This window comes from Passer domesticus, chromosome 1 (assembly GCF_036417665.1).
Source record: "Passer domesticus isolate bPasDom1 chromosome 1, bPasDom1.hap1, whole genome shotgun sequence".
In the NCBI taxonomy this organism is placed as follows: Eukaryota; Metazoa; Chordata; class Aves; order Passeriformes; family Passeridae; genus Passer; species Passer domesticus.
Genome location: NC_087474.1, coordinates 38508608 through 38637648, shown reverse-complemented (window position 1 = coordinate 38637648; position 129041 = coordinate 38508608). Strand labels below are relative to the sequence as shown.

At 39.9% G+C, this 129041-nt stretch overlaps 1 protein-coding gene and 1 long non-coding RNA gene across 8 annotated transcripts; both read right to left on the bottom strand.

Annotated features, from left to right (window-relative positions):
• Positions 1-10184: 10184 nt before the first annotated feature.
• LOC135297462 (uncharacterized) lies at positions 10185-11561 on the bottom strand. Its single transcript, XR_010359466.1, has 2 exons — positions 11073-11561; positions 10185-10759 (listed from the first exon to the last, which is right to left on the bottom strand). It is a non-coding gene; the product is annotated as an uncharacterized LOC135297462 (long non-coding RNA).
• A 7885-nt stretch (positions 11562-19446) lies between these two features.
• LRRC3B (leucine rich repeat containing 3B) lies at positions 19447-109023 on the bottom strand. Of its 7 annotated transcripts, XM_064414963.1 has the most exons (3): positions 63699-63937; positions 21242-21362; positions 19447-20709 (listed from the first exon to the last, which is right to left on the bottom strand). In XM_064414963.1, exon 3 carries the CDS (start codon positions 20542-20544, stop codon positions 19765-19767), a length of 780 nt encoding a protein of 259 aa, XP_064271033.1. In that variant the 5' UTR covers positions 20545-20709; positions 21242-21362; positions 63699-63937; the 3' UTR covers positions 19447-19764. The 7 variants fall into 7 exon arrangements, with proteins under 7 accessions (XP_064271033.1, XP_064271071.1, XP_064271092.1 ...); XM_064415001.1 differs by lacking the exons at positions 21242-21362; positions 63699-63937 and adding an exon at positions 108888-109023; XM_064415022.1 differs by lacking the exon at positions 21242-21362 and having other exon boundaries at positions 63699-63940.
• Positions 109024-129041: the final 20018 nt, after the last annotated feature.

The window sequence follows — 129041 nt, the reverse complement described above, 5'->3', positions numbered from 1 at the left end:
AGTATTTCCCAGGTGCAAACACAAAGCTTCCTCTCTGCTAATTGAAAATTGTTTAGCTTTTGGCAGATTGTTGCTCCAAAAAGAAGCTTTGGAAGCATTTGTGGTACAGTAAATAGTGCTGAGAAGGCAAGTGTGTAACCCTGAAAAAATAGCATATTATTCAACTATCAGAGTGACTGACATGTTGTTTAACTTCAGCACTTTCTTGTTTTAATTAAACATGTCCCTTTCTTTCTTTCATTCTTTCTTTCATGAAGATACTGTCGGCTAAGGAGCACAATGATTAAAATAAAAATTAATTATTCAGATTTGCTGAGGACAAAGAAAGGATTCTTTCTCAGTAAATTTACAGTGAGTCAGTCTGCCAGGGCCAAGAATCAGCACTAAGTGAAAAGAAACCCAAGTAAGCAATTAACAGCAGTGACAGCAATACCAGAGATGGGAGCTCAAAACACCTTAAACATAAATGTTCTTCAGGTGCTGTTTTAGTTCAAACTGACTGGAAAATGAGAGAAGTGCCCTTCTTCAGAAACTGACTTCAAACACTGAATTCTTAACCCTTGCCACATAACTCACTCCAACCTTATTCTCAAGTCATAATCTTAGACACACATCTTCACAATCAAAATTGCAATTGTTTTACATTGTTGAGGAATAGGCAAATGGAGACAACATTCCTAACATGTCAAATTCAGTGCCATATTTGGAAGAAAAAAGGATTACTCTATTACTAGTTGAATTTTCACCCACTACTTACTGTTTTGTTCCTATTTTCCTCTCAAGGCCATTTCATTGTGGGATCAAAGAAGTCATGCTAAGTCTGGCACAGCTCAAGTATCAGCTAGAAACCCACAGGAACAGCACTTTATATGTAAAGTGATGCAGAATCAAAGATAGAGCACATTAAACTGATAGCCTTATTTTGATCTTTAACTGATCATGGTAAAATATACACCGAATACTGATGTGGAGAACTCTGATGATTGAATAGCCTGAAATGCCAGCAGCCCATCCTAGTGCAAGAGCAGATTTTTGGGAAGAGCTGTCCTTTCTTGAAATTTAAGTTTCTTAGAGCATATGAAGTTATCTCTATAAATTATGTTGGAAATATGTTTAAAATCTGCCTCACTTGTGAGTAATTCTAGTTTTACACTGCCATAGATATATCAGTACTCCTTACTTTTAAGGATAAAGTATAATTATTAAAGACAAAAAATACTCTACACAAAGCAAGTTATGTGTTACATATAATAAATTAGATTAGAAAAGGTCAGGTGATAACAAAGCCTAACTATATGCCAAGACTTCCAAATACTCATTCAGCTATTAACTGGGCACTTCACACAGAAGAGCCTTGGCTCTTGGCCATTACATTTGACAGTACAAACTTGGTAACTCCAAGTGAGTGCTCTTTGAGGGTTGCTGCTTTGGTTCACTTTCCACATTTGTCAGACTGCAGACAGAGACCAGAGCCACATGCATGGCTCCTCTCCCCTTTTCCAACATTTGGCAACGCATAGCTGGCAACCACCTTGTGAATCAAATGACTTCTGTCAGACTTTTCAAGAAATGCAGAACTGGAGATTAGAAAAGGAAGGCAGCCTTTTGTGTTCCCTCCTGGTGGTAAGGATCCTTCTTAGAATCAGCCAGAATCCGGCTTTCCAGGAAGTACTCCTTAAAACATGATTTTCCTCTCAACAAACCTTGCCAAAGTAATTCATGCACAGCATTCACAGTAAAATAGGATCTTACCATAAATCACCTCATTTAAAAAGGAAAGTATCCTCCTTATGTGCTTGAAGATTTTGCCTTTGTTGGGGTTAACCCACAGGTCTCCTGTTAGCATTTTCTGCTCAATTAATTCCTTCAAAGGGATTATTGAATGTACACAGATATTGTGTAATCTAGGTTAAATCAGGAAATAGCATAATGAGAAGCAGTTACATGGAGAAGGGAGGTCAAAAAAAGCAGCAACAGGAACTCAGAAAATATGAGGATATAAATAAAAGGACAGGTGCTATCTTCAGTCCTGTAATGTGATTTGGACTCAGTAATTGACCTAAAAATAGAGGAGACTAAAAGAAAACATTCTGAAAAGCACAGTAGAGGCCATAATCTCAGCTGGTGTAATTCAATGTACTTCCAGAGGAATGAGTACAGAAGTGAATCACTACAGCAGAATAATAATAACCTATATATTTATAGAAGAAGTGGCAAAAATAGCACTTGTCAAAAAACATTACTCAAAGCTAAAGCAAAATGCTTATCGAAGTAGACCACATTTTGTGAACAGAGCTGTGATTACTATATTATGATTACACTAAAGGCAGGCGATGCATAGACTCAGTTAATTTTAAATGCAAGTTAAGCAAGAAATACTTGGTAACTATGATACAGATGGTAACAATCCTAAAAAAGAAGGGATCATGTTTATATTTTCCTCCATGGCAGTATTTTTGGAGTGACAATGGCTAAGTCAGAACAAATACTTAAGTGGATCCTGCTCAGCTGGGTATATATCTGATCACATTTCAAACTTTGCCAGTTTTGCCTTGGATATAATTATCTCAGGCTCTGGAGAATTACTGAAGGAATTTTACTTATCAGAGGCAACTGGCGATTTTAAAGGAGGGGCATTCCCCATAAGCCTGTGGACAAAAGGAAACCAAAGGCTGAGATTGCCTCAGACAACACAAACCTGACTTTTAGATTTCTTGCTTGGAAATGAGATATTAGATCTCCCATCTTCCCTGTTTCAAAACCACCCTGCTCAGCTCCTGAGAAATTTTACTGTTGAAAAAACTTGAGAGACACAATAGATGAGGAAATGCCACTTTCCTCTTTGGTTGATTTTTTTTTTCCACTTGAATAGAAAACTTTCATAAAGTTGGAAAAATTCTGCTCCAAGAGGAGTAAACAGGAGGAGAAACATGCTTTCTGGCTGGCATCCTTCAGGCCAACAATACTGCTGAATCTGTGCTTTAATCACTGACATTTTATGCAACTGTCTATAATTAAAAGCAGAGTTTTCACCCAAAATCTCTCTTATGCAAGCAACATATGTTTTGTGCAAGTGAGCTTAACTGTTCCCATGCACTGAAGGAGCAACTTCATTCCTGGAGAGCTGAGACCAGCCTCCTTCCAAGGCTGCTGTGCTCCAGGAAGCCCACTGCTGCCCTTGCCAGGCTCGTGTGGAGCGATACCCTGGCTGCTGTAAACCAGCATAGCACGGTACCTCCCGCACAGATCTAAACCACAGAGACTGTGACTCCTGCACAAGCAGCACTGTCTGACTGCTGAGCCCTCATGCAGCGCCAGGATAATTGCATCCAGAAGCATTTTTCACCCACAGTGGCTAAATGCAAAGTCCTGCAGCAGAGCACTGCTGGGTCACTGCATCCATTTCACACATTCGTAGCTGAGCAGCCTCCTATGAACCAGCTCAGAATGGTGCACCTCAGCATAAGAGAGGAATGACAACTGGCAGAAAGGGCTCTGTTATCTCTTTCAATAAGGTTAAGGAATAATTCAATAGCACAAAAATCACACTGTTTAATTGAAAGTTTTAATAGCTTTTAAAATGCTAAGAGAATAGCATTCCAGCCTTCCCAAAGATCAATGAAAGCTGTGTGTGTGTGTTATTTCTTTTGAGAACTAGTGCAGTCACGAAGTGTTATGGAAGTGTTAGGGTTATTGGCTTTAAATGGAAGCCAACAAATTATAAAACATCTAAACCAACAGCTTTGATTCACACTACTTGCTTTGCAGCTGAATAGGCTAACATGAAATAAAACTAGTATATATGCCTCAAGGTTAAAATATAATTTTTCTATGGAATAGTAAAGTAAGACACTTTATTTGAAACTGAGGAATAACAAAAAAACCAAAACCAAAACCAAACCAAACCAAACCAAACCAAACAAACCAAAAAAACCCCAAAAACACAAACAAACCAAAAAACCCACCAAAAACCAAACCAAAACGAAACCAAAAAGAAAAAAAAAAGCCCAGGAAAATTTAAACACTACTTGGACCTGTTTGCAAAACATCAACAACTTCTCAAAAAGAAAAGAAGGCAACTTTTCCACATCAGTTTGAGTCAACTCTTCTCAAATGCTTAGAAATCTCTTCTAAGAGACAAGAATTGGCACCAACTTCAATTCCGTGCTGCAACATCACAAAACACAGTTTAGTAGGATAATACAGCTCTTCTTGTTCTCTTAATATTTTCCCCTTGGCTTCTTTTGTGCAGAAATGTCCTGAAGAGTCTTTTTCCATTAATTCTGTTTTGTTTGACATACTGATCTGTTGCTGATGTGCTCTGTGAACCCATTACCTTATCCTCCAACTAATGTGTCACCGGCTGTCCCTGCAAAGCTGACACCATGGTGCCAAGATGCCCGTTGAGCAGCAAAAATGTTTTCATGGTTTGATTATTTATACTTAATCACTTTAAAAATATCAGAAACCGTGCAACTGGTCACACGCTGTGTCACCACTTCTATTTACATTCTATCAATGTAGATTTTGTTCAGGTCTTTTCTAGGATGAACCTGTGCTTTATGGACATGACTATACTCTGCCTTCTGTGCTTTATGGACATGACTATACTCTGCCTTCTGTGCACTGGAAATTCTGACACTAGCCTTGCACATGGCCATGAGAAAAGTGCCTAGGATGGTGCAGTGGCACTGAAATGCTAAGGAAGCCTGACTGGGTGATTATACTGTCCCAGCAGAGACAAGGGTGTCTGGAGCTGTGCAGTAACAAAAATTATTGCAGACCAAGTCTGCAGCAATGACAGATGTGATTAGAAAATCTGCCCACGTTCTGTTTAGTAATAGGCAAACTCTTTCTGATCATCTAGTGAAAATCATTACATTTGGATTGTTTAAAATCCCAATTATTCCATATTCACCAGCTCATGTTTTCTCCAATTTGCCAGAAAACTCTATCTTAAGTGTTGTCAGTGGGCTGGAACACGATTATATTGAAAAGTGGACAATGGTGTTGGGGCTGTTTTGAGACAGGCTTGTAAAATAAGCAGTTGATTGGTAAACCAGTAGTCTCTTCTACGAATATCAATATTAGTGGAATGATGAATACTGTATTTGCTCTCAAAAGTTGAAAAACCCTATCCATTTAAACAGCAACAGCATTGTTTTAGCTGTCATAAGGCCTCTGGCAAGATACATGGGAGAAGTTGACATGTTTTTGTAGCCAACAGACATAATTGGGAGAAAAAAAAAAAACATGCAAGAATTTTTTCAGTTTCTGCAATTTGAAAGATCTTGTCTATTGGGTCCCCCTCCTTTTTCTCAGCTATATTCACAAGTCTAAGAAAAGACAGTACCTTTTACTTTTATAACAAGTACATTAAGCAAGGGGGAGCAAGTGCAAATGTGCTTGAGGACTTAAGAGCAATGTAAGGTCTTTGATAATTCAGTTCAAAACCAGCCAGCTGGAAAACCTTGAGTGAACTTTAGTGTTCTTTAATGGTAGATAGGCATGATCATGAAAAACATATTGCATCCCCCTTTATATAAAATTTTGCAAGTGTTTTGCTGAATGTCATACCCATCATCAGCAGTGGAACATCTTGGCAGATGTTCCCAACACTGACAAATCTCAGGTGAGTAAAAATAGTTTAGACAGATGGGTGTATAAGGGGATAAAATAAAACACAGTTTATTCCATCATAAAATTCTGTCACAAAGTATATTTTTTTTATCCTAGTCTGTCTCAAGGTTTCCTGTTGTTTCCCCAACCCCTTTTCCTGGGATAACTGCAAATACAAAACAGGAGGGTGAACTCAGATACTCCATATCATGTAACAAGCCACAGAAGTTTGTCTCTGAGCAAACAAGCCATTCTGTTGTCAGCTACTTTTGAAGAGGTTGCAGATGCACAAATTGATCTTCATGCTGAATTTGATGAGCAAAAGTGGAAGCACTTCAGTTATGTTACATATTTCTAAAGCCAGACTTTCCCAGCCAGATGATTAATTAATACTCCATTAGGATATGATATCTGATACCAAGACCTTTAGTTCTAATGAGTAACCAAGAATCTGGATACTCTGAGCCCTTCATCCTCATTCAGGACACTGAAGTAAACATAGTTTTCCTCTGGTAACAGTCTTAGAAAACAGGATATAAAAGCAATGTCCTCTCTTTAGAAGTGGTTACTAGTAAGCTGTGTGTGTTTTAGAGGAGCTCTTTAGGCTTTGCTCTTGCAATGCCAGAGCCCCTCTTGCCCTGTGTGCAAAAGACACAGACAGCACATTGCCTGTAGAAAACAGAACTCTCAAAATATGAGACTCTTTATCTAAACACGCTTCCTCCCATTACAGGAATCATGAGTGGGGAAGACAAAGTGTTCTGCAGGGCTTGGAGGTGGATATATCTGCAATTACTCCCCAGCCCTTAGGCCCTGCTGGGGTATGTCATTGTTCTGCACTGACACAGAGGACTGAATCTTCCCTGCAGTGACTGACAGGAAGGAAAAAATCAAAGTGGAAAGGGAAGAAATTCTTGCCACAAACACCCCCACACCTGGGGGGGCCATATGGGAGATGATCTGGGTGAGCCCTACAGCAGTCCCATGCATGGTGGGGAAGGTTCAAGGCATGCAGGCAGGAGCAGTGCAAACTCCTGCTGATGACCAGGCTGACAACCCACCAGACTGGCAAAGCCACACCCTGCTCTCACCCCAGGCAGAGCCAGAAAGAGTAACTCCCTTCTGATCCCTTCTCACCCCACTGGTAGCAATATTCCCACAGACCCTCACTCAGCATCTGTGAGCATCACAGCTCAGCACAAAAAGAAGGGGTCCTGGGCTTGTCTTCATTCTTCCAGGCTGCCTTGCACTTCTGAAATGAAGAATTATTTTTATTAAAGAAAGATGCTTTGATTTCTGGCTTTTACCATCTTCCTAAACAAGCACTTCCAATCTTAGAGTCTTCATCAAGAAGATGCTAAAGGATGTCTTCTTATTTAAGAGAAAATTTTAATCACCTTGACTTCCAAAACAATCTGAATAATCCAGCCTTAAGTCTCCTCATCAAGGCCAGATTTATAAACTCAATCAGATTTTGCTTCAGGTTTTGCAAATTTGGTTTTAAGCTTCTGTACACTTACAGCTGCACAGATCAGTTTGAAACTTCGGGAAATTAAAAGAAATTAAAACCTCTACACCAAATATTCCTTCCATTGTAGCTGACCTGAGAGAAGATACATATTTTGTATAAAGTTTTGTCTTCCCCATCAATTTGATGGCTAAATTACAGCTGCTGGGTCAAGGACAGATGAAGAGAATAAAGCTAAAAGCTTCTTGATTTTTGTCTCCTTTAGATCAATTTGAAAGATCAAGAGTTTAGTCTTTCACAGTTTCCATGGCTTAATAAAGGATGCATCAAGGATGTTCGAGTACTTGCATCTTCATGAAGAACTGAAATTGATATTAAAGACTTTACAATCTCTTTTATCTGAAGTTAATTAGCCACTGAAAAAAAATTAGCAGTCTGAGACAATCTGACTTAAAAAAATTACTTTCCTTTCTCTTATTAAACATCCTCTCATTTGACTGGGGCAATTCACTACTTTTCTATTTCTACAATCACTGTAAAATTTTTGCAGGACTTAATTTTCAAAAGTGAAAAAGAAGAAAGAGGGAAACAATAAAAATGTACCATCTGTTTTCTGAACACCCTTCCAATCATGCTCCACAGATTCTTTCCTTCAAAAGTGAGCTTCACCTAGGTATATTTGTTTAAAAATTGAACAATTTTCCTCTATTTCAACAGGAGTTTCTCAGTCTTTTTTGATATCAAGAACCCCAGCAGACCAGCCTCCCATCTGTTCCCACCTAAGAATGATGAGGTCCTAGAAGAGGCTGGCAACAGACAACAAGGGTTTACATTCACGGCGCTTGAGTACATTTAATGGAATTAAGGATGATAATAGACCTGAGAAATTCTCATTTCCTCAACAATGATGAGGATCTTAGGTAGAGACAGTCACTGTATCTAAAATTAGTTACATAAACCTGCAAAACATGTTTTTTAAATGCACGACGCCTGCTTGTAAACTCTTTATCCATAAATTCCTCATAGGAGCAAGTGGCATAATCTTAGCATTATAAACACTAACTTTAATAAACCTCTGATTTAAAAGTTTTAACTTAAGATGAAGCCTGAGACTGACATTTTAAAAGTAACTTATTTTTTTAAAAATCTTGTTGGGTGAGGGAGATACCTCTAAACTGGGAGGGAGGCATGTCTTCAGCCAGCTGAAGTAAAATTTTGCTTTTAGTAAAGTCTGCTTTACTGTCCTTGCAGTAGAGCAGTAACATTTTCAGTATAGTAATAGCTTTGAAACAATAATATTGTACCATATAATTCCAGGAAAAAAACCCCAGAAGTTATATTGGCCTTCACAGGGTTTGGGCTAAAACAAAAGAGAGGTTTGCTTCTACTTTTAAGGTGGAAGAGTTCATGTTGCTTCTTGTCCTTCTATACATTGATGAAACAATATGATCTTTTCAAAATTCAGTGAAGATCCTAATTAAAATTAGATTCTCTTATCTACAAAGCCTTGAAGCTGTCATAATTTGAGTGCTATTCTTCTTGATCTACTTAGCCCTGACAGCTTAAGTCAATGTTGAATTAAACTTGTGCTAAACCATCCCCTTTATCAGCATCTTTTTCTCTGATAGGAATCCCTAGGCACAACTGAAACAGGAGAACCTTTAAAGTTGACTGGCTAAATATTCCCCCCCAAATTACCATGGATTTCTTTCCCTCATGCTCAGTGAGGATGCTGGCAGTCAAAAATACTTTCTGCAAGAGGACCTTTACTGTGATATATGAGAACTGCTCCTTTGATTTTAATGGAATTACATTAATCTACTGCAGGTAAGGATCTGACCCTCTACACTTTTGGATATCACCCAGGAAGACATTACAGCAGGGTAGGTGGTGTCCCAGCTTAAAAATTTTAAAAAAGAAATACAAAACAGATAGAAGCATACAAGGGATGACTTCATTATACACACTACATTTTTTCTGTGTTTCAAAGGACACATGCAGCTGGTTTAACAACCTTTCAGTGGGAAAGCAGAGCATGGACATTATTTATGATTCACCTCCTAGAAAGAAAAATATCTTTCTTCCTCAGCCCTTGATGGAGACTGGGCAGGGAAGAGCCAAGGGTCAGCTTGAAGAGCAAAGCTGTGGCGTAGCAATATGATAGAGGCAGATCAACCCACCAGCCACCAGAGAGGCTGGAACCTTTTCTCCACCACCCCACTCCGTGGGAAACAGCCTCGCAGCAGGAGCAGCTCCGGCAGTGCGATGCCTTCCACCAACCCAGGTTTCAGGAGGTCCAGATGTCCAGGTGAAAACACTCTGGCCAGCCCAGGTGGGACTGGATGACTGACCATCAGAAGCATAAACCTCCTAATACCTCTCCTAGCTCAGCTCTGTCCCCAGGCAGTCTTTCTGGAGCAGAGAAAGGATCAATGGTGTTATGGGAGGTGGAAAACAAGGCATGGTGTCAGCAAGGGTTGGGGCAACTGAACAGGGGAATTCCCTGCATCTTCCCACCTCTCCCCAGCACCTGCCTGAATAAATGCATATCTTCATGCAGGGCATCCTCTCCAAGTAGGCATCTTACCTCAGCTTCTCCCTCCTATTCTTCCACTCTCTGCAGAGAGTTCAGGGCTTCTCCCAAATACAGATCATCCAGTTTCTGGGTTTTATTGACTTTTCCAGGCACTCCTGTAACCCCTTGCCTTAAATCAAGTTCTGCTTCATCCACCCCAGCCACTCTTTTCTCCTTGGGAGCATAACTCACAGATTCTCATCACCCTTCACCTATCTCCTCTGAATGACATCTTTGCTCCAACAAGAAATGAAGTTTACATGTGGAAAATCGCAATGTTTGAAAGACAAGTGGACAGTTTGTCTCTGACAGACACAAAGAACCCCCCTGAGTACAGCTGCCAGGTGAACAAAGTGTGTTTTGCTCAGTTGTGTGCCCTGCAGTCAGGCAGGGATGTACCAAGGACTTGGCTGACTCCTTCCCTGGGGAATCTCCCTGAGAAAAGCAATGTGACAGGCTCTGATGTGACATGTAACACACAGTAATTAAGCGCTTCTTCATTACGGCAGAAACATTATGGCATTACTGATAAGCAATGATTTAATTACTCCTTCATTTTTACAGAAGAGGCTCCAGTATTAAACCAGTAAGAAAAGAGAAAACAGAATAAACACGAACCACTTATATGAATACTGCAATAGCACATGATTATGGCAAGCAGCCTCTGACCCTCTCCCACCCACTCTCCAACAAGTGTGCAGAGAGCTTCCCAGGGATATTGTTGCCATCCAATATTATCATCTGTATACACAATAACTCACACAGTGAGTCCAGCACAGAAATTCTGCTCTCCCACCAGCAAGACCTAGCTGAGTCAAATGTTGCTGCACCCACACAAGTGCACAAACACACACACACGTGTATGGGAGCAGGAAGCTGGAACAGCTGAGGTCCATGTGTCATGAACCACTGTGGTTTTCCACAAGGGATGAGAACTAGTGTTTCAAACCAAGTTCATCAGGAACAGCATCACCAGGCCTGCAGCGAGCTCAGGGTGCCATCTGCTCACTCTCCCTGAATTCGGGCGGCCCACGCAGCTCAGGCATCTTCTCAGTTTGTGTGGAAAAGCTGGTTCTCCGTTGAGCTCAATCCAGCACCTGCAGCAGAAGGAGCACACTCGTCAGACACCCAGCACTGTGCTCACGTAACGTGAGCAGTCGTCACCCATACGCCTCTAGCAGCTAAAAGTGACTGCCGTACCTAGAGCCATCACCATGCTGTGTCAAAACAAAGCACATGGAAAAGCATTTCAACACTGATTAAAGACTTGCCTGCAGGATTTTCCAAATGTAAAGCCTGTTTAATCACTGCATTTCTGTGTGCTTTCAGGAAAAGCAACTCAGCTTTGAATGACTCACCCTTCTCAGCCCAAACCATTTGTTCTCTGTGCTAAGTATGGCATCTATTTACCCAGGCAGTCAGGGGCCAGGAGTGAAATGTGTGTCAGGTCTCCTCAGGTCCACGATTATGTACTGTCATATTTTTAATTGAGGTATTTTCCATGAAAGACCTTTTTTCCACACCCTCAGGACAGCTTGGAAATTCAGAGCTCATTCCTCCCAAAACAATCACCTCCACAGTGGTGCTCACAGAGAGAACACAATGCTGCAGAAACAAAAATAATTGTGGAAAAATACTGGAACACAAGCATTTAGACAATAGTGGTGGGTATTTTCCAGAAGCCTGCTGACTCCAGCAATTTTGCTATACAGTAACTTTGTGGGTGATGGCTGCCTGAACTGTGATCCATTACTGGAAGCTAATTACATGCAGTCAACCATCTTAAATTCCACTTTTTCTTCACTCTAAAAAACTGTCCTTTTACACACATACTTAAGAGACTTCAGAGGTCTATGTAGAGCCAAATACAAAAAAGACACTATATGTCATATAAACAATAAAAAAATTAAGGCAATTGTCATGGCTATCTGCCACCAGGAGAAGGAAAGGATAGTTTCTCATTGCCATGCTAGAAGTCTGAGGGTGCACCACTGCAGAGCTGTGTGATGTCATTATTTAGATGTTAAACCCAAATTAACTCTTTCAAATGTACAAAAGCAATTGCCAGTATGGTGGCTCAGTTCACCCTGAATGAATAAAACATTTATTGCAGAAATGCTAATCCCACTGAAGGCAATTTCAAAACTTCTGTCTCACATACAGTCCAAAGTACATTCCTGAACTTGGGAAGAAAGCTTGCTAACTAAGAAAGCACAATTTCAAGTTCAGCCAGGAATTCTCATACATTACACAGGGTGAGAACTAAATGGAGAGATGGATTTTCTTTAATTATCAATTAAAGATCCATTCGTTATTATTTTCAGCATTGCAATTTACATCTACTATCCTGCAACTGTAGTTTCAGGGTTGCCATAGCTTTTGAAAACAAAAAGATGTTTCCATGTACTTCAGAGCTTGTTGTTTGAAGGAATACCTTTATACCTCACCCAGCTCTCCTAAACAGATCACACTTTTTTACTTCAGAACTTCAGAAGAGAATCAGCAAATTTCACTTTGTTCATTTATTGATTAGCCCTGTTTTTAAAAAGAGCTTGTGCATACACACATCATTTGCTCTGTACAAATCCCTAATATATTAATCAGTTCATGACTCCTTTTACACGTGGCCTAAACCAACACAGCTGGCAGTGCTGAAGTGAGACTGAACAGACTGCTCTCAGTGAGGGTGGCATTTCCCAGATACGGTGTTCCCCAAAGCCCCTGTCCTTAAGGACTACAGGAGGACAGGGACAGTGGGTTTTGTGTCCTGTAACAGCAACCAGACCTGGAGCTTCTGAAACAGAACAGTGAAAAGGTGTGTTGGTTGCCCCATACACAGTCACACTAAGAACATAAAGGCCAGCATCTACTCCAGAACCTGAAATCTCTCTAGTATTACTTTAATTCAACAACTGCTTTCCTTTGCCACTAAATTTAATTAACAGGGTATAGAGATACTGTCTAGAGGGCTTATTTGTTGCAGTCACAGGGTTTTTTTTCAGACAACATGATATGTTTCAGTATTCTCTGTGGCTAAGAACTCGATTTATAAGAGACTTTGCGGAAAGTGAATGCTAATCTGGTTTAGGTACAGAAATAAAAAATTGGTAAACCATGAAATGCAGCATTGAGCACAAAGCTAATCCTCAAAGAAAGAGAAAAATAATAGGTTTTGATAGGGCTTTTTTTCCACTCCGTTTTGTCTCGCTTTGATGTCTGAAGGCAACCTGAAAGTTCTGGGGTCCGTTCTTCCTTCCCAATTTTCCCCTTGCTGTTATATATTAAAAACTTCCAAAGCATATTTGAAAGAGCGTGATTTTATAACCACACCTATGTACAGAAAATGTGTATTTTTCTAACATATACCTAAAGGTTTTTTTACAAATGTGCAGACAGGCACAGAAACAGAACTCAGTGCAGACAAGGTTTAGCTGATATGTTCAACTTCAATCTCCATTTAAATATGAGTAGTGTCAGCTCATACACTACCACTGTTAGGACAGATGTACTTAAACGACTTATTTTTTCCAAATTAAAATGGAGCTATGAAGAATTTAAGAGATCACAAACTCATTATAATGCAGTGACTACTAAATGTGAAGGATGAAGATACCTAAACAGATGGCTTAACATGGACTTTTTTGTCAGGTTGGTTTTTTTGCTTATCTGGGTTTTGTTGTTATTGTTAGTGGTTTTGTCACATTGGTTTGGTTTTGGTGTTTTTTCTCCTCAATGTCCAGTTTAATCTGCCCCTAACAGGCTATGGAGATTGCTGCTTTGTTATGAAATTTGCTTGCAGACTGCCCCACCAAAACAGCAGGATGCTCACAATGTGCTTTTAAAACCTCAAAACAGCATTAAGAATAATACAGATGTTTGATTTCCCAAAAATTTAACAGCTTCTCAAGTTTCCTTGCAGTAGGGAAATCTTAAAACCACATAATTTTTCATTCTGGCATTTCTTTTGGAATTAGCAGCTGTATTCAGACCCACAGCCATCTCAAGGAATTTCCTCCAAGGGTTATAACTATCTCCTAGGAGAAAAACACAGCCAAACACACGTGTAATGCCAAGAACCTACTCATTTACAAGTGCAGAAGAGGAGAACTAATCCAGGAACATGAGCTGCACTTGCACTGTCCAGTTTTCACAAACAGGGCAGCTCCTTATGAGCTTGAAGGCATTACATCATCTACCTAAATATCTTGCTTTCTAGGAAGTTGCATTGCTTTCTGAGCCAGCTGGAAAACAAAAAGTTGTTCACAAAGGTCTGTAACAGCTCAATATGGTAGCCAATGGATGTGACTAAGGATCTCAGAAAGAGGATGAGCTGTACCAGTGTCACCTTATTTTCTTCCACATTCTGTGTAGCTGGTACTGGGATCAGGGAGCATTGTGAAAGGCTGAGGATGGAGGTGTACTTGGCTTAAATGCAGTATGAATCATGGCTTTGAAGCAACAAAGCAACTCTTTTCATGATTAAACAGGGCAAATGAAAGCATCCAAAGTGTTTTATCTGCATGTGTGTGTATGTGCAGCTAACTGACACAGTCATGTACACAACTAACCACAGGGAAATATGACTGAACTTGAGAGATGTATATCCATACATCTGCACATGCACATCTACATATTCATGGATGCACCGGCATGCAAAAAAACCCTCCTTCACATATTGCTATGGCATGGCATGTATACACCTGTGTCTGATTCTTGTCAGTGACTTTCACGCCTCGGACTGACTCCAGCAAAAGAAAACCAAAGCTTCCAGGTATTTCTCTGTTGTAAGTGGCACTGTCTGTAGAAGTACTTATACTTTCAAGAAAATTCATCACATCAGTTTTCACTTGAAGAAACAACAATGAAGGGATTTCTTTGTGAAAATCAAGTCCTTAATCTTGTTTTAACGAAGAACCTGCAGAGAAATTCCCATCCTTTCTAGATGGACCACCAGGTGAGCTGTAAGAGTAGTACCAATTTGCCTTGATATGTCAAGCAAGGTTTGAATTAATTTTTCCACAGATCCCCAGTGGAAAGCTGTCACTCCTTTAGTTAACACAGTCTTGACACAACTTGGCACGTAGTGCTCGAACCTTGTCCAGCAGTTAGTGCTGCAATTCACAGTGAGAAGACACCAACACATACATGGGATTTTTCTTTTCCTGGACTTCATTCCCAGCCCATGCATGGAAAATCTCCTTGTGTCCACTAAAATACCCTCTCCTGTCTCTCAAGGAAGCAGGTTGATTTGCATCCTGCTGGACATTCGAGAGCATTGGTGCCATACAAATCAAGCCCACCTTCCCTTCTCCTCAACAAACACCCACAACAGTGTCTCAGAGAGTAAGAGAAGCACAAACCTGTAAGGTTTTCCTAGGGAAACCAACCCTGCTTCCTGGGATGAGCAGGGACTTTCCTTGTTGAGAAGTGTATCTACATAATGCTAGCATTGTTAGCTGCTAACAACCTTGACTTCCAAGCATTTGTGGAGTCCTACCTTTGAATATGTTTTCTTCTCTACAGTAACCTCTACTTCATTTAAATGCATGCTCTCTACAAAAATGTTTTAAAAAAACCCAGCATCCATTGCATGATATTGTCTAACCAGACTGCTGTTTTCTGTTGCAAGAAACAGAGATCAGAGCTTCTGAATTTCCCTTTTGTTTACTACTCCAGTTATTACAGTGAGTTCTAATGTCATCTCACCTCATGACTGGGCATGTTAGATGTCTTCTCCTATGGAAACAACTTCATATCCTTGATTGTCTTATTATCTTTCTCTACATATTCAGTACTTCAGAAGTAAGTTCATTTTTCTTGAAAACATGGAAAACTGAAATGCAATGCTCCAGATGTGTGTTCATCACAGATTTTATTCAGCAGTTTACCATGTCATTCCACCATGCTGTTTGATTATTTCCCTCCTAATAATTTCTGGTGTTTGTCATTGAAGAGCTTCCCACTGTGCCTCCAAGATGTTTTTTCCATTTGATTACAGCCAATTTAGAGAATATCCTCATGTTCAGATGTTCCATCTGCAGTACTTTGTAATTATTCACACAAAATCCAATCTTCTTTATATCATCATCTGCCAGCTTAGAAATGTGAGAACCTTCTGTATTTCTTCACAGTTAGCTGTAGGCTGGACTGCCCTCCATAACTGTTTATAACCCACAAATGTTATCAGCTCATTGTCAACTCCCTTTTCCAGGAATACACTGTGCAACATTGCTGCCATTCTGATTTCTGTGGGACACCTCAGAAATTTCAGTAACCATTCTCCTTCAAGTCAACAGATGATTTCTTCATACTTTTGTTTCTTATCTTTTAACCAGAAAATAACTGAGACATGACTTTTCCCCCTTCTCAAATGCTAGCCTGGTTTCTTTCAAAACATTTCCCCTATGTATTCACAGTGCTCCCTTAATACCTGATGAACTCTTGGTTCTTGCTTTAGTTGGACTCTTGTTTCTCACTTGCTTAGGAAAAAATGTTCCCATTTGTTTTGCCCATACTATGGCTTTACATATGGCTCAGAATTTATATTCTCCTATATCTTCCTTCTTTAGATTTCCCTCCTAAAGTTTAAAGATTGTTTTTAAAAGAGATCTCATTTACTCTTGGTTAGCTTGTTTAGCTCTTTTTCCAGGTGTGGAAGTAGAGCAACACCCTTTTCAAAATTGATTTATATTCAACCCAAGACCCCACTGCACATTTAAACACATTGCAAGATTCCATGACACCTTCAAGTGTTTAAGCCTACAGCTGCTCCTTTTACTTCCTTTTTTTTTGCTTTCTAATGCTTCTGATTTTCCCCTTTCAATCTGAAAAACAAATGTGGTAGATTCTCTGCATGGCATCTATTTGGTAAATAAAAATTCTATTCTCTTCTTTTTTTCTTGGGAAGACCAGAACTTGCATCACCACATTTTCTGTTCATATTGTTCATACCCCCGAAATTCATGGCAATTGCAGTGCAAAATCTTGCTACCAAAGACTTAAGAATATAATGTACATTAACAGTGAAGAGATGTGTATCTAATAGTGTACCAAATTAAGAATAAAAGAAACACATAAAGCCTGAGCCTTAATACACACAGACCAAACGCACTACCACAGATTTTACCCTTAGAGCATAACACTAGAAAATTAGCTGAGAAAAATCACCATTAATTTTAAGAAAAAACTAATATTGACAGTTATCTTGTACCATTTAGAAACAAAAATATGGATGTTTTCTGTAAGAAAATCAGGGTAGAAAAATTAATCACATTTAAGCTATTAAGTCCCAGCTTTACTTTTCCTGAAGCATCTTAATACAAAAAAAATCACTGTATTATGAATATCTCTTCTTATTTTCTATCACATGCTATCTCCTGTGAGTCAGGAAACATCCATTTCCTCTCATCTGTATTTACATGCTAAGGTATCACAGACAAAAATAAACCAAATTACTAATTTCTCAGCAAAACTTGTTTTGTAAATGAAATAACTCCTTGAAGAGTTTCACTTTGATAGAAGTCTCAAAGTTTGTGCCATTGACTTCAAGGGGCAGCACCTAGGCTTTTCTAGAGACAGTAGTTTTGGAAAGAAAGGTGTAAAGTGAACACAGTAAGAACAAGCATCTTCTTGAAACCATCCCTCCAAAGCATTCCTACAGAGTAATGCTTATCTTTGTATACATGTGTTTGGGTCAGAATTTAAAGCTGGAAAGCCAGAAGTTCTGCTGGGGTAAAACTGTACCAGATCCTGTCTCATGGGCCAAGTATACAAAAAAAAACCAACAAACCAGAAAACCTAAAGATAATTTATTTATATTTTTCTTAGTCTGTTTTGGGAAGAGGGATTCTTTTTGAAAATGTTGCTTGAAATTAAATTTTTAAAACCTGCCAAGTGTTTTTAAAAGTATTTTAAAACTGACCAGGATTTCCTGTTATTTAAATAATTCTGTCCAAATTTTGTGGAGAAACTCCTGCATTCAGCTGTGAATAAACAACACCAAATTCTTGATTGTTAGTACCTCCAGCTTAGAGTCATCTTTTAGCTAGTCCCCCCTGCTTTTTCCCACTGAAGCATATTATCTGCTGTCCTAAATATTGCTTGGGGAACACAGTGACAGAAATGAGACCAATTTTACTCTGAAGGAAATTTTAGAGAAATTAGGGGAATTGCATCAGGAAGTAATTTTGCTCAGCCTACACAGAGACGCTACAAGTCCTGTTCAGTAGAGTTTGTTATATTGCCTCTACAGTGTAACATTTTATCTGCTCTCTTCAGACTCACATGTGTATTTAACCATACTGCTTTTGGGTCCTGCAGGAGGCCACACAGAGTTTGGGGGGCTTGGGTAGATAGTCAGATAGAGCTTGGAAACAGGAAAACATAAAATGCTAACTAAGGAGGATGTGTCATCAACAAGAGCCTCGCCTTACAAAATGACATTTTTGCTTAAGGGAGTCGGTGGCAGAGACAGAAGTATCAGACAGTGGATATTTTACAGACAGATTGTGCCTTTTACAAACATTAACATTCTCTTAATTTGCCAAAAACTGCTCATGGAGGTATGCAAACAGCTAAGTCGGTCACAAGGACTCACCCTATCAAGATGAAAAAAAGTGCAAAGATGACATAAAAAGTTGACTCTATGTCCATTTAATTTTTTCTCTGTTCTGTCTCTTGATTTAAAACAAGTTTTAGCTATTATTTTAACAGTGTTCTGAAAAAAAATAAGATAAACAAGTGTCTGCCCTTGTAACAGAACCGTAACAGAAATAATAGATAAACTAATCAGAGAGATTACTCTGGAGGGTTTTTACATTTTTTTAAGGTTGACCTTTAACACTTTCTCTTGCAAAGCAGTGTTTTATACATTTTTTAATCCACCCTTCTGTAATACATATTCCAATGTCAGTTAGACTGGATCTATAGGGGCCCAGAGACAAGCATCATTTTATTATGGTAATAAAGGACAAGAGGAATATGTTCTTGTGGATTTGTTCCCTTTGAAAATTTCATCTATGAAAAGAGAAAAACACTGTGTTTTTAAAGACAGATTAAAGACCATTTAGTATGCAAGGCTGAGTTTAACTGCATGTGGACTTTCTATTTTCCTAAACGTTTAGCCACAAAATCATACAAAAACACACATATATCCTAACACACAATAGAATATGCCTAGCCTATATATTCATTTATTTCCTTCAATTTTTTAAAAGGCTGTTCTCTGAAAAATAGAAGCCAAATTTGCTTAATATACAACTTAAACCCACCAGATTTTTTTTTTTTTTCAATTATCACTAATGGTATTCTAGTTTGACCAGCATACTAAGCTTGCTGTTGCCTTCTTGCCGTACTCCCCAGTAATGAGGTCACCTGCCTGAAGCTCATGCAAGGCAGTAAGTGGGTGTAAGATGAAAACCACCACATGCCCCTGGCTTACCTCTCTTTGATGTCCTGAGGTGCAGCTCCTCCAGGTTGCCTCCTCCCCAGCACTGCCAAAATGCCCTCCGAGAGGTTAAGCAAGCATCAGTCCCTTAGAGTCAGGGCACTCTGCTCTGCCCACACTGTGCCCCTTTCCCACCGTGGCAGGCAGCCCACAAAATGGGCCACCATTCACCAGCTGCTCACCTTGCACCCGTGGGTGAGACGTGCCCTTTGGGGACTCTCCACTCCTGGACTTCTCACAGCCCGCTTCATCATCGCTCCTCTCTTCTACCTCACGGGCACTGAACAAGCCAAGAGTGCTCTGGCACTGGACATGTTTCTGATCAATAAATTACTCTGCTTTACATGGTTCAAATTTAAGCTTTTATTTAGTTTTTAAATTAAAAAAATAAATTTCGTTATTAAATAGTGGAATGGGTCTAAACTAATGTTTACATATTAATTCACTTGCTTTAGGATACCACCAGAGAAATAATTGAAGTTTACCACCCAGACAAAACTTTCTGTTAGAAAGCTCAACAGTGGCGTAATTCAGTTAAACAGGAAAAAAAAGCCCCAAAAGTCTTAATGTTTACAATGAATGTTAGAAGTAAACCTCTGGTTTTAGCGTCATCCAACTCTAGTGTCCACCACAAAGGCGGTCATTTTATTCAGAATACTATACCACAGTGCTAATGTCATCGGCTTCGTCTGGTTTCTTTTGCCTGCTTGGCAGGGATTTCAAGTACTCAAGGTGCCTCCTTGCATCCTCCTGGTTCTGTCGGACGTAATAAACCACGTAGGAGATCACCATGGTGAACCAGCCAAACATGGTGACCAGCATGGCGTAGTCAGTAGTCTTTTTAGGGAGGTTGCAGAGGTCGGCGTCGTTGGCAGCGTTGAGGAAGGGTCTCCCCGCGTGCTCATCCAGCACAGAGGTCTTGCAGATGACGTTGTTGGCCGTCTCGTGGTTGGAGGCCATGCTCCGCAGCACCTGCTGCAGCGTGCAGTCACAGTGCCAGGGGTTGTTGGCAATTCTGGCCCTGGCCTTCAGGTTGTTGAAAGCGTTTTTGTGCACGCTTTTAATCCGGTTGTCGGACAAATCCAGAGTCTGCAAGGTTTCTGCCACCCCTTTAAAGGCATGTTCATCGATAAACTCAATCCCATTTTTTGATAAATTGAGGACTCTCAATTGGTGCAAGTCCTTAAAAACTTCGTTGGGGATAGATGTTATCTGATTAGAGTCCAAATAAAGTAAGACTGTTTCTGGAGGAAGATCTCTGGGTATCTCCTTGAGGTTTGCATTGCTACAGCTGACATTCAGACCTCCGGAGTGGGAACAGAGGCAGCCTTTTGGGCACATACTGGCAGAATGAAAGCACAGTATCATGAGGACAAAACTTTGTAAGAGCAGACACATGGAGAGGGAACGAGTTAACCACAGGTCTACCAAATGCATGCTGGGCTGTCAGCATAATCACACGACCATTTCTCATTCAGCCGCCAGGGTGGGAAAAGGATCGGCAAAGCTGAAACGTGGCTTCATTTTCTTCGGCAGGATTAGTAAAAACTGGTTACTAGCACACGGGCTTCCTCATCGTCAATACGCTTCTTAGAAGCATGCCTACAGAGAAGAAGGAAAAAAGGTTCTTTATACCACAAATTCCAATTCTAACTTTGTTTTCATTAAAAAAAAGAAATAAAAAGATGTTAGAGGGAAATGCCATGCTAAAGAAATGATTTATTATCTTAAGTAACTCCTATTAGCATTAATCTGAGTTTAGTGCATAAATCCTCAGGACATTTTTAAGAGGATAGACTACACTTATTACAAATTGCACAGGTTTGGTCTTTAATACTTATTAGAGAACAAACTGGTTTGCTTTTATCACAGACTCTTCTAAAATACCTATAAAACTAAATTGCATTTTCTCTTACTGAAGTAGAAGATGCATTGATAGAAGCTAAGACTTTTATCTCCAGCAACAGTGACAGGTTAAGTGACGAATCTGCAGTGGTTAATGTGAACTTATCTCAAAATAATTTATGCTATTTTAAGTCTAAATCCAAGTACTTCAGCAAGGAAATATTTTTACTACATCAAGGAACAAATCTCAGGTAAAGCAAATGCTCTGCATGACACCACAATCACCCACCATCTCCTTGTTTGTCCACCCCTCCTCCTCTTTTGTGTTAGAATGATGGATTTCTTGTACCTCCCAGCATTTGGTGAGACCCACAAACGTAATTTCTACTTCCAGTTTTTTTGAAAATTTTCTTTTCATGTAACAAAAAAAAAATGGAACAATTACCAAAAACTCACATACCCCATCCTCCAAAACAAATAAAATTCACAAAACTTATTGCCGAGCCAAAGACTAAAATATCTTATTTACAGCATGTAATTTGCTAATAGGACATATGAAAAATACTGTTTCTGCTTCTCCCCCCTCAAGTTTGCTTTAAAATAGCAAACATTCAGAACCTTTTCCATTTTCTCCTTTAAGTGGAATACAAATACAGAAGTCTGAATTGCTGACCTATATGATTTCAAAGACAACCCTTCCCCCCCTCACCCCCCACCACCCCTATTATGGTAAACTATGAATTTCTAACAACAACAGGTCCATTTGTTTTCATGTACATGCTCTCTGTCTTTGTAGCAGCACGGATATGTGTAGCCTTCAGGTTGTATTTACATATAAATGAATTATTTTTTTTTTCTAAATCCACACTGTAGCCCACTGAACAAGAAAATCCCTGCATGGAGGAAATGTGTGATTTTACATGAAAAAGAAGAAATTGCATTGCAATCACTTTTTTACTTGCAGAACTGACATACCAACTGCAGTTGCAGACACACTGCAGTAATATGGATCAGATGTGTCAAGCATAATTTCAAACTCATAGCTCAAGTTCTATTTAACCCTTTTTGCTGAGGCTCAGTGTGTCAGAAACCCCACAGGAAAAGAAAAATAAAACAACCCAAACCAATCTTAACAGCGTGTACATTACTTGTGATTACTCCATGGCTCGGGAATGCTCACACAAGCTCAGCATACTTTCACTGCAACTACTGCAGAGAGTGGTGTGTATCACCACTAATCTTCAATTTACCTATTGTTCAAATCAGTGATTGCCCAAGTACCGAAACAGAAAGCTTACACTTGGATTCTATAAAACTTCTACTCTAAAATGTAAAAGAAATGTAATTGCTATAAATGAGAAATTGTGACATTAACCCTGGAAATGTGAAACTGTTTAGAAGGGAACGAAGCAGAGCATGAAAAGCTCCCTTTGAGGAAAGAGAGGTGAGGTAGCACCTTCCGAGTCAATGAAATGCTTTATGACTTCTGTGGATAAAACAGGGCTTACACAAAAGAACCCTGTTGCAGTGGGTATCCCTCCTACTTCCATTTCTCCCTCTGCCTCCTTGGTCACTGCAGTGCCTGCTCTTTAGACCAGACAGAAATCTGCTACTGGAGGAGATAAGCTCCAGAAGTTGTTTTTTTCCCAGCCTGCCCAAAAGCGCTAAGCACTTGCTAAAATGTGCAGCCCATTCGGAGGCCAAGCTGGAGCTGGCAGCTCCTCCCCCTGGCACTCGGAGCCGGCAATCTGCTGCAGCCCTGGGTGTTGTGGCAGGACAGCCTGTCCCCTGGAAAAACAGCCACCTATTTTCTTTTCCCTTCATGTTCATGTGCCTCACTACTGTGCTGCTGCACCCAAAGAGCAGATGAGTGGTCCAGCTCATCACCACAGAAGGAGCATCATCTCATCACCTACTACTTGTACGCAGTGGCTTCCCACCACTGGCACTGGAGCTCTACTGCAGGAAGGGACTGGGGGGAAAGAGCAAAGACCTGAAGTAGTCACGGGTGCTTCATTTTATAGAAGCACAAAAATGATACTGTTCTCATCACTGTGACAAATGAATATCAAATTTGATTCATTACAGGCTAAAAAAACTCAGTCAGGCTCGAAATATAGCATAGACTCTGCTGAGTCCTCCACAGCACTGTTACACCACCAAAGAGCATGTATCAGAGGCCCCAAGCCCCTTTGTGGAACATCCTCATCCCACTGAAGACAAATTAAACTATTTAATGTATTAATGTGTTTAGAGTGGAAGAAGTAGAGTCATTACAGACTAAACAGGATAGTGTTTAATGAAGCAGTGCCTCTTCTAAAGGCCTAACTAAGTAAATTAATATAGAGAGGAAAGAACTCACAATGTATTAAGTTGCTACATAGAGCAAATACAAGTTTAAACCTGCAATTAACAACCCACTCAACAAAACTTGTCTGAATAAGAACAAAGCTCAGCAAATTCCCAGTAAATTAACCAGCAGAAACACAATGGAACTGAGCATCAGTCAGCAAACAGCTTTGTTTGCTTCGGAATATACCATCGAAGGGATACTTGAGGTTTAGGTTTCAACAATGAACTTAGAGCAAGAACTTTCTTTACTTCTACTGACTGCAAGAAAGAAAAAGATAACTAGGATTCACACATTTCTAATGCCAGTAGAAAGATCTGTGGGTTCTTGAGCTATATCTAATTTCCTCTTTCTTGGAACACAATAAATAAAGGTGTCAAAGTCAGAACAAACACAATAGAGATATACCAGAAGAAACAGTAATGACTACAGACAAAGGGATGAAGGACAGAGAATTAAAATAAATATGTGAATTAATTATAAATCTGCAAATAAAGAAAAAGAAGAAATTAAAAAGTGAACAAAGGCACAGGGAAATGACAGCAATACAAGGAGCACTTGTAGCAGCGCGGTATAAAAAGGCTTTTTGTGCACATTTCTAAAATACAAGCACAAACATTGAATACCTAACACCAAGTCAAATATTGCAGGGGAATAATACTACAGACAAAAGATTGCACAGAAGAGTTCTTTACAGTCTTGCAATTTAAACAGGTTTCCAAGGCTTCCTCTTCTCGAGTTCCCCCAAGACCATTCACTCAGTGCCTACATCCAACGATGTAGGAAAATGTACAAATCCTGAAATCCTCAGGGAAAGCACATTGCTTTTAATACATAGTGAGATTTCTACTGAACTTCAGGCGTCAGGTACTTGCAAGTGTTTGTCTTTACTGCAAACAAGGTGCAGAGACTGCATCTTAGCTCCTGAATGCAACACTACTAAATTATCTAATTGAATAATAACTTCTCCCCACAAGAAACTAGTGATGTGAGGAAGCATTGGTGCCTCCAACTACCGACATGGAGAAAGGCTCCACAGACTCAAGAAAGTCACACAGAAAGCCCAGGACAAGACTGCCTGCAATATTAATTTATCCTGTTTATCTTCAAAGGAAGACACAGGAGGATAGAAAATCCTTTAACCATCACACAGAACAGCCAGAAAATGACACAGGCTGAGATGTTTTGTTGTTTAGGGCAACACTAAGACAACAAAAAATGAATAAAAAGACAATCTACCATATACGTTTAGTTAAAGATGTCTGACTAGGGGAAGGGGTTTCTACTTTCAGAGTCCACATGGCAGCTCTGGTCATCACCCAAGTACTCACACACCCCCTGCCCCCATAAAAGAGAACGGAACAGAGACCAAATCCAGGCACTTGAGAGGCAGCCACTGCTCTCAGGGGACTCAAAAGCAGAGACTACCACCAGCCTTGAGACAAATTCTGGCTACAGCACGTTGAAAAAACCCACACACACAACCCCCTAAGCCCTCAGGTGAAAGTGGTGGAGCCACTTGTTGATGACACTCAAATTTGTATCTTTCAGATGCAAGAGAAGGATTTACTCCCTACTGCTTCAGCACATGGCCTCTCCATGCGTTGTGTATCTACATTGTAGTGGGGTCCTTCAAAGATTACTTTCTAGCACTACAAAAATAACCTGTTACAGTAAAATATCTTTGTTCAAATTGTTCCAGTAGGACAACATTCTACTTGGAATTTCACCTGAATTTTCAGACGGTGTCAGGTGAACTCCCAAACATTTTTTTTGAGGAAAAATCAAGACCATTACCCTTCTCCTGACGGCTCTTCAGCAAGCAAGATCTCACACATAAAGACAAAACCATGACCTAATGTATTTAATACAAATGTTTTTATAGGAAGATTCCTGTTCTAAATCACAGAATGAAGGCCACAGATTAAGTCTTGTAGAACAGGATCACACAGGTACAGGTAAACACAAGAGCCCCCAGACTCACACACAGCACCCTCACTTGTTTTGCCTGCCAAACACTGCCTTGTCAAACACTGATGGGAAGAATAAGCGGCAGCTCTCTGCTCTCTCTTCAAAGCTGGACCCACTGATGAAAAAGATTGCATCTATTACTCCAGCAATGTCAAAGGAGTCACAGCTAACCACTAATGCTCAGCAACTGCACACACAGTTTGTATTTAAGGTTACTGAAGGCTCCATGATTAGAAAGGAATTTCTTGCTACTGTAGGTGATGTGTTCAAACGAGCAGGCAGGATCAGAACAGGGAAAAGGAAGAAGCCAATGGCTCAACCACAGGGCGTGAGCTGTTGGCTGCATCATGACTGTACTCAGTCCGTCTGGTCTGTCACTTTTCATCCACCAGAAAAATTGGAAAAAATTACGTACAATCCAGCTTCCTAAGAACGTGGATCACAGGGACTGATGCACAATTCACCTGCCTAAGCTTACCATGCTTCCAAGGATATACAGCTGTAAAGCTTAAGTGACTTTGCTACAAACTTTAGGCACGGTACTCAGAGAAGCACTCATTTGAAAATGGATCCCAAATGGCACTGCAGAGCTCCACACTCCTTAGGACCATGGAGTCCACAACAAACATCACTGTGTTCTCAGTTAATACTGAAGGCATCCTCACAAACAACTGCAGGACCCCCACATCAGAGATGCACTGCACATATCAGGGTGCCTCCCATCCTCCTCTCATACAGCCCATACAACTCCTATATGAATCTAGAGACAGCTCCTATTTCTGGGAGCAGCTCTACTGCCTTCAAAAGAAGCTCTCAACTCCCAGTAAGCCCTCAGGAGATCCCTGAAAAAGAGCTCCACTTTTCAAGCCTGGTCTAAGTAAAGTCCTACCCTTCAGAGTAACAACTTTCTTGCGTACCAGCATCGGAATTTTGATACAGAATTAGAAAAGTCCAGGAAATGAGACTCCTACAGGGCTCTTTTTTTAGACATCTTTAAAGCAAACTTGCACTTTGAATAAATATTAAAATTTTATAACTAAAAATCCATTAAATGGAGCACTGAAATAGATAATTATTTTAACTTCCAGAAAATTGCTGAGATGCTTTATAGTTTTGAATGACCTGACATTATTATAACTTCTTTCCCTCCTTTAAGACATTGACAAGGTTGGTTTACAGAAAAGATGCTCATTGATAAATCTAGTATTCTATTTTCTATTAAAATAGGTCTTAACTTTGCCATATTGAATATTTTTGGGTTACATTGGGTTTAGCAAATTAACCATTGGAACAGAAAATATGCCCTTTTCTAATACATTATTTCCCATGAGTTCTGCTTCCTGTAATGCCAGTCTGCTTCTTACAAAACACACACACCCCCACCTCGCTATCCCCCATCCATAGAGCTACGTTTTGTGACTTTGTACTCCTCTTTTTTTTCCCCACTGTCATAAAAAGCCATATACTACTTTATCTCTAAAACTATTACCTTACAATTAGTATTGACAAGACAGCCATAAGATGGAGATTATAGGCTAAAATGAACAGGTGATTATCCAGACTGAAAAGTCCAGCTTGCTAGAGGACAGGAAAATTTTATCTGAACCCAAAGAAAGAGATTTGCCACCACTACTCCCAAACAATAGCTAATGGCATATTTTTAGGAAGAGTTAAAACAGAGATGATATTTGGAGAAAAAACTATTTATATACCTCCTACCCTTAATAAATCTTACACTACTGTGCTGCACACTGGGCTGTACTGCGCACCAGGTTTGAGAGATCTGAGCCTCTGGAGGCCAGCAGAGTCTGTGCACATTGGGGAAAAACCTCCATCAAATCCTGCCAGGCTCCACCAACATCTGCTGAATCAGCCCACAAATTTTAAAAACACAAGATTGATGTAAAAATAAGAAGTTATGGGTTTGTGTTTTTTTTACACACCTATGGATATATGATAAAACTACACCGTGGCAATGTGACTGACTGAGTGGATATTGAACTGAAAAGTGATCATACTCGAGAGGTGGACAGGAGCAGTAGGACCCAAAGGGGAACACAGCAGCCACTTCTGACCTCTGTGCTGTCTGTGCACTGTAAAACATCAAATTGCATGGGTACCAAGTGAATTCCTCCAAATAAACAATACAATCCTTTCAAACAATGACACCTATGTGCTGTTAGCACACCATGGCCAAGGGCAATCTCACTCACAGAGGGACAGCGAGTCGGGCAACTCAACCCTCTCCATGGCTCCAGGACAACAGGAGGAAATTCCATTTAGCAGATGAAACAAGAACCTGATTTGGATTCCCAGAACAACCTTTGTCTTTCATGCATCTCTCCCTGTCACTCCTCAGACCTGGAGGCCTGGCAGCTTCACAGCCCAGCCACCTTGAAGGTAGGCAGTTAAGATGCTATGAAGCACCAAACCAGAGAGGTGCCACGACCTGCTTGCAGGTCATTTAAATTCCCAGATGGAAGTCTCCAGCAGTGGAAGAGTTTCAGCATTTCAGAATATGGCAAGATGAAAAATCGTAAAGCAGTAAAAAGAGAAATTAATAGAAGCCAACAGCAAATGAGGTGGGAAAAAAGGGGTGCAAAAGATCACTGATTCTATGAATAATTGAAATGTCATGATTAATCAGTGTGAGCCTGAACTTAAACTACATAATGGATTCATTATCTAATGAAACACCAAATGTACTCAAACTGAAATATTCTCCCCTAGGACAGGACTCAGAATGCCAGTCAACATTTTGTTCCCAAAAACTTCCAGTACAGGCATCTATATATAACTGCAAACTTTTTCCAGTTGTACAAGCAAAGTATGTAGGTAAAGGTTTATAGATCCTGAGCTATGAATGCCCTCCCTTACCTGTCACAGAGTAATAAAATGGTTGAGGAGAGCCAAATGAACATTTTAAGCTATAATTACTTTCTGATTGTGAGATCACTGAATGTATCACTTCTTATTACAGATTAACATCTTAATTATACTGTGTGGGCAAATGAATCAGCACTTTAAGACTGATGGGTTGGGTTCATGTTAAAAAATGTATTTGACTTTTTTCCCTTTTCACATAGAGTCAGGAATTATTTCACAACTCTCAGCTGATAAATAATTGTGTGAAACTTAGCAGATATAACAGATTGATGACAGAAAAAATATTACCAATCATCTCCTATGCTCCTGGAAGTTTTCTGTGGCAACACATTTCTTGGAATAAAATTTGATAACTTGCTGGAAATTAAAGAAGCAGCTGCTGTGGATGCTGTTAGACCTCATTCTTTTGAGCCTTACCACAGATTGAATCACCTGCTTTTTGGAAGGTATTCAGTGCTGCCATTGTTATCTCCTGCATCCTCTTCACCTGACGTAGACTACAGACAGCTCCTGTCCCTTCCCTGAGCAATATACCCTAATGGGAAATATAAACAGCATTTTGTATGCACACCTATGCCATTTGAAAAAGAAAGCAAAATGTTACATACACTACAGCGCATATATAGTGTCAACATAAAGTAAGTTAAAAATGAAAGGCACAAGATGTAAGATACATGATAATCTTTAACATTATTTATCACTATATTTGGAAGAAATTGTCTTGACACCCTATAGAAGAAATGAATAAAGGCTCAAGATATGCCAGTTACTGCTCACCAAACACATCTGCAAAAAGATTTTTTTACCACTGTATAAGAATATGAAGAACCACATTACAGATGCTAATGGAGAATGCTCCAACACACACAAATGACTACTTGTGAAGAGCTCTCCAAAGCCTCATAACTTTTTTCTAGATTATTAGTGTGCATCAGAGTTTGGGATTATATTCTACCAAATCTCAGTCACATTTTCTGAGAAAACATCAACAACCATTCTATTTGGCAAGAAAATCCTTTCCAGTTGCAGCTGAGTCAATCTTCCACATGATCTGTAGTAGAAAAAAAATATATTCTGAAAGCTTAAAATAGCCTGAAGTGGAAATACTTCATCTTCCTTGGGTAAAGAGATCCAGACTAAAGTATTTTCTAAAGTCTGGTTATGAGGAGAATACCTAGGAGCCTTTCATGAATAAAGAATGTTGTAGGTTTTCAAGAAATCTGATACAACCTAATGGAAAATGCTTTCATCATAAAATGTCAATTTCACAATATTTGCCAATTTATTTTTCTCCCATATCATATAATAACATGATCAAAGTGAAACAGACAAGTGCCCAGTTGGAGCCATACTCTTTCCAGTAGCTAATGATGGTTGCTTCTTTAACTTAATCAGGCAGAATCTATCAGATCAGAGAAAATCTTGTCTTGATCTCAAGATAATTACACTGATTACCTCAATGATTACCAGCATAATCAGTGGCAAGTCTTGCAATTTAATCTTGATAACTGCATCTGGTGACTGCAGATGGTGTCCTTGCCCACTTGAAGACCTCACTCTATTTTTGTAAAGTGGAAATCTAACCCCTGCTAACAAAACTGTGTTACCAGAAACTGGCAGGCCTTTAAGGAACTATTAGCCTTTAAGGCTATTGCAAAGATAAGCAAGATTCAGACCACCTAGAGACCCTTCTTCCACTTTTAAGGGTGTTTATTTGGTTCTGTGTACCATGATCTTTAGGCTCATTTGAGGTTCATCCAAATGCTCCTGCAACGTAGTAGAAGACAAGAGGTTGTAATTAGGCTGGGGAGGCTGTGCTGATAATGAAGTCAGCAAGGCAGAAATGAGTGTGCTAACCTGAGGGGACTGTTCAGCAAGGAACATGCTGGTGGCTCTGCAAAGCTGCCATCAGCTGCCCAAAGGAGCAGCAGGACAGCTGCTGGCAGCAGACACCTGGGCACCAGGGAATGCTGCATGAGAGGTGCTGCCGACTCCAAAGAAAGACTGGGAGAAGGAGAACAAAGCAGAGAATGGCTGAAAGTGGCTTTTTCCAGCTGGTCCTCTGTCACAGAGCGGGTTCCCAGGAATTACAATGGGCCACCACAGATGGAACCATTTCTTGGGTTAGACAGCTCAACAGGAAATACAGATGTGAGCAGAGGAAGTGTCACAGTGACAGTTCAGCACCCACTTTCACAAACTCTTGCTTTTACTGGGTCTAGAGTACTCTGCTGTGTTAAAACCCAGGAAGTTGAGGCTGCTTCTCTTCCTGCACAACTTCCCAGAGACACAAACACAGAGCAATAACTCATGGCACAAAGAATTTGAAAGGAAAGAAGCCAGCAGAAGCTATTACTAAAATGAAGCAACCTGAATAATAATACACAAGATGAGACTAGCAACAAAAAGAATATACTTCCAGAGCAATTACTCTGAAAAAATCTTAAAGGGAGACAAAACCTCACAAGATAAAATAGCAAAAGGGGTCAGCAGTTAAAATATAGTACCGCAGCAGTTATTAATTCAGCTCCTTGTGCTTTGAAATATGCTACCTGTATATTAATGGGACCTTAAAGAAGCATGCAGAAGTAGAGTAACTCGTTAAGAAAAATGCAAGGAAAATAAAATGTGTACCGACATATAAAAGAAACCAATCAAGTTTGAACGTTCCAATTAAAAGCTCTAAACCTAAAAGTGAATGCTCAATACCACAAAACCACAAGCTTCTCCTAATGAAATTAAAATTGTAACTTATCAATATAATTCAGAAAATAGTAAAAGAGACAGCAAGTATGGAGTAATTATGTGATCAATAAGCGATTAAACAACTTTAAAAGACATTCAAATGACCTTCCACAATCAAGTGACACACTGAGGTAGCTGCAAGCCATCTGACCTTGCCAAAGAAACTGGCTGATCGGTGATGCTGGTTTTGCTGTGCCAATGGTTATTACACCTGCACTCTTCTATTTGCATAGCTGAGAGAGCCAGGAGCACATCTACAAGATCACGCTTCCATTTCTGCACCAAAGGTGTCAAGCAAAAGTATCATAACTTACTGTACCAAACCACCCACCCATCAAACCACCCAAAAATCACATCCCCACTTCTAATATTTTAATCCATGAGTAACTTCAAATAACTGTAATTTCTTTTTCATTAGCTTGCCAGAGAGACTTACCTCTTTTTTTTTTCATTTCTAATAATATATTTTTCCTTCTATATTTAGGTATCATTATAACTCTAAAAGCTCAACATGTGGTAATCTAGAATAGTCAAACACAGGGATTTTGTACTTCCATGGAAACAAGATTACTAGGTTCCCATCAGGACGCACTTTTAGCTCTGCTGGCAGCTACTACCATTAGAAACTGTGGAAAAAACTAGCCCAAGTACAATTTTTGCAGCCCTGCTTCAGGTGAGGATCTCCCAAGAAAGAAAAATCTAGCAGTGTAAAGCTTCAATGCCATCTTGTGCTGGCAGCACTTCCCTAATTAAGAATTTAAGGCCAGATGGAACTATTAGATCATCTAATCTGACCCCCTGCCTACCAGATGACGCGTCGTTTTACCAGTAAACCTCATATTGAGCCCAAAAATTTAGGTCAGACTGAAGCATGTCTGAAATGAGAAGACTTTTGTGTACCCAGGGCAATACCTCTTGTGCCCACTGTTCTTGCAGCACTCTGTATCAACACTCACTGTAAGAGTTAAACTACTCTAGCAGACCTATCTGCTCCACCAGGATCCAGACACCAAGCAAGAGAGTCTGTTTTCAACAGACAGGCTATACTGAAAGATAATGTTCCACTGTTCATCATCAAGAGCTCAATGTGAGCACTTTCTCCAAATGAAAGTTAAACAAACTGGCTATTTTTTTAATCTGCTGGTGAGTTACATCAGGCCCTCAGCTGCTATTAAGGGACTGTTCAAATTACATGTGTTACATCTAAGCAACAATCACAGCATGTTTTCATTTTGAAATAAGTGCTCTGGAACATCCCCAAAGCTTCCCAGGAAGTCAGGTAATTTATTTATTTTTTAAAACTATGTAGTAGTACTTTTCCAAAGTCATAAAAAACTTGCTGTATTAAGTTTCTCTTCTGAGGACATATCATGATAGCAAGTAGTTATTACAACTTGAGGCTGCATGCTGAAATCCTTTAAGGATTCTCTGACCCTTACTCAGCAAAAATCTTCAGCCTGTTTGCAGTTCATCAGCTTGGTGAGGGGCAGGCAAGCCTTCACTGCACTGAAATAAAAGTTATCACCAACAGCTAAATGAAAGAAACAGCTCTAAAGAAATAAAAATCTGCTTTTCTCAGTGGAAATAAGCACCAGCCTTTATCAGACATGGAACCTAGCTGTGCAAAAACAAAAACAAGGCACAGCTGCTTGACATTGAGTGTGCAGAGATCTTCCAGTCAGTAGCTTTTCCCAAGGAGAAAACAAAAGGAAGGAAGAGCAAAAAGGAAGTCTTGCAATGGCTATCTCCAAGAAGAGAACAAACCCTTGAGGTCACATTTTCAGTAAAGGAAAACAGGTCTTTATCAGCAGCACTAGAGTACAACAGGAACAGACTGAAACTTGGTTCAATAAGACCCTTACTTTAAAGACAAGAATGTATCAACTCTTTGTGTGTCCCCTCTGAGGTTATAGAGCCAAGCTGACTTTGCCAGACCTAGCTGATACAAAAAGCAGGAGTTGTGAAGGAAAAAAAAATCTTGATTAGCTGGGCAATGATCCAATAAGCAAGACACTTCAGGCTGCAAGTTCACAGCTGAAGAAGCTCAGGTAGAAATAATTTATAGCAAATTAAGTTAGGTCATGATAATGAAATTTAAAGACATGTGGGGCACAATTTATTTTACTAAGGCTTGTTGAAAAGTGAAACACAAGCAGAGCTAACAGGAAGGCTAATTTAACTCTGGTTACTGTTGGTACTGGCACTGGGATAAACTTAACTTGACACACTTGGAATGGGAAACAGAATATAAGAATAGGATTTTTTAAAAACACTTTTTAACACCATTTCTCCACACTGCAGGAGAAAGCAGGGCAAATTCGATTCTGTGAATCATGGCTGCTTGTTGCCCAATTTTAAAACATCCTGGCACACAGCCCTCAGTGGCAAGTGCAGTGAAAATATGATTGCAAGGGCTGGGAAAGAATGGATAACAACATCTGCACTGAGAAGCCCCTGCCATCAAGGAGCAGGAGGGAGGATGGAAAAACCTAATGGGAAAAGGTCTTGTAAGATGTTCAGCCCCTTGCAGGTCACTGGAAAGCAGCAGAAATGGCAGGAGGGATGCTGTCATCATTGAGGCTCTGCAAGTTACCTCAACAGGTTACCTGGGGCAGCCTGGGCTTTGGCTTCCCTCGGCAACAGATGAGGTCCATTATGTCCTCAGCTGTCCCTCTGCCACCCACGTCCCCCACACTGTGCAAAACGCCAGGTGAAGAGGAAAGAAGAGTCACTATAATGGATGAATGCAGCAGTTTGCAGGAGGGGGAAGGGAGAGAGTAATGAAAAAGTGTTAATATCAATGTAATAAAGCTTGTGGCCATTTTTCAGTCTGAAACGCACAACACCATAAAACAATGCTTAAAGGCACTCACTTCTGTTCCAAACCACCTGCACGCTAAGGCACCCTGCTATTAGCACATAAGTTGTTTACTACCAGTCTTATTTCAGTCAGACTCCAGGAGAGCCATAAAGCTGAATTTTTTCACTCAGTACAGGAATCCAAGTGGCCTCAGGTTTTCCTTGGTATGCCAAGCCCCAGTGTGTCACCTGCAATCCTTGCCCGGTCACTAACCCACTCATTTCTACTAAGATGTATAAAAGTCAAATCAAAGCCAAGGGAATCTGTGCCTGGCACATGGCATACACACCTTCCTTCTTGTCTGCTTCTCCTCAAGTTCCTCAAGCAACAGCTACTCTCAGTGAGGTGTGTTCAGCATAACTATGATGGTGGCTTTATCTGCCAGTAAGGGTCCCTTGTGTCACACTTTCCCAAAATGGTCTGGGCACTGGTTGGTAAATGAGACTTCTATTTCCTCTCCTGAAACAATTTCTTCCAAAAAAAAAAAAAAGTAATGGAGAAGTAATGAAATATAATGGCAAAGCAAATAAATAATGGATATTCTATATTCTTTTGAAATGAAGACATTTTCATCTGTTTATTTGTCACTTGCCTCTTTTTTGTTTGTTTCTTTGGTTTGACTTTTGTTTGGCCCAAATAAAAGCATGTGAGTTCAAAGCAACTCACCCACTTTTTTTCCTCTGTCAGAAGCAAATATTACAATTCAGGGACTCATACAGACATGGCCCAGCTACAAAGAAAAGTCTTTGTCTCGCTGAGAGGACTACTAATTCACGGACAAAAAGACAGAAGCTATGACAATGGTGGTACCTACAGAAAAGTTTAATGCTGACAGAAAAGCCTGTGGAATGGTAGGAAGAGTGAAGAATAAAGAGAACCAGAAGTTAATCTCAGGCCTGCACATGCACCATGAAGGGAGGAAGCCAGATGTGGGAGTTTCACATGAGAGACCACACTGGCTCACAAGCCCATGGGTGAATTCCTTACAACCTGGAGCCCAGTGAAACTGCCAAGCCTTAACAAGTTCTATAAATTATACCATCTTTCTGGGATCTACATGACAAACCATGAAACAGCCCAGCAGTAGCAGCAGCATTCTACTGACTAACACAATAGGGAGAAATGCACTGGTATTGTGAAAAAAAACATAGTTTTTCCCATATTTACACATCTTCACAATGAGAATCAATAATGAAAAGCACCCTGTTAACTGTCCTCCTTTTTTCAAAGGCACCTTTACCTCTTACGCATTAAATTACTACATCTGAATACAAGTCAGAGCCCAGGACATACAAAGAAGTCCAAGCGGCCTAAACAACACTGTTATCAAGTCCCAGGTTACATACTATGAGGAACACCACAACAACAAGTAAACCAAACTGCATCACCTGAGAGCAGCATTTTCAAATCTTCTTCCTCAGGCTTCCCATTATGGGAAATATTATCCTACTCATGCTCCTTTCCTTAGTTGCCATAGATGCAGGGCTACAGTGCTGCAGCAACATGCAGTCATCTTCATAAGCTGGTTCAGATCTGAGCACTCCTGCACTCCTGACTGCTTCCTTTCTCACTTTCAGTCTGGCAAAGGTATCCTCCAGTTCCATCCTGTCCTTCCTCGCTGGACAGTGTGGATAACAGACTACCTCTAATACAACAAAACAGATTAAGCTTCTGTAATGAAGTGGTGCCATACACCTTTCAGTGTCACTCGTTCTGGTCCAATGCACCCCAAAAGGAAGCTTTCTGAAAATGACAAATATTCCATCTCTTCCAGCTGCAAGGAACCCATCCTTGCAATCCTACATTTAAAAGTTTTGTTAGCCTGAGGAGAAGCCCAGTGTTGGACCTCAGTCAACATAGTGCTGTTGACCTGTTTTCATGCTGATCCATGATATGTGAGCAGCAGTAGGGTGTTCACAGTGGCAACAGCCACATGTTATTGCACCACCAGGGCTCTCACGGTGCTCTGCTCTCAAAGTGTCCCCAGAAAATGAAAGGGAGACACCCACAGCTACGGCATCAGTGTGTGCTACCAGCCACCTCATGGTTGCACCATGGCGAGCAAGGACACTGCAGGCTGGCAAGCCCGTGGCTCCTTGGGGTACGAGCTTCAACAGCCCCGAAAAGCTACTATGATAGGTCTGCTTTCATTTGATTAATGTATTCAACCTCTCCTTTCTCTTTCCACCAAAAAGCTGTCATTTTGCAAATAACCCCTCTAGAATTCTTCAAAGTTGCACACAAAAATGCACTTTGTCAAAGACCTCTGCAAACAGAGAGGAGTGGGCAAGCCAACTACCAATCCAGGAGGTGTCTGACAAGTTCATCTACAATACTAACCCACCACGTCATCATTTCATATTATAAACTGACTTTCATGGCTGTACAAAAAGCTCCATTAAGAATGAATGATTAGTTCTCCATCAATGAATTTAACATCTGCCTTAGTAAGGCAATCATTTATTAATAACAAAATAAATAACTAGGCTTCTCTTAGAATAAATTTTAGTAGTAAAATGAGAGGAATAAAAGACTCTATTTATAACATGTTAATACATATTTTATTTAAAGTTATCCAAGTATTTCCCAGGCAAAATGTTACACCCTACCTTTATTCATTAAAACAGGAAGTTTAATGAAGAGGAAAAAAACTAATTTAATATTTTTTCCTATACAGTGCCATTCTTTCAGTTAAGTAGTTTCTTATTTCTGCTGCATTTTTCATAGCATCCATATCAATACTGCTACTAAAATTTTAATGGATGTTTTAGTGTTATGGGAATATACATGTTTTCTTTATTAAATATGAATTTTGAAAAACTTGGAAAGATTAAAAACATTGTACTTCAACCGAAATACAAAATTTAAACCACACTGGCATTTTTTCTGTCCTTTTAAAAATATGGTACTTTTCCTTTATCAATTCCTCCTTCTGGAGCTTTCAGTCAGCTCCCTTCAAAACAAAGAGAAGGTGCTTCTTTGGTGCACTAAAGGTTGCAGCTCTTTATGAACAGGTGAATAAGGTGGCCCCACTGAATGCTGCTGGGCTGTGCTCACACTCAGGAGCTGAGCAATGACCTGAAGCAGAAGCTCAGGTGGCTGTGGTGAGGTCATGCAATGTGTTTTCAGATGAGACACCTGATGTGGGCTATGTTATGAACAGTCCATCATGAGCAGACACACACATTGCAATTCTGATTTCACAAGATGTGATGATAGCAGCAGATATGCTGAGGAAAATAAACAACATTTTTTGTGTAGCAGTACCAGCAGAAAGCAGCCCAGAAGTTGGTACAGCTACTCTTGGGAATAATTACCGCAACACTTTCAGCCTCCCACTAATTTTGAGGCAGTGCCACAGTTCCCATGCACAGCCATTCTTGCTTCCGTGCAGGAGGAGGAGCAACCCTGGCAGATCTTCATGTGCTACTAGGCTGAGTCCTAAGTGCTGTGCAACCCCTCTGAGAGTCACTGGCTGTTTCTGGAATCTAAGAAAGGGAAAGGCTTTTAAAAAATTATGATGGACTTAAATCTGGTGGAGCCATGCTGGAAAGTAAATGAGCACTGCTGAGGACGAGTGGCTCCTCAGTGCTCACTCCATTCAGTGCAGACGGTCAATGTCTCTTTGGAGGGCAGGGCTGACCAGCCCATGCTCCCCATCAGTGGCACATGCTCAGCAGCAAAGGGATGATCTGTGCTTTGCACCCATTAGCCCAAACTGCTAACTTAGTCCAGACTTGGAGCTCAGAAGAAGGCAGGAGCCTTCTGCCTCAGGCTCATGGCCCCACCCAAGAAGCAGCAGTTTCTGGTCCTGCTGAGCTCAGGAGCTGTCAGGTTCCTGCTGAGCTGGAAAAAAAAGCTTAGCTTTTTTTCCCTCCTTCTTTCTCCCCATTTGACAACTGCGCATAAACACTTGTAGACTGGGACTGTTACACCCCTGCAAACTTAAAACAACCTTGCTCAGGCATGGACGACAGCTCTCAATGGCAACATGAATGTGACTGCAGACTAATTCCCCTTGTTGTTCTGACACATGAAAACCATCTCTGAAATTGCTGCACTGTCTGTAGTCACTCCTGTTACACATCTCTGCACAGTCAGCACTCAGCCAAGCCAACACAGGAAAGAAGCACACAGAAAAAACACACACCTTTTTGGTAGATTTATACTGCTTTGTGTAGAATTCTTTTTTAGTGTAATCATGGAAAGACATTAATAGCTTAATTTAAATACAGGTTTATCAACATTCTCTATTTTTTTTTAATACACACACGCTGCACAGTACTGGTTTGTGGCTAAAGCACATTAAGTGAATCTCTGATATCTGGAATGACAGACTATCAGAAAAAAGGCTGTCAATTTAAAAGGAACTTCTTCCTTCAATATCCTATGCTCAGAAACCCCAGGCCACTGCAACCAGTGAGAAAACCTGGAGCCATAAAGGCTTGTTGTCAGCAGAGAAGGATCAGTGAAGGGACATTTAACCACACTGGACATACACAAGCCCACGGATCCAGGGGGGATGCATCCATGAGTGCTGATGAGCTGACTGAAGTTTAGGAGGCTACTTTAAACTATCTTTCAAAGATCATAGGAATCAGAGGAATTTCTTGAGGACTGCATGAAAGCCTATCCTATTTTCAAGAAAGAGGATCCCGTAAACTACAGGCAGGTCAGTTTCACCTCCAACCCTGGGGAGGTGATCAGCAAATAAATCTGGGAACAATTACCTAACATATGGAGTAAAATTAAATGACTGGGAATAGTCAGCATAGATTTATGAAGGCAGAAATCACATCTGACCAACCTGATAGTTTTCTGCAATGAGATGCCTGCTGGGATGAGAGAGAAGTGGATGTTATTTATCTTGACTTCAGCAGAGCTTTTGATGCTGTCTCCCGTAACATCCTCATTGACATACTGATGAAGTGCAGACTAAGTAAGTAAACGGTGAGGTGCAGAGAACACTGGCTGAACTGCTTGGCTCAAAAGGCTGTGCACAGCAGCACGAAGTCCAGCTAGAGGCCCATCACTAGTGGAGTACTCCAGGGGTCAGCACTGGGACCAACATCATTTAACATTTTCATAACCAACCTGGAGGGTAGAAGAGAATCTCCAGCAAGTTGGCTGATAAAAGAAACCAGCAGCTGATGCACCAGGTGGGTGTGCTGCCATCCAGAAGGACCTGGACTGGCAGGAGAACATGCTGGCAGGAACCTCATGAAGCTCAACAAAGGTGAATTCCAAGTTCTGCACCTGGGTATGAAGTATCACTGCATGCTGGGGCCTGATCAACTGGAAAGCAGGCTTGCAGAGAGCAACACCAGGGTCCTGACAGACACAAAGTGTGTGCCCTCACAGAAAGGTGGGTAACAGCATCACGGCATGCATCAGAAAGAGCATCACCAGCTGGTTAAGGATGCTCCTTCCCCTGCACACAGCCCTGGTGAGACAGCTGCACAGAGCAGGGTTACTCCTGGGCTTCCTGGTATGTGCAAAACACAGACTGAAACAAGTCAGCAAAGGCCACAAAGATGATAAAAGAACTGGAAGATCTGATGTATGAGAGGCTGAGATTCAAAGGACTGTTCAGTTTGGAGAAGGCTCAGGGCAGGTCTCATCAGTATATATAAACAACTGATGGGAGACAATCATGAAGACAGACTCTTCCCATTTGTGCCCAGCAAAAAGACAGAAGTCAATGGGCACAAACTGAAGTACAGGGAACTCCATCTGAAAGTAAGAAAATAATCTTTTTTTTTCCCTTTCCCTGCTGTGAGGGTGGTCACACCTGGAACAGGTTACCAAGAGAGGTTGTGGCATCCCCATCCAAGCCTGGTGGACATAGCTCTGAGCAACATGCTTGAGCATGGCAGTGGACTAAGCAATCTCCAGAGATTCTTTCCAGCCTCAGCCATTCCATGATTACTTCCAATCAAGTTAAACAGAACAGCTGAAAGAACAAGTTCAAGAAGAAAATACTCAAAAGCAGCATAACTTAAGACAGATGTAATTCTAGGCTTCACAGCATAATGCTTAAATCCTACAGATGCACATTTTTATTTCCTCTTTATGTTACACATAACTGTACAACCTGTGTAGTCTGTGAAGAAAAGATTTCATGGGGTTCTTCACTTGCAACAGGGAGTTAGTTATACACACATACCCCAAACCAGAATTTGGCTGCAGATATTTTCAGCAATAATAAAATCACTCAGATTTTATTAAATATCATACCACTGAGTATAGTTTCCACTATGACTACAGTAAGTAAGCAGATCCAATTACAGATGTTCTCTTTTAAAAACCCTATTTGAAAGGAACATGGTGTAAAGCATTAATTGAAATTATGTTCCTTTCCACAAGAACAGTGCTTCCTGAGAAATGGTTTTATTAGCCAACTAACATTGAAGAGACACAATTACTGTGTTGCTCTGTGACTCTAAATCAAAATAGTATTCTTCTTTTTTAACTCCCACCAGCATCCAAAAGCAAAGGACCAAAACTGGAAATGTTTATTCATTTTTGTAACTGAAGTCAACAAATTGAATTACTGAATTGATAGCACGACAATATCCCCAGTAAATATGCAAAAACTTATCTGTAAACTCTTGAAAGGAGAAGTTTTTTAAATGACAAAAAGTCACATGCAGTCAATTTATTTAGGTAAATAAATTCCTAAGAACCTAATGGACCAATTAAGTGATTAACTGAATTCAATGCATCAAATACCAACTTGGGTGCCTACTCTCATACAAGCTGTTTTAAAAACATTGCTCTTAAAGAAACCAAACAAACAGAGAGAAAAAAAGAAGTTTGAGCCTTTTTTTAAAATGCTTTTGAGCACCAAAATGACACTCAAGCTGACAAGAAAACAAAAGGAAACTTTCATTCTGTTTTCTGTATGCAAATTACAGATGATAATCCTCAAAGTGTAGCTAGAAAGCTTCAAAATGAAACAAGCCCACTGAACAAGCTTTCTAAAATACCAAATTTTGTTATTAATTTTAAGATGTCAGTCAAATGGATTGTAATAGGAAATAAATTTTTCTATCCTTCATTTACAATACTCTCTTAGAACATCTGAGGCAAATTCACAACCCTCTACAGGGATATGACATTTGCCAAAACTAAAAAACCCAACTCTGCAGCAACAAGCCACCAAGGTTTCCCCTGAAGCTTCCTGTTGGGATTTGTAGCCTTAAAAGGAAAAAAGGCTTTTTTTATGTTGGTCCTCAGCTTGTCAAACAAAGAGCCCTCGGGTGTGCTTGGTATCTGCCATTGCATTCGCTCAGGGATTCTGTGTGGCTTTCTCTTGCTATCTTCCAGCAGATGCAGCACTGCTGTTTTCATCTCCTGGCATCATTCAAACATTCTTTCAGGCTATTTGCTTAACCCAGAACTCCCAGAGCCCCCCAGGAGTCCAAGCTCTGAAGGAAAGTTCAAGCACCAGAAGACACTGCAGAAGCAAGGTATACCACCTCTGCCCAATGCTTCTACAGGTCCAGATAAGCTGGAGCTGAGAAGGGGGGCACCTCTGCTTGACCAGACTTTTTCCAAAGCCATGCAGGGAGTCATCCATGAGGATAACCTCCACACATAAGCAAAGGACCCATGGGATCATGCAGTTCCTGCCTTTGGGAATAAAAAAGCAACTATCACCTGAATTTTCAAGTTCACAGTAACAGAAATACCTTTGAATTTCATGTAGCAGGAAATTCAATAGCACTGATAGCAGACAAATTCCTCTTCAACCTGAACAATTTGGTTTTACACTTCAAGACAACAAGTTTAATTTCTACTACTGTTTTACACTGAAGAGAATCTCCCTTAGGTACTGAAAACTGCTCACTGCTTTCTCATGGTGGAAAAGGGCCATGCAGAGGAAATTCAAATGCCCAGATAATTCATAAAAATACTATACGATATGGTATATTTAAGCATAGCTACATAAAGTAAGCAAGATTAAACAGTATAGCAAAGAGAAGAAGTGAAGTAAAAACATATTTTCCCTTATAACACCAAATGGAAGTCACATTCATTTAAGCAAATATTTTTCTATATTGATAGAAGCCAAATATGTGGGGTAAACTGCTGCACTTTTTTTCTGCTTGCTTAATATAAAATTACACAGGAAATTTGTGTTCCCATAACACTAACAACAAAGTGCTCTTCGCTATTTTACAAGCTGTTTGTAATGAACATTTTAGCTCTCTCAAAAGGTGAAGAATAAATCAGCCAGCCTCTTTATGCATGTCCTATGAGGATACACATCCTCAGGAAAAACAAATTTCACTAGCCTTAGTCAACAAGCTGCAGTGGTATGTGGCCAAACTATGACACACACCAAGAACTTAGAGGCTTGTTAACTGGTAGCAAGATACAACAGAATATGCCCACTGAAAACTACCCAAATTTCCCAAATGGCCTTTGAATAGCTTTCCTTTTTGAACAAGAACTTGATGCTTCACATTATATCTATGCACATTATTTTCTCCTTCCTCCCTGAATTCTAAACATTTTTCTTACATTTACTTCTTTTGAGATTCAGTAGTGACAGTTTCTTCTTTACACTCCTACATATATTTTGCACAAGCTGTTAAACAGAATTAGTCCATGCGCCTCTTTCACATTTTTCCTGTGCTCCGAAGGAACCTAATACACAGACTGCTGAGAAATCCCAGCTTTGACCCTTACCACGTAGCTACTACTTGTGCAAACATGGTTTGCCAGGCTGAAGAAAGATCTTGTGCACTGTAGTCCTGCAGACCCTCCAAATGGCTACAAGAAACATTTACCAGGTGAAAACAGGTCCCAGGTGGCTGGCAGTCGTTGGGGTATGAACACAGCATTTGGAAGACAAGCTGAACATGCCAAGTGTAAACTCTATGCTGCCTTTAGCTACCACGACAGCCCTTACAAACAGACAACCACAAAAACATTGACTGGTATGATTTCACAGTTTGCACTCTGCACATACAATAACCCAGGTTAGTTCTAAAGGACACCACCAGCAAGAGGGCTGGCTGGGACTTGTACCTACATACAGAAAGAGATTATTCATTTACCTTGAGCATAAAGGCACTCACTCCTCAAATTTCATGACAAGTCTTTATTGCAAATTTCTCTTTATTATTCAAAATCAGCATGAACAAGTTAGAATCACCTAGAGAAGTGGTTTCACAAACCTAGCAAAACAGAAAGATTGATGCAAGCAAATTCCTTCTGCCTCCCCCAAAAAGGCAAAATTACACCCTGATAATTCTTTCAGTTGCAGTTCACTAATTGTTTTTTAGTTGGAAACAAGAAGAACCAATTTTCTGGTAACCATCACTGGCCTTAATGTTTGATTTTTTAAAAATAAAAATAAAAGTACTAGAAGAGATACTAGAAAGAAAGCAAAGTGAAGTGGCAATGTAAAACTGTCAAATTCTGGGAGATGAAATAATTCAAGTCCGAACATCCTTCCTTCACCGTGTGGTCCTACCACATGGCAGCAGGAGCAAAATCATCATGTGCAGTATCTGAAGCCCGTGCCACAGAACAGGAAAAAAAAAGGTCGATAATAAAGAATAAATCTATTATGCAAGTGCTGATATGTTTAAATCTGGAGGCACACTAGCACTTCCTGCAGAGCTTTCTGCCAAGTACAGAATCCTTGGGGAAAATGGCTTAATCCCCAGCAATGACGCAGTGTGAGAAGCCTATCTGGGACATACTTAATGCCGTCCTCCACACGGAGGGTGCACTTCCAGGAATAAAGAGTTAGTCACCATGTCTACCTCCACCACCCATCCCCTCATCTTTTGCATATCCTGCTCTGCAGAGACAGGCATTCACACCTCCAGGATGATGCTAAGTCATGCAGGGACACGGCATGCAGGGAACTGCTCTTTGAAAGAAAAGGCCTGCAAATACAATCGACATCCCACTAGGATTTCTTTTTTCACATGGATTCCCACAGGTGGTTTTGCTACACCCCGTTCCTGAATGGAAGCACCAATCTGCTTCTGCACACCTTCTCATGAAGGTCAGAAAGGGGCAGAGTGCATCTTCTTGCGTATACTGAGACTCAGGGAGTCATATGAAACAGACAAATAATTAAAATGGTTTAAAATCACACAGAATTATTGAAGTTGGAAAAGACCTCTCAGATCATCAGGTCCAACCATTAACCTGGCCACATCCATGCCCATCACTAAAGCATGTCCACAAGTGCCACATCCACATGCCTTTTGAACACTTCCAGGGATGGTGATTCCACTACTTCCCTGGCAGCCTGTTCCAATGCCTGGAACACCACTTCAGTGAAGAACATTTTCCTGCTATCCAGTCTAAACTTTCCCTGGTGCAATGAGGACATCTTCTCTGGTCCTGTCACTTGCTACCTGGAAGAAAACAAGGAGTCCCTTATGTATAGATTTATCTCCAAGTTATAGGAAACCCTTTTTTCCCATTTTTTCCCTTATGTTTCTCTGTGGAATTGTGATTTATGCTGAATTCTGTAAACATTTCTTGTTAGCTCACTTCCAAAGCTCATCTCAGAGTGGGATAAGATCACATGCAACAATCCCATGAAGCAAAGAAATGAGTCATCAGTCTGAAAGCTAAGGAACAGACGAAATTGTAGATTCAAACCAAGGTAAGCATTGTGATCAATGAAACACCAGCTCCAAATTACATCTCTGGAGAGAGCAGTCTAGAACAGCAACTCATAAATAGACCTACCTAACACAGCATTAAAAAGTATATATAGGGTCACCAGTGGGATACTTAAGATAAAAACTCCGTGGAATTCAAGGAAGAGGGAGAATCTCCCTGAAAAATGCTTGAAACAGCTGAAGAAGTTCAATTACAGCAGCAAACACTTCTGTAACTAAGTTGGTCAAGTTTGTGTCCTGTGTTTTTACAGGCAGGCATGAAGACTATGGACTATGAAAATGTCCTTTTTAAACCAAGTAAATAATTTAATTTCCAGTGAACGAGATTAATTTTATTTCTACTAAAAGCAGAACAATTTTCCACAAAGAAAAAAAAGGCAATAGTGCAAATGCTCTCTCATTTTGAGTACAAGTGGTTTCTTCTTTGACTAAACAAAGAGCACTCAAAAAATTAGAGTACATCTCATGAACCACACTGACAAAAAAGGCTCAAAATCTGTTTATGTGATTTTGCTGGTCTATATGCAAGTAATCTAAGTAATAAGCTTAGATTTCTATCACAGCAACTGAGAGCAAAGCATGTCCCCAGAGATCTATAGCCAATTAGTTACCATTATAGATGGTAAGCTGAGATAGCACAGCCCCAGCTGTTCAATACTACACAAAAAAAAATAAAAGAGGTGGGCAGGTTCAGAGAAAGCTGCACATATTGGTTTCACTCCTATTAACAATTTACCCCTACTATCTCACTCACCCACTCCCTCTTCACCAAAGCATGAAATGACAGTTGCTTAGATTTAAGCTGTTCAATATTCAGTTTACTGTCATCACAGATTACAAAATAAATGAACAAAATGCCACCATTGCACACAGCAATTCCCAAATATCACGCTAGCCCTGTGAATCTTCAGATGTTCTGCTCTCCTCCTGAACTCTTCTGCTCTGTCTCCACTTAACCAGCCACAGCACCAATACTGAGCTGCAGCCACAGCTCCTCCTCCTTCCCTGCTCCAAGGCAGCACTGAGGATCACTGTGGGCGCAATTCTCAGCAGGGGGATTTGCCCCCCAGTCTTTCACCTGCACCTGTACCTCAGCATTGCATCCCATTGATTTCCTTTTAGTTACTGCATGCTACAGAGATCATGTCTACCATCTCCAGGGAACCTTATCCACATCCACTGCATGACTGCCTGAGCTAGATTAGCCCTCAATGACAGAAGGAAAAGAGAGTGGGAAGAAGGAGAGCCTGGGAATAAGGCCTTCAGCTCAGCTCTTCAGGAAACTTCCCCACACAATGACTCTGCTGGCTCAGGTGCACCACTCACAAATTTAAATTGTGGTGGTTCTCTCCCCACTAATACTTCAGCCCAGCCATGCTGCAAGATCCTGTGCACTGACTGCATCATCTGGGCACGGTGAACACGCTCCAAGTGTCTGGCTGAGAAGGGTGAGGACCTCATCAAGGAAAGTAATACCAAAAATGTATTAAGAGGATGAGTGCTCAAAACAGGGCAGTGTAATTTAAAAACTTCCAACATATACTAGAATGTCCCAAGGATGGAATACTACTAAATTTTTATATTGATAAATCCAAACACATGATTCAACAGCTTAATAGGATGATAATTTTGAAGATTATAAAGACTACATCCCTTCTTCTCCAATCTGGACCAGCTTCTTCACTTACTGATTTTTTAAGGAAGCTCAGCTCCCATCTCTATTTCATGGCTGCTAATTAGCTTATTTCTCATTTTAAGTACTTACAGCTTGGGAGTTGAAAAAGCAATGGGATAAGTGACGAGCAGAAGGAACCAAAACTGGCTGTGCAGGATAACCACTCCAGGAGCTGGACTGCCCAACCTGCAGGCAGGATGGAAAGCAGTTTGGGAATGTCTCCTTCCTGCTCATGAAGACACAAGGGGCTGTGACTTCCCACCAGACTGCAGCTGCATCACACCTACCATGCAGTGACTCAGAGCACCCCTGCCACACACACAATTAAGTTCTGTCAAGCCACCACTGACCACCTCTAGTGCACAGCACATGGCACGCTTTAATTTAGCATTAGCAAAATACCAACAGCCCCTGGAGAGACTTGGATTTAATTCTACTTCAAAAATATGTTCACTGTACTAGAAGCAAAGTAGCACCAATGAATAATAATTACTAACTGTCAGCTCTTTGAATATTTTCATATCTATACTGAAAGTCTTGGAAAGGATGGCTCCTCTATCCCAACATGAATGCCAGAAACAGTATTTTTTTCTGAAAAGGAAAACCACATCAGATTGCAGATGTTAGCTCTACATTTCCCTTCTAAACAGTCCAGATCCTGAAAGCAGAAGAAACAAGAATACAGTATGTAAAACTGTACTCAAATGTTTTCAGCAGCCTAGCAAAATCTTATTGCACACATTTTTGTGAGTTAAGAAACAGATCCGCTGTGAGGCACAGCATGTATTTCATGGCAACAGAACAGACTCATGTTTCTGCTTCCTGGGAAGTCACTGCTATGTAAAAGGATATGACTGGCTTCACAGGTCAAAGTAAAATTTACTGTCCTGAAACAGAATGAAAATGGAAAACAGGTGTAGCCATACATACACACATACAGATCTATCAGAAGGGGTTGAAGAGCAGGATACATCAACACCAATTTATCAATTTAAATACCACAGGAGATGCTTTTCTTCTCCACCTGACAACTTCACTTTTTGCTTTCCATTTTCCTTGCTTTTCAGCCCTTTGGAAACCTCACTCACAAGGGAGATGTCACATTTCCCCTGGAACAAAATTGGCTTATGACACATCATATAATTCCAAAAATACATCATGCATTAATTTGACATACTCCTGTCATCAAGATCTTAATTTCTAATATCTTCTTTTCCAGATAACTATTAGAATATTTATCTGTCTCAGCTACCTAACTTGTAACACTTTAGGAGGCAAAGTGTCTTCTTGCTCATCCCAAAGTCCTTCACTGGAAGATTCACAAATCTCCAGGCAAGGTCTGCTTGAATCTCTTCTTGAACATACAACCTTCTCACCCTAGTGAGCGACTGCTAGTGAGCTGCTTTTCTCAGCCAACACTGTATTTTAATTCCTGTATTTCCTCCACTAATTTCTCCCCTCTGCTTCTGTGCATTAATTTCTACTTTTTGTTCCCATCAACTCTTTTCTTTCACTTTATTTTGCTCTCCAGACCTGTGTGTCCCTCTTTACCACCATACTACCATGCGTGCTATGGGTTATCTCGAATTCTGCAAAGGAGTACAGTCATGATTTCTGTGCAATACCCTACAAGCTTGGGAGTGTGTCTGGCAACTGTTCAAACTGTTCAGGTAGAACCCTAAAATTTAAGTGGGACATTTTCTGTAAAATAGATGTGCTTCTGCTACATAAACTTTATGCCCTCTTACCTTCTCTAGAATTACAGCTGCTCCACTCTTGATTGTAAAAAGGCAGGAACAGAGAGAGATACGATATATACACATGCTGAAATGCTTTATAATGTCTTCTGATGGACAATTAACTGCAGTCTGTGAATCAGAAAACTGTAAGAGAGCTACCTCTCACAATTTTGTGACCTTTCTGGTTAGGAGTTATACACCAGCTCAGGTAAGTTGCCATTCCATCTTCACAACAGACCTCACCTGGTTAAATACTACACTATCTCTTGCAGATAGCAGAATAATTATATGCACACACAAATCAGATGACGTAGTGCTATGTATTTTTCACAGAATGTCCAAAAGTCCCATTCCCTTGTTTCAGAGTTTGATGATAAACAATGTGAGTGGGCTACAAAAACCAGAGATCCACCCCAAACTGTATACTGATGTTGCTGACATCAAACTTGTCTCTCTAAATCAGCCCTAAGTTCAAATATAAAAAGGATACTTCACAGAGATAATAAATACTGATAACAATTTTTCACAGCCTTCAATACACAATCATTTGCACTTGTGAAAGACAATTACAAAACCTTACTCTGACTTTATGCATCATCAAACCAAAACAGTAAATATGATGTACCCATACTCCCTTTGCACTGCTCTCTGTGACTGCAGAGAGCCTGGGAGAAATGCAAACCAATATAGATAAATTAAAGATCTCCTTTCTGTGTCCTATCCCACTGTTTTTTGTTTAATTTCTTCCTTGTCTCATCATCAAAAATCAGAGTACCATTTACTGTCACGAAGCTGTCTTGGACATAAAGGAAAAGCAAAGTTCTTATTTTTGAACCAAATTCATTGGATGGGAGCATTGCCCAAGCAAAAGCAGCCTGGCTGGGCTGTGTAAGAGGGTAGGAGGCAGGGGATCGAATCTTAATATTTTTGGATGCAAGTTTAGGAAAGAAAAAGCAAAGACAGATGCTGTTAGCTGCAGAGGACACCTGAGAAGTTGCTCCCCAGCACTCCACACATGAGCCAAGGCTGATCTTACTTTTCCTTCCCACATACCTGGGCAAGCAGCCCAGCTAAACACACACAGCACCAGGAGACTCTGCTCTGAATGTGCTCTTTACACCACACACGTTAGCCAACTTGACCAAAAACACCCATCAATTCTGCCCAGAACCAAAAAAACCAAAAACCCAAACAGAGCCAAAGCACCACTGCCAAGGTGGAGAAAACAACCCTGACTTGGGGAGCAGCTCTGGCAGAAGCAGAGGGGGAAAGAGTGGAAGATGTCTTCTTCTGTTCAAACATACTCTTAGTCATGTCTTTGTCAGTAACTATTGTTTTTCTGCCAAGTTTGCATAATCCTTTGCACAACAAGGTATGTTTAGCATATGATCTTATAAAAATACTTTTTAAAAAAAGAAACTATTTCTGGCAGCTATGAAATCTAAAAACCTTCAGATTACAGATTTTACTCTGGCCCACTTCATTACACACCTCGTGTGCAAACTTGTTACAGGAAAACATTACCTAATTAAATTCATTATGCTTTGTGGGGCTGTTTTGTTAACTTAGTTAATTAAAATTTTCTCAATTTATGTAATTTATCATGGCATGACCATTGTTAATGAAGCTCACAAAAGATACTGTTGGATAAATTCACGCAAAGGAGCTGAAGCAGAGCAGAATGAAGGATTATGTTCTCAGACTTGTGAAGCAAAGAAGCCTGAAATAAATGGAAGTTGTGAGTGTTTGGAGCAGACAGTGCATTTATTGTAATTATTTCAGGCTGCATGCTGATTGGAAAAGATTAACATAAATAGGAGCTGCTATTGCAGATGTTTCTATTCTTGCTAGGAAATCCCTTGAATATAGGAAGCACAAAATAAAAATGTGAAGATGCTGTACTACAGAATTGTAACTTTTTTCCTATTATTTTTTCTGTTCTGGACATGCCAGAAGAAACATAAATAAAGCTATTAATCCTTCAGGACTTGAAGGAAAAACATCTCTTTTCTCTGCTAACATGATAAAACCTCCAGATGTCACCTGACTACCCAGCAATGAATGCTTTACACATTCCCTTCCAGAAGTGCCCTTAAACTGTATGGCACCCAGGTCACCTCCAGAGGCTACATGGCCTGCAGCTACAACCATAGTCAGTGAAATAAAATCCACAGTAATTAACAGCATTTAAGATCCTTGTCCCTTCATTCTCAGCAGCAAATTGGATACATAAATAATTCACATGTAATTCTGATATTTCCGACTTCCTTTCTATATTAACCAATGGCAAAATTTCCATTCAGTCTGGAAAAAATAGACAAAACTCTTCTTTTGAAATTTTTCCAAAATTTAGAAGTAGATAAAAATACCCAATGACAGTCCTGGAGGTGTGCATAGTACCTGTCATCCTATCTTCTGCTTACCTTCCTCACATCTCATAATTTGTTTCCTTGTCTCCCAAGGATCCCAAGAAACAGAAACCAAGAATTAAAGTAAATTACTCAGGGCAGGGCTTTTTGACTGCAACTTCAACCTGCTCAGGTCACTGCAACACTTTTAAAAATAAGTATTATACAACTATTCAAGCTCTTGGGTTCTTTGTGGACCAGCTGCATGAAGTATCCTCCACACTGGCAAAGATCAGCATGAGTCAAAGATGCTGTGTCAGTACAGTATCGGCCTGAACATTATTTCCTGCGGTTCTGCACCAACCATAAAGCAAAAGGATCATGTGGGCCCACCCATACACCAAGGTACATCTCCTTTACACTATGTTTCACAGGCACAGGGCACCCAGCCACACCACCATGGGCCAGTACCCAGAGCTTCCCCAGAGCCAGAAGACCAAAGGGGTTCCTCAGACCTGTGCTTCCTCCATACTGGATGATGCTAGGAATGTGTCAGACCTCAACACAGTTTTCTTGGCCCAGAAGAAACATTCTCTGCTGCCAGGGACTCACTCTTGTGCAAGATCAGGGTCCACCAAGATACCCCAGGGTGCTGGACACCACTGCTGCCAAGCCTGCTAGCAGATGGCCCTGGCTCTTTCCCAAAGGAGATCAGGCTGCTGAGGAGGATGGTTGCATGTTGGCCAGTGGCTTGAATGCTGCCAGGAACCAGAACCCCACTGAGCACGTTTTTCTTGCAGCACAGACACTGCCGTGGCACCCAGCTATGACAGTTTCAGTGACAAACTCCACTGACAGCACAGCACATCTCATACTCCAAATCTGTCCCTCTTTTTCAATGTTATGAAACAGTATCATCGACTGCAGCTCAGGTGCAGCTTTAAAGTAAAATGTACTAGAACAAAAACAACAGCCCTGTCTAACATTTACAGAGCGACTTTCAGCGGAGTGGATCTCACGGGATTTCTTAAGCCTTTCCAAGCCAACCATATAATGCCACAGGTTTTCACAAGTGTAGCTAAGGGCAGAGTTTGGGTGTCCATACATATGATTTCTTCGACTCACTACCAGCTGGAAGGGATCAAACACTGACAGAAACACAGAAGCAATTCCACGTAACCACACTGCAGAGGAATGAAAGCATGACCAGTGGCAGAGGGAATTCACCACAACTGCTGGGCTTTGAAAAAGGAGGGGGAAAAAAAATGCTGCTTCCTCAACACTTCCTCTGTTGCCTAGGGTGGCAACAGAAATTCTACCCTATTTGCAGGGGGAAGCGAGGGATTTATGGGCACAATTACATATTCTGCAAATCACTTCCAAAGGACTGCCCTTGAATGACTGAAGTGAGATCCAAATCTCCCCAGACTAACTACCTAACAGGACTCAGCAGGAATGAAATGCATTGTCTGACTGTCACTTCTATCATTTTGAGCAGCATCTTGTTTTAGTAGTCTGTCAGATGACAAGGGTAGATATGAATTCAACAGATAATATTAAAATCCCAGAAACAGTTATTTCAAGTATTTTTATACAGCAAGTTAGGAACAATACCTCACATCCCATCTGGAAATATCCTGTGTTCAAATCAGTACAAATAACATCCATTTTCAAGGTGTTTTCATTATGATTTTGCATAAGTCTGTAAAAAATTGAGACAGCCTACACATTATGTACATAAATCTACTATACTTTACACCCACAAAAATCAAAGCATTCCACCAAGTTCAGACACAGGTTTATTTGAAATCTTTTAATATGAGAGATTTTCAAGCAAAATAAGAAAAATAAATCCACAATACTGATGCTTCCAAACTAAATACCAATCTAATCACAACCTCTGTACAATCCCAGTCTCAGGTCTGAACCTAGGCATATTCCTGTGGTTTCTCCTTCTCAAAAAATCCAGCTTCTTCCCCACCAGCTCCAGCGAGGGTACAGGAAGGCCAGCTCCAGGCACCTGCATTGAAAGACTTTTGTTGCCCTGTTCATGCAACCCTTAGCCCACATAAAGGGTCAAGGTGGTGCCTTGGAAGATTCCTGTGTAGCTGACACCTCAAAGAGAGGGAAAACAGCTTTTTCTGAGAGCAGCAGCAGTGAAAATGGAAGACAGCAGGATAAAAAGAAAGCTCTAGAAAGTTTAGGGACTGTAAAGATTCTCATTAGTATCAAAATATTTTCAAGGAAAATTACACAAAATTTACTTTTTATTAAATTATTACAGGTCTATGTTATAATAAAATATCTTTCCCCCCTTGTTTGGGAAACACAGAGATTTTTTTTTTTACTTGTTAAAGCATTCTGAAGACTCTTCTGTCCCCTGAGAACACTTTACCTTCTTATTTAGAAGGACCATTGTCCCCCGAGAAAGGAAAATAACTAATCACCTCCCATTTCAGGCTTCCTAAGCCTCTTCTAGGAATTTTTTTTCTTTGTTGTACCAACATCTTTCCTGGACTTTGTTCTTTAAAGATCACTTTGGTTCAGAGGAAAACTAGAACAAGGTTTTAAAAAGTACTGGGGAAGCAAAACAAAGCAAAGGAGAAATGCCTGGCAAGTTAGAAAATGTTGCAAACCCATATTGCAAAAGTTACACGGGGACTCCCACCCAGCACTGAGAACACTGAAATCTCACCTATCCATTTCACCCCTACGCCATGCCACTCATTAAGGAAAAGGAATTGAGCCCTTTTGCTCAGTAAGGTTTTGGAAAATCCCTCCTGTAGTCCTCAATCACAACCTTGAGGGCCTCATGTAAACAACAGCAATTAAAAACACTGTCTACTTACACTGATAATGTTCATGTTAACAGTCAAACTGGTATTTCAGAGAACAGTAAGCGAAACTGAAAAACTTGCCATCATTCCTTTTTCACCCTGGACCAGCCACCCCACCTATAAAGAAACTCCTTTACTCCAAACTTTTGTAGAAAAGCTCAGCACTTGAACAAACTTTTAAGGGATGCCCATCACTGCTGACAGCTGTGAGCCCAGAGACTGAGCTCCTGTCTGAGATGCTTCCCTGGACGCATTAGGAACTCCGTGACTTGGCCTTTGCACCAGGGCTCACGTCTCAGCCTTGACAAATCCTCATGACCTGTGCATGTCCAAAACACTTGTTTTCTCAGGGCCCAGCAAAATGCCCCCATTGGGGCTGCCAGGAAAGCAGCTGTAGGCTTAGCAAGGACATGCTGTAGTATTAGTGGCGTGTTTCATCTTTTACCTCTCACCAGAAGTACAAACCTTAAAGGAAACGTTTCTGCAGGTGCTGATTACTCTGCCTTTCATCTCTTCAGATGAGCCTTCTCACAGGGGTATTTTATCTGGTACATCCCTGCCAGCTCTTTGTAGACATCACTTCCCTCTCATTCCATTTTCCCTAAATCCTGACACGCAAACCCAAGCTGAAGAACACCAACCCCGTCACAGCTGATGAATTAGTAATGACAGCACCCGGTGCTTTTGCTTAGTCTTTTTGGGAGCTTTTTTCTGTAGGGGCAAGGGAATCAAGTTCACCCTTCAAATGAACCAAGGGTCAAATCCCTAATGAAAAATTAAAGGCTTTCACCATTATGGGGAGCTATAGCACAGCCCAGTGTTTTCTTTGCTTGTTGCCACAACCACTGAATAGCCATGTTCTCCTTATGGCATCTGAGGAATACAGTGTTTCCCTCTAACCTGAAGGAGCACAGACAACGGCACAGGAAGCAGGTTTCAGAAGGTTTACACAGATGGGTTTTTTCTTTTTTCCCACTGTGGTGTGAAAATGTTGGGAAGAATGTAATAATTATATTGTATTTGTTTTGTAAGTGAAGATACAGATCACTTGCTTTTAATTTCCTTTTTCCAGGTTCATCCTTTATTTAGCAGGAACTATAAAAATTCATTTGAAAAAGTAATATATTCAAGACTAATAAAGTTCAAGTGCAAAATATTTTTAGAGGCAGCTTAGGTACAACTATTAAGCTGTCAAATAAAACCATCTAGTCTAAGTTATACCGGAAAAGGGTCAAAGTTTATGGCTAATTTCTCAGATTGAAACTGTTTCTAGGAGCAACACTTCCATGCCAAATGCTGCTAGGTAATTCCAAGAACGCTCAAATGTATGAGTAACAACAGTGAATCTCAGTAATATCAATGTTAGCAAGAGGCTCACCTCTCACCAATCTCCAATTTTCACTACCACAAACTTTCCACCTCTGCAGCCAGGCTACCTCTGCATCAACTGACCACAAGAAGATCAGTATCTGTAATTAAAAACAAATATGGTTGGGGTTTTTTTCCTAGATGGGAATACTGAAGTGCACTTCCCCCCGATAGCTGATCCTTCAAAATTCATTATTTTTCTGTCAGCTGTGGTATTTAGTCACTACAATGTCACCCTGTCAGTGCCCTTTACCTGCAAGTGGATGGTCCAAAATGCAGAAACAAGGTGGGAAGGGCTGAGACCAAATGCTTTTAAAGTCACATTAACTCCTCATACACACATCACATCTACATTTACAAAAATGTCAATTCTACTTCAATACTGATATTTAATAAATTCAACAGTCAAACTCCGAGCCTTACATACTTTTAGAAGAAAGGCAACAATATACCTTAAAAAAAATAATTTGAGGAAACTTTGGATGCATAGGAAATGGAAGAGGCTACTTGGAGCAGCCAAGTGAATGGGAAAACACATGAGGTCATAGAATCAGCCCTCAGCCCACCAATGCTTTACATTAATGAAGAACTGCTCTGCAAGCTTGATAATATTTTAGTCTCCCTTTGCAAATGCCCAAGCATTTACTTGCTTGTAAAGCAAGCTCCACTCCATAGCTTCAAGAATCAGAATTTAAAATTAGCAGTCTTAGCTCACTGATTAAGTATTGCTGCAATGAAACAAGACACACTAACTCCAGTCAACAAGACTCCTTTTGGGACCCCACAGAACCTGCTCTGCAAGCCCACAGCAAGGGGAAAATAGAGGACCTGTGCAACCTCACTCACCTTATGTTTTTCTAATGATTTCCCAGTTAATTCAAATGCCCATAAGCTTTTTAAATCCACTTACTTATCATCAAAGCATTGCCTGCCAAGTCATGCATGCCACAGTGAAAAAAACCACTAAGATGACAGTGCATGGAGCTGACACTGCATAGAGATTGTTTGTCTCAGGGAAGTTCTTTGGAGAACAGATAGGGTCTGTAGAAGTATGTCGATGGTGATACAGTCACGGAAGGCCCAGATTGGAACAGTACTTTTATACAAACCAATCCTGAAAGTAATGTAAAACATATTTTATTGCATCTGACCTGTCGTCAGATTTCACCTCAAGAAAGATCCCTAGCATGACAGCTTTTTACATGGTAAAAATAAATACACATCCATGAGCTGAAATCAGTGACAAAGGTATAATAGCAAATATCCCTTATGGCAAGCTTGTGAGAAAGGGCTGTTCTGAAAACAAAGCCTGAATACAAGAGGGTACATCAATTATTGCTGCACAAACCAGACTGAAAAAACAGCACACAGCTGATATATCCATAGTTGTTCATCAGCATAACAATGGGAAGGGCTGAGATGGCATTAGACAACACAACAGCATGCATTTCAATTTTTAAGATTCATGCAATTTTTTTTTTCTTTTTTGCCTACAACCAAGGCAAGTTGCAATGTTACTGACACTGAATGGTTGACTGTTGCTTTTCAATGTGTTAAAAAAATCTACTACAATTAAGTAATTGGTTGGCCTCTGTCCATTTCATTCCACACTGCTGCCTTGCCTCACATTTGTTTAAAGAATAGAGAAAAAATTGTTGAAAGTGTGGCAGATAGTGAGAAAAAAAAGCTAACTGTTAAGCTTGACTTGTTCAAATTAGGTGGTATTTGTACAGATGGAGCACCTGCCATGACTGGCAAGAAGAACAGTCCTGTCGCTTTGCAAGAAACATTTTTGGATCGAAAGTTATTGAAATACCATTTGTATCCATCAGGATTGTTTCCTGAGCCAAAGATTTAGGTTTCTTGCATGTCTAAATCCTGTCAAGTCCTACTCTAGCAAAATAAGTATTTATAGAATCACAGAATCATTTAGGTTAGAATAGATCTTTGAGTCCAACTGTTAACTTGGCACTGCCAAGTCCACCACTAAACCATGTCCCTAAGTGCCTTATCTATACATCTTCCAAACACCTACAAGGATGGTGACTCAAACACCTGTTCCAATGCTTGATAACCCTTTCAGTCAAGAAATTATTCCTAACACCCACTACGCATCAGAGATGCCAATATGTATACCAAGTAATTGATGAAAGTGATGAGCAGAATACAGATTAAATGTTTTCTGTCAAAGGGCAAAATGTGTGGAAGACTCTGGAAAATGACCAATACATTTTCTTAACAAAAATTATTAACCTTTCAATGACAACAGTCTTGCTTATAACCAAGAAGGGATCACAAATCCGGTGTGTAGGGACATGACATGTCAGCTCTGCAGCCTCAAAACATACAGGAAAAGAAAGGATTACCTGGATTGCATGCCGTCATCCATGTGCTGCTTTTCAGTTGAAGCTGAGATGTTCTTACTCTATTTGAACTTTGGCTTTGGTTATATGCAGTGTGTTAGAAGTAACAACTAAAGATCTAAGAAATACTGTGATCTGAAGTTTGAGGAGTTATTTCACTCGTAAGTTAGAAGAGCCTAGAAACCAAATGTCCCCACTTGTATCTCATTTTATAACATGATATAGACCATTCCTTTGCAAAAGGTTTCAGTTTGAAATCTCTCAGCTTTGAAAAAGAGGAGATGTCCTTGCAGCAGCAGAGTAAAAACTGGCACTCCCACCTGAAGAACAGGAGCAGGAACACCCAGAGAACGACAAAGCTGAAAATGAGTACTTAGAAGCAGATCTCCTCTGATACAAGCCTTCCCTTTTAGTGCTTGTGCAAACTGGGACTGACACACATTCATAAACAGTAATACTCTATTACAAACTTTGTTAAAAATAGACTGTTTAAAAGTCACCAATTCTCATCTCAATGACTTGGTGTCAACAAAGCTGCAAACAAGGGCAAAAAGGACGTTTAGAAACACTATTACACTATTTGAAGGTTGCAATGGCAGAATTAGCCTGTTAACTTCATTTTAGGAGAAAAGAACTAAGGGTCACTCTTTTGACATTTATAACAAGAATTACATTTAATAAAATGTAAGAATTCAAGATAAATTTTAAAGACCATCTGCAGTACATCTAGGGAAAAAAACCCAACAAAACCAAACCCAGTTCTAGCAAGATTTACAATAAAGACTGACCCCTGGATTTACCATCTTCCAGCCTTGCAAACAGTCAGCCTCCTGCTGTTGAGGACCTTTCCTCTTCTGCAACTCCTACTGATTCCACAATTTTTGCTCCTGGCAAATGCCATTTTTTTCCATAGATAGAGGTAATTATAACAGAACATCAACATTTCCGAATAAATCTTCAGCATGAACAAAAGCATTACAGAAGTATTTTCAGAAGTGTATAAGAAAATTAGGTTTTTTCTTTTTATTTTCTTTTTTTTTTAATGAAAGAGTGTGTACAAAACAATATACAAAAACTGCTATGTGAAGAACTAAAAATAAAAATAATTTAAATGGAAGTCTAAAGAGATTGTGCCTATTTTCATTTCAAAACACAAACTAGAAACAGGTTAAAAAGTCAACAATTAAAACACCAATGGCGTACATTTATTTTGGTTTTAATGCTAATAAGATGAAGTTTCATCACTAAGATCTATAACCACCATTGCTTACTTAACCATATATGACCTAACAAGCAATTTCATACAAAATTTTTGTTGCAGCTCCTTTTTTAAAGAGGAAGAAGCATTTGTCTGTGCTTTTAAAGGTGAGGGAGTACTAGCAGGAACTCAACATTGTTGACCAGTGCTTTTCCTTTTCCTTTAATTACCATGCCTTTACAATGGCAAGCACCATGGATTTATTTTCACATCCAAAGGCTTCACCCTTTTGCTGCAAATTACTCACAAGCACAGAAAAATGTATACTGTGTAAGCATTACAAGAATATTTTGCATTAAGAAATTCCGCCAAAACAATACACATTTGTAATCTACATGAGGTAAACAGCCTTCACATGCTTTTCCTGTGTATCACTAACTCCCAATGCAAACATTTGTAATGAAATGCTGAATACTTATGATCTTTATGTACAATGTATCTTTAGTGATTACAGTTGCAGAAGTGTGTCACTCCAAAAAATACTCTGTTTAAAACCAATGCTATTGTTTGGTGGAGGAAGCAACTTGGACAGAAGTAAATGACAGCACTAGCAACATCCACAAAGCCTCTTAAGAGAGCCTGACACCTAAGACACACCGTCTGTAAAAGCACATGCCCTATTAACTGAGATTGTGCATCCAGAGGATGAAGTGGGAACATGAAGTGACCCCCCAGGAGGACACTGTGTGCCAAACTTCCATAATTTGAGTAAACATGGGCTGTTATGCAAGCACCACAATACAGAGGCAATGTTTTTCAACTGAATACTCCATAGAAATCTTAAGTCCATCCCCTGACCTTTTGGTCGCTTTCTGTCCACCTTCTACTTTCTTTATGCATTGTTTCTCTTTCCTAACCTTTTAAAATTCTGTTCATCTCTCCTTTTACTGTCACTTGAGAACTGGACTTCTCATTTATTGTTCCTTAAATAATTAAATAGTGTCCATTTGCTTTCCTGCTTCCAGGCCAGAGTAACATCCCATTTATGTATTGTCACTCACTTCCATCCTTTTCATTTTTTCTTATTAGCATATCTTTATAGTACTATTTGGCAAGCAGAGGTTAACTTTTTTCTTCTTCACAAAGGATAAGTTAGCAGCTTTATAAAACTTCTATTAATGAAGTGCCAAATTAATTTAAAACACACACAGAAGCTAGATGAAAAGCAGAGGTAAACCTTAATCAAGCACACCAAGATCTGTAGTGGTAATTTTCATCTCTGTTTAAGTAAAAAGTCCAATTATCCAGATCAATGTATCTCTGAAAAGGCTTTTTACCAGTCCCATTTCCTCAAGAGGCATTTTTTATCTCCTTTCTGTCAGTGAAGCTGAGATACAAAAAGCCAAATTCAATTCCTCAGCAAGGCTTCTAGTCCCACTGAAATCAACCAACACATCTTTTCTGAAGGCCCATGGCAGGGCCATGACAAATCCATGGCACAGCACAGAGCCAGAGGGCTATGGCACAGCCCAGATCACCTCAACTTCAAGAGTCAAATTACTCAGATCAGCCACTACTTTCTCCCTCTTGTCATCTACTTCTCCTCTGTTTTGCGGGCATCAGGCCTTCTTCATATGTTTCCATTTGTCTACCTCTCTTCTTTCCATCACTACAAAAGTTCATACCCTCCTGAGAAGGAAACACCATTTAAATTCACTAATCGTTACTTTTTCCTTGCTGATGGAAAACAGAACTCAGGAGCAGGGATGATCCTTATCAAAAGGACTTCCCCACGTCCATTGCAGAAGTCAGTCAGAAATACGCCTGTTTTTTAAAAAGATCTGCTTGGTGAAGGAACTCAGTGGAGCATTTAAATATCCAGAGGGAGGAATAAAAGGTATTTTGTTGTTTGGTAACAGTAAGCGTTGTGTTTGCATTTCCAAGTTCAAACTAAGCGTGTGAAGCAAAGCCAGCCCTGGATACAGGTGCTGATGGGGATAAGCAGTGCAGGTCATCAGTGGCAATACCGACACAGGCACCAGTCACCCACAGAAACCCCCATGAAGCAGGATCATGCATCTTTAAGCACTGTGAACTAATGACATCCTCCTCCATAGTTAGTTCCACAGCCACTGTTTATCTGATGCTCTGATGAAGCAGTGAGTAAAACCAATACCACATCACACTCCTTTTCCCCCTAGGATGCACCCACAAGTCTACTGTACATCCAGACTAACAAACCACGCCAGAATGACGGAAGCACAGAAACTACTTATGAAAAGAGCTGGACTGAAACTAGAAGCAGAGATTAAATTCACCAAAACATCTCTAAATTTGATGCTACTTCACCCACAGCACATTGGATTTAAGAGCAGAAGATATACCTTGTTCATCCATGTATTCACAGGCTGTAATCCCTTTAAAAATACTTATTGAAGGTGCTGAGAAATTCCTAAATCCTTTTTGCTTGTGCTTTCAGTAGACATACTGGCATTTGATTCATACCAGTACTGAAGTGCCCTATCAAAACTGCACTTTCTGGAGGTTGCTTTCAGTAAATAAAATATCAACTTAAAAATGCTTGGCCAAACAAGCCAAGGTAAATGCTACATATGCTATGAACTCAGGTAATTTATTCTTGGCTGAAAATAACATAATTTTGAAACAAGGTTCTGTTTAACATTATTATAAGTTTCTAAATTGCTTCACAAGAGTCTTCTCTAAGCTTATGAACAAAGCTTACTGAATGAGGCAAAATTAGGGGCATTATTTTGCTAGCCACAGAACACTAATTTAATTTGCATTCTCTAATGAGTGCTGATCCAAGGACCAGGCATGCAGATGACAACAAGGACAGTAGTTACATGCAAATCCTGTAAGTCATTACAAATGCAGTATTCCACTCTGAGAGGAAGTACTTTCCTTAGTTCATCTTCTGATTAACTGAAGTGGCAACAAGAAATATTTCTACCCGTATTCCTTCTTGTTTAAATCATCCACTTCATTAAAAAGTTTAAAATCTTCCTGCCAGTGAGCCATGTATCCCTTGTGCTACTCACATAAATATTCCTAGTGAAGTGACAGGAAATATCCTTAAAAACAAGACTCAGAAGCACCTTATTATTTAACTGAGCATCTAAAGGTGCTTTTGAAATGAAGCAATACATTTTCTCTGGCTTTAGACACTTGAGTTAGCACTTCTGAATACAGCTGAATTTTATAAATTCCAATTCTCTTGCTGGGAGGATATTTCTTGAACTGACATATCATGCACTTGCTCTGTTACTCTAGTTACTCTAATGCTGTTTCAGTGTGAGCAGGAAGAATTTCCTACCTCCCAAAAGATTTGAAATACAGATCCATAAAGCACATGGAAAAGACAAATCACACCTGTACCCTTAAGCCTTGTTATTCCATTTATATACAGCAAAGCTCTCATGGACTTTATTAGCTCAGGACTGGATCCAGAGCACAGACTTATATGCCTATTAAATGATACTTCTCTTTCAATTAATCTCACATTTGAGGCAAAACATATTGATTCTTGATAGTTGCAAGTACAATCCTCATTCACTCAGGCCCTGATCTCCAAGAGACTCAGCAGCTTTCAGCCTGCCCTAAGGCAACTGGAAACTGCAATCACACAGGAGCTCATTTTGGCTGGACTGAAGTCAGCGCAAATTTTACAGCAAACCTCAGGGGATGGCAAGATCAGGGTTCAGTGACCCAGCCAGCAAGAGCTGAATAAATGCAAGAGATCCAGACTTAACCTCACATTCTTCTCTTGCCAAAGTCCAAACCATCTCATTAGCACCAATGGGCACAGCCCTACACGGTGCTGCGTGCTGGAACTCTCTGACCATGGGCCTGATCCTGCTATCTTGAGCCATCAGAATATCACCTGTAGAAGTAATCCCACAGAAATCCAGGCAACCTGCACAAGTAAGGGCTGCAACAATCAGTTATAATTAATTCTGAGCAATTCTACTATCTAGAAACTAAACTAGAAAATTAGACACTGAACATAGCAAAGGTATTGCAAATTTAGTTAATTCTACAGCTTCGTCTCTTTCCCTTTAAGCCAAACTAGAAGTTTATACTTTTAAATTAAATTACTAAGAATAATATCAATAGGTAAGCCATCTGAACACTGTGGTGCTCTATATCAAAGCGCTCAAGCTACCGCTGTCAGTAGGGCGTGACGCACACCTTCCAGTTTAAACCTACAAATTATTAGACAGGTTACCATAAGAAGAATTTTTTGACAGGTCTTTTCAACATTCAGAAAAGGCTACCCCAGTCAGAGTTTTCAGCTTGCGGAAGGGTTGTTTTCCTTTCCTTACCAAACCTGTAACACTATCTCATGGCTATTATAGTTTAATTAATTCCAATAGTCTCAAAAGCTTTAGCTTATTCTGTCATTTTCATATCTATGTAAATAACCCTAGAATTACTTCTTTGAGGAGAGCACTAAATGTTGTTTGCCTGGTTCTTATTCTGATTCTTTAGGTGGTTGGTCCATTTATGCTTTTCAAGTTGTTCGGCTGTTTTCGTTCTGTAATTACACCATGTCTGCTGTCTAGGGACAATCAGAAAGATGGGACGATAACCTGCAGCCTCAATCACTTTTACATTTTTTAACTGATACTCTAAAATCGCCTAATTTTTGAAGGCAGAAGCAAAGACGGAAATAAGAATTCTCGCTGGCACATCTGAGGCATTTTCCAAATTTTTGGCGAGGGAAATTCTGGACATGTAGCTTGCCAGAAAGGCGAGAGAAGAGCCCGCGGTTCCCACAGACACACAGTACCCCGTACCCGCTTGCTGCCAGAGATCACCACATTTCCGTGCGAGGTCGGGACCGTGCTCCGCTCGCATCGCCGGGTGGCACGGAGCCCCGGCGGCCGCGGGACCCCTGAACCCCCGTTCCTTTCCCGGGCCGGGGACACCCCGCACCCCGTCACAGCCCCCCGGGACAGCTCCAGCGGCACCCGCTACGGTTCCGCCCGGTGCCTCCGCAGCTCACCTGGGCGCAGCAGGCACCGCCGCTACCATTTGTTGCTCGCCTTCGGAGGGAGATGCCCTCTTCCCCCCTCCCCCCGCATCGCGGCCACCGCCGCCCGAACCGTAGCAACTGGTCCTGATAGGTCTCAAAAGTGGAAAAATCCTACGGCAACACACACACGGCGTCTTCCCTCCCGTCCCCGCCTCCGCCGCCCCCTTTCCCCGGCAGCCCCGCTCGGCGCCCCGGCCGCCGCCCGCACGCTGAGCAGCGCGACCGACCTGGGGCAGCCCGGAGCACACGGCCGGGCAGGGACAGCGCCCGGGCGCCCCGGGAACGCACACCGGTGGGAGGGGCGCTTTATCTTCCACCCCTTTTCCTGATGTTGCTCCGGTACGGGATCGGGGGCCGCGGGTCTCTAAACCCAAACGAGAGGGTGTCAGCCCCCTTCCCAGAGCCTCCGCCTCTGGATTCCCTCCCCATCTCCCGCTGCCTCGGCGGAATCCCGACCCCGTCAGCCCCCAGGACTCACGGACAGCGGAGGTTCGCCAGCACGGGCTGGGGGAGGGGGCACCGCCGGTGGCCCTCGCCGATCGCTGCCGGGCAAGGTGGCACGGCACGGCACGGCGGCAGCCCCTCGGAGGCAGCAGCGCTGATCGCCTTCCCCCCGCTCCCTCCCCGTCGAGTTTCCTCCCGGCGCTGCCGCCCCCCACCCAGCGCAACCGCGGGGCGCCGCAACTCACATCGCGGCGCCTTCCCGCAAAACTTCTCGGCGTGTGGCCCCGGCGGCTCCGCTCCGCTCCGCTCGGCGCAACAGGCAGCGCTGCTCACCTGGCGCGGGGCCGCCGCGCCATGGGAGCGCCGGGCGGAGCCTGCGGGCGGCGCGGCGGGGCCGGGAGCAGCCTCCGCCCGCCCGCCCGCCCGCCCTGCTGCCGCCGCCGGGCGCCCGCCGGGAGGCTGTGCCTGCCGCGCCGCCCGCCCCTGCCCTGCGCTGCGGCTGCAGGCACGGAGGCAGGCGGGCAGGGAGGGAGGAGAGAGCGGGGCGGGGAGGGAGAGGAGGAGGAGACCTCCCTCTGGCTCCCACCGCGCAGCGGGGAGGTGCTGCCCGCGAGGGGTGATGCTGCCCGTCCGCCGCCCGGGGCTGAGTGTGGCTCCAGCTTCAGGGGCAGGGCCGGGGCCGCCCGCGCCGGGCCAGCGGGGAGAGATAGCCCGGCCTGTCGGGAGCACCGTGGGGTGCCTTCAGAGGGTGCTTCTGCTCCCCCCAGTGCCCACCAGCTTCCCCAGCAAAATACGAATAAGGTTATTTGTTTTGCTCATCTGAGTGAACAGCTGTCATTGCCAATGTATAATACTTGCTACGATGGGTGAACTTATGCTGTGCTCAGCCTCACCAACCTTTTGTGCTGATCCAGTTATTCACATCCTGCTTCGAGTTTACCACGGTTCCTGCGACTTTATTCTCCAAGAGGTGCTTCTGTGAAATGTGCTGTGTTGCAGCAGTTGCATGGCCTGTCATAACCCAGACTTTAGGAAACATCACCAACTGGTTGCCTCTCTCACTCGAACATACTTTCTCTGTTATGCACTTTTCTACTCTGTCTCTGCAAAGTAAACTTTCTATTCATTTTGTGCACCAAAGAATTTTGTTGCTTGTCTCTAGTTGAGAGCACCTGAGCAGATGGGTTTTAGAAAGATCCATCTTAACTCTTTTGCTTTAAGGTGAAAGCTGCCTAAGATGCTGCATGGAACAGAAAATGAATTGGCATTTATTTCCTCTGGGCTGTTTTTTTTTGCCTCTAACTATACAAAACTGTTCTATCTCCATATCGGCCATTGTCAAAAAAGAAACTTCTAGGTCAGAAGGACCAGTGCTATGGCCACAGAGAGATGGTCTTTTGAGGGAAGGGTGGGACAAAAGAAATGCATTGCCAAATGCCAATTTTCATCATTAAACCTCAGTCCAGTGAGATTTTATCCAAGTAAATATTTACGTCTCTGAGTAATCTATCTGAATCATATTAGCAAGACAGTGCAGGACCAGGCCTTTGTACTATAGCAAAACCCGCTGTTTTTTTCTCCTAGGAATATTTGCAAATTGGTTCATGAACACTTATATGTATGCCTATCATTTTAAATTCTTATTAGTACAAGATAAAATAACAAATACAAAAAGCAACTTGATAAAAAGGATTAGTTCCTTGCACAACTCTCGCACTGACTCAACCCAGCTTTGAAGACACAATGAGTTAAAAAATAAAAATCTAGTACATGAGCATGCATTTCTTTTTGTAGTGTGTTTGTGTCACAAAGCTGATGAAACTGACTGAAGCCATGACTGCATTAGCAGCCCTGTATTATTTGCAATGGGAAACAATTTTCAGGCTTTGTGAGTTTTATTCCTTTAGCTGAAACCAACTCAGATTCATTTTAAGGAAGTAAAAAAATATTACTCATTGTTGATAACCCAAACCCAAAATCTAATGTGCAGCATCCCTTTCTTCAAATACAGCCTGTGTTCATATTTTTACTGTTTGGTATATAGATATATGGCAGCTGGATGTAGTACCCAGCACTTGGTTGCAATATACTGCATTACCAGCATTGCAAACTTCCTTGTAGTGATTTGCTGTTGTTAAATATTTTTAATGAAAAAAAAAAAGCATTAACAGATTTGCTTTTCATTTGGCTCGACACACTGCTCCCACCCCCCACCAAAAAAAAAAAAAAGCAGTCATTTCCCTTTAAAATTGAACCTCTAGTGGTACTTTGTGGAATGAACTGTTTGTATTGTTAAATATCACAACAATATAAGAGAAGACAGATCTTAGCACACATAACTTACTGCATTGGCCATGATGTCATTCATCCTAATGATTTAATGTAATTGCCAACAAAAACAGAACTTCACGAAAAGATAGAAATACTCTTTTGTCGAAATTGCACCTAATAAAAAGGTTTTTGACCAGCTGCACATGTGTAGCTGGTTTGCAGGTTTTTATTCAAAGACTCACTCCTGAGGGCAGCTAAGCATCTACAACTTCAGTTGAAAAGTGGCTGTTTAGTATATCTCCGAAAAGCAGAATAGAGTAATTTTTCTGGGGAAAATTACTATAAAGGGATGCACAGCTACTTGCTGTTAAAAATGTCACAGATTTTTAAGGACTGAAATACTGCTGATGTCATGGTGGTTGTGTGCAGAAGAAAGACTATATTATCATTCTAGGTGAAAAAATCTTTGCTCCTTGAACAAACCCAGCAGCAGATTTGCTGACTGTCTTACAGGCATCGCCTGTCCATTTTACATCACTAGAAGTGAAAGGATTAGTCCTCTCTTAGGAAGGAGTGTAAGTTTAAAGGATAAGGAGAAGGTAATTTGGCTGCCCTCAGATAAGAAAGAAAATGTTAATATTTGCTGACTTCTACATGTAGTTAGGAAAATCAGGGAGCATTAAATAACAGGGGATACCAGATGGTTCTTCAGTTTCCCTCATAAAATAATTTTGATGAGTGTTTGTAAATATTTAAAGGCCTGGTAGTACTGATCTTTACACAAATTATTTTTTTTCTAATGCAAAAAACCCTACAAAATTCAGCAAGACTGTTTGTGAGTAAGGATTATTCATATAAACAAGACTTTACAGGATCAGATCCTTAAAAATGTATAAATATTAACAAAATATTTCAATGGCTAAATTAAAGAATCATCTGGTACCATCTATTCCCTTTATTTTCTGAGACATTAATAGCTTTTTAAAAAATCACCAAAGAATACTGCTTCTTCCAGTGCTGAGATAAATTGAGTGACCTTCTCTTTATCCCTTGACTAATATTCCTTTCATTACAGGATCAATTCTTTTCATAGCCAACAGTAGCATGAAATTAATATTCTAGATGTAGGTACATTAAAGAGCTAAATCTCACAGCATTTTTAGCTCTAGTAGCACATGCTTAGGAGTTTAGAGGGAGTATTCTGTTCATGTTCCAGAGTGTGATTTTTTTTTTTTGTAGAAAGCATAGCAAAGACATGTCAGGGGCACATTCTCCCTGGGATTACTCCATACTCCAAGGGAGGACATGGGCAGGGCCCAGAGCAGTAGTCTGAGTTGAGCCAGGAGAACAGCAAAAAGCATGAAATTTTGCAACCTGGAAATACTAAAAGCAGCACAAACCACGATGTTTACACTATAGCTGCCTTTCTAAATTGTATGCCTGTTTCTGCTTTCTCTCTAGGCTTGATGGTACCAGCAGCCCTCATTCTCCTCTCAGCCCATGGGTACTGCTGCTGCCTGTATAGGTGATGAGCTTTTGCCCTGAGAAGATTAGTAATGAATCCAAGTCCTCTTTACAGAGGGCCAGTACAAATCCGTTGTGTCTCAATCTTTTCAAGCTCTGTGCTGGCAATGTGCAGACCATTTAAGCACAGCTACTCTCACAAGGTTTTGAGGACTGGGCATTAAACACTCCCTTCAAGAAGCACCAGTAGTTTCTGTTGTTCCTGTATTTGGCAGATTCCATCGTTTGAAAGCTTTTGTTGTTCTTTTACTTAGTCCCTTTATAGGAAAGAGATGAAGTGACTTTTAGGAGAGAGCTTCTGTTTTAAATAACAGAAGACCCTTAGACAGTAATTCATTAACTCTGAGAGAGAAACAGTGGTTGTAAATAAGCTCAACTAGTTCAGCTCATACTCCACCTAGCTCTGATTTAGAGAACAATATAAGTAGGGAAGTATATTTTTCTGCTATGTGCCTGACATCCATTAGTTGAAACTGATGCTTCGGTCTTCTCTCAAAATAGCATGTGTTTCTGGGATACTTAAATATGAGAAAAAGAATAAATCTATTTAATCCTGGTCAAAACAGGTTAGTGGCAGTTAGTTGTCAACACATACACTTGTGGAATGTTTGGTTATTTTGAAGATTTATATAAAAGATTACAGGTCTGCAGGAGAAAAGCAGCTGTATTGATAGGAGGTGCTTGGATTTCTGCAAGGTAGTTAATACCACATGACATTTTGATTTCAAGTCTTGCATTACATGGACTTAACAGGTCACCTATTGCGAGGATTAAGAAGTGTCTCACTGACAAATTTCAAAATGTAGCCCTTTAATGGGGAGATTTCAATGTGAGGAGCTTTCCAAGCAGAATCAGAAACAGTCTTTGCCTGATATTGTTTTCTTTTGTTTTCAGCACTTCGGGCCATGAGATAGAATCTTTGCTTTAAAGGCTTGCATATAGCACAATAAATAAAGAAGATATATTACTTCTGCAGTAATTTGATTTGGCTAAATGATCACTGTCCAACAGGCAGCCCACTAAATTCATTTCACTACAGTCCAAAAGCTTGTAGGAATGGACACTGTCTCAGAGAGCAGAGACTCAGGGAATGATAAAAAGTGATTATCCTAATCACCCTTTACATGAGGCCTCAGTACACTGGTGAGGAAAGGATTCAGCACAGTCCTTGCATGTGTCCAAGATATCAAGCATAGTTCTAGTGCCTGCGCTTTAAAGAAGATGAGAAAATGTTGGAGAAAATCCAAATATTTTGTATGTCAAGTACAAGTCTTGAGATAGGAGGCTTAAAGAGCTGGACATATTCTACTTAAGAAAAGAGAGAGGACACAGGGAATAGATAACAACAGTGTGCTTTTCCCTCTTGCTGACAAAAGCACAACTAAATCCAGTGACTGGAAGTTTCAGGTTATACATAATCAACCTTGAAATCAGATGCAATTTCCTAGCAGTAAAGGTAATTAAACTCTGTAACAGCTTATGAAGGGAGGTGGTGCACTCACCATTGCTTGATCTTGTCCTAAAAAAGGCTGTCTTTCTTAAATACAGCTTTACTTCAGCTTCTGGGAGAACTTCTAATGGACAGAGCAGGCTCAGGGAGGCACGGAGGGTCACATCAGGCTAGGTCCCCTGGTGATCCCTCTGGCCCCGTCCATTAGGACAATGCATCTGTGCAGCTTCTTCCATTATGGCTGGAACAAGATGGCTCGAATTGCACCCTGCCCACTCAGACATTTTCAGGCTGGCATTAAGGTAATAAGTATAATCAAATCCCATACTTGAGAGCTCCAGTTGGCTGCCTACAGCACAGAGGAAGAACCTCTTCTCCACTCCTCTGAGAGATATTTGGTCTCATATATTCTGCAGAAGAACTTTTTGCCTTCCCTTGAACCATGTATTATTTATCTTGCTGTAGCCAGGAAGAGATTACCACAAAGCAGAAAATTATTTTAGACATCTGATGCTTGGGTTTGAATTAAGCCCAGTCCAGAAGCAGTAGAAATTTTAATAGCTCAGATTGGCAAGCATGGTAGATATTTTGCATGGATTTTTTTCTGTAGTTGTCTGGGCATGCTTAATCAGTTCTCAAGTATCATAGCATGCTATGATACAGGTACTGTTTTAGGCACTGTTTTAGTTCAATTTCTCAAGGACTGAGTAGTTCTCTCAGCCTTGGCATGCATGTACAACATTTAATAGGCACCTATATGCAAGACAGGTTAGACAGTCTGATGATCTCTCTTGGCCTTAAATTGTAAGGAAATATAAAATTTGTACATAACAACAGCCTCTAATTTCCAGGGCTCTCAGACCATGGCTATATCATGAACCACAAGCACCAAATAGTCTCCAGTGCCACTGGTCAGAGATAGAAGAACTCACTGACAATTCAAAAACCAAGCAATTCCCACCAAAATTTAAAAATACTCAAGCACAAAATATTGCCAATTGCTTGCAGGTATTTGCCTTGCAAGCATCAGAAGTTATCCGAGGTATCTGCCTGTAGTAGAAGAGACCTGTCCTCACAGCCTCTGCCATCAGTAGTCCCATCCTGCCTAGGCTGATGGACGCAACTGCAGGACAGAGTGGCAGCCTGGTTGTGGAAAAGCCCTATTGAAAGCAGGTTTCTGCAGACTTCCAGTCTTAAACTATCAGGTGTTCCATCTTCATGGCATGAGGGTGATCAGCATCCCTGCATGAAAACTTGGATATTTAACACCTTCTCCGGGAAAACATTTATAAACACACCATGGTGTTTTGGTGTGGTTGGAAGGTGTGAGTGGCTGCATCCAGGAAAACAATTACTGAATAAACATAAATTAGCTGTTTCTCTGTGTAGACTGACATAATTAGTGAAAACTCGTTTCTAACATCTCACCCAAAGAGTCATAAAAAGGAATGAGAGTGGTGAAACAAGGTAGAAACACATCTCCATAACTTACTGCCTCTGAATAACATACCTGAAAAATGTGTTGTATGTATCACTAGTAGGTGCAATGATCAGTGCGACACTGCAAATTATTTATAAACAAAAAATGGTTTAATAGATCCTAAAGATGTTTGCACCTGGAAGCCTACAAAATCACAGTAGCTATAGCTTCATATAATGCTTGTCATTAGAGAAAGTGAATATTTTTGTTGCTGAAGGGTAGGAGAAAAGGACACATTATAGCCTTAGCTCATCAATATATTCTTCTCAGTTTAGATTTATCACAGGTTTCTCTTAAACTACAGTTTTATTTAAGAAATGGGCTTGTGTCATTGAGTGTATGTACTGACTGCAAATGATGTTTTCCAAGCAGCTCCTCTGTTGCATAATTTTTGCTGTCATTTTTAGTAGCTAGATGGAAAAGATGTTTCTATAAAGAATCACTGTTTATGATGGGACATATAAGAAACAACCAGCACTATCCCAGAAGCAGATTGCAGGGTGTCTGGGCAGAAAATGAGAAACTTTGGTGGATTTATTGTCTTTCTTAAACAGAAAAGAAAAAAAAAAAACAAAAAAAAAAAACCAGCTTTAAAATGTAGTTCAGCAACAACTGACAATAGCATAACAGCTATGCATTTCAGCCATCTGAGATGTGGACATCTGAGACACTGTTCAGAGGATATTGAAAATATTTCTTTATGTACAGTATCATGAGGACTTACAGAACTTGATTGCTCTGGTAGAATCCACATGGTACCTAGGATGTTCTGTCTTGAGTCTTTCAGAATAATTGGCTTGACTGACTGGTTTTAGGTTGAATTTTTAGAATTATGTCTGTTATTGTTATGTACAAAACTCTTAGCCAAATTTGCTGGGATATTGTGAATATTTACAGAAAATGCATATTTTCCACATATTTATGTGGTATTTTTACATTAATGGAAGTATGGTGCGCCACAAAGAAGCTGCCAACCTAAGATACTAAGATGCAGGTATTTACACATCTGCTGAATATAGTGTACCAAGAGTAGTAAGAGTACTGATATTGACTTCAATTGAGCCTTTTAAAGGTTTTAAAGTAAACTATATGCCTAAGTCTTGTGTTGAATGACACTTGTAACAATACCTACAGAAACACTGGGAGAACAAAATATGTAGGTTAAATGATACCTCATGCTTAGGCACCTAGATAAAATAGGAAAGTATATGCAATTTACTTTCAAGGTAGATCTTGCTCACAAGATGAAACATGCTCCATAAAAGCAGTTATTACTATGAGATCGCTATTGTTTTTCTGCAGCCAGTTTGTTGAAAAAAAGTGCTTTTATCTTCCTTGAAATTGTCTCACGAGAAAATTATGTTTTGGTGTACTAACAGGTGTGTTCTGAAATAGACAAATATATTATGGTGTAATAACAGATATTACAGGGGAAATGACATGATCTGTAGTAAAAAAAAAAAAATATATATATATGTGTGTGTGTGTGTGTGTGTGTGTGTGTGTGTGTGTACGTGTGTGTGCGTGTGTCCGTGTGTGTGCGTGTGTCCTATGTGTGAAGATTTCCTTCTCTTCTCAGATATTAGCCATCCCTTGTTATTACTCTTCTCTGGTGCTGAACACTAGGGAGGACTGAGATTGAAACCCTAAGATGTGCATTTCTCCACAGTAATAAATCAAACAGAAAAGAAGCTGGTGGAGATTTAACACAGTTTGTGATCCTTATTTTCACCTTTCAACAGTCTCCTATTTGGAGAATTTCACAGAAAGTCCAGTGTGAACCTCCCCACTGAATTAAGTTTTGCCAGTACATCCGGATGGAGAAGCACCATAAAAGAACAAGAGGTCCAGAGAAAATGACATGCATGAACACTGTCTTTCTGGATTTTTAGGAATTGGAGAGGCAGGACTTTCTGCAAAGAAGCTCACTAAGGGATATTTTGTTACAAGGCACTGATCTTAGGCAAATTGCCCAAGCTGAAGTTACAGACTAGTGATAGATACACAGTGATCCACAACAACAATGGTAAAACAAAAGAAAAGATGTTCAAGTAACCAGAAATCTTTGACGCATAATTGCCTCATTTCTTCTGGATGTCAATAAGATCAGACATTTTCACTCTTGTTTAACTAATCCAGTTAACTAACACATATCCTGGCTAGTCTTCTCATTCACCATTGTGTTAAAAGGCACCGAAGGTTGCCATCCAGAGTGTTTAACCCAAAATACCATTAGATCCCACTTAAAATCAGTTGTCTGCCAAGAACTCTTTCAGACTCAGTGGAGTAAGTGAAGCTGTTAGCCATACTGATCATTAATCAGAGGGGACAAATTGCCCCAGATTCCCAACAGGCCAGAGAAAATGCCCCATGTGTTCAAGGTTTTTCTGGTTGCAGGAAATGAGCCCAGTCACAACATTTGTCTGAGTTGTCTTCCTCTAAAAAACAGCTGGAGCTTAGATCCTCTTTATTTTCCTATTATATTTTAAGGGAGTCAATTATCCTGTGGCATATTCATTTAAATTGATTTAAATTGTAAATAAGTAAACAGGATTAGACCAAGGATTTGGCCTGACTCTTGCTAGCTTGGGGGAAACAGTAAGACAAGGTCCCCAAATAATACTGCTGTCAGCTAACAACTTAGTTCACTAAGAGCACAGTTTTATGAGGACAGTCATCTTAAAAGTGCCTAAAATCATTAGAATTAATTTTAAAATGGTCTCTGGGAAGTAGCTGGGCAGGGAATTAAAGGAAGATAATGAGAGAGAGTGAGATAGAAGTGAGGACATTAAAACAGACTGATTAATAAAATATGAACACAGACAAAGCTGTGCCGCTGGGGTTTTACACTACCATTTAAAAATAGCCATACATATAATTCTGACACTGAGCCTATATCACTTTAAATCTTTTAGAAACATATTAAGATTACTCATAAAGGGACCATTTTCAGAAGCTCTTTGGCCTTATGCATGATAACTAAAAAGAGTTTCATTGTAAATCCCTCTGTCTAGTTCAACAGTATTACCTGCTTACAGACAACCCTCAGAGGACAAAGTCACAGCCTTCATCTGGCAAAATTATTGTCCAGTGATGATACATTGTTTGTGCTTGCAGAAATGCAGCATGAGCACAGTAATATTGGATCTTATATAGGATGCTACATTGTTAGGACAAAAACATCAACTATATTATTGCTTTTACTAATAAGACATTTCTGATATAGCATTGTTTGTCTAAAACCAAAGACAGATCCATTTCAAAAGTCAAGGAGAAAAAGTAAAGAAAGAGTCAGCTGTACATCAGTTTTCCACTTTAGGACAAATATTCTCTAGATCATATGGAAGCATTGTGAAAATATGTGTAAAAATGAATTTGAGGAAGATGAGAGCTTGAAAACATTTTGATCATAAGATCTCTGTGTATACATGAGATCAGAATATCATGATCTTGGAAATAATATGATTCAGTAAAAAATAGGGTGGAAAGAAATTCTTTAACTCATTTGGAACTGTATACTGGAAAAGAAAAGCATAACTGAATTTGAAGTTCTTATTAGTCGTCACTGAGTCAAGACATGTATCTGACCTACAAAGAAGCAGATTTTTAACACAGCATTCCTCTCTTCCCTGTTGGGCATGCTAAACAGCACCAGGATTCAGAACAGCATCCACCCCTGATGCAGAAAGAGGCCTGTGCAATTTTCTTCCATTTAAGCCTTCAAGACAGAACTGAAGTGAGATCTTTATCTTTTCTAAGTCAAGCACTGATTTATATCTGGTTCCTTGTTTCCTGTCTTACATTTATATGCACTGAGGAATCTCCTTGTGGACAGGTTTTGTACACAATTACTGTGCACACTTTGGAGGGTGACTCAAAACATGGCCCCTGTTACCACAGAATGGCAATGAAGAAACAGATTCATTTTAATGAGGGGTGCATGGGCCTTTCTATACTTCTTACAGATCGGTGTGAATTGTTTTCATTATGAGCCTACTAGTTCAGGAGTTTAAGAGCGCCAAGCAGCTCTGCTCTAGGCTACTATTTGGCACACTACTCCACCAGCACAAGAGTGGTTTATTTGGACAGTTTGATAAAATTAAATAGCTCAACTCTTACCCAGCTCAAAGACAAACAAAAATGTTAGTGGAGGTTTTCAGATTTTAGAAACTGTATTCAGATTTTATAAGGCATCTTTGTCTTTAAAAGCTGACTGCTCAAGAAGATGGGAATTCATAATCTGAGGTGATGCCCAGGCCAAATTAGGCAAGAAACATTGCAATATTGGCGTACCCAATACTAGTTGGCAGAAATAATGTTCAGAGATAATGCAGTAAACAGTTGGAATTCCATGGAATTTGGTTTTAAATATCTGTTGAAAACAACATGAGTCATTTGACATGGTGGGGTATGATGATGAATTGCACTCTGTGCTCCTTTGTAAGGTGTTTTGAGTGTCAAAGAACTCATGTTTCTCACCTAACTATACTTAGTTGTTATTGTTTAAGAAAAATAAAATTCAATACAGAACTAAACATTTTTGGCCATTACAGGTCTTCAAAGAAAAAAAGTATTTGTGCCTATAATTTGAAATTTGAATTTGAAAACTGTTGCAGTGTATATATATATGTGTGAGATGCATCATGTACTGCATACACTTGACTGGGAATGCATTTTCTCTTTTAGTTTTTTTTTTTTTTTACCCTGTGGCAGTTATTCCCTACATTTTCAGAATTAAGAAAGAAGTATATTTGGAAGTGTACTGCTAAAAGTCTTTCAACTGAAAATTTTGATTTATAGGCTTTGAATCAAATAATCAGATGATTCATGATAATGGTAATAGGCCATTAGTTATTACCAACAGGTAATATACGCCTTAGCCACAATTTGGTGAAACTCTTGCTCAGAGTTGCTCTAAGTCTCAGGTCACCAAACAGGCCTTGAAGGGCAGTCACTAGCCTGGGGACCACTGCAAGTGAGTGGTCACATCTGGAGGATATTGCATCATCATTTTCCCAGTCCCATCAAAAGCAGAGCAGTGAAGAGCACCAGGTGACCCTCTCATAAACATGCTAATCCACTGCTCCTTTATGCAGGTCTCCAAAATACATCATTTGTGGTTGCTACAAATGCTAACTACCTAAATATTCCTGCACAATCTGGAGCTGCCCTGGCTTCCATGCCATCAGCAGCACCCAAGCTTTCATTAATGGCCAGGGTCTAGCAAAACCTGTCTGCTGCCTCTAAGGCATCAGTGGCTGGTTGTCATCAAGGGCAGCAGCCACAGTGGGACAAGGGAAGCATTTTGTCTTTCTGGAACAAGATGGCAACTTCCCAAGATTGGGATTAAGTTGGAGTAAAAGAAAGCAGCAAGACTGCACATTTTCTTTCACTTCTCTGGAATGAATAGGGAATTATTGAGCTCTCTTATTTCTGCCACTTTCAGGAAAGCTGTGACAATCTATATGAGTATCTGCAACTGGTAGCTTTCATAAGCATTGAAACACATGCACAAAACCATTGCATTTGTTGTTTTAGAGGAAAATTCTCTATTAAAATAGGTGGCGTACGTTTTATGAAACAGCCCAATTTCTACTCTCTGCAGCCCTTACTGTCCCTCTTGCTGTGGATTGCTGGCAGAACTGCACTTGGTGGACACCCTCTTCTCCTGCATCCCCCCAAACAACGTGCAGGATGAAGGAAAAGAAAGTACCCTGCCTCAATGTTTTCAAAATGTATCTACCTTTAAATCTCTTTGGCATTCACAAACAGGCTCCTTTGCAATTGCTGGCAATTATATCTATTTTTAGAGTTGTCTAACACACTTCAAAAAGCAGCAAGGGATGCAATAAAACCAGGGATACTATATATCACTTTCATTAAGAAACAACACTTTAATTGCCATGACTTACTACTTCAGTGCTTGCAAGTTGGGTGCTGTCACCCTTGAGAATTTTCCAGGCACAGTTTCTACTAAAATTTAGTCTCTCAGACTATATTTATTTCAGTTTCTTGGGAATGGGAGACCAAACAGCGGTTGGACAAGAAAAAGGCAATGTTGGAGAGAAGATGAGAAATATTAGCTCAGGGATACACATGTGTGGGACAAGTGCATTACCTGGGAAGGGATACCTTATGCTGTAATATCTTATGTGACATGAAATCCAAAGAGGCACCTGGAAGAGTGTGACCCTGCACCAGTTTAAAAAGGATTATTGCACTATTTCTCCTGTAGATTGGAGACTCCTCATATTTAACAGGTGTTGTGCTCTCTGTGGACTCCACATAGATACCCCCAAAATCACTTGTGGCCTTGTCATCAATACTGGGTTTGTATATACCATATTTTTGAAACTTCTGTTTCAGTAAAATCAGCATAAATGAAAGAACACTTGGAATTACCCATGGCAACCTCAGTCTTTTTTGGCCCTGTTAAAAGAGACATTGGGATAGTCACAATCTTTCCCTCTAAGTGAACACAGGATCAGGAATAGCTATTCTGCATCTATAGAAAGTCATGGGATTTTGATCATATGAGAGAAGAGGACTAACTAGGAAATGAAAATGGGTCTGTACTGTAGAGGAGGTACTTCAAAGATATCTTTCATTTTCCTGCAATCCAGGATCATAATAGAGCTTGGCCATCATTGGAAGCTCTTCTGGGCTTTATCACAATGAACAAAGATTAGCTGTTATTATTCAGCATCTGTTTCAGTGTTCTAAATATCCTATAAAATTCTGAGCTTTACCTAATTGGGCTAGAAGGAGAAACAGACCAATAAATCTATTTTTATTATGATTAAGTTATTCAGGTCTGGGAGTAAATAAATGTTAAATAAAATGCATGGGAATATTAGCTAATCATCTTCCAACCATAAGAGTATGATGTTAAGAAGAAGACTGGAGTTTAGAACTGTTGATCAAAAATATTATTTTTCTTAATCTTATAGCAAATAGAATAGCCTGTTTTGTTTTTTTGTTTAGTCATTAGTGCCACTCAGGCTAGAGCTTGCCAGTGTAGTTGAAGTGATGCTTAGCCCCCTTCTTACACAGAGAAGCTGCTGCAAATGCATTGCACAAATTCTCTGAAACCACTGATTGTTTCCAACAAGCTTCTTGATGGAACTAAAGAGGCCATCTTTAACCTTGTATGCCCTAAATGGTTTGGAATTTGAGAAACGCCCTGCACTTCCATGTCCTAGTGCTGCTGGGGAGATAACCTCATGAGAGGTGCTGGCTTGAAATCCTCTATATAGGTTTAGATCTTGCTCTCACCTATGTGCTTTGTTATTGTTTGGGGCATCCTGCTCTGCCCTCACTTTCCCTCTTGCAGATAAAGCAGGGTGGGCTTCAGGATGTACATTTATGGATGCCTTTCTTCTATTCTCACCCTGTGAATTCTTAGTACTGATGCTGGGATAGGTGTTTTGACCTATTTTTGGAGCTGGACATGTAGAGGTATATTTGGAAACTGTGAATCTAAATAATACCCATGTATGATTAGGAGACAGAATGAGGATTGCAGAATTAAAATGCCCAAGAGTTGCTATTAGACTCATTTTCCTCAGTGATGCCAACATGTCAGGAGATCTGTGCTGTGAAGAACTGCTCTGGCACGTGGGCAGCTGTATGGCAGGATGCCTGGCACCCAGGCAATTGATCTCTCCTTGCTACCAATTGCATCCAAAACCCAGTCTCACCCCAGGGGTTCAAGGAACAGACTCACTTCCCAATTCTGAATCAACAGACTGTGGTCTACCAGCAAACAACCTTAGTCAACATTATGCCATGAGTACTAGTGACTGTAGCAGAACTTTCCAGTTTTGGTTGGGCCAATGCCTTATTTGACATCTCTTCACTGGCAAAGACATTTCTGTCTGAATTGGGTAGATACAAGTGGCCTGGGTTCATCTTTGCACCTTTCTTCATGTCCTTCTCCCCAATAACTTGGGGGTAGGGTTCTGTGACACACTACTACCAGTCATAAATAGCACTATAAGTAGAACAGACCCTGGGACACCAGCTCCAGAAGGAGCAGTCCTGAACAAGCTTTTTAGGTTCACAGCAGAGAAGAAGGAAGACTTCTAAAATTTTAGTCACTGAATATTGGAATCTGTCTTTTCCAAAGACTAACCATGTCATACCATAGCACAAGCTTTCCAGCTTGCAAGTCAGCTGAGAATGGATGCATCTCTGTGCAGCCTATTGTAGTAGTTGGATAAAAAGCACAAACACATCACAGCCTGAGTATTTACAGCATTCAAATTCACCGACCTTGCATTTCTAGGAGGAAAAAAAAAAAGAAAAAAAGTAGAAACTACCAGGCTTCCAATATTGAGCTTTCAAAATATTTTCCAATGGTGACATTGCTGTGACATTTTTGATACTGATAAAAGGAGAGTTGCTGTATAGTAATGTACAGTAAAGGCATACTTTCATAGTACAAAAAGACCTACAGACATGAAGTTACATATATTAATAACCTAAAAAAGTAAGCATATCAAATGGGTTTTACCTTCCTTGATTTTTGTAAAATCTAATCATTCAGTAGCAGTTCAGACATTAAACTCTATTTTTTGCAAGCTGTAAGGATAAGAAGCTAAATTTCAGTTTGAATCTCCCCAAAAACCCTCTAATTCATACCATAAATAGGTTATTTGAGTGTGAATCTTTGCAGAGACTGACTGTTGGAAAAAAACAGTCATTAAAATGGGGTCATGAAACATAAACCTTCAGAGAAGGCATCAGTATGCCTCAGTCTTGCAACAACCTCTGAGGAAACCATGCTGCTCAGAGTGTTTATGTCTGAAATGATATCTGTTTGCTGGCTTCAGATCAGTGAGGAGGAACTATAGTGCCTTCTCTTTTTTCCCAGCCCTATCTGGCTGCCAGTGTCTCTGAGCTGTCAAGGAACAAATGCTTTGACTTCATCTTGCGTGCTCTTTCCTCTGTATTCTGACGCCTCTCAGGTTCACAGATGTGTCAACCCCATTGTAATGATTTCTGTCAAAGCAGATGCACTGAGGAATTAAATGTGGAGATATATGTTAAAACTGCCTTTCGTATTCATCAGAGATGCCAAGACCCTGAAAGAAATTTCTAAGGAATAAACATATCTGTAATGGTTGGAGGTGGGTTTTTTTTTGGTTTTTTGGTTTTTTGCTTCTACAGTTAACACTTTATATAAAGCAAATCCTCTTCACTCTGGTTTTCTTATCTGAGAGAAGGAGAGGTCGCAAAAATCAGAACTTAAAAACTGACAGAATCTTACCATTAAACCAGTTACAATCAGAAATCTAATTTCTTTTCAGAGGAGCAGTGAGATTGCATAAAACAGGATTACTCCATTTCCAATTTATCATGCCAGCCTAACACCTTCTACAGTCCTGTATTACTTTCACGGGTGTTTGTATCACCTATGTTAACAAAGAGAATGATGTCCCAGTCAGCAAGCAAAAAAAAAAAGTCTGAAGTCTGAAAGAGGAATGGTTTCTTATGAATGGAAAAGGCTTACTACACATACATACATCCCAGGAGTACAACACCCTTCCTTAGGAAGAACTTCCAATTGAGTTCCTTCAGCAAAGCCTTTGGGATCTCTGTAAATTAGGTCCAGTGGGTAGGCTTTGTCAATCCAACAGTTTCCGTAAAGTAAAAAATTTAACCGCTCCATTTCTCTCAAAGGGATTTGATTATTTAAAAGAGATAGGAGAAAAAAGAGTGAGAGATATAGAAAAGGGAAGTTTTATGCTTACTTACATGCTATTTAAGTAAATGTCAGCTCCAGCCAACTTGACCTTCACTGCAAAGATGGCGGTTTGTTTTTTTTTTCAGAAGGCCACTTTACTAATTTCAGAGCAAAATTTCACGAGCTTATGTTTGGAAACATTTCCATAACATTTTGTAAACTACTTCTCACCATCCATATTTAATCAATAGTCATGTCCTTCCTTAGTAGCTCCTGCCTGTACTTCCATTTGATCTCATCCCTGTCCAGCCATGTAAAACCTACAATAATCATACCACTGATCTCTGTTGCACCCAGATACAGCAGACAACTTTAGATAAATGAATTAATGTTTCAAAATAGGTGCAGTACTTTTCATTCTTGCATGTTATCCATCCACCTGAAGTCAGTGGAAGCCGAATTAGCTCATGCATTCTCAAATGACTCATCAGTCATGCATTTGCTCCATGAAGTGCATCTCCTTCTGCCCTTGTCCATGAAGGCACAGTGCAACGAGGGCAGTACTCAAAAAAGGAGGCAGGTGTCCAAACTTCCCATATTCTTTTCTCACTAGATTTCTTTTCTCACTATATTTCTATTTCTCACAAATATAGCCTTTCTAGGATCTTGCCCATATATGTATGGTAGTATCACTGCTTGTAGCTGGTCTGTGTTGAGTTACACAAGACTAAGATATATGAAATCTCAGGATAAATGAGCAATTGCCTGCATGTAATTTTTAATTGAAATGTTAATGTAATCTCCTATGCAGCAGACAACATTCAAATAAGATTTTCTTCAAATTTGCTGTTGCTGAAAATATACACACAAAAAAAAGAACCCTTCACAAATAAGATCTTGAATCCTAACTCAGATGGGAAAATTCACAGTCTGCTCTCTTTAATTAATTTAAGCATCACTAATTTAAACCAAGTTCTCCTGAGTAATTCCAGTAACAGCACTTAAAAATAATGCTCCTGTGAAAAGCTCTGCTACTTCAAAAAATGATCAGAATTAATATTGCTCATTTCACAAAGAAGATTGTCTTTGTTGTGGCACTTGAGAAAGTTCCAGTCTGTTAGAAAACAAGATCAAAAGTGAGATCATTAATACTGGCTGAAACACACAAAATTTTGATATTCACATATTGTGGGTCTTACGAGAACCTGAAGGGGAATAGGGAAAATAAAGCAAAAAAGATGTGCACCCACAATGGGAGGGAAAACTACCCTTCATTATACCAATAGACAACTAGTTAAGTTACAAACACTTTTATTGTTGTTATAAATAGTTCACTAATTTTGACTAAATTCAGGTCACAGTGCCAAAATTCTCTTCCCATCATGACAAGCGGTTGCAGGTCAACTTGCATTTTTAGTTTCTTCCTCAAATTTCTCACTGATCAGCTTCCAGGCTGCTCTGATTTTATCCCACACACTGTAAATGCCTCTGGCTTTGGTCCAGTAAATAGAAAAGTTTTTTTATTTAACCTGGTGAATTTTTGATTTTCTATGAAATGTTGTTGTGTGCCTAAACTTCAGTGACCTCCTACAGAAGTACTGATTCTGCAGGAACAGTAGAGTTTGTGAGATTAAATATATAGATTTATGTCTGTAAGAAGGGCTGGTCTGCAAATGGACTTAATATATGCGACCATGTAACTACATGACATTTCAGTTGGACACACTCAAAACACTAAGTATGATGTCAAAATATTCCTCAGCTAGGTTCATTGTCAAAAGTTAGATCCATTGTTTCACAAGTTAGTTTGCTACTTCTATAAAAATAACTCCTCATTTTAACTACCTGTTGCCTATTATGACCATGAGAAATCAACTAAGTGCAGGTAGGGTCCCATTTTCTTGGGACAATGCTCATCTTTGTTCCTGGTTTTTGGGGGCTAGCAAAATCAGTTTTACTTAGAGGCTATTGCCACCACAACCATTATTAAACCTGTTCATTTCTTCTCTATTTCTGTTCACGGGCACCTGGTATTTATTAGCAATCTTTAAAGAGGCTAGACTATGCACTGGAGTAAATATCACAGACTGGAAGAAAGTGTGGAGGGTTCTACAGGGAAGGGCAAGATGGCTAATTTTAGATATGTCTATCATTAAACATGTAAACATTATATAAAGGCTACCTGTCTGGCACTTCATCCATAACTTATATATCAAAAGAAGATTCTGACCTTTATTTGTTTAAGTAGAAAACAGCCAGAGGTCATAAAAATGTGTGCATGTACCACTTTCTTTTTCTAATGCTGCAATCTGTGTAGTGTTGAAAATAATAGCATTTGAGAAGACAAAGAGACCTATGGTCTTAACATATTGCAATATTCCTTTCAATGTCTTCTTTCACTTCTAAAATTGATTTTTGTTTTCTTTTCTTTGTGATATCAACTAGAAAATTAGATGCTATGGAGTGAGCAAGATGAACAATAAGAATTCTGATCTTTCTCCTCATTTAGAAAACTGAGATTACTTTTCTATTGGTTTGCATTTCAGATGTGCTGATTTTCAAGTGCTTCTTAAAGCAAAGAAACAACCCTAAAAATTAAGTATCTCTCCAAAGCAAAATGGATGGCAGTACAAGATTTTTACATTAAACTTAGACTCAAGTATCTGAAAGAAAATGTAATATAAAAAGATTTCTCAGTGAAGTATGTTTCTATTTACACATTTCTGGAAACTTCAACTAAACAAAATCTGATACTAGGTTCTCAGTTGACTTAGGCTGAAGTTGATATATTGCCCTTTGTTAAAAAGAAAAAATTACTGAGTTGCTGAAAAGGTGGAGAGTATATCTTTTTGTATTACAGTATATGGGACTAAACACTCACAGAGAATGTTAGGATATTAATTTTTGTAAGGATTATCTAGAACCTAACCTTCCCTGGCTTGCACCTGATTAATTCCAAGACTGAATACTTAAATGCTTTCTTAGGCAAAATTCATCATTTAATTAAAACTTATCATTAAATTCTGAGATAGTACTCAAGAGTTTGAATCCAGATTTGTAAAAAAGCCGACATAGGATATAGGACTAGTTAATTTTGAGAAGTAATGCATATTAGATGTCAAAGAGACCTGGTGTTTTGGAAATACCATTGGACATTTCCATGCAAAATTAGGTGCCAACAGACTTTAGAGTTTTAATGGTTTGCCTTGCATCTGGAATTCCTTTAAAATCTGTGTCTCAGATTAAGAGAGTTGAAACAAATACAAGAAATTAATACATCAAATGAAAAATAAATTAAAAAAAGATGTGCCAGCCTGTAAATATCTGACAGAGAAGTTCTGAATGTTCACGTTGTAAACTACTCTCTATGCATATCTCATGACTTATGAGACCAGGAGGGTGCAATACATACAGAGACGAGATTACCTGACTTTACAAAGCTGTTTATAAGAGCACACCTGCTTTGTCTCAGCATTTGAAATACATTTAGAGCATGCAAGCTCCTTTTCAACTGCAAGTCCAGTACAACTATGTGAACTATTACATTTTTCTCCTCCAAAAATCTAGAGAAATGAAATTGCTGCCTTGAGCCATGTTTTCAAGTACTAAGTATTGCCATTTGAACCAAGAAAAGCTTTAAAACTTACACTGCAAGACTTTTCCAGTAGCTGCAAAATCCCCCACCAAGCCTCCAAATCAGCTTCTGATGGGAACATTTTATTTTTGAGATTGCCCCCACAGGTACTGACCTTTCAAGTAAACCACTGCTGAGTTCCTTGTGTGTTGATCTTACCTAAGTACAACCATAGGTCCCTAAAAAGTATTTATAAGAAGTAATAGCGTGCCTAAAATGTTAGTTAGCCATGACCACACATGTGAAACAGCCCTGAGCATAAAGACCTGACAGATGAATCTTGCTAACAAAGTAAAGGTAAACAAATCTTTACCTTTCAGCTTTTTGTAATCAAACAAAGAAAACCAAGAGAGATTTCTTTTGTTCTGTAATTTTGTGTGTCAGTGCCATGCCTTTCGCAGTTCATTTGTTGTGATTTATATTTTCAGAAAGCAAATGTTCAGAAAGCATATGTTATGTTGCATGAGAAATATCTCTGTGGAATTGAATTCTCTGACTGCAATAACTCTAGATGAGCTCAGTGTCTTAATCTGATGGTTATTTTTTCTTTTTATAAAACTGATGTGTACAGTGTCTGCATTACTTACAGTAATTAATTTTTGTCTCATCCTGCAAATTCTTCAATGTAGGAATTGTCAGAATATTTTTTGTTGCATGTAGTAAACCAAACCCTGCAGTGAGTTTCTATTTAAATAGATCCAGTTGTAAGGGTTCAGCTAAAGCATCAAGAAGTTCAAAAGGAAAAGGAAGATTTTTCTAAAACTTCAGCAAGACTTCTGTAAAAACCAGACTTAATACACCAAAAGATGACTGAATATCCAAGGTGGCTGGAAAAACAGTTTTTATCTGCAGATTTCTCTGGTGAAGGTAAAAGAACATCCACAGAGGATGTGAGAAAAGCAGAGTATAAGGATTAAAAGATGAGAGGTGGCCTTAGTTTCTGTAACTGGGAATCTAGCAAAAATGGGCTCTGGGAAAGTGCATTCTCACTGCAGTGTTAATATTAAATGCTAACAGCAACTGGCCAGCAGGTCGTACTTGTGTAGCAGACCAGAGAAAAAAACTAAGGTTGTGTGGCCAGATCATGACTACAAATGTAAGCAGCAGTGTGTCCTTTGGACTAGGGGGCTTGTCTGCCCCTGAAATTAGGAGCCTTCGCCTAACTAACTAAACTGGGATTAAGGGATTAGGGCAATGTAGGCAATGTGTTAGAAGCAAAATATATCCCAGTAAAACCACATTATATGTAAATATTTCTCATGGATTTTAAGTTGCAGGAGATGCAGAAGAGCCAACAGATCAGAGAGTCTGCTTCCTTCTGGTGACGGGCTGCTCTTCACCCATCCATTCTAGTGCCCAGGTATTGGGCACTCAGCCTTATTTTAAGCATATCAGGCAATTACACACACAGCCTTTCCCATTACCCATAGCCAATCCTAGCAGAACTATTCCCATTCCTAACCTTCCAGCCCTATGTAAAAGGATTTTTTTTAATATACATGCTGAACTAATATAGCACGGGATTTGGGGATTTGGCCATTTTTTTTCTCAAATTGTAAAGAATTATTTTAAATTCAAAATAAATGAAAAAGAAATAGGATAACCTTACTAGTTTGAACCAAGGAAAAACTATTTTACAGCCCAGTATGAGAAAGATATTTCCTGCCTGCCCCAGGTATAGTGCTGGAACTGGAAGCACTGCCTTCCCATACCTTGAAGTTTTGAAGGTGATGGTAATGAAGTGACCCAGTTTATACACTTGGCTTTAGCATCCTCACATTGCTGAAAGTAAAGAAATCATGACTTTGGCAGCAGGAGGCACACACCTTCTGTTAGATAAACTATGTTGGGAGATTTTTGGCTTAGTTGATGATATTGTACTTTAATCTTAATGTCCTCCCTTGGGCTGGGTGTATAGGTGGTGAATCAGGGTTTCCTGAGTGAAAGGAATAGGAAATGGGGCAAAAAAGGAGCCCCTGAGAGAAGTCTGGAAGACCTATTGTCCAGACATGACATGACAGGGAGGAAGGGAGGAAGAAACAGCATGTTTATAACCCTTGTCATGGATGAGAGACCCAACAAGTCAGGATGCTATTGTGCTGTTGTGGCCAGTGCTGAAAATGGGGCCAGAGAAGAACAACACACCAGCATTAGTGGCTACAGAGGCCACAAGGTCCTCTCAGACCTGCTTTGTGTGAAATGTTCACTTGTTTCCCAGCAGTTCACTTCTGGTTTTGTAGAGTTCACTGTGCACAATCTGCACAGTCACTGGTGGTCACAGCAGCCAGAGGGACACGTGCTGTGTACAGACACTCTCTCAGGACACACACACAGCAGTGCAAGCCAGACAGACTTGCCATTTTCCACACAGCTACTGTTACAGGCTCCCAAAATACATGAGTTATTTACTCATTATTGGCTGCCCAGTCCCAGGCGGGGTGCTTTCCAAATAACATGAAGACACTAATCTCTCCCTACAGAACACAATCCAAAACAGGAAAGATCTTGTTGGAACAGTGGTAAGGGACACCAGATACTAGCAAAGGGCTCAAAGCAATTAGCAGAAATCACCCCCTTAAAATACTTTTGTTGCTGCAGTCATGACACAGCAACTTTACATTCTCCCATTGCCCTCATATCATATCACTATTCAGTTCAGCAATTTACCCCTTCTATCTGGTTCAAAGAGCTCTTTTCCAAAGAGCTCAAACAATGTTTTTGTTTCTCATCTGGCTAAGCACAAAAATTCTGCAGTAATGAAGTGTATTTTCCAGGAAAGTTTGAATAAATCAGAACTTCAATGAGAAGAAATCAGAACTCCTGCACAAAGAGGTAATTTTAACTGTTTATGTAGCTATCTAAAGAATAGAAGAGATTTCTTATTTGATTATATCTCTTTCTTATGAATAGATAAATCTTCTAAATAGGAAGATAGCTTCTCCTTTCTACCCATCACAAGTTACTTCATAGCTGTGGCACAAGCAGTGCCATCCTACACTAGCTGAGAAGTGAACCATATGCAAGTCATGCCTAACTTTGCTTTTAGTTATGCCACCCTTCAGGGTCCTCAAAGCAATACCAGGGAGGTCTACATTCAATCTGGGTGACCCCAGGCAACTTTTAGTTTTACATGTACTTTCAAAGCAACAAACAGCCCTGGGTAAACTGTTGAAGAAGTAGTGTTCACAAGGAGATGAACAGAAAGAAAGAAAGAGACAGCAATGAAAATTAGCATTGATTGAAGTGAAACGTTGTGAAACCATCCTTCAGAAGGCCTGATAACAGGAGATGAGGATCATCTGCATATTCTGTTATGACTTGCACATGTTTTTGTGCATAGACTTGCCCAGACCCAAGCTCATGCATCAAAACACCCCTCAGCTTTCAGCTCCTCAGTGGCAGGCATCAGAACCTCCAAAGTCCCTCTAACAGAAGCTAGGCTCAAATTTAATGTTCTAGTTTAAATGCATCACTAGAAACTAAATGTAAAATTTTCTTGTACCTGCAGATAACTTCTTTTTTTAGCCCTGCTGGAAACAGGATGACAATGATTCCTGGGAAGTTTTCACATAGCAGATATCCCAGAACCACCCCACTTCATCAATACACCTGCCACCAGCAATAGGTCTATAATGCAAACTGCAATTAAATCCTTGAAAAGTAGCATGCAGTATCTCACAGTTTATGAATAGCGATGAGTATATTAATGCTCACAGACCCATGAGCTCAGCAAAAACCTCAGGCAATTTTTCATTATACTGCAATTCTGTGCACCTTCAAATCAATCAAGATTCTGCCATGAACTTCTAAAAGTGGGTAAAATACCTCAGGACATGCAAAAATGCACAGCTTGTGGTGTAGTAGTAGCATAAAGCAGCACAATCTGTATCAGCCCAAATAAAATACACCCACTGTTGCATGATTTATAACAAAGCATTTTCAGTGCTGCAGTTGAAAGTGAATTCTGGAAGGTAAAATACAGATTCAAAGAAGCTGTTTATCTGTTAAAAAAAAGAAATAAAATGCTATGATTCCTTTCTTCTTATTTAGAAAGGAAAAAAAAAGGCAAAAAAATTTCCTTATGCACAAGCAAAGCCAGCCAAGGCTTTGCACACCTAAAAGCCACATAAAGCAGACAAAGAGAAGTGGTAGTGGCACACATCCAGATCCTTTTTACCAAGAGGTAGCCGAGACTTGCCTCACTTAATAGGTCAAGATCTTTGTTACATATATGCATATAGAGAGAATAACTCAATATATATATTATTCACAGTGTGTTTTGAGCAGGGAGGTTTTCTGTAAATACCTACACTCAGAGGGGTGGGTTCAGTCCCTGTTAAGGCTCTGCTGGAACATCAGGGTCTTAACAGCTGTGTGGTGAGAGCAGGGCATCCAGACAATCAGTTAATCATCCTCTTTCAGGAGGGGATTCCTACAAGCACACTCACATTCAGAAAGAAATGCCACAGTGCTGCTGCAAGCAGGGAGTGTGATATCCTGGTAGCAATGGGTGAAATCCTGACTCCCCTTCATGGTGTTTCTCTCCTTAATTTCCCTGTAGCCAGAGTTTTGATGGGTGACTTTGATAGATCACAGCAAGGATGAAATGCCACCTGTCTCTAAAACAGCCTCCAAAGGCACTCTGGGCAAAAGCAATAGAATGATGTAACCCCCTCAGCCTGCTGTCTGGCCTGCAGCTTGTAACTACTGCTGGCACCCTACCAGGCTGTGTGTGCCTCCAGCCCCAGCTCTAGGTGACCACAGTGCTAGTCTGCCTCTGTGACACCCCTTGGCTGCCAGCTCCACCTCTCTGTCTTCACTCACACACAGCTGCTTCTGCTTGCATGCCTCAGGCAATGCTTCCTTTCCTTCCTTTGGCTCAGAGGATTAGCAAATCAAGCTGGATACTGACCCAGGAGGCAGCATAGTGCCTCAGAAAGAGCCAAGAGTGTGTGACAGCCTGCTGTGCTGTGTCCCAGCTGGGTGCTCAGTGGCCCCAGGTCTGGAACAATTCAGAAAGCATCGAGTCCAGTGCCCCTGGCATCTGACTTGGATCAATGTAAACAAATTATTAACAATACTCAAAAAACCCCACATGAACCTACAATCTGTGTTAGTTCTGTATGGACAGGAGCTCAATGGTCCCTGTTGGTCCCTTCCAACTCAGCATATTCTGTCACTCTGTGCAATTCTGGAGAAGAAAATTTCAACACTCCCATTTGAACCTTTTATTACAAAGTCTCAGTTCACCACTTCAAGTCAAAGCTATGGGCACGATTATGATATGTAGGACCATAAAACAAAGATATTTTGGGATTCAGTTTCCTTAGGTGCTATGAGATTCACATTCTACATTGTGCTGTTAATAGCAGGTATTACTGCTTGTCTTTCTTCCACCCACAATGTGTTTATCTCCAACAGCAACAATACATACTTCAGGCTGCTGGCCAGCTGTAATAAAATGGATTACATCTCAGGAAGAACAAGGCAGTCTTTGAAACCCTCTTCTTTCTGAGACTGGCTGTGGACCTGGCAACTATTATAGCCAGGAGAACTGAAAACAGAGCTGAAATGTATTTGTGGCACTAAAAGTTTGTTAGATTAATGGCTTCAAAGGAACAGTTTAACAGAGAGGAAAATTTAAGACACTGTTTGGGTTTGTTAAAAGAGGGATGGTCTGGGGCCTGTTCTTCTAAGAGTTAACATCCCTCAGGGCCTGAGATGCTTCTGGTGCTGCTTGCAGAGACCCATTAGAGACTGAAGCATGGATGAGAGGTACAAATCCTGCTCTGGGCCTCTGCCTAGAAGAGGAAGGAAAGGCCATGGAGCAGTGGGAGAGAGCAGATGGGGATGACAGCTTTTTTCTGCATCTGAATTACCAGAGTTTTGAGGTATTGTCAAACCTGATGGTAACAAGGGTGTCTGCACCCTAATTCAATATCACTCCAGTCTAGTATTGGCTGGACATTTCATATGACCTGTACAATACAGACATCATATCTGGTTACAAGAGCAATATGATGGCCAGCAGGACCCTAACAGTAAAAGACTTGGTAATGTTTTATTTTCTCTCTGAGTTCCTAGAAACTTAAAAAGAAACAAGGAGGTAAATGTCTGAATAAAAGAAATCCAAGTAGTATTTATGAATTTTTTTTGCTAGGCAAATGCCATTACTTAAACAGACTGTCAAACACATGAAATGCTTTTAGGTCCCTCCCTATTCGCCCAAGAGTGTTTATTCTTTGGTGTATGTCTGTGTGTGCTTTTAACTTCATAAAACCACCCCAGCAGTGTGTGAAAATGTAATGCTTCTATGGGAAGCATCCAGCTCTGACTCATTATCTGTATCTAACCATAGGATCATGAGCTCAGATACACAGAGCAACCCTCATATCAGCACAAGTAGCCTACAGCATTCTTTTCCTCACCACTTTTTTCACGTAGCATGAAATTTTGTTTGATTTTTTTATCCCAAACATGGCTACTGCAACAATATAAAATAATGAACGGGTGAGAGAGCATGGGTAAGAGAGACAGGTTCTTTGGCAATGTCCTTGTTAAACTGCTGGCAAGTTGCCTTGCTCAGGATGTGGAACAGCAGCTGAAAACAACCAAACACCAGGCCCCTATCAGGAAGCCTCAGGACTGTAATGCTGTTGCTAGGGATCCTGCTTTCAAAGTGCCAAAGTTGAATAAAGTAGGTCAAGAAAATTACCATGATAATGATATTCTCCTTGCTGTTCTCTAGCTGGTCCCCTGCCTGGCCCTGTGCTGCTGTAGGACCTTCCTCATTGCTTCATCTTGCCTTCCTGCACAGTGGCCAATCTGCACAGAAATGGCAAGAAACTCTATTTCTTGCCTCGTGGGAAAGACTCAGCTTTTTTAGAAAAGGGAGCAGTTGTACAGAAGCCCTCAGGCTGAGAAGAGCCCACACTTCCCAGGTGAGCTCTGCAAGTTATTGCTATCTCCTCCCCTTCCAGAAAACAGCCACCCTCTGGCACAGACTGAGTACTGAAAGGATGGATTTAAGGACAGACATACTTAATGAGAAAACCTGATTTAGATGCCCATTAAGATACACACCTGTCTTGCTGTTTCTCTTGGGCAAACCAAGCATCTTGTTCTTCATTCCTGGGAGCACTGAATAGTTTCTGTGGAGGTGCCTAGTCTCATTACACTATCCACCAAAAAGACAGGCACATATTTCTGTGGTAATATCCTAATTTAATGAGTTAACACTAATCATCTAACCTAGGAGTCCCCAGGTGCCAGAGATCTGTCATATTACACCTCTACCAGTACAAGCCTGCTTTTTGACTTGGGTCAATTTGCTTAGGGGATTACCTTATGAATTAAGTAGGGTTAGGACCAAGACAACGTACCCAAAATGTGAAGAACAACCTCTGAAAGGCCCTGTTAGTCAGATTAGGTCTGAAAGACCCTGTTAGCCACTCCCCTGCTTCCTTGGGGGAGTGGTCTTGTTAAGTGGACTGTATCATCACAATGGTCTGATCTCGTTATGCCAGATGGTAGCCACTATCTTGGAGAGTGGTGGCCAGGCCTGATTCACTTCTGTTCTTCCCATTTTGAGAACAAGCATATGTTCTCTCTGCTGCTCTGCTACTACTCCGGAAGACTAAGATCAGGTTGTTTAGTTTATGGCACAGTCCAGCACTTAACCCCCTTTCCTGCCAGCCATGCCCAAGCATTGCCAAGAAAATTACTCAATACATGACATTAAGAAAGAAATTGCTCCTCTGTTCTGTCATCAAAATGAAAGTATTAATTTCTACTTATTTAATAACTATGAGTTAGATATTGTTTGCACAGTATTTACATATGAAGAAGAGGTAAGTCTATTAACTGTGAGTGCTGGTGATACATAATCTGTATCTTCATCTCAGAAAGAGCTTGTGGGCAGGGAGAGGCAGTTGTGTGCCTTCTGATAACAGCAAAGCCCAAAGTGAGGAATATAATTGCACACATATTTTTGTCATACTTTTGCCTGAGGCTGTGGACAATATTTTGGATCTAGCTCTCTTTTTTTCATGGCAAAAATAAACAGATGATGCTAGTCAAGTAATTCCTTTGGTGCCCTCCTCTATTGACAAAGACTGCACCAAGGGCAGTATTTCCATGAAAATGGCAGGAGCAAAACAGAATCAATCACCATATTCTGAGATCCCTGATTCTGCTTTCCCAAAGGGGTTTGTGCTAAATATCACTGCTTTCATTTCCTCTGATTTCTCTATTTTGTTTTTCATATCTGTTCTTTTTTTTTCCTCCTCATACAACCATTTTTTCAGAGAGCAATTCCCAAAACTTTGCCTTTGCCACCTGCCTTAGGAAACCCTCCTCAGATCCACAGCTTCATTGTTGCCAGGATGCCTGGTGAGCAGTGACTTCCTGTGACATCTCATCATTTTATAAAGGCCTACTTAACTGCTTCATCTGGTTAGCTCAACACCCTAGGATATGGAACAGCTGCTCCCTATAAGCAGATACATAAGTGTAACAAAAGACATGGTTCACAGCAAACAAAATTAGCTTTCAACATCAAAGGAGATCTTCAAGAAAGAAGAAAAAGGCTATGAATTTCATAAATACCCAGTTTTTATCTAGAAGTAGAGTTGGATGGCGTCTGTTTTGCTCTAGGCTTGGCCATCTTGTTTTATTTTGTTTCACAGCAGTTGCAATTGTCCTTTGATTCTGATGGGCTATTGTGCTGTTTCCTCATTAATTCTATTTGAATTCTTATTAAGGGTTTGATTGCACCAGATTTCTTATGTATTTTAAAGTGTTCCTTGGTCCCTGCTGTTACTTCTATATTTGTTCCCCAGGCTTTTTAAGTACCTGAGAAGAGGACTCCAGGTACTGTTAACTGTCCTTTAAGATGGTTTGACAAAAACGCCAGTTCCAATTAGATCAAACAATCCAACAATGAAGTCAGCCTTGTACAGGTTCCCTTTACAGTGCAGCTCTCTTCATGCACTCAGCCCTCTGCTCACCTCCTGAGGATGAAGACAATTTCTTTAGGACCTGCAGGGAAACAGCACCAGACGCCCACACTTTCACATTTCAAACTGCTCCAGCACAGGTACTGCTGCTGGCTACAGCTGTTGCAATGGCAAGGACAGCAGGAGAATACAGAGTGTGTCTGTAATGTGTAATTTCCTTTGGCACCCTACACTTTCATGCTATCCTTTCCAAAGCCAGGGCATTTAACACAACACAGACACTTTGTACAATGCTGGCAAGAAATCTCTGTATTCAACAGATGTTACTGGGCATCTGTTCTGATCCAGCTGATAGCAGAACAATTTGGAGAGAGGAGGGAGTGGTCCTGTATTAATAAGGGATTTCAGTATATATTTGCTTACTAGAACTTCAGTCAGTAGCAGTGATAGCACATAGCACTTCTCACGGCTCCCCAGCTACTCTGTTCCATTGCAGAAACCAGCACAAAATAAGCTTCAGAAATACCAGAGAAAGCAGGGACTTGAGGAGTCATATGCAGTGCTTATAGGTGCAGGCACTCCATGGGAGTCAAACCAGGCCAGGAGAACTTGTCAGAAACAGGAGACAGGGCAGTCCTTTGCTGCTCTAAGTCTAGAGGAACTGCTGGATCAGGGTGCAAATTGGAACACCTTCAGGTGGGAAATCAAACCAACTTTGAAAGGTCTATAAACACTTACTACCAGCTACAGCATGAGCAGGACCACCATCTGTAAAGAGGAGAGCCTCTTGCCTGGGTCAAAGTCCTGTCTGCACATCTGGTGTTTTTCCAGAGTAACATCTCTGATCCACTGACTCTGAACTTATCACGTGTAAGGGTTGCCATGGGGACACGCTGAGATTGTGCCATTTTAACATTTAGCTTCCAGATTCCTCAAAGAAATGACTACATAAGCTTCTAGGCAATAAATATGCATATGAAAATGTGAATATACAAACCAAGCCATCAAGCAGCTTCAAAGCTGCAATATACTCCCCATCCTGGAGGACTTGAGTCTTAGCTGCTGTTTGCACAGTAGCTGTGGGAACATTCACTCTCCCCAGGATCCTCTATGCCATGAATGCAAAAAGGAAAAATGTTTGGGTGAATGGCTCATAAACACATCTTGTTTTTACAGAGAGAGAAGACAGGGAAGGAGGAAGCTGTGCAATGTTTAGGAGAAATTTCTGAATATCATTCATAAAGCTCTACCTGTGCTTTACTTATGATACCTTTTAGGCAAATTCAACAGTCTATAGCAAGAAGACAAAATTGACATAAAGAGTTGTAATCTAAACTTCCTGATGAACAGCTGTGTGCAAAGGGAGACAAGCCTGAGCTCTTACCCAGAAATGCTTGTGGCTTCTCATAATTTAGACTTTTTACTTTTGCTGTCTTTGGGAGAGGAATTAAAAAAAAAAAGTAAGGAGAGAACAGGGAGAAAGATGGCAAAGAGGAAGAAAAAGAGAGAAGAGTACTATAGTTGACATTAGCTGATGGAGTATATGACCCATAACCCATGGCAGGAATAGGGCTGACTTGCTCTCCCCCAGCAACCACGTAGCTGCTAAGCATAAGTCTTGCCAGGATCTCAGGTATAAAGAATGGATGAGTCACCTAGGGAAAACTAATAATACCACTGGAGTCAGTGAAATTTCTCCAGGGATACTGTAAGTATGAGGATACCCTAGCCAAGTGGAAAATAGTCTGTATTGATCCTCAAGCCCATAAATTGGGGGTATGTTCACACAGAAAGCTGGGCTGTAGCTCAGAGGTGGAAAAACCTCAATTCATCACGGCAGCTTTCTGTGCCCTGCACCTGCACTACAGCACAAAGACTTGGAATCTCCATGTTGTTTTAACCTTGCAAAATGTGGAGAACATCTCTGAAGGCAAATCTTATCCATATCCTCTCCCCACCGCTATCCACAAACACTCTGGAGATGCCCACTGATAGCTAAATCCTGGGGCAGTTCTGCTGGCAGCAGAAGCCAGTGTAAGCCAGCCTTTAGGTCTAAGGGTCAAATCAGAGTGGCTTTAGGAATTGCTTTCTGACTCTCCTTCTTCCCAAGGGATGGTTCTGGCAATGGAAGTGAGAAAAATTCCCACGCCAAGAGGAAGCAGGATATGTAATTATGCTAGTTCATATGTCCAGCATTCTGATAACGTAATCTTGTAGATACTTTTTAACAGGTATTTGAGTTGTTAAGGGGAGCCTAAGTCAGGTGAATAAATATTTGGCAAATTTTTGATGGCTGAATATGATTAGAATACAAAATACTCTCCATAAATTGGAAAAGCTTTGTAGAAAAACATCAAGCTGGATCTCAGCAGGGATGAGTGAAGTGTACTACGCCCAGACAGGCACAGTCAACTAAGCAAATGAGTGTAGATGGAGCTGGACAGCAAGATCTAGAAAAATGTCTAATAATTACAATGGATTATAATGTTTGCACAAGACAATGCTATTGAAAAGTGAAAAAATTAATTATAAAAAGAGAAGTAAAACGTGAAAGATTCTGTCTTGGAGCTGAAGTGGTATGTCCAGTTTTGGACCAAACATTTGGAGAATGCCCTGGAGCACCTGGAGAGCATGACAAAGAACACCATAGTACCAGAAAACTAAGAAACATCACCAGTGAATAGTGATTGAGATAATTTTGTTTATCTCAAAAGAAGCCTTAGAATACAGACAAGACAATTGCTAAGGGGAAGGGAGCAACTTGTCTGTTCAGATGTGAGTCTCAATTGCAACAAAGAAGATTCAGAGGCAAATTAGGAACTATTCTATGTCACTAAGAAAATGGAACACAGAAATAGATATGATGGATCTTCTTTACTGGAGCCTTTGACTAGGAATTATATAATCTTTTTTGAGGGTGGGATAGGAAGGGAAGGCATGTAAATAGGTCTGATTTAAGATTTTTAAGCCTAGATGATACTCATCGGTATATTTTATTGCAAAATAATTCACTCTAAAAGGTTCTTCATTTTGTTTTTACTGCAGAAATATGACACAGAAAAATGAAAAAAACAGAGATTCAATAGAATTTCTAGCTCAGGTGTAGGTTGGTGCCCGCAGGTAAAGTATGAAGACAAAAGAGGAACAATTATCACTAGCTTAGTCTTGCCACTCTGGTGGAACAGTGCAATTAGGGCAAGGAGCAAAATACCAGCATGACCTGAACAAGCTCATTATCAATGAGATTTCAACATTACAATATCCATTAATAAAATGCACCATGCAGCATTAAAATTCTAGCATGAATTTAAGCTATCTATAAGAGGCAGAAATAGAAAGTTTGTAGGGCTCTTTGATTTACTTTATCTGAGAAACAAACCTTATCTTTTGACATGTGATGAGGCAAAGACTCTACCATTAGAAAAAAATTGTACTGGCTTGTATGTGTAGTCTGTTTCTTAAGACAAAGCATTGGTTCAGATAATAAATTGTTCAACAAATGAAGTTATATTAAAGCAACTCTCTTATCAATTAGAATTAATCCTTCACTTCTGATATTTGCAGCTAAGGTACAAGGAGGTAATATGATACAGCAATGAGAAAACACTGTCTGGAGCTAAAAATATAACAGGCCACTCTTGAAAGTTAGCTCTAAGATGAACAAATTACCCTTTTAATGAAGTGAGAGGCATATATTTGATTATCAAATAATATTGAGTATTTGGTACTAAAGAAAATGCAGATGTTACTAATAATACACACATTTTCTCATTACAAATTCTAGTATCAAATAGTTAGAAAATACAAAAGTCAGTGTAGTGAAAGGATTCCTACTAGCTCCAGTGCCTAACAGCACCAAGGGCCAGATCAGTGAAAGAGCACTAATTCTTGCTAGACAGAGAGCTGAGATCAAGACTTCAGCATGCCAAACTGAGTTCCTGGTCTTGGGATCACAAATCAAGGAATGACAGTACAAGCAGTGTCCGTAATGCCTCACTGAATTTTCCAGGGTTTACAAGTTGGCTTGATCTAGTAAGGAAAATACATCATGGTTTTATCCACGAAAGCAAAACCACCAGTCTACAGCTCACTGCCCTCCCAGCCACCCTAGCAATAGAATTAGCTGCAAGGGCACACAGAGTTTCCAGTGTATTGTGCTGAGCACATGGGCACACAAGCACAAACAATGAATTTGCTCAACATCAGTTGCTCGAGGCTAAAGCAGTCGTGCTTTTAGTGCTGATGGGAGGAGGGCTGAGCTGCTGTGACACCACCAGTGGGCAACTCCTGTGGACAGTTCCAGTGACAGCACCCTGCACAACTCCTGGACACCAGCAGCATGCCCTGCTTGAGGAGTGGGAGCACTATGGACCAAATATTCCTGTAGCTTCAGTGACTCACTCTGTGCAGCAGCTTTAGCAGGGGAAGTCCAGGCAGCTGCAGTGCTGCCAGCTCTCATGACACATCACACTTTTGTAGTCAGTGAGCTGGTGCAAATTGATTCTTGTTCCTTCTTTTTAACATAAAATGCAATTTACCTCTCAGAGGAGGAGAGTTTTGGGTAAGAAGAAACAGTTCAAAAATTAACTTTGGTCACAGAAAGCAAAATTTTAATTTGCAGTTCAAAGCTACCTATTAGTGAATGGTACCCAGAGGAGGAAAATCATGCAGCTGTCTGAAAGGAGTCCAAAATTCAAATAAAATGTTTCCAGGTAAGCCAGCCAAATTTATCATAACTACTCTTGGGTGAGCAGACCAAAGCCTATAATTTGTCCACAGCGTCCTACAGCTATGTGTGTAATCAGATAAATATTGTAGGCCTGAACTGAAATCCACTCTTCAATAATTGACATAAACAAACACATAAATAAACAAGACAAAACATTAGGGCTGTTTTTGATGGTTTTTTTTTTTTTTTTGGAAACACATTACTTCCTCATTCAGAAAGATAATTTCTTTGAAATGTAAACATGCAGAAGCTCCATTATCAACAGCAGCAATGCTGCCTTTGCAAGCTCTTTTAAAAAAATACTTGTGTGCTCTAGATGCAGAAAATATCTTTTCAAAAGCAATTCATGCCAGTGAGATTTGGCTGTCTAAAGACCTTTGAGGATTTGGGCTTTAAGACTGGATTTTTGAAGCCTCAGGTCTTAGGCCTCATTTTTGAGGGTAAAACTCTAACACAAATAGTTGAAAGCTTTCTTTTTTTAAAGTTCTACGTTTAATTTTCTAACTTGCTCCTATCTCCTTAAAGAGTGGCATCGTATTTGTTCTCGGGCTGTGGCTACACACCTTACATCCAGGGAATTATTAACTGAGGTTTCCTGTGCAGGGAAGGGGCTCTTGGCTCTCATTACACAGGAGCTGCCAGGGGCTGGCTCACACTACCGGCAGTTGCCAAGTCAGTGCATCTTTTCAGCCCTGTGGTCCCCTTTCAAACACACAAAACTCTTCTGCTCTCCCCCAAATGGGTTATCAGGTCTCTACAGGGACGAAATTCAGTGAGAAGGCACAGCCTGTATCTTCTCATGAGCAGCTTTTCTCCCTTTTCCTGTTGCACACACCACGACACACACATGTCAGTGCTGAGCACAACAAAATAAAGAAATTCACATGCTAGATGACAGCATGGAGAGCCCTTCCCTAGAGCAAGCCTATATTCCTGGCACAAGAAACAGCCATACCACAGTAAGGAGAGCAAATCTGGACTGCTTCACTGTGCTCTTATCAAAAACCCAATCAAAGAGCTTTACAGTTGCTGTTGAAAATGAAATTGTTCTTGAAGGAGTAAGATAAAAGTAGGCGATCCCCTTGCTCAGGGCCATGTTTTATCCAGACTGTCCTGTTTTGTAAGGAGGATTAATTGAATTTTCTAGTTTCATAGAGTTTGTCCCATTTAATTTTGTTCTAAATCCTAAAAGAGCACTACCTGAAGACCTGAGGCTGGATAATGGGAGTTTCCTTTTTTTGTCCAGCTTTGATGAACACTGACTAGTCTCATTTACATACTGCAATGGTAACACTTCAGCCAGCATTATATCCAGGAGAGCTGATTGGCAGGCATTTGAAATGGAGGATTATCTTATGGCCGAGGCAGAAGAACAGGACTCAGGAGACCTGATTTCTGTCCTTTGATCAATCACACAAATCCTGCATGGCACTGGGCAAGCCAATTAGTAGCTCCCTGTCCATGTTCTTTAGCAAAATTGAGGTATGAGTGTTTTGGTTTTGATTTCACTTTTCTCCAAACAGAGGGGCAGCTCTGCAGATTGTTTTTTGTTGATTGGTATGGTAAGGACCTCATTTCTGTTGTGCTCCTCAGTGCTCCCAAAATTCAAAACAAAAAATCCTTTTATACTTTCATGATCTGTTTTCATATGAATACTGAAAAGTGATAGAGTTCTCTTCTATATAAATTAGGCCTAGGAGTTTCATCACTAGTTTTCATTATTATAATTTGCTACTATTTACCTGGCAATGCTTCCAGGCCTCAGAAAACACTTGAGAAAATTATTTTACAATTGTGGTCTGTAGAAATGAGCTCTGGGTGTGGGTGAGAGATTGCATTTATGCATCAAAGTAACAGTAGTAGTTTTGCTGCATCCATGATGGTAAAATATGTAAGCAAATAATGTCTTCTTTTATCTCTTACTAGCACAGGTAGGCTGCCAAATACACAAGGGCAATGCTCACATTGTGAGTTCTGAAGTACCTGAGGAAAATTCAGAGATTCAGCCTCCTGCTCTCCTGCCCTGTTTTCCCTCCCCAAAAAAGTACCAGCATTGGTGCTGATTTACCAAATGGACAGATACAAGTCCCCATCAAACACTGCATCTCTGCACCTAACATTAATATATGCACAGCCATTATAGAAGTCAGAGGAAGAGTTTGTTCTCACTTTCCCATCCCCACACTGCAGCTGACAGCTCAGCACTTGATCTGCAGTGATGGACAATGACTGCACCAGAGTTTCCTTTCAACTTCGCTTATACAAGACACTGATTATTTGGACAGATAAATATGACAGTGAAATAATTTACTGCTGTGCTTCTCATTGTGCTGTATAAGTCTCTCTTTAATTTAGTTCAGCTACTGGAAAGAAAATCTATTTTTATTCTAATTTTCTGCATGCTTACAGGGGAGAATCATTGTTGCAGTTAAGATTTAATAAACAACAACTTGGACCCAGACCAGGTTAATAGATGAGCACCAGGCATAACAGCAGAATAGGCATAAGAACTTATATTTTTCAGTCTTAGAAAAAAGGTAAATACAGCAGGACATCAAACAACATGCTCTCTTCTTCCTGGTTTGCTTGTAATGAAATAGCCCAACTCCAGATTTGTACCTGGAGTCATAAATTTGCTCAGCTTTTCCTACCTGTCATTGAACACCTGTCTCTTTTTAGGAGGGGACATCACAACCTATCTGCTATTCTTTCCAAAAGTATTTCAGAGGGGCAAGCCACCTACCTTCAGAACATTTTACTAATGTAAAAGAAACCAAGCCATTTCTATTTGATGTGAACTTGTGGTCAGTCTTCATTATTAGATTTCAGGCCAATTTGACAATGACCTTTTGCCTGGTGTTGTTAATTTTGTTTCCCGTAGTTTTTCATTAAAGGAAGATAATGAAAATACAAGCTCCTTGGTGTAAATCATTAAAGACTCTGACTAGTATTGTGATGGCAAAAAGTACATTCTTCCTCTTCTGTTGTTTTCTTGTTCCTATTTTGAAGTACCCTTATAAAATCATGAAAGTGGAAGACTCCCTAGCCTGCAAAAATAAAGAAGTCTTCATAAGACGCCATACTGTGTTCCATGAGAAGCCCCTGTTGTACTGCCGTTGGCAAAATTCACAAAGAGTAGTAGTCTGCAAAAAGATTCCTTAATGAGGACAGCGTGTGCCAGCAGAAAGGAGCTGTGTGGCTGGAAAGCCCATGCTGTCAGCCAGGGCTGAGCTCCCTCAGAAGTGCTGGGCATGCATGAGAGCTTTTGGTCACCAGAAGATGCCAATATTCACTACCAGCTTTCTGTAACACTTTTGCTGAAACAGAGGGTGTCGGGTGGAGGACTTATTAAGGATTCATTTCTGTGTGCCCTTTAATACACTGCAGTCTAGCCTGATGTTCAGGCAAATGCATTTCACAGGAGTGCCTCATAAGCAATCTGTACACACATTAGCTGGGAAATTGCAATGGTCTCAAAACTGAAGTAGTTTTATACTGCATTATCACTGTCAGATTTGCTTTAAAGACCAGATCTTTCTTTGGCATTGACAAAAACAGTGAGTGTTCTCACTGATATTCTTCACTTGAAAAAAAGTGAGGTTTATTGCAGTCTCTGTTTCTCTTTTGAGCAGAACCAGCTTTTGTCTATTTTCTAGACTGGGGAGTACTTTTTCTGTGCTATGTTATACCTGAATAAAGTAGCAAGGGATTTGGATTGAGTGGGCAATTTGATTAGAACAATTCTGTTGGTGCTAAACTGTAATGTTTCAGCTGCCCAACTAGATTGCTCATTCTAACTCCTCCTAAAGTAAAAACCTAAGCTGAAAAAATAACCCTGAAAGGAAAGCGTCAAGGCTGCTTATTGTAGTTATCAGATTACTAAAAATTAAATAATTAAATATTTAGCTATTTCAGACTTCTAGTTGCCTGTAATGATTGGACAAGAACCTTGGATACTTCAAGAGAAGTGGGTTAACCTGAGCAAACTGCAAGATATAAATGGGTGAAGATTACTTGCATAGTAACCTTAAGATGTCCTTCTCCAACATGCTTAAGTTTCCATTCTGAATGTATTTGTAAATATCTCACATTTCTAATGTAATTTTATCAAATAATTGCAGTCACAAAGTTCTTCAATATTTATAGGAGAACAAAAGATCTAGAGATCATTGTCACTTCCAGTTTTGCCAGTAACCTGGATATTGCATTGAAATTTAACAAAACCATAATGGGTTAAAGTGGATGAAGACCTACAAACTATCATCAGTGAAGTAAGAAACTGGATCCCATGGCCTAATAGATATTTCCATCCCTGTTCCTAGATACCCAGGACAGTGCTATTATTTTTAAAAATCCTCTCCACGATGTTATGAACAGAAAGTAACTGAGATATTTGTGACGTCTTAAATATTGTACCTGCAAAAATCTAGACCTTCCTGCCTGATCTTCGCACCCTACTTAGCTAGGCAAGGCTTTGCTGAAATCTGTGACAGTTCTGACTGAATAAGGGCAGCAGGATTTGATCCCATGATAATAATACAAAAATCTGAATTCCAAACAAGGTGTATGCCAGAAATTCCTTGTAAAAGGAGTTTATAATCTTTTTTTTTAGCAGAAGAACAATATGGCAGAGACTTCCAGAAGCAGACTGTCAGACACTTCCAGAATCAGTGTTTCAAACACAACAAATATTCATTTTATACAGTGGAGTACAAAGCAATGAATCATGTTGCATGTGAAGTGCAAAAATCAAGAAGAGGTAATGAATATTACAGGTTGTAATATCAACCTTCTACCAGTTCTACTCAGATTCAGTCCTTGAACTAACTCCCAGGTTAGTTCCTTCTGCAACAGTCTAGCTTTCTTTTTAGAGTACAAGGGATTTCTAGTTAAATAACACATCTCCATCATATCCTTATTAGTTATGTTTTCTTTCATTCTATTTGACTTCTAGTATTACAGCAATTACAAATGACACAAAGCAAGAAAGACAGCATTTCTGTAACTGATCAAAGCTCTGTGGTCTGCCAGCTCCATTGCCTTATCACCAGTAACTAGTGGTTGCTGTGACAGGGAAAGGCACAAAACCCCCTGAATACTGAATAACGAGAGAAAGGTTCTCTCCCTTTTGACAGGGACAAGGCAATACATCTATTTTGTAGGCTGCATTGACAATCAGGTGAAAGCAAGTGAAAAAGGCCACAATCAAGGCAGGTCAAGGTGAGCAAGTAAAAAAAAAAGATTAAAAACCCATCTGTTCCAAGGGTGAAATGAATGGGAATGCAGTCCAGGGTCATCAAAATAGGGATCAAAACAGCAGGGTAGGCTCGAGGAAATGAGTGTGCAGAGTATAAGCAGGATCATCTGAGTAAAGACTGTGCACTCCCTGCCACTTAATGGGTGCCTGATGGTGCAAGCTAAACCTGGGCAGAGTAGCCCCCAGGTTTAACTGCCAGTGGAGCATTTAAACTCCTGAAAGCTCATACTTTCTCATCCCCTAGAGAAGCTAGACTAAAGCCTCTTGAAACTTGATAATTTTTTTCCCCTCTGCCAACCCCCTTTTTTTCTTTTTTTTTCTTTTTTTTTTTTAAGTCCTATAATTCTCTGGTATTTTTTATAGGAAAATAACATGTTGAGGAGTTGGTGTTTGGGTTTGGGATTGTTTTTTTTAAAGGAAATTGTCTTGCTGACATCTTATTGACATTTAAAGTCAATAGGCATTCCTGCATAAAGATCCTACAGCAGCAAGCAGAGATCAAAGCCAGGCTGCTGGTCCCACACCAGCTCTCCACTGTCCTACATAGGGGCAACTTCATATGCACTCAAAGACTCTCTGAGAATTCCCAGATTGGTAACACATCCAGATGGCAGTAATAGAAACACCTGCTTTTAAAATCAGGGTTATAAACCAAATGCAGATTTTAAGATGAAATCTTGCTTTCCTCTTGATCACAGCATTAAAGCATTTGTCCAGCATTACAGAAAAAAATCAGTGGTGTTCCTAAGACTGTTGAAATCTTTGTAGGGGTTGGGCTATGCAGGGGGTGCCAAATCAGGATTGGAGTTGTAAACTTTAATTACTAGGGAAAGAAAAATAATATAGAAATTTTTTCTTCTTTGTGAATGAGTGTGTACACAGATATTTCCCTTCTGGTTAGTAAATATCACACCCTGACTTTGAGCCATCATTTGCCATATGATGTGTGAGAATATTTTGTTGCTCTCTTTAAGGATTTACTCCTATTTGGAAGAAAATGGAGGTTAGTTGTGAGCAGGGTGGCACTACTGACAAATCTGCTAAGCCAAGTGCTTTGTTCTTCATGAGCAAGTAAGATGAAGAAAGCTGTGCAGAGTGAGTGCTGCAGACTGAGGCCCTGAATAGATGGTCCTTAGAAATATTCATTTGAGCATTTGGAGGTGTTTCTACCAGGGGCTGCCCCTGTGATTCATTGATTCTTTTCTAATCTCTCCCACCTGCAAATCAACAATCCATCTGGCTGGTGGCAAAGACAAGCATAAATCTTGTAAGTAGCCCAGCTTTTGCATTCCCTGATTTGCCCTGAAGTTGAAGATGCTTTAAGTCACATTTTTTAAATATTTTGGAAAGCCATGCATGACATACTAAATAATCACTGGAAAAAAATTTTAAAACCCAAATCTCACCTTCTGAAACTATAATTAAAACTTCTGTTGAGTTTGGTGTAAGGCATGCTGTACATCAGCCAGAAATGAAGTCAATGGACTGAAACAAGTACAGAAGCTTGGAATTAATGCCAGTGTTATGAGTAGACAGAAATTTCTTCATGAAGCAGCTTTGCACATTTATTTGTAAGATAGTCCCTAAACCTAGAAACTCTGTAGAGAACTCCTCACTTCTGAAGGACTTTGACACCAGTGGGCAGGTTTTTGTGCTCCCCATTAATAGCTTGCTCAGGTGGTGTCCAAGGCTCAGCACAGGAACCACAGGAACTGTGGATTTCATGGGTTTCTCCTGGCTGTGTGGTAACTGCACTGCTCCAGAGTTGCATTGTCTGGAAGCAATGTTTGCTTTAGGAGAACTTCTCAGGTCTTCTCTGCACTTCTGCTACAGATGAGCAGCACAGGATTCCTTCAGATACCCATCTCACTCCACCCAGAATCCACCAGGGAAAAATGGGGTGTCGGGCTGTTCATTTTTGGGGGTGTCCAAAACCACAGATTTTTCAGGTCAGGACACCTTGTGGAGCAGGGACTCAGTGATTCAGCCAGGTCAGCTGGGGAACAGCAACATTTTCTGGTCTGCAGGCACATCAGCCTCACCTAAAAGGAGCCCATCTGCTTCCACTGACTACCCTGAACCAACATTTAAGAAACTTGCATTCCAGCAGCACAGAAGCTGCTGCTTCACTGCTAATCAGAGCCAGGCATGTGAGAGAACGATCATTTCTGCTGAAGAATCTCAGCATTTCGGTTTCTGAAATGTTACACAACAAAGTAATAATCATGGCCTTTCTTGAAGGACAGTTAGGTAACACATTCATTAAAGCTTAGTTGAAGGAGCCTCTCAGAGATCAAAGACTTCATCTACAGCACTCTGTTCTTGCAAAAGTGACATTTAAGACCTCTGGATATTTTTAAATACCATGTTTACTATTTTTCCACACAGCAAAGGAAGAAAATGTGCACAACAGTACACATTACTGCTTCACTACATCTCCTTTTCAGTGATCCCAAGATAAAAATGCAAATATTCATATTAAAAAAATACATGAGACAATGTACACAGATTTAACAGGTGGGAAAAATTATAAACAATCGTATTAAAGTGTGCAGCCAACACCTGACACCACAGCAAGGATTTCCTATGAAATTCAAAGGCTTCAAATTCAAACACCTCAGCCGTTTTCAAAGGAGACTAATGTCATTACATGCCAATTTCACTGATCCTCTTCTTGTGGCCTTCATCTACCCCTGCCTGAGTAGCAGCAAAAAACCCTTTTTTTTTTCTTCCAAAATAGTTTGTTTTATGCTGAAACTTGAAGGACTGCATATGGTATGGATTGATAATGCACATTTGGTAATGAATCCACTTCCACTGCTGGCAGTGCTGTGGGACAAATGTGCTAGAGAGGACAAATGTAATTTCTCAATAGGAATATCCAGTTGTCATAAGAAAGAAGACTGAACAGATGTGAGAAAGAGAGTTTTGCAGACCAATTCAGCTCTTACTGTCGTTTTCCTGTCACATAACTAGGGCAGCACTGAGGGCTGTGCAGGGAAAGAGGCATCTACCCCATTGCCAGTTCTCACCTCTCTAACCAGTCAGACAAGGAGGACAAAAAGCTCATCGACATTTTCCATCTTTCTCATATTAGAGGGGAAAAAGAAGATCAGTAGTGAAAGGGTAACCTCTTCCCAGTTTTTCAAGGACTGTGGATGCAGGACCTATTCCAGGTTATTACTTTTCAACCGTCTCTGCTTGCTATGAATGAAGCCCTTGGACAAAAAAAAAACAAGACAGAAAACAAAGAGATTTTTAAAAAGAAAGCAGTCTGTATACGCCACAGAACCAAACACAAGCACAAGGGGACTCACAGCTCTCTAACTAATGAGGTCCCTGGTATTTTCTGGGCTGGTTGGCTTGTCAGGGACAGAAGGGACCTGGTAACTGCACCAGGGCCAGTGACACAGGGGAAAGGAACAGAAGAGAAAAAAATGAATGGGATTAAGAGACAACAAAGCCAGGGGCTTAGAAAAAGACCTTTAACGATATGGCCATTAGATTAGATATCTAGAAGCTGCTTTAGGCAGCACTTGAACAACTCATTATAGGAAGAAAAAGTAATATAAAAGGAAGACAAAGCCTTTTGAACAGCATGAGTATTTTCTTTCTATTCCTGAAATAGACAAAATAATGTCTGTGGTGGTTTACCTGCTAGCTGGAGTCATATCCTTTCCCTGTAATATGCATAAATAGTTTCTTGAGGTTGGTTCAATTTTTCCCAGAAACTATAAGAGATCAGCATCCCATTTTTCTCGGTGAAGTAAATACACAAAGCAAAGAAATATTGTTGCCCCACAGTGTTAATAATCTGAGGAGATAAAATAAAGGGTGAGAGAAAGTAATTATCATTTATGAGAGAGAAAAGAGGGAGTGGGCACATGTCTAGCTGCAGTTCTGACTGCAGGTGGTAAGGTGTGCACACTATTCTGCCTGGTGCTACCTGAAGAGAAAGACAGCAGTGAATCCATACCTTTGATTAGCCTGTCTTAAGACAGACACAAAATTCTGAAAGAAAATAAAACTTTACTGAAATCACACATTCGAGACTGGAGTTTTTCCTCCACAGAAATATTGAAAGTACAATGAAATGCCTTGGAGCACACTGCTTTAGTTTGAAAAAAATAAACCACACACAAATGGGGTTAATCTGGAAATTATTTTTCTATGCAGATTTGTTTTTCACTGGAAGAAACTTACCAGGTTTTTAAAATTTGTCTTAGCTACACAGAAAACATTTCACAAACAGGAGGACTAATTTTTCATCTCCTGTCCTGAGGGCACTTAACTCAAAAACCCTAAATTCACAACCAATTTATCTTCACAGGTGTCTGAAAACACAGCATGCCTTAGCACTTTGATGCCCGCTGGCTCTTCCAGCAATGTGAAAGCTATCCAAGGGAAAAACATTGTTTGCCAGAAATAACACTCCAAGGAATCTCTTTGTTCATTTTCTCTTGGGTAATGCCACTACTTCCTCCTAGATTCTATCATTCACAGAACAGCTTGGGAGGAGCCCACACTGCAGAAATCACAACCCCTCCAACAATACTGGCCAAACAGCCCATGACTACTACTCTGTTTCTCTTCTCTTCCAGAGCACAATGCAGTGGCAATAACATGTCCAAAGCACCACAGGCACTGCCACCACTACATTGCATCACTGACTACTTGTCTCTCTAAAGCCATCCCTACAGAACATTTCATTATCAGTACTGTTTCAAAGTAGTGGAATGAAAATCACCTAGCACATGTTTTTCAGGGCCTTCAGGATTTTTTTTCCAGAATAAAATTAAATATAAAGATCTCTGGTCCTCTTTCATGCTAATACTCCTGTTAGAGTAAAGCAGTAGTTTGCATTATATTCCACAGAAAATGCATATGTACCTGCATATCTGATGAATGCCAATAGGAAAACAACACAGAGCAATAAAAGCTTTTGAGGAAGGTGGGAAAGGAAATCCTGGCTGAGGAGATACAGGCTATACAAATAAGCTGAAGAAACACACTTCTGTTTCTTGTCAGACTAGCCAAAAGAGGACAAAGGAATAATCCCACCATATTTGAGATGCACTAAGTGCATTCTTATGCCAAACATACATTCAATGTTAGCAGAATTCAGGCTGCATGCTAGAAATACAGACAAAAAAGGTACCTAAGTAATTTCCTGCATACATCCCATATACATGCTTTTTTTTCCAAAGACAGATCTTTTCAGTAGTTTCTTCCCACTATAGAAATCTTCTTGAATAGTCTGTATTGGAAATATATTCTGTCCTAGCCTTCTTACAGTCAAAGGAAAGTCACTGGCTTTTCCAGAGTAAAGTTAAGCTCTGCAGACACCTATGAGGATTATCAAGGAAAGCTGAGCCAGGTATGGCTGCATGTCAAAGGCAATCAGAGACAGTGGGCAGAGCATGACATGCCTGGTCATCCTCACTATCCCAATAAGAACACTTCTCTGCTGGCTTCTCCCTCCCTGTATCAACATGCCAGGGCACAGGGACAGAGAGGGTGGTGCACACCTAGGTCTTGCCTGAGCAAAGCACCTGGTTTCCCCCTGACCCACAGATTCATCCTGTACACCTAACCTGAATCCAGGGTAAGCACCAAAATTTAGGCAGTCAAAACTGAGCTTTACATCCAACCTGTGTTTAGAGTGGCACCACGCCACTCCCACTGACACCAATTTTGCCTGCCTTAGGTAAGGATCTGTACCCACACCCACGTAAAAAGGCAAGGATTGAAAGGATCATATGCATACACAATGGAAAAAACACAGTAAAATAGGTAAATAAAGAAAAGTGCCTTTCAAATTCTATTTTAAAACCTGTGTGGGTTTCTCTGATCTTCTCTCCCCCTCACCTTTTCCCCCTGTTAGCACAATTGAAAGCAGAACAGAGAAACACAAAAAAATTTGCAAGTGTGTCATTTTAGCTGCCTGAAGCACTTTTAACTTAGTGTGCTTGTGGTACAGCTAAAACAGAATTTGATAATGCCATGCAGTCTATCGTTGTAGGTTGCACTAAAGGATTAATTGAAGGTTTATGCTGCAGAGTGCTATGCTATTCTTATAAACAAAACCCTGTTACCTCAGTTACTGAGGCTGTAAGTTTTTGAGTTCAGTGATTTGCATTTTTTATACACTTCTAGTGACTAAGGGGGGGTTGGAGCAAGATTTAGGGGACTGTTATGCCAGAATAATTTATTTTACATTTCATGTTAGATTATTTATAGCCTTCTTTAAAAAAAGCAAAGCAAAACAAAAACTAGAACTAAAACTGAAGAACAAAAATCAAGTCTGTGTCAATGCTGTGTTTGTTTTATTCTCCTCCATCTCCATTCCTTCATCTTACACAGACCTCCTGGCAGCCTTTCTTATCTGGATTCACAAAATAGGCTTCCTCTTATAATTTTCAATTTCTTAAAGACTTGTTTTACCTGCAGTGTCCATTATATGTTGATCGACCAAGCTGGTGGAAGAGAGAACTTCTCTGCTTTCATTGCAGCTTTCATGCTTCTTCATGCAGAGCCTTAGCTTTTCCTTTTTCAGTTGCTGAACCTGGACACTCTTAAAGATGGGATGTTCTTATTCTGAGAGTTTGCACCAGGCTGAAAACATCACCAGCACTGAGCAGATCCCATAGAGGTTATAAGTGAATGTTATTCAGAAGTCTCCTGAAATCATGATGAAATGTAATCCTACATTCACAATTTTTAGTCCAAAACTTTGCAAAGTCTGAATCCTTCATTGTTGCTTTATCTATTTGCCTTATTTGACTGCATATACAACCCAAACAAGAGAGAATAAGCCCAGGAGAACATTTGTACTTTTGCCTATGACAGAGACACGGACTACTGAAAGTCCAATAAAAATTCTTCTGTATGAGGAATCGTAAATCAATGCTAATACACACATTTGAAAACAGACATTCCACTTTTAACTTTTGATAATAACTTTTGATGTAGGACAAGTTTGCCACATTTTGAGTAAATTTAATTTGTGCATATTTCTGGAGATGGAAGGGAAAATATACAGTGTTCTTTGGATTATGTAGTATTTTTTCCCCAATCACTGCACAGTTCTGCTCTTGTGACTGCTTTGGGATAATGACATCAGAGTAACACAGCTTAAGACAGAAAGTGTAGTGTATGGAGATGTTTTCAAGCAAATAGAGAGTAACCTGCAAGATTCTGTAATAACCAGACAAAATCCTGGTGTGGGGAGACCTAAACAGTAGCCCATGGGATAGGGGTGTGATCTGCTGCCAGACAGGCTGGCATATCCTGGGAAAGGTGAGCCAGCTCAAACCAGGCTTGCCACAAGAATCAAGACTGTGTTCCTCCAAGTTTGCCTGCAGGGGAACATTTGATATTTCTGCATTGTCACAGAAATTCAACAGTGGCTCACCAGATTAATTCTAGAGGATGTGGTTGGAGCTGTGCTAAGCTACCACAGCAGTGCTTGATACTGGAGCAGCTGCACATGTGAAGAGCCTTAACTTATGCCCTGACCTCCACAGAACTTTACACTTTGCCTCTCCTGGCAGGCAGCAGAAGCAAGTTGTGGGACCAGCCTTCAGCTGGCAAAAACCAGCATCAGTCCATTCATTTTGTCAGAGCAGTATAAAGTTCTAGAATACAGCTGTCCTCCTGCCAGTCTGTCACTAGCAATCATCTTTTGCTAAGAAAAATACCATTTTATACTGTTCAGGGTTCTCCAAATAAAACAAAATGCTATTGTGTTAAAAGAAATTCCATCAATGATTAAATAAACCTGAACTGCATAGTTATAATCTTGTCACCACTCTTGAGAAAAATGGAGAACAAATGCTTTCCTGAAGTTTATTGTATAACTCCAGGGCAGTGGGGATTTCCTACACAGAGGCATTTTCCTGGATACATAGCAATACTTCACAGGAAAGGCCTGCCCTGATACCTGGCAGATATATTTGAGAATTTTCTGATAAAGCTCGAATTTAGCCCTGCCACCTACTCAGTTTGCTGCATTAGTGATGATGGTGCTGGCAATGCTAGTCATAATTTTTATGGCCTTTCTTCTTCATAATCAATATCCAGAGAAAGGGAAAGAAGAGCAATGAGAATTTCTGGGAAGTTGATAATTACTTTCAGAGCACCACTAGAAAATTAATGAAAAATACATCCTTGGACATCCATGGCTACTAATACCATTGGCTCCCTTCAATGTGAGGAAGATCATCGGACCTAAGGAAATTTGGGTATGGAAGGATAAAAACTAGTTATAAAATCTCATGTAATGGGTAAGTTCCACAGAGGCTGATTCAACTGCTACAGTGTGCTGGGATTAAGTTGTGTTCACTACTCCTGTCTGATGTGAGGAAAGAAAGTGAAAATTTTAATTTTAAAATCATGGAAGATCCAGAGTGATGTAAATTAGAAGGATGAACAGTAAACAGTAAATTGAAGTGGGGAAAAGCAAAACTCAAAATGCACTGGTCAGGCTAACACAATTCTGTAGATAAGTGAGTCAGGCAATTAAATATATCAAAATAAAGAAATAGGGAGAGATTATGAAATAAGAAAGCTGAAAGAGTTTTTAATTTTTTTTAAGAGGCATTGTGATAAGTGCTGCTTCCTTTTAATATACCATAAGTCAGGACTAACTACTGCCATTATTGAACAAAATGAATGTCAGCAAAAAAATCAGATTATATACCACTTCAGTCTGTGAGTATATTTTGAGTACTGTAACCCAAAGGAAATGATACCAACACAATGGAATGAAAATTAATTTCAATCACTCTCTATACCTTTGGTTGCTTATGCTACAAAAAGGAACAGGCTTGCTACAAATGTGGAAAAGATAAAACTGAGAAAATTGAGGGATATTAAATTTCTAACTTCTTAAAAAACCACCAAAAACTCCCTACTGAAATCATACCAAGGAGAACAGAGATGGATGAGAGGAGAACCATGACAAAGGCATGTGATCTATTTTGTACTTCCAGGATTTTCAGCTTTTTAAACCAACAGAAAGGACAATAATGATGGTAACACAAGATATTCTTGATACAAAGCAGTTAAGTAGAAAGAAGCCAATGTTAAACACATAAACAATGTTAAAAAGAGTAGTTCTTACAAAAGCAATATACAGATATCAATTTATGGCACTCCATATGAGCACACAATACCAAGGGTCAACTAAAAACAAGAAAATGGATGTTGTGTGTTAAAACCATTCCAAGGAGGAGGAAACAGACAAGCTGGAACTGTCAGAATGCATTAGATACTGGAAAGTAAAGTATGTACCTCCTAGCCAAAATCAGGGGAGATCATCCTAATGCCTCCTCTCTGCTAACGTTTTCTGTAAAATCCAATTAATAAAACGAATTTTTTAGAAAAAGTACTTTTCATTCTATGCATTCTCAGACTGTAGGCAACTGGGAGAGGTAAGAATTAATATGAAATCTGATTAATATTCCAAGTGATATACTGTTTTCCTCAACTTTGAATTTACTAATAGCATGAGTAAAGGCAATAATAAATAATTAATATTCTAAATAGGCATGGAAATAATATTTTCAGTTAGATGATCATCTAGTACCAAAATAATCTTTAATGCATTCTGCAATTCTGTTATAAAGCTTGAAGACTATTGAAGTAAATGGAGCAATTCTTTGATGCTTAAATTTGTAGACTCTTTCCAGTATTCCATTATTATTTTCAGGTCAAAATGACATATCAACCAATGTATTCAAAAGAAGACTAAAGTTATCTGTCAAGCTGGTTAATTCCATTTAATGCCATAGTTTATGTTCAGAGCAGTGTTATGGAATAGACAACAGCTACTGTAAAGCTATTTTAGCTTTATTGAGCCAATTCACACCATCCTTACTGAATACATACAAAACCCTTTTTCATAAATCTCCAGTAAGATTAGGCTAAAATAACTTTTGCCCAATATGAGTTTGAAAACAGAAAAAGAAGTCATAGTTTTAGGACATAAGAATTACAGAGGGAAAACCGACTTATAAAGCATGCAACCTGTCAAAGCCACCCTGAATTTAAGTGCTGGCTCAGTGTCAGATTAAAGAATAGTAAACAGAAATAAAATACTGTTTTCCCTCAGAAGACCCTAAAGCTGATGTACCAGTTCTGAAGATTTGTCTAGGCAGTGGACTTGCAAGATGTTAAATGAAAAAATGTCTCCATCCTTTTATATGACTTCCATGTAGTAGAAAATTTTGTTCAGATATCTTGTGGTTCTCATAGTTTGGAATGGCCTGAGGTGTCATTGCAGAAGTTTAGGAGATCATCAATACAGTTATCTTTATCCTCTTGTCATACCCAAAAGAATTATATGTATGTAGTGGCTTTGCACAAGTTTTATGCTCTGCTTCAAATGTCTCCCATGCTAAATACATCACAGAGGGCTAATACATTACTCCAAGGTAATTTCTCTCTCTGCTTTTCCACTTTCTTATGAAGGCTTCAACAGGATGTCAATATTTTCACATTTAACCCTTTGAAGACTTTTTTTAACCTAATAAATAAAAAGGCTGTATCTTACCTGTTTTTATGGTCTGAAAGTCTACACACCATTAATATCTAAAGGATATGGCTGGTCCTCCTTCTTTAAAAGACAGTTCATAATCATGCATTGTCTGTGCTCAAGATGGCATGTAAATCATGAGGAAATAAGCAATAGAGTCACTCCTCTTAGTCATATGTGCTGATTATAATTCATCCTTATCTCAACTGCTGGAACACACTTGCAATTAGCTGAGCCTAATCTTTCTGCAAACCAGTCCCTGTCCCAGGGAGTTTACTGTCTAAATGATCAAGGCAAAGAGAAGCAGATAAAAATGTGCCTTATGCACAGAATGAAAAATCCAATAGTGGCAAATATACTTTGACTCCACATCATTTTTCTGGTTTTTCTTCTATGAATCAACATGATTGTATCAGGATGCCTTGTTCAGGAAGAGGGTAGGAGATCAAGCATGAAGTTTGGAGGAGAAGCTGGGGTAAAGAGCCCATGGACACTAGTGGTACCATGTGGAGTGTGAGTAGTCCAGGAGAAACCCAGGCAATGTCAGCATTGTCACTGCTGATACTGTGCCACATATCGTTGACTTGCAGTTTCTGCACACACACACTAAAAATTTTGCTAAAATGATAACAGAAGCTACAGGGTTCGCAGTCTGAATTTATTCATCTCTTTGCAAACCCAGCCAACAAAAAGTAAATAATTGCAGAAAAGGCTGGGCAAGAGCCCACTTTTCTCTTTCACCAAAAAAAACCCAAAAAACCTGCATGTCTGTAAAAGGACTTTAGCACTCTCCAGTATGACAAAGTGAGAGAAGGCAGTTTGCAGAATCTGCCCCTGGAAAGGAGGTTTCTTCTGCAGTGGTACTGTAAAAGGAGCTTCTCTCATTGTAACACAGTGCAGGGAGCAAGTCCCACTCCCAATCCTTATACAATGGGGAGATCTTTCTCGAGAGGACAAGCAAGTAAATTTTTTGTAGTGTATTACTTCAGCACAATTTTCAAGAACTACTGGTAATCACGACTAAGGCAGCAGTGGCTAAACTCTTCCCATAAAATAAAAAGTGAACAAATGACAAACCAGGTTTGATTCCTCTGCAAGACACTTTTTACATTTTGTAGTAGACTCTTTGGTCACGTCTAGACATAAATAGTACCTGGCTAACCATGAAAACGAGAAAATTCTCTTACAACACGTAGGGAGAATGGTATTCAAGTGCCTGCTGTTATTTTGCCCTCAGCTTTTCAGACTGAACATACTGTAGCAACACAATATCATAGCAGGTAGAATGAGTACAAAGTAGTTTTGTATAGACATGCTTTGTGAATCTGGTCCTCTTTTTCCTATTAAATAAGAGTCCCGATGATTCTGTTTGGCAAGATTATTTTTCTTTTATATTTTAAACTCATTAAATTTAATGAATGTATTAAAGGTCAGAGGCATAAAGGAAGCATTTACCAATACAGCACAATATGAGAAAGCTGAAAAATATCAGCTATAATGAACAAAGTCAAGAAACCTCTAATGACACTGCATTATTTAAGGCCATCTCTCCACAATTTAAACTGTGTATTTTGCTGAAAGTGCAGTTAAGAAAAGTCTAAAACAAGCACAAAAGGAACACATTGCAACTAAACATTATTGGAGGAAATCTAGGAGAAATAACTCAAATTTCCACAGTAAGAAGTACCACTAGCAAACAGAGAAATGAGAAAGTGAATGTGAGTACATATTACTGCACAATTACTTTCTTTTATTGCTTTCTAATCATGACTTCTATCATAATATGAAAAGGCAAAGAAAAAAGTTCGGAAATTAAAATGCCTCATCTTAAAAAAAAAAAAAAGAAAGAGGGAGAGAGACAGAGAGAGAAAAACCTGTAACACAATGGAGGATTTGTTTGAACTTATGAATGTGACCCAGCATGGTTCTTCAGGGCATTTGCAGGAAATTCCAGTCTTCAGTTTGAATGCAGAGCTGGTTATCTCCTCTGCTCTGCTTTGCTCTTCTGTAGATCTTGAGCTCCATAGGAGAGGATGTAAGCAAATTTTTTTGCCTAGCACAAGAGCATCTAAAATGCAGAACTCCAGGGATCATCTCCTATTTAGGATAGCCACCTGATGGCAAACTTTCAGCTTCTCAGGGGGGACATCAAGGCTAGTGATAACGGAGTGCTGTACGACACACAGGGAATGTCAATCCTCTAAAGAGACCAACATGATGAGAAGACAACAAGAAACACAGCTGAAAAAAGTTACTTGGGAAACAGAAAACTTTCCTTTTTAACTCTGCAGCAGGCAAGGAAAGAACTTAACAGAAAGGGGGAGAAATTAATGTTTTGGGGAAGAATTTACATGCTGGAAGGGACTTGGGCATGGCTGTCTCCACTGCTGAGGTCCAGATCCCAGGACTCCAAAGGACTGTGAGGAAAATGGTAGCAGTGAAATAAGAGGATCTCTGCTATCTCACTCTGAAATACACACTCTAGCAGATTACTGAATTACTCCTGAAATTGAAACAATGGGCTCCCATTATCCACGCTTAAAATGTCAGACTTTTCCTAGTAAGAGCAAAAGAAACAGATCTAGTCCTCAGTCTGAGGCCAAACACTGTTTTTTTATCTTCTTGATTCTCCTTAGAACCAATTCTTTCACTCTTCCTCACAGAACAGTCAAGGCTTTTCTCCCTCATCAACACCTACTCTTCCAAAATACTTCTTCCCATTATAAAGCTAGTTCAGATATTTTTAAAACATAGCTTCTAACAATAGAACAACTGCAAAGAGTAAAATGTCAGAAAATTATGAAGATAAGCTCATTATTTCTGAAACCCCAAGGATTTAGAAAGGGAACATATTTCTTTGCTCAATAGGAATATTTCACATTTGAAACCACTGAAAGAAGACAGGAGCAAAAATGTCCACCTTAAAAATTTTATTGTCATCTGAGTGATGCAATCATCTTTTTAACCATAAATGATTGCAATGTCAGCACATGAAAAGCTCTTAAGTTTAAAACCAGAAAATTAAGAAGATACATAAGTGAGAATTAATATATGAAGCATCCTGGACACTGTGTGACTTCAGTCTGAGGCCTCCTCAAACTTGCTGAGTAATATCCATGGTTTTGATACAAACTATATACTCCTAAGTACCTGAACAAGTGGGCAGGTATGCTCTTTCTCCCTGTACCACTACAGCACACCATGAAGTACTTTTACTGAGAACAAAAGGTTTCCAAGGGGATGTGAAAAGACTGAAAGGTCAATTAATAAGGTTTTCTTGTTTTAATTAAATTAATTAAACAAATTAAATTAACTTAAATTTTAAGCATTAATAATTTCATTAATTAATAATATTAATTAAAAACAAGATCACTATAATTCTGAACCATAATACAAAGAAGGAAAAGAACAAAACTTAGTTCTAAAAATGAGATACAGCATCAAACTTCTCATGTTCAATGCAATTCTAGGGGACAGAGATTTATCTTACAAAATTTAAAACAGTATTTCCTATTTCCTAAACCATTGTTCCATTATTGAGGATCAATTTGTTTCCACTAGAGCTGACAAACTGCTGACATTTAAGCTCTTCAGAACTTTTCAGAAGAGAGCCATAAGTCAAAGGATGCATGTCATCTCAGTGACTCCTGCCAACAGCTTCAAAATTTGAAAAAGATAAGAAAATGTTCCAGAATACAGAAAAAGCAGGGGGGGAAGAGTATTCTGGATTTTTGTTCTTCATTTCTGGTATCCAACACAGATCATTTGTTTTCTGTGTAAAATAAGGGGATAAGAACTTGGTTTCTTAATACCACAATATAAATATTTTTGTCCCAGTACTGGAGAATAAGACTGGCACCTCTTAAACATTAGCTAAGTAAAGCATAGTCCTTATTAACAACGTTTGATTTTTTTTTTCCATGAAAATGTTAGGATAAAAAATAATATTACCTTGTGTTTAATGAACTACTTGTGAAAATATGCATCAAGAGTATAAAAATAAGACCTTTCTAAGCAACTAATACAATAAGGACTATAAAGATAAAAACTAACTGCAGGAAGAAATTAAAAATAAAAAAGAGAAAATACAGCCAGAAGTAATTGTAAATCTTAAATAAGGATGGATAGAAGGACATGTGCTGAGATAGTTATAACACTTTACTGTCTCAGACTTTTACTCAATGAGCCTTGACAAGTACAAAGACTTATGAAGTCAGTTTGAAGAGAAAGAAAATGCTCATTTCCACTGCACTTTAAAGAAAATATTGATGATATCACAGGCTTCTGTGAGAAGGTCACCCCTTGTTTTTGTCACTATTCCAGAAAAAAATCACTCCAGATGCTCTTATCCTCTGTCCATTTCAGGAACAAATACTTCTCAGTAACTTGACTTTAATGATAAATGATGGGAAACACGAAAAAATAATTTCTGTGAATTTTTACCTCCAAGTCATTAGGATGCAGTAGAATAATGCTGAAGAATAATACACAGTAAGAAATTATGTTAAATACTAAGAATAATAATAAAAAAGAAAAAATGAAAGAATGAAGGACAGCTGAGCTGAAACCTCCTGCCAGCTCCTAGAGTATTCTGTATTTCTCTTTTAGTCTGACTACAAAGTACAGCCCTCTTCAAAATGCTATACAGAAATAAACGGAAAATTTGTGTTGGGTTGAATTCAGTGGTATTGAACTGATAACTTGACTCATCTGTCTTCAGAAGGTTTGTATTCAAATCATATTCCCACTGCTGGATATCAATCCCACTATAGGTTAGTTAGTTAAGTCAAATAATTAGGCAGGCAACATAAAAGACAGATGTTACTGTCAGCCTGCAAATACACAAAACTGATTAAAATGCCTTAAAAACAACATTTTAAATATTTAGTTGTCCTCTCTTGCAAGGGCTTCAGTATTTGTAGTTGCTGAAGTTCTAATGTAGATCAGCTTACTGCTGCTGCTTGGGCTTTTGGTGTGAAAGAAAGCCCATCAAGAGGAAAACGACTTGCAAGAGAAGCACTGGAGTCATCAGTACCTTATAAAACATGAAAATCAATTCTGCACAGCAGGCTTCTCTAGCCAGTCCCAGGCAATACTTTCTTTACTCAGAGGAGAAAGTCAGACAAATACACTTTAAGTGGAATATTTAGGAGGACATTCCCAGTAAGTAATCTTTAAAACCCAAGAGGATCTACTAACAGTCTGGATGTATTTTTGCCACAAAGAAACATCACTTTATGCTGTTGAAATGGTGCAGAAATCACAAGGAGGAGCTGAACATTTAATTAAAGCAGGAATGTCAGTGTGAAGAAAGCGAGAAAAGTGGCAGCAGGAATGAGGAAATTAAAGCACGCCCTCTTTTTCATCCACAGCTTCCCATGCTTAATGAATCCAATAAACACTTTAATATGATAATGAGCCATTGTTGACTAAATCAGCAGGCTTTCTAGCATGTGTTGGAGATCAGGAGACCTCATTCCTCTTGTTTGCTAACAGAAAACTAAGGCACAGCAGGATTTTGGACTAGGTCCTTCTTATTGCAGGCTAGCTGTAATAAAGTGGTTCCTCCACAGCACAGTCTAAGCCCCGCTATTCCAGATTCTGCATTTTCTCTAAATAAATTACTAAATAATATTATTAATTATTATTAAACTAATATTATTTATTAGTTTCACAGAGGAATTTCAGCAGGGAAATTAGGTGATATGTCAAAGGCGAAGTGGAAAAATCAATGATTGAGCCCAAATATGTTAGATCAGAGTCCTTTAATATGAACTCATTTTTTGTCTGTGTTGGTAGGGGCTCTGCTGCAAGTAGATAGTTGATTGTGCTCTATACAGAGGAAATTAAGATTTAATTTCCAGTTTTGTAGACAGAGAAAAAAAAATTTTCTTCTCCATATAAAGGGATCACGATCATACTCATCACGATCCACTGCCCTGAATTAATATTCTGACTCTTTTTAGCACCAAGACAAGAACAAAGATGTTATAGGTAGTAAACAGAATTGTATTTCCTATAATCACACCCTTTTTTGCACTGTTCCTATAAATATGCACGTGTTCTCTGTGAATTTCCAAAGGAGTAAGCAGGGTGTTTTTGGAAGTTAATAAAATAATTATGTTTCTCTTAAAAATTGCCTGCCTCTTGAATGCTTACATCATATGCACATAAATAATGTATCTCTGTTAATTTAGATTTATAGTCAACATGAGAGTAGCCACGCTTCCAAACAGCTATAGGCACTCACATATTATGAGTAATCTGCTACAACAGATAGTTACAACAAAATTTTTAAAAGCCTACATTATTTAAATGCATTTTTCATTAAGAAAAATGAACATTCAACATTGTTTAGAACTTCAAGCACAGGAATATGAGGTATTTAACCCCTTCTCATTTAAAACAGGGATCTTCATGTAAAATGGGTCAGCTGTGTGGGAAAGGCAAAGTGGCTTAAGTAGTGGTTGAGCCTCCTCTTTTCCAGACTAAGCACCCCCAGCTTCCTCAGCTGTTTCTCACAGGAGCTGTACTCCAGACCCTTCCCCAGCTTCCTTGCCCTTCTCTGGACACCCTCCAGCCCCTCAAAGTCTTTCTTGCAGTAAGGGATCCAAAACTGAACTCAGCACTCAAGCTGTGGCCTCACTGGTGCTGGGTAAGGCCATGGTCCTTCTGGTGACATTATTTGTGATAAAGGTCAGGATGCCATTGGCCTTCTTGGCCACCTGAGCACATTGCTGGCTCATGCTCAGCTGGCTGTTGACCACCACTCCCCGATCCTTTTTCACTGGGCAGCTTTCCAGCCATTCTTTCCCAACCCTGCAGCACTGCATGGGGCAGGGTGGCACAAGGACAGGCAGTGCCAGTGGCACCCTACAGCTGCCTTCCCTCTCCAAGCACAGACTGCTTGTGTCTTCTTGCTGCCTCTGTTTCAGCAGCCCCAAATTCAGCACAGTCTTTTGGGCAGTGGCAGAAGGGACAGAAAAGGCTTCTGGCTCCAGAATGTGGCTCACTTGTTTTCTGTTATTCAAGCTTTGACCCTTGAATAGGTGCCCCTATGAACTAATCAGATGGGTACCTTTTGCTTCAGTCCTGCTGGTTTACAAAAACCTTCTTTCTACTTTATTTTTGGTTAACTTAAAATCTTTGGTTTGTGGTGAATGGAGGATATCTCTATATTTGCACCCTGTTAGCATGTAGGAATCTAACACAGAACCTATATTTTCTGAAAGTTTAGTGTTACCACCAAAAGAAGGCAGAGGAGTATTGTACTGGAAAGATATGATCCTGAAAAACCTTACTGTGTTTTATATAACTTACAACTGTTTAAACAGGTCTCCAACATTTCTCCATAAAAGAGAGAAATGTGTTCAACATAATGCCTGTGAAAGAAACCTTGCCCTGAAGAGGAGCTCATCCTTATCCAACTGAAGGCTTCTCTTAGGGGTGATATATGAGGTTGATGTTTGACAAGTCCAGCTGTAGCCTTGGCACACCCTTTTGCTCATTCCTAAACTCAGCTTTTCTACTCTAATAGAAATATAGAACCAGCATTATCCTGAGCATTTAGTTTATGGAACACTCATTCAGCCTCTCTGAAATTATTGTTTGTTTGCTTTGCCATTTCCTCTTTGTCTGTATTTACTGCAGATTTACTTATTTAACTGTTTATTGGAACCAGTAACACACATGAAACTCCTACTCTATCACATTGCTATTTTTGTTAAATTCATAATTCTTCTCTGTATGTTATTTATTTAGGACTTTTAGACTCTCTTTTTAATTGCTGACTGTCCAAGTGGCTCATGTACCCAGCCTGCTAAGTATTTCCCATCCTTTATTCAACTGGATTATTTCACCCCCACTTGCAGATTTGACCACATCTTTCTGTTAAAAGGAGTGTTTCCTGCTCAGTTGTGAAAATACTGTATAGACTCATCATCTGAAGAAAAAAGAACAAAACAGAAAAACAACCAATAATTGAAATCACAGATTTGGGAAGAACTGCAACAAAGGAAGAGTAATAGAGGTACCAGACAGTTCCTTTTCTATTCCAAATACTTTTAAACTGTTACTACAGCCACTATGTTATTCCCTTTACTTTAAAGAGAAAATGGGTGTGAATAAAACCCACAATAAGATATTTCTGGTGTTTGTTATCAGTCATTTCTCTTCTGTGGGTAAGCATGACACCTCTGAAACTGCCTAGCCTGTTGTCCCAACAAAACCAATCTGCTACTCTCCTTTGTTAATGGCTTGTCATCAGCAGCCTCTTATAGGCCAAATACCAAGCAGGTCCCCAGCTGCCTCTTACAGGCCAAATACCAAACAGGTCCCAGCCATCCACTCTGTGAAAATAACATTTGCCCTTACAAGTAGTAATTTATCTGGTGGTTATATGTGTAATCGCCTCATTGTTCCTGTGCACGTGGCCTTGCACATGTAAATAAGAACAAGATCAATGTTGACAGTAAAAAATCAGAAAGAACTCTGAAGAATGATCACTCATAATTCAAACTCTTTCCTCTAGAGCTGCAGCCTCATGTGGTCTAGAATCACTGGCAGAGCCTCTGTCAGGAAGAAAGGAGATATCTGCATCCTCCCGAGGCTAGTATTCATAATAGAAGTATGGAGGTATTTGGTAAGCACTGTAGTGAATGAACCAATTCTCCTCCGTAAAGTAGCTTTATTCTCCCTAATTCTTCAGTAATAAAGCCATCATAATGTACTGCATTTTCTTGGAAGAAAAGAATACAGAACTTCAGAATTCTTAATCCTCCACATTTCGCAGCCTTACAATAAGAAAGCAGTGAAGAATAATAAGATATATGCTGGATAGCTTCTGCTGCAAACCCTTGACACTCTAGAAGGGAATTCATTGTCCAACTTACGTAAAGAAAGAAGAACTGAACTAGGTATTGAAAAAGAAGTCGTATGCATATTTCACATTCAGGTCCTGAAAATCTCTGGTATAGGATTAAAGGTTGTGTCTGAGAAACAAAAATCTCTTGACACTATTGGTAGTTCACTTAGTGAAGATGCTTAGTGGCATCTTAGACACACAGAGGAATGGGATCAACACTCAAGAGGCCTCTCCAACCCCAGGAAGGTGCTGAAAGGTGTCTGAGACCTGTGAGCAGCATAATTTCATGCTTAAGAATGGAAACTTCAAATACCAGTGGGATAGAGGCTGCTATGATTGCTGAGGACAAATCAGTAGTGGCTATCAACCAAGTGGCTTTGAAAATACAGTTCTAGAACCTTCAGACTATCCAGTCATCAAACTCCTTCAAATTGCACACAGATTCCTAATTCCTTATGCCTGTTTTCATGTTGCTGCAGTAGAGCTTGAAGGCACTGGCCTAAGGAGGAGCAGAAAAACTGAAAGGCAGATTGAGGTGTAGTATTGAACATCTGCAAAAGAGGAAATGTATGTAGAGGCGAAAGGCAGATTGGGCATTTTTTTTGTCTGAAGGATGGAGTACTCCAGGTACTTGTCACCCAATGAAATGTTTGCAGGGAAGTCAGCAAAGGTTATATCAAAGTGTATGACTCACCACAGATCAGAGTAGAAATAATATAAGAAAAAACCCACAAAGCCCTAATGTAATATGAAAATAAGTTTTTCTTTCAGGACAATACCAATATTTACCTGAGGAAGAAATGCTTAGAGTAAGAAATCATCAACATCCTTTAACATAAAATAGATACAAAAGAAATGCCAATACCACACTGATTTTACTCTCTTCAAGAAGAAATCAATGCCGTACTGGAGAAGGAAATTCTCCATGAAGTAGAACTTGCTTCTATTTATGGTATCACAGTTTTACATTCCAGTTTGATCACAAACACCTTTCCCAGACTCTGCTGGGGGCTAAGAAATGACTGAAAGGAAATTTTTGAAGCTGATCCTCTGCAGGCTGTCAGTGCACACTGTAGTGTTCTGAAAAGTGCATGTGTGAGCACAAATGGACATGTGGTTATCAGTGTGAATATCCTTCCTTGCAATGCCTCTCTCTTCTTCCAAAGCTATCTGACAAAGGACAGGCACTCTTAATAATAACTCTTGTTGCCAACATCATTTTACACCTCTTCTATTTCAGGGTATGCACAACATGTGGCTGTTATGCTGCTTGATGGATTTCAGAATGGTTCCACTTTGGAAAAGAGGCAAAAGAAACAAAACCACTTTACTACTTTCACTTGGCTGCCAGAGGATATTTGGAGACATTTCATAACCAGATAGTCTAAGAGGTTTCAATGAGGGCAAGAAAGAAAATAGATCTTCAGTGAAATGTAAGGATTGAAATATCATTCAGGGTACTCCATACATCGACTGAGCTCCTACGGATGGGTGACTGAAAAAGTCATTAAAAATGGCCCTCAACTGCCACATGAAGTCGATATTTTTTTTCCTGTCCATATGTTTTTGAAGATAATAACAGGATTTTCACTGTGGTTTCAATTCTCTCCAGCTGGGTAATTTGTGTGACACACTTTCAAGGCACCCACCAGCTAAATAGCTATAACTTCTGGGTTTTACTGCATCCATCACCGTTTGTGTGCTAGAAAGCTGGTGAAAAATATTTTCATTTGACAAATTAGGCGCTGCCTCCTCAAAACAATCTAATATTTATAGACATTCTGACAGACTAATGAATAGATAGATACATTTGCATAGAAGGGCAAGTACTAGTTTCTAGATGAAAGAACAGAGTGATGTGATAAAATGTTTAAGACAGACAAATATGTCACGTAGGTTCTGATTATACCATCTGACTGTCAGGAGAAAAAGCCACTTGCTAGCCACATCTCAAGCAGACAATTCAGCACTCAAAAAGGCTTTGAACATTTCACCAGAGCTTGAAGAATTTTGATTTTTGGACCCTGTTAGTACTGGTTATATTTTTTTGCTATTGGAATGGTACCTTTGTAATGATCTCTGAAAACTATCTGCATGTATCCAATGAATCAAGCGCACCCCTGGATGAGGTTAATACATTTTAAACAGTAGCAAAGAAGAATATCTAATATCTTATCTTTGCTATATTATTACATAGAAGAAATCTGACCTTAGTTTTTATTTAGCAGGCTCATTATTCCACCCCATATCACACATATTTTAAATCATTAACAGGAAACTGGTATAATGGAAACTCTAAGAAGAGATAATTTCATTTTAAAAAATCCATCATCTAATCAGTAGTAAATAAATAATGGAATATTTAAAAGTCTGGCAGGGTACTGTGAGAAATACAGCATCAGTGTACTTATGTGAGTTAGAACAACTTTTTTACTGATAGATCTTTTATGAGCTCTAACAAAATACAACAAAGTGAAAATAACTTCATAGAGAATATGTCTATAAGACCCTTGGGGACCCTGGCTCTGAATACAGATAGGAAGGATGTAGAAACAGCAGCTTAGGTATTTGGTCCATAGGGATCCCAAAGGGTTTTGATTAGCACCATAAATAGGAGGTTCTGTCATAGATGTTATTAAGCTGTTTGAGAATCTTAAGGAACCTTGTTTATCAAAGAGAAATCACAGCTTTATGGATATGACTAGCCTATCTTTGGACAAAGATAAAAATATAACATGAAAGAGTCTTTGAAGACTATTCTGCAACCCTTACTTGCACTGAGCTGCACTTAGCCTTTCAAGAAGGTCACAATGGAACAAATCTAATGTAAGCACAATTGCAGAAATATGCTTAATAGCAGAACAAAGTAGAACAGGTGCTTCTCCTTTGGCTTGTGGCAGCCATTTGGAGTTGCCAATAAAGTGGAAAGAATGAACTAGGAGGTTAGCTGGCCAGGTAATGCACTGAGCTATTACTCCTTCTCCTTAATCTTTGATGGGGGACAAAACACAGCACTAAAGCTAGTGCTTAGTTTTCAGCACGTAAGTCAGGAGTCCCGAAGGAGAGGGTGGTATCGTTGCCTCAGAAGTGTAACATTTCTTAAACACTTTGCCAACCACAGGGGGCTATGGAGCCACAAATGGAGAGAATGCCAGCAGTGACTGGGTTTGCTCAGGTTATTCACCCTTACAACTGCAGTGGAAGGGAGATATATCTGGCCCATACAAATCTCAGAGCAGAGCAGCACTTCAGCACAGTCCCCATAGCAGACTTGCACTTCCAAAAATAGAAAGCAATTCTATCTTGATGGCAGGATAGGGCCTTGCTCACCTAACGCATAGAATCACAAGAAAATAATACAGCAACTATTTGCTATAAAAGACCAAGATATATGCTACACAGACCATGCTTTCCCCATGAGTATCTTAGGCCAGAAGAGCACAGGACATCCCTAGGAGAGAAGTGGGAGCTAGCACCAGACTGCCCTTCCACAAGTGAGTGGAACACGTGTTACACTTAAGGACTGACCTGTGCTTGCTGCCTGCATTAGGATGAAAATCATCCTGCAGACTCACACTATTGCAGAGCCTCCGTGTTGCTGGACTTCCCCTCAGTGAAGTATTTTTCGGTACTTGTGATGGAGGACTTTCTGGTCCTTATCATGGGGTCATCACATGAACAGCCCCAGTAAAACTTCTGAGTTACTGACATAATTAACTCTTTTTTTTCCCCCATATACAGAAGTTTACAGAAAATAGTATAAACATCTCTTCAACTACTAGTTTACCAATACCTCCTTCTACATGGTCTAGTTAGCTATTTTATCCACACTTTATCTTGTCTTCCTAGTTAATCTAACTCTGTCTAAAACATCCCTGAGACCTTCTGCCTCTCAATCACAGGCTCTACCACTGGAGCTCTTTTAATTAGGACTCATGGTTGAATATTATTGAGCAGCTCAAACACTCATAGATCATCGAGGTGCATACTGGCTTTCACTTCCTGAGGCTCTTCAATAGAATTACCTTCTGAATTGAATTTCCAGAAAAAGTGAAGCTGGAGATTAGCATCAATGAGATGCTAGCAATTTAAAACACCAGAAAAAGAGAAGAGGAGAAAAATAAGGTTTTGGAATACTGAAAAGATGTAACCTTACTCAGGTACAAGTTTTCAGGAGTATTAAGTGATACCAGCATCTTCCCAACTCTGTAGGTCTTTGTATATAATTATATATAACATCCAAGGACAGGAATAACCCCACCACTTAAATTTTGATTTTTCAAACTTTGTAGCAAAACAGAAGTTAGAGCCATGTGTAAATATTACACTGAATAAGTTATGGGAGTCACTGTGACTTTCAAGGGTGAAGAGTACTGCAGGTCTGAAGAGGAGGCAAGGCATCATTCTGGACATGGTTCCACTGGTATAGATAGACATTGCAAAGACACCACAGACATATTAAAGCAGAACATGACACTAGGTTGCAGGTGACAAAGATTTTGGCTTCAGCACAGAATATTCCTTTCAGCTTCAAGAACTAAAAACTCCTCCAAATCTCCAAATCTGGTTTTTCAACTTTTATTTAATTACTGCTCTACATTTTGAAAATCCACAGCTCTACTCTCCTTTTTCAAATAATTCAATTGTTTTCAGCTTGATACTTATTTTAGTTTTATTACATCCTTCAAGACTGGTAAAGTGATCAGAGGTCCAAGCCAGAAAAAGGTCATGGATACAATTAGCCTTGCTGTTCTGTGGAAGTAAGAGCTGGCCTTGCTCCAGAAAAAAACTCCACATTTACTTCACCTTAGCTGCACAACCAGCAATGTACCATAAGTGTGAGGTCTATGGTAAGCTGTGCTGCTGGTGGGGCTGACATGGGGGAAAGCCTTTCATCCTCCCCCTCAAATCCTCCTTAGCTCCCAGACTGTCAAGATGCAGAATTGCCTGTATCAGCCTAAAATATTGCCTGTCTGAAGCTACTCTTCCATCTTGTCAGCTGTACTCAATACTCCACTGATGTGAAGGATATGAATAATCTGGAAACTAACTGGATAAGAAATGAGGTATATTTTGTTCCTCTGTATACTTAAGAATTTTTGTATTTGTTTTTTGGCCTTTATTTTCTCCTGAAAGCCAAAGTGGGGGGAAATATCAGTAGAATAACAAGAACAATGGAAGTCTAAATCGCTTGACTTGAAATTTTACACATACTAACGTCTTGACAGAAGTTTCACACAATGCTACAACTCAGGATATAGAAATAAATACCACATACACACATACAGGTCTTGAACATCTGCCAAAATATTGGCTGTCTTGCAGATTCAAAATCTTCTGGGATTGAATATCTTGAATATCAAAAAATCCTGTGAATGCTGACTGAGGTCAGTATCTCAGCACACAGAGGGCAGTTTGTAACTCAGCCAAGCACCATGGAGCAAGTTTCTAATTATTCACTATAGGCACCCCTTCTTATAGTGAATAGGAGAGCTGAGACTGCAGCCAAACATCCTGAGAGCTGTTTGGCTGCAGTCTCAAAGCACCCCTGGTCAGGCAGGGCCTTTTGGGTCTGCCTGGGCCTTATTTTTGATTTGGATCTTCTCCATCACTTGGGATGCAGGCACAGCCCATGTACGCAGTGCTGCTTGTGGGCATGAGGTGTGCCTCCATGCACTTTCCTTCCTCTCCCATGGGTGCAGCAACATCTTCTTGAAGACAAAGGCAGCAGATCAAGGTGGGATGAGCTTTGGATCACTCTCTGTCTGACCCCACTGGGTTCTTAAGGAACTGTAATCTTTCCTTAGGCCTATAGGTAGTGTCTCCTGGAGACTGACTGTGATCATGGCAGCATTCCGAGAGCAAAAACTAGCTTCCATGCATGTGGCTTAGTACCCAAAAGTTACACCCTTTCATCAAAATCTCCAAATTATCAAGAAAAATTGGTCAACTGAGTAGTACCATGTGAATCTGTTTCTCTAGCACAGGATAAATGTGTGGTTGTTACATTCCCAAAATGATCATCTCATATTCCTTCTCAAACACAACGGGTTGGAGGCCAATATCCAGGACTGTGTTCTGATTATAAATATATAGGCAACAGCTAACCTACTAATTAGCCTTTCTATGTCTTTAATTTAATATCTAGCATATAAGGTTGAGCTTGTGAACATGCTGTGCTCGGGAGGAACCGCAAGTGTAAAAGCCTGCAGGGCTACATCATCCGCTGCTATTTCAATATTGTTGCTGATCCTAAGTACTTCATTGTTTTTGACAATATTAAATGCATACAAACTATAAGGTCCAAGAAAGAATTTGCTTCTTCATGTCTATAAAAATCTCCATCAGCCCCACCTATGTTGAAAAAAAAATAATCAAAAACCCCAAAAAACAACTAAACAAACCACAAATACTTTAAGAGGTTGCATACACATCTTTGGAAGTAGATTGGCAAAAAGGAAGAAAATGCCTACTTTGGCTTTTTTGTCCAAAACACAAGTATAATTCAAATCACTCTTGTCTGTTTCTGCATACAACTATGTTTGACTAAAGACAAGTGAACTAATCCTGGTGATCAATTCAAAGATCTGCCATTATCACATAGATAAAGAACTTCAGTACTAAATGAACTATCATTCTGGAGTAAATACTCCCATTTCTCACATGTACATGGTACCCAATCCTCTCCTCATGAGGAGCTGACAGGTCCCAAGGATATTTATAAAAACTTTATTGAATTCTGAAGAAAACAAGATTGCGAAGTGTTCATTCTCCACTATAAAAAAACCCCACAATGTTAAGGAAAGAGACAGGCATCTTACCATTATTTGTTTCCCTTAAGCAAACTTTAGCCTTTTTTAATAATTTAATTAAGGATTAAGATCACTGTCTTTAATTAGGCAGCTCAGCTGCTGGCAGGTATGTTCCAGTTTATTTGGTAAACTGATCTGTTTATTGTAAGCTTTTCCCTAATTTTGTGTATATTGCATTAATTCCTACCACTTAGGATTTCTCTTGCTCTGAACCTTAAAGAAGTGGAAACTAGTGAGATTTTTTTAAGTTTCTACTGAATTTCAAGCTGGCAAGAACAAAATGATCCACTATGGGCAGCATATAAAATACACATTACATATGTAAATATCAGTCCATAAAGATAGAAACAACACACACATTTATGGAGAGATGCTGGTGATAGTTT

Coding starts and splice junctions, on each gene's coding strand:
- LRRC3B (XM_064415001.1), bottom strand. CDS start 20,544: ATGCATTTGGTAGACCTGTGGTTAACTCGTTCCCTCTCCATGTGTCTG.